Here is a 142,284-nt window from a genome sequence, read left to right on the forward strand (position 1 = left end):
AACCCCAAAGCTACCCATTGTGCCCCTGCTCTGTCTCACAGGAGAGCTGGAAGGGAAAAGCAAGTGATAAAGGGACAGTGAACAGAGGTGACAACAGTTTAGATGCAGTTTAATAGCCCAAACCTGGTTTTTCTTTATTTCCTCCTCACTTTTTCAGTCCCTCTGCCCAAGCGAAGAAAGGAGCTGATTTAAACAGAGTTGGAAGTCGGATGATTCCTAAGACATGAGTCGCAGATAGTCACAAACAGGTCACAGAACAGCTCACAGAAGGCTTTGAGGCTTTGTCATCAGCTCTGCCCCTTTGGAAGTCTCCCAAGGTATCACTGCTAAGCGCGAGTCTCATCGCTCCTCCTCTGTGTTTAAGCACCGCATGGCTTTTGGGCTCCCGGGATGAAGGCAAGGAGCAACAGGGAAAATGGGAATAACAGGAGAGACTCTGGCCTGTGCTAAGCAGTGCAACAGAAGGTGAATTAACCCAGGATGGGGTGCAGCTGCCTGGGGTCCCAGCAGGAAGGACAAGGTCCGGAGCCATCCCTCCTCCCAATAGTTCACAGTGAGCAGGAGCCAGCGGCCCCCTTGGGCTGGGGTCCAGGGAGCCCCCCCCAGCTCCAACGCTGCTCCCAGTGGTGCAGAACACTTTCTTGCTGTTAAATATCAAGTGCTTTAATGACACAGATTTAAACATGAGCCCATAATGCAGATGCATGATGTTAGCTGCTGTTTCACAGCTGATTTAGGGGCAGGGGAGAGAGGGAAGGGAAAAGGTTCATCTGCAGGGTTTGGTCTTGCTGGAAGACAGCACCTGTGATTCTAGATGCTCACCTCTCACTCTGGGATGTTTGTGAGTCAAATCAAATCAAACTGGTGTCAAAGGTGGATAAATGGGGTTTATGGTATCAGTAATATGTGTTTAGTTTAAAATCATCTCCCAGGGAGCAAAACTAATGCTGTTTTCTCTGGTGTTTTGCTCTCTGGACATTTAAAACCCATTTCAGGCTTGTTTTTCTCTTTGCCTTAATTGTAAAAATCTCTTCCTAAGAGCTGAGAAATCTGCAAAGAAAACATCAAATCTCCTCCTTTGCCAAGCCTAGGGATTTGCAGTGTCATTAGCCTTGGGAAGCAGACCCAGACTCCTAGTCTATGCTCTGCCGTAGGTATCTGGTCAGCAAACTATTAGGATGATGATGCCCATGGGGTTGGCAGCTTTCGCCCCTAATTTTTCATGGTTTCCATGAAAAGGTGAGAATTAACATAAATTCTTTGCATATCTTAAGTCAAAATTTGACAAATTACCTTTTTTTTTGTTTCGGGTCACTATGCTGCTGCTTTTCATCACAGAAAGAGCGAAATGAGGACAAATGCTGCTCTGTGGTGGGGCGGGGGAGCAGCTATCTCCCCTTGAGCTAACTCTGATCAGCTCTGCAGATAATTTTCTAACAGCCTGAAATAGAAAGAGGTGGGGAAAAACCAGCCTGAAATCAGCTACAAACAGGTTTGTTCCTTTGGGCGAGGATGAACTTTCGAGGCAGGCTTTGCAGGTAGGGGAGGGCGAAGTGGGTCACTTCAGCATCTCAGAGCTCCGAGGACAAAGGTTTGGGATGCAGAGCTCAGGCAAGGGCTGCTCCATCGCTCTCCAACCCAAGGTTTAGAGGGGGAGGTTGCTGTTTTCTTTGCTACCAGTGTTTAAATCAGAGCTTTTAAGCACCTTTGCGATACTCTGTGTGATGTTTTGGGTGGCAACAGGCAAAGCCATTGCTGTTCCAATTTGCAAATGCATCTGCAGTGCGTCCCACTGGCTCCCCATGGAGCGATGGAGCCGAGTGAAGGTACTTACTTGAGCATTACTTTAGGTCAGCAGAGGGGTCTTTGGTAGTTGTGGCCAAATTCAGCTGCAGGACCTGGGTCAAGAACACAGTTCCTGGAAGGTTTCTTGAGAGCATTTTAGCGTGTGTTTGCTTAAATCACACGGAGACGCTGCCTGCGGGGCTGCTGCTCACCGGGCACAGCGAGAGGGAGACAGGTTTGGCTCACACAGTGTGGCTTGCCCCAGGCCAGCCCTGGCCCTGCAGCCTGAGGCTTGGTCTTTCAGGTGTCTCATGCCATGGGGAGAATTTAGTCCTCAACCAGATGCACAGTCCTCTCCTGGTCTGAGTGTCAAATCGGTGCTGTTTGGCTCTGCTGCTGCTGAACCCTGTGAGCTCGGCTGCTTCCCATGCTTCCTTGTAGGAAGGAGTGAGCTTTGTGGGAAGAGTGAAGGAGCTGAGGACCTGGCAATCACGGTGCCACGCTGGGTGGGGGCTATATGGCTGGTGTCACTTGGAGATGGCAGCAGCTCCGGCGCTGTCCCATCCCTGGCCAGGGCTTCGGCTCCATTCAGGCTTACTCGCCCCTTTGCAGTCAGCTCCCTTGGATCGAGTGATGAACGTGTGTGTTGCCTTCTCTCACCACATCCCCATGCGGGTGGTCAGCCCTGAGGCAAAGGGCCACCACGGTGAGCTGCTTCAGGAGAAGATGCCTTGACCATCACGGTGCTTCCCAGACACCTTTCCCTTTCCTGGCCGACATATCCTAAGTGTGCTGTGTGACAGTGTGGAATAGATGCTCGCACAGACGGCTGCTCACGCTGCACCTATCAAAGTGGTTCTTTTTATTGCCATGCTAGAGGAGCCTTGCTTGGGCTCCTCCTTACCCACTGAGGGGCAGTTTGGCTCAATTCTGGTTTGCCTCCGTGTGTTTGCAGTATGTAAACATCAGACTCCGGGGTGATGGGCGATGGGTGATGGTGGCGTGGTCGGGCTCCGCGAGGCCTGGAGGATCTAAGCATGGAAAACCAAAAGAACGAAAAAGAACAAAACCAAACCCAAAAAGCCCCAAGACCCACGTTCCAGTCCGTGCTTTGAAGCTCTTGCTTCTATCCGGTGACGGATGCAGCTGCGTGGTGAAGGCCTTGCTCTTGAAATGAACCAAACCAGGCTTTTTAACTGAATTTTCTGGGTTTTTCTTGTTTTGTTTTCAATCCTTTCTTCCCCACTTAGAGCGCATCCAGCCTTGTCTGCCGCACTGCCTTCCCTCCCACCCCCCCCATTCCCATTCCCTAGGGAAACACGGGTGTCAGTCCAGTGTTGCAGGTCATGTTGTCCTTCCCTGGCAGCCGTCGGTCGTTGAACGTGTGCATGTTGATCACGGCGTCCGTCTTCACCATGACGGGTGCTTGGGGCTTGTGCTTGACCCGCCGCTGGCACGTGAGGGACAGCCGGATCTCATCGGCCATGGCGCTGCAGAAGGAGCGCTGGGGAGAGCGGGGGGACAAAAAGCACCGTTATTCCTGGCACAGCATCCTGATTATCCCACCGGGAGAGGGGGGATCCGAAACGGGCTCTGCAGAGGGCAAGGTTTAGGCTGCGTTTAAAGCATCAGCTGCGCTTAGCGGGACGTCAGGGATGTCAGACAGCTTGACCCCTGTCTCCCGTGCCTTTGACGCACTAAATCCTGCAGAAAGGCAGAGCTGGAGCGCCGGGAATGCCTGTGATCCCTGCGGGGGGCCTGGGGGATTTATGTGCTGGGATTCGGAGGGCTGTCGGATCCTGCTGGGCTTGGTAGCGGGCAGTTTTCCTTCATCTGTCTGGCCCGCCACGTGGGCAGATTGCTTTGATTTCTGCTCATGCACGCAAATGCGCTTTTCCACTTGCTGTACCATGACAGGCAAGAGGGAAACCCATAAAAGCAGGTCTCCCATCTCAGCAGCACTAATCGGGCACCGTGGGTGGGATGGGCCGGCTGTGTAAGTGTTGCGGCAAGTTGCTAAGATAGCATGGGGCTTCCTGGTGGACCCTGACCAGTTCCTTGACGGGGGAGAGGAGATGGAGACTTCATGCGCTGTACGCGTTACATCCGGAAGATGCAACGCGATTGGATTTAACAGCTCAGAAAGGTCCTTCCCAGGGAATTGTGTCTGTGTTTTCCTGACTTGTGTGTCGGCTGGCTCAGGATGGCCCTACAGATGTTGACCAGGGTCATTACTGCAGCTAATGGGGGTGCAGGGAAACGGAGGAAAGCGGTACCTGCTCTCGCTCCGCCGTTTTGCGCAGCTTGTAGATGAACTCCACCATGGCCACGAAGACGGACAGCACCAATCCTGCTGCCAGCACGATGAAAATCCCACCGATGTTCTGGATGCCCAGGGCGCTGGCCTCCTTGTTCTCATCCTCAGGGCAGCCGTTCCCCCGCCACCACTTCTCCTTCATTACATGGAGCTTGTCCTCCTCCTGGAGCTGGAGGATGGCAATGGTGATCTTGTCCCTGTACGGCGACCCTGGGGAGGGGAGCACCATTATACACAGAGGGAAAGTAGGACAAAACCACACACGAAGTAGGGAATGTGTCTGGGTTAAGCAGGGTTGCTCAGACCTCTCTTTGGTAGGCAATATAAGCTTTGGTGTTTGGGGATTTGCTGTTGGGAATGGATTTTCTTAGTCACATCTGTTGTATTCATGGCAATGAGTCCCCCCCGGGTACCTCCAGACCCCCACTTACCCATGGGAGTCCCGATGCCGTAGCCTTTGGTGTCGATGAGCCCCCCGATCTGAGTGAGGTTGCAGTTCCTCTGGGTGATGTACTCGATGGTGGTTGACTCCATGAGCAGAGCGTAGTCCGCCGTGAGGGTTCGCTGGATCCCTTCCTCGTTGTTTTTGACAAGTGCCGTGGGTTTGCTGCTCATGAAAGCCCACATTTTTTCAAACGTGGAAATTTTGGATTTCTGGAAAAATGACACCCCCCCCATCCCCAAAATAAGAATTAATTTTCCATTTGCTGAACCCTGGTAGCTCTTCAGGAAATAATACTAACAAATGCCAGTTTGAGAACAGATTGCACTGTGGAACGAGGACCAGTTTGACCTTTTCTTAACTGTCTCTCTGCTTTCATGCCCAGCATTGTTTGGCTTTGTGTTGCTGTAACAAGAGGCAAAGGTCCAGCTCTTTGCCTGTCGTGCACACACTCAACATAAAGCAGCCCTGCTCCTGAGCCCTTATCCTGGAGCTGGACCTGAACTCCTCATTCACTTCAGCGAGGGGCAGGAGACCTTGCCTCGATGCCCTCAGAACTTGCTCGTGTGACAGGCTATCAGCACATCTCTTTAAATGCATTAGCTTCCTAAGCAGGATTTTGTTTCTCCTGTCTCTGCACAATGAGAGGAGACAGGGAACATTTCAGAGGGCATGTTTCTCTCTTTTTGCACACGCTCTATTGTATTTTTGTCTTTCCTCAAGCATTGCAAGGAAACATGTCTCCTCTGAGATATGTGCAGCTGCCAAACGAATTTAACATACCCACATAAACAGAGGTGTAGAAGGATTCAAGCAGATTGTCTTACGGCTAAAAATAAACAGGGATACTCTTTCACTATCAGCAGGCGTGCTGGTAAATAGGAGGAAGGTGTTTTCTAGCTTCCTGTCCATGGTAATGTTGTTTTCTTCCTTTACAAAGTATGTTGGGTGAGAAGAAACATGGTTATTCTATGTCATTCCGTAATATTTGACATATACCATTTGTCTATGACCACCTCCTGAGCTGTCCCTGTGTCGGTTGTCACTAAAGGCATGACTGGCTTTAAAGAGTCCCCAGGGAGGCCCAGCAGCTCTCTTGAAGGTCCCTGTGCTCCCATGGGCTCATCACACCAGCTCCATGCATTCACTTGAGCTCTGGAAAAGCACTGGGAGGTTGAGGCTTGTGTTCACGCTGCTGCCTGCTCCTTTATGTGCCGTTCTTTTCTGCCTAACTTCTTGTTTTTCCTCCATCTCTTCTTGCCTTCTTATTCTATAAGAGGCAGCTTAGTCAGCCAAAACCTCCTCCTCCTCCCTGGCGCTGCTGAGCAAGAGCCTGAAGCTGGCTGATAAGTTGGAGGGGTTGAAAAGTCTTTGTGCTTTGCCTTGACTAAGGGTAACTGCTCACCTGCAGCTGCAGGGGAGTTGCTACAGCAGAAGCTTTATCTCCTTTCAGGTCTCTGTCCTTCCCTAAGAAAGCAGGAGATGGAGCCCCAGCCCATCCCAACTGCTGCTATCCTGTTTCCCCCTCATTTTTGCAATATCACCCAAAATGTGCCAGCAAAGCCACTATAAATAAGGATAAATTAGCTAAGGAAAACGTCCCTTGTAATGCTTTCTATTTCAAATGCTTTGCCTGTCCACTTCCTTTTATTCAGCTTCTTCAAGTTAAACAAAAGCTTCACACCCCCAAAGCTGCTTTGGTAGCACAGTGGCAAAGGCTGTTCCTCTGTCTTTAACCCTGTGGGCTCCTAACTGAAATATCCATGGACTCATTTCTTCTCAGTTAAAGCTCATGTTATAATCCACTTGATGAATGTGCAGGAGTGGATGTGCTGGAGCAAACTTCATTCAAGAGGCAGGATAATCTGCCTTACTTGAAAAGCTGGACCGGTGCCTCCAAGATAGATTTGTGGCATCTATCAAACCTCAAAGAGCAGCAAGAGATGTAGCCTCCAAAAGGATTATTAAATATCTGTGCATTACAATGGGTAATTGAAATGAATAGCACACTCAGCTTGCTGATAAGACTTGTTTAACATTTATATAGTTCACATCAAAAGCCTCTGGGTTCACTGGCTCTCCCTTTCTCTCCTGCTCTTCCTGCATTTAATGCTCCTTGGGTGTTGACACAGAGCTCTTAAACAACATCAGTGTTCTCCAGTTTAAAGCATACAGCAAAATAAACTGGCAAAAAATCAATAGGCTGCATTTAGTGAAGCTAATAGGACTTGCATGAGGCATTGTAGCTCTTCAGGCAACTTAAATTACATCAGACAGCGCTCCCTGGAAGAGAAAAACCACTTTTCTCTTCTCTTCTTAAATCACTGCTTTTGACCAGCTGAAAGGACTTAATTGTGGTTTGAAGTTGCAGGAGGAGCCAGGAGGAAGGCCAGGGGATGGGGGCACCCACGGTGGGGTAAGGACCCTCTCTGGCTGGAGCACGCCTGGGCCAGAGCTGCTTGCTCATGCCTGGTGCAACAGAGAGCTGCCAACACGGGGCTGAGCCCTTCAGCAGCATCCCAGCAGCACGGTGCTGCTGACGGCAACAGCCTCATCTTCCCAGAGATAAGGTGGCGGTGGGTCCTGCAGGGAGGGCAGGTCAGGGCCCTGGAGCAGGCAGAGCAGCTCAAAGCACGGCTCGGGTCAAAGCAATCTCAGGCTGTCCCCGCAGTCTGCCACTTCCTCCCTGGGAATTCATTTCCTATGAGTGCCTTTCCCTTTGCTAACATGAGATAAGAACACTCCTTTTCCAAGTGGAAATGCCCCCGCTGTAACTCTCAGCACAGCACCAGCAGGTTGAGAGACTGGGCTATTTGTTCGAGTCCAATCCAGCAGCAACTGTCAGTCACTGTGAGAGCTGTCACCGGTCGAGAACTGCCAAGCGCTGGGTGCTCCCGCTCCAGCCTACCTCAACCACTGGGCTTTTCCTATCAGGGGAAACGTTCCTTCCTCCCCTTCCTCCTCCTGGAACACTTCAGCCACACTGCAGAAGCGGTCGCTTGTTTATGGGAATTTGCATGACATCACCTGAGAACGTGCCATAGGAATACACAAAACCATCTTAGCAGTGATTTAATAACCATAAAGGATGCACATAAATTGGGTCTGTTTTGCTGGACTCCTTTGAGCGTACGTTTTGCTGACTTCTGATTTTGCAACTGAAGAAGAGGAAGAACTTCTTCTTAAGATCTCCTCTCAATCTCCCCTCTGGCAGCTTAAAGCCATTCCCCTTTGTCCTGTCCCTACAGGTCTTTATATGGGATGATGGAGATTATTGCTGATAAAGGTGGTAGATCACGGCAGCGGAGGCTCACCCCATGGAGTCATGTCTCCCATTTACACCTCTCCCACCACTTCATAGGAGCGGAGCTTCTCCTCTTGTTGGTCAGGATAAATAACATCAGAATCTGATCCCCTGCCCTCTGCATCTGACTAAGCCCCTGCGTTAGTGCTAAATGAGATGCATGTATGAAAAGCTGAGCACCAGCCCCTCTGAATGCAGCAACTGCAATGACACTGTGAGAGCGCCTCTGAATTCATTCTTTAGAGTCACAGCTCAGAAGCTGCCTTTAATAACCAATGCTTCAAGACCAGTCACCCAAATAAATTAATGGAATAGTTTAGAGGAGCCACTACAAGGCATCTTGCCAAGACATATACGCTTTTTTATCAGCAAAATTGGCAAGAAAGTGACTTCCAGGCTTAAGATTTTCAATTCCAGCCTGTATGAAAAAATAAATTGATTTTCAGCAGCTGAAGATGCTTACTGTTGAGGATTTAACATTTCTGTACAAGTGAATATATATGTACACACACACGCACTTCCACACTCGTATTCCACACTGCACGTTAAACCCAGCGTCTGTTCAGAGAGACGGCACCCACTGCAAGATGGGATGGAGTTCTGGTTGATTTATAATGAATGCTTGAAGCTCTTCCTAAATTAATTGATCTGGGTTTATCCCTGTAACTCGATCTGCATTGCCAGGGAGCAAATAGAATAAATAACTTCTTCGAGGTGCTTTTCAGACATCAAAATCTGCCACTACGGTTGGTGTACGTTTGGAATTGGCTCAGGGAACAGCGTGCAAGGCATTTGTCTCCTTCCTCCCATTTCCTACTGCTCCCCAGGATGATTTCCAGGATGGTGCTCTCCTTGTGCAGCCCAAGGTCCTGCTTTGTTAGACCACCATGTGCTGGGGGGGCTACAGACCCAGGTGGGATCTGGCTGAAGACAGTGATGGGCAGAGCTGCAGGCACAGATGAAGGGGCCATGGCTTGGGGGGGATCCGTGTATGTTGTTTGCAGCTTCTTTTCCATGGAGAAGCAGAGGAGTGAGTTCTTAACGTGAGGGGGACCACTTTGCAGGACAGCCCCACAAGGAATAAGGCAGCAATCCGGATGAAGTCCTAGTGCGTAGTCCACTAAAGAGGTGAGGTCCCAGTTGGGATGCTGCCATCAGCCTCTTGTCCCAGCAGTGAGTCTGTTCACCAAACTGAAGGAGTGCTGGACCTCCAGAGCCCCAGGAGCTGTGGGGCTCTCTCTCTGCTGGTAACCCCCTCTTTAGCAGAGCAGAGGGAGGTGATGTGAAGCCTTGTTTGCCATTCCTTTGATCCCACCCATCCGAGGAGATGCGGATCCTCAGCAGACATTGGGATGCTCAGTGCTCGGTCCCCCAGAGCTTTGTGCTGTTTGAAGATGTCCCCATGAAGGTGGCACTGCAGAGCAGCTGTGATGCAGCCCAGCCATTTGGAAAAGACCTTGTTGAGGGGCGGGAGGAATTCAGCCTCCCCTGTATCCCTCTGTACATGGGGACCAGTGAACATCCTGCATGATGCTCTCACTGCTCCACCAGTCAAAACGCTTCTCAGAAGGGACATCCCTGAGAATTCACCTCCAAACAACAAGGATAATAAAAGGAAAAGGCAAACACACTGCAACAATAAACCCTGCCAGATGCCCATTAGAAGCCTGAGGAATGATTCTGATGGATAATGATATGAAGCAGTAAATATACTATGTCCTTGATGATTTCTAAAAAAAGGCTGTTTCCTTTTACTTCCATATAAAACTCAGGTTGGAAAGAGCAGTTAAAACACATCAGTAACAGCCTGTCTTTCCTGAGAGCTGTGGTAGATTTCTATTGCTTTTGGACGGAACACAATGCACCTGACCATGCCAAAGACAAAACCGCATGCACCAGCTCCACTGCAGAAGGCAAAGTGACCTGCAGCAACCTGCTATTCAGAGCCACGCTGTCGTTTCCCAGCATGAATCATGGCTCAAGCCAAATCAAATCCTCCATGTTTCCTCATCAACCTGCCTTGCTGCCTCTCAGAGTGGAGGTTCAGGGAGTACAGTGGCTCCTTAACCAAGAGAAGCTGCAGAAGAACGCTGCTCTTCCTGGCTATTAAAATTCAGCACATAGGTTTCCTTTAACGAGTCTTGGCAATTAAACTGTTGATGGCCCCGTCTCGCTGCCTTACACTGGGCCTATTCAAATCACTGCACTATTCCAGGCACAACCTGCTTTTTAAAGCACGAACTGTTTGTCACGCTCTGGCCCATATATTTCCTTCTGCATTAGGGTGACCGGGGGAGGGATCAGCCCCATTCCTACACTACAGGCTCTGCTCTGCCAGTGCCCCTCTTGCCTTGCTGCCACAGCCCCCAGGGAGAGCGTTGGCATCCATGGGTGCTGCAGCCAGCCCAGCTCTGCCTGTGCTCCCATGGGAGCCCCACTCCAAACCTTGCCTCGGCACACAGCTTTTTGAGTACACCGTGCATTTAAATTCTCCTCCAAGCCAGCGTGATCATCCCTTAGATTAATCACCCTCATTTCTATTCCTTTATTCTCTCTCTTTTTCCTGAAGTGTTTTTACAGGCCAGCTGTGGTTTTGAAAGTCTTTTCAAGTCTCTGGGTTTCTTTCCATTTTGGAGGCAATAGTGAAATATGAACGTTCTTAGCAGCCTCCTCTGCAGTGTTGGCTGACTCCTGAAATTAATTATGCTTTAAAGAGAAGAAATTAATGTGATTTGGGTCTGATGCATCGGTGGTGTTGCCTTGCACTGGGTTTCAGAGGTTAAGAAAACTTGACTACGCTAATGTGAGTACCTGAAGGATAAGAAAGGCATTTCAGCTATAAGAAATACTGGCTGGGGAGGGTACACTGCAACATCTGGCCAGCTTTAGGTTTCATTTGCTGTCTCCTCTGTCCCTGGAGGCTGCTCGGGGCAGCCTCAAGGGCTCTGTGGAACCTCTGTGAGCTGAACTGTCAGAGTCCTGCCAAAGATGCGAGACTGAAGCAACCTAAGGAGAAGCAGCGGTGGCTTAGGAGGCTTTTTGTCTTTGGCTCCTTATTCTCACTCCCATTGGCCTGGGAGCGTTGCATCTGCCTGGTCTCACCTTGAAGAAGGTCATGGTAGCTCCGTCCTTCACTGCTCCATACTCTATTTTTGTCTGCTTTGCCAAGTCATCTGCCGAGTCAATGGGGGACTCCATCCTCTCCACTGTCAGGAAGGCAGCGAGGTTGGCCGTGTAGGACGAGATGATAATTAGGGTGAAGAACCACCATATGCCACCAATGATCCGTGTAGACAGTGCTTTGGGCATCAGCTCCGAGCCTGGGGTGGGAAGGGGAAAAGGAGAAGGAAGAAAGAGGTTAACAGAGAGAGAAAGAACCCATTTTATATACACATACACACATTGCATACATAGGTCTGTGTATAGAAAGGATTAGGTTTCACTGTCGGAACTGTACCAGCTATGCAATTGAAGCCAACTGGTTTTGAGGCAAATGATGATCCCAACAAGTTGCATGCAATGGAATAAGTGGGGTTTGTGTAGAACCCCTTTCCCTTCACTGCTGCCCTCGTGCAGTGCCCAATGTACAGGCAATATTCCAAGTGAAGTAATTAACCAGGCTGCTTGGATGAGATTTAAATAGCAAGCGATTTGTGGACTTTGATGAGTGTTTTGTTGTGCCATTTAAAAAAGGCTTTGCTTGTCTATGAATTCCTCTTCAAAGCCTCACTCCAGGGAATGTGTTCAAATACATAAGGTTTAAAACAAAATCAAACAGGAGGAAGGAACTATCAGGGTCCAGTACTTTGAATACCACTTAGAAGTGGGGAAGCAGGAGATGCTACAGCATAAAAGGTGTAACTGGTCTGGAATGACTTTTACTGAGCAGATGTGAAGGACTAAATGGGTTGTGTTATTTTCGTAATTGCCCAAGACACCTTTTAAAGCCGGGAAAGAGCTTTGGGTTTGAAATGACTGTGTTCAGAGGATACATCCAGCCTGGAATCTGCAGCAAAGACTGCTCTTTGCAAAGCAATTTTAAGCAGTGAGGCACCAAAGCGGAGCATGGAGCGTGGCTTTTCTCCTGAGTGCAGCAAGGAGGCACCAGGAAGCAGAGGAGCCTTGGATACTGAGGGCTGCTTCGGTTCTTGAGATCCTGATTCAGTTCTTCCCAGGATCCCGCTTCTTTCCCATTCCATCTCCTGTCCTCTGATGCATCGGGCGGTGCGACATCAGTCCAGCTTTGAAATCTTTCTCTTCTTAGATGCAGAGCAGAGTTAAAAGGAATTCAGCTCCTTTCATTTATCAGCTGCTGATAAGAAGGTGATTCATCCTGCTAAACCGTCTGGCTGGGAACTGTCACTGGCCATCAGGGCAGTGAGAGCTGGGAAGAATCTCTATTACCCGCTGCAGCAGCAGGAGGAGCACGGAGCAGCAGCACTGCACATGCCACCAAGCTAGTGCTGGGGTTCTTTTGCTCCCTGGGAATAACTACTGATACATGGTAAATTAAAGTGTGACAATTGTTTGACATTTTCCACTTATTTCTATTCCTGGATTTTCTGCAATTAGATTACAGCTGAATTTCATTCCTTCTTTCAGAGCTGCTCGCAAGTTCCCCTTCTGCTGTCTTCCTAACTGATTTACTCTGTTCATTCCATCTCTATATATTCCATTTGCTCTATTCCACCCACAGATGTGAATGTAATCCCATCCATATCCCATTTCTAAGGTCCCTGTCAGTGTCGACGGGTGCACCAGTAGAATAGAAAGCATTCTGTCTCACACGTGGTGGCTGCTGGGCTGAGCTGCCCAGAGGAGCTCCTCGCCATCCCCTCTGCCCTGTGTTGGAGGGGCTTTCAGGCCATTTCACAACGTGCAGAATGACCAGATGAGGGTAAAAATGGAGGCAGACCGGAGGGCAAGATGCCCTCTGTTCTGTAAGCGTTCATTCAAAGCAGAGCAAGCCAGGACAAAGATCCTGACATCAAACAAATTGAATTATCAGGAACAGGAATTTGCAGAATCTGTGGGATGCTGCCGAGTTTGGTGAATTAAGCAGCTGAGGGAGATGAGGAAGGCAGTGCCCCTCCTCAGGGCATGGTCCATGGATGCTCCTCTGGGCACCCCAGCAGCAGCACACGTGTGAACGCGCCGCTGCTCCATCACAGAGCTTCCAGATGGTACCTGCCAGAGCGTGCACGCTTCATTAATGGTGATGATTGCTGCGTGGTGGCACGGGGGTGCTGGCAGCCACCTGCAGCTCATGGGGTTGGTGATGTGTCTGAGCTGGCAGGATGGATGGGGCTCTGCCCCGCAGGAGGTGGAAGTGCAAATAGAGGCAGGTGCCAGAAATACAGATAAAAGGCTGAGAGGCTTGTTCTGACACAGGAAAATCCAGATGGCTCTCTTGGCGTAAAGCCCCTGGACCATGTCCTGGGGTGCTCCAGACAGGGCTCAGCTTTGGCGCGCATCCCCCTGTGTTCCTTCATCCCTGTTGCAGGCAGGGTGCAGAGGTGTCTGCGTGGAGGTGAAGCTCAAAGGAAGGGGCTGATACCAAACGCAGTCACCAGGAGCTGCTGAAGTGCAGATCACAGCTAATGAGGCAATAACCGCAGGAGATCCTGCCTCATCAGCCCTTTGCTGGCCCCGGCCCCAGGACCCCTCAGGGAGCAGGTCCCTTCGGTGCTGCGATGCACCAGGTACCCAGTGTGTCCTGCGTGGTGGATCCCTGGAGGTGCAGGAAGAAAGCTGCCTCCCCTCTCCCACACCTCACCCGCTGCCTGTGGGTCTATGAGCAGACCTTACCCTGCTGCATGAGCGCTCCCATCCCAAACCAGAAGCTGTTCAACAGGGTGAAGTTGTTCTCCACGATGTCCGATCCCGGGTTGCAGGGATGGGCGTCGTACCACTCGTATGGGCTGAACCTACGGCGGCACACGGAAAGGGAGAGCTTGTTAGTCGGGATGTGGCATGACAAGACTCTAAAGGAACAGGAACAAAAGAGCCTTAATACTGCTTAATGCTGCTGTGGGGGCACGCTGACCCCTGCTTTGTGCGCAGCTCTCTTAGCCAGGATGTGCTCAACAGGAGAGACGTTAATGTTTTTAAAGCTGTTTATTTACCTTTTCTAAGAGTCCCGAATTTTGCAGAGATTAAATTAAAAACATAATTGGTGTAATTGCTTTCGAACCAGGCATTAATTATCATCTCTGCTTCCTCCTGAAATCCCCGCAGCTTCACAACAGCCCTTGCTCAAAGCCCAGCCCACAGTTTGCATTAGATAGTTCTCTGTGTGATTCTTTGCCAAATGTGCTGCTGCCCAAGGAGAAGTCTTATGGATCAGTCTCATGGTGCTCTCAGTCAGACAGCTGGCTGGATTTGGAGCTGCCATCCCCATGCACCTGAACGGAGCAGGGCAGAGTGCAGGAACATCCCACCATGGGAGATGGATGAGGTCTAACACACAGGACTTCATCCCTGTGAGGGTGCTGAGGCGCTGGCACAGGGTGCCCAGAGGAGCTGTGGCTGCCCCATCCCTGGCAGTGCTCAAGGCCAGGTTGGACACAGGGGCTTGGAGCAAGCTGCTCCAGTGGAAGGGGTCCCTGCCTGTGGCAGGGGTTGGAGCTGGAGGAGCTTTAAGGTCCCTTCCAACCCAAACCAGTCTGAGGTTCTATGATTTTATCATGCTACGACTTCTTTTGATTTAAAAAAGCTTATTTTAAGTACCCATGTCCCATTGTTTGCCTCTATTTTGTGCAAGATACAGTTTAAGGACCTCTCTTATCCTCATCTCTTGTTGTGCCTTTCTGCAGCAGGGATCGCTGCCTGCTCTGAGCTTCCAGAGTGCAGACCCGAAGCCTTGCTCTGGCTGCACCCCAAAAATCCTGCTCATTCATCTGTCTGCTCCCCTCCCTCTGGTTTTTCAATAAGAGAAAATGAGAAGGGGAAACCAAGAATCAGGCTGAGCTTTACACACTGCCTGCTCCTTGAAACCTGCTCTGAATTTATGCAAGAGGTGCACGAAGGATGGCACCGCAGCCCTTGCTGTTGAATTAAACCAGGGTTCAAGAATTAGATGAAAACTTTCTTGGGCTGCCAATGATGGAGTGTGAAACAGAGCGGGAATTGCTGAGATGAAATGAGCCTGACAAGATGACACGGGGAAGAACTTCAAGGTCTCTGAGTGAAAACCTACTGGTGCTGCTCAGATTATAGAGGAACACTCAGAAAACCACTAAGCAGTGACAGAGCCTTCAGTGCTTGGAAGTGAGCAGGGCCATTAGTGGAAGCAGAGGGGTAATGAAGGAAAGAGTGAGCGGGGCTCATTGACCCCCTACAGCTGGAGCCATAATAAATGGGGGCTGCTCAGGATTCACCTCTTCCCTCAAGTGCAGAACAGGGGCTGAGAAATATTTCATCAAACCCCAGGATTTTATTCCTTTGTCTCCTCTTGGCCTTTTGGCAGGGAAATGGGAGTGTTTCAAAGAGGTTTTAAAGACCTGACACCAAAGACTTTGGAGTTGAAATTGCATCTCCAAAGGAATTCCTTATGGATGAATCTTCAGGGCCCTGCCCCGCTGGGTGCCCGGAGGTGATCAGCAGAGCTTTGGAGGCTGTGTCAGTCTAAGGCTGGTGACAATCCACATCAGCCCCTCCACAGTCCACTTGCAAGCACTCACCAGACAAATTACCCACACGAAGCCTTATGCATTGCAAGTGCTTATGGCTCTTTGGGGACTGGGGGGGGTACGAGGAGAGGCTCCATCAGTAACTAAGAAAGACTGATTAAAAGGGGAAATGGATCAAATACATCCTTTGCAGGCCTCTAAATAGTCCCTAAGTTGTTTGAAGTGGCATTGACCTATGATTATAGCATCAGCAGAGGGCTCTGGTGCCTAGTTCAGGAGCCTCACATCTCTGAATTAAGGCTTTGCTATTTTGATTGTGGTTGTCTTCTGAGAATTGGATTTTAGAGGCCTTGCCGGGGTCAGAAGCAGATCCTGTTTCCATTACTTCTGAATGCAGTAAGTATTTTCCCCATGAAATCTCTTGCTTTCCATCTCCATGTGTTAAAAGATCATTCTTGCAGAACCTTAATTACACCGAACACTTGGTGTTCTTTGAAAGAAGAGGAAGACAGAGGCAATGTCAGGAGCAAAACGTGACAAAACCCTGTAATTGCAATATCTTGGAGGTTCAATTTCAGCCAAAAAATAGCCTGATAGGGAAAAACCTCTCCTATTACATCATAACTGCTAGGATATAGGGGATTATGAGGTTTGTTTCAGGTCGTTTCAGCACAAAACAAGACACTAAACCCGTGTTCTTCAGGTTTTTATCCCTCAACATCAGGCACATCAGGCTGGGACCCAGTTGGGTGCTTGAGGGCCCGAGGCTGCTCTCTGAACACAGCATAGAGATATCCCATTATGTACAAGGTGATGTCTAGAAGGTGTTTTCATTTCCTTCGACCTTTCCTCCGTATTTACTGCAATGAATTTTATGTGCAGCTACAATTTGCCCATTTAACATGCTTTCAAAATGGGACCATTTGAGCTGGATTTGGCCATCATATGGCTTGGGAAAAATAAGCTCATAAAGGTAAAATTGTATCTGAATTGTCACTCCAAGCCGCACAAGCAGTCTAATACTTTAGGGCATTAAAGCCAAATGCATTATGGCAGCAGAGCCCATCTAGCTGTGTTCTGCATGGCTAACAGAGACAGAAAGTGAAGGAGTTCTATCAGTCATGGCAATATTTCCCCTTTTTGTAATTACCTCGGGTTCATTCTCCCAGATGAGGACCTTTTCCTGCTGAGAGCGCCTGGTTCTTTCTCTGACACAAAGCAACTGCTGAGCACCTCATCCTGCCCCGCTGCAGGCCCCCAGTGTCTTCCCAGGGCTTCAGCTGGGGCAGGACAGAGCCATCGTGTCCCAGGCACTACGTGCATCCGGCTGGGGCTGTCTGTGGGGCAGAGCTGGTGGGAAGCTGGAGAGATGTGGTAACGGCAGCACGACTCTTGTCCTCTTATAAAGTCACAGCATCCCAGCCTGGTTTGGCTTGGAAAGGACCGTAAAGCTCATCCAGTTCCAACCCCTGCCATGGGCAGGGACACCTTCCACTAGAGCAGGATGCACCAAGCCCCGTCCAACCTGGCCTTTGGTTGGACGGCTTTGCCATCCTGGGTGGTTTGGAGCACTAATGCTTCCTGCTGAGCAGAGTTTACTTTGACAACTGCTGTTATGTGTAATTAGGATATTATGCAGTGAAATCATCTCTAAATGCTGCTGGGGACCTGAGGGATGCTGAAAATTGCAGATTTGTTTTAACATGAGGGTTAATGGATTCTGGTTGCTGCAGTTTCCATTTAATCTTCTTGAATATGTGATGTCAGTGGATCAAATAGGAGCTGGTTTGGAGGAATGCTCTGAGGAAAGCTCCTCACAGCAGCCCCTTGGGCTCTGCCTGTAGTGCCCAGCCCAAGGTGTGGGGTGAGCAGGGAGGGCTCTGAAGGCATTGCTGGCATAACTTGAACTGGAAGAAAGGGGAAACCGGTGTCCAAGTGCAGGTTGTGCTTAGGAACCTTCCTTGGGCACAGCATTTAAGCAAGGGCTGTGCATGGCCAGGGAGGCGAGGGCTTTGTTCTGGTTTGAAAAGGTGGAATCAGCTCTTGGGAGCAGCCCTGGTCTGTGCGTCTCATCAAAGGCTCTGTGAAATTATTAACACATGCAAATCTATGCTAATTCTTCTTTTAAATATAGGGGGTTTAAACATGCTAATTAGATGCGTATTAATTTTGTAAACAGGCACATTGTCTGATCTCTAGCAACGGGTTCTCCATTCTCTTGATATAGGGAAGGGTTTGCGGGAGCTTTGCTGGTGGAGGGTTTAGGGGCAGGCGCTGGACGTGGTGCAGGACCCAGCGTGGAGGCTGGGTGAGAAGCGACCTGACAGGAGCATGAGCGAGAATGATGGAGAGCAGGACAATTACCCTCCATTATGCCAGGGAGGTGCTAATGAAATGGAGAGGCAACAACATTTCTAAAACCATAAAGGAGCGGGCATTTAAAATTCTTTTCTCCTAGAAGCCTGCTGAATGTGTGGAGCTGCCTGCCCTGACACAGCGAGAGAGGCTTATGCTAATAAAGCAAACAAACACAAGCATTTAGTCTGCTAAAGCAGTAAAAGGGATGGAAAGCAGGCTCTTGCTAGCAAAGAAGGAAACAAATTATCCCCTGTGGCTAGCTCATCTTTGATTGTCACCATGGAGCTTGTATCACCTCTACAACCAACCACCAGGTTCCAAAGAGCACAGGGCAGGGGAGCCTGGTACTTGGGAGCATCCCTGGCTGAGAGCACAGCCTGCTTTGGGTGATGGACCAAAAGGCATTTCATTAACAAGCCAGGTTTAACACACCAGGCAGCAAGATGGATCTGAGCATGGGGAGGGCAGCTTGTGGCATGGCAGCAGATGTGGTGTGGTGGCCCTTGGGTTCTGGTGCATCCCCTTACCTGGCTATGACGAACAGCACGCAGCTGACCCCCAGGTAGGCGAGGAGGATGTACATCCAGATGTCGGGAGACAGGGGGTTGAGGAAGGAGAACACGCTGGGGTTGGTCCCGTTGGGCTTGCGGTACAGGATGCTGACCCCCAGCGTCATGAAGGGCTTGGAGAAGTCTATGGCCTTCTCCCGAACGTGGGTGATGGTGAGAGGAGCAACGGCCAGATCAGCTTTCTGTGTGCAACAAGAGGGAGAGAGGAGGAAGGCATTAGGAATTGTTTGCTAATTCTGCTCCATGACGTTCACTGTGTGGGTGTTTGTCTGATGGTAACCGGTGAAACACACTGCAGACAGCAGGGAGACATTACAGTCCCCGCAGCTTTCGCCCAGCTGCAGTGAGCTCATTTTAATGGGCTCTTCTATAACTGGCTGGAAGAATTGTGTTTCACAATGGTATCGGATGTCTGTGGTCCTCGCTGTGCTTGTTTCTTGCCACACAGCTCCTTACAGCAGGGTTTGCTGTGTGCGCATCCCACTGTTTGCAGAGATGATCTGTTTTTGTTGACTTCCCTTTCAAGGCTGCTGCAAGAGGAGAAAGGCACAGGGGGAGGCCACTCCAGAACACACTTGCAGGGAGTAATATTGCAGCAGCATGGGGTAAAAGCTTCAATTCCTTTCCTCTCAGTCCACATCGTGATACGACTTGAAAGGAAGCCGTGGTGTAGGGTGGGAAGGAGGAAACTCACACTGTTCCCCTTCCATCTGCCTTCTGTCCCTATGGCTGCAGCCCCACCGAGGAGATGCTTTGCTGGTCAGTGATGGACTTCACAGCTTGTCATGCTGGAAGTGTCTGAACTGCACGAGGAGTTTCAGCTGAGCCCGTTCTGCATTCTGACTTCTTGTCTGGCTTCTGTTTCTGTCTGCTATTCAGTCATTTCTATGCTAAATGCAGTGCTAGGCCATGGCTAACTATGTTGTACAGAGCTGTGTTCATTCCTCTCACCAGGTCCTTAAAAAACACCTTAACTAAATACACCCAAGACTACCTCAGTGGCAGCTGCATTGCTTGGGGCTTGCAAACCTCTTTCAGTACCTTTGACTTCCAGGGCAATGCAGGCACATAGATGATGCTGGAGTTGAGCAGCACCCATTGCCTGGCATTCCCATGCAAGGTCTATTGACCATCTGGGTCTGAAAATTAACACTCTCAATTATCCGTGAGTGATAATTGCCAAGAGCTACCGTGGGTTTGTCGTTACCTGCCAACTTTAAATCAATATTAGCTGTCTTGCTAGAACACGCTTTATTCCAACAGAAACAATGGGCTCACTGCAGATACCAGTGAAGATCCATGGCCTGAGTTATGGAGGATGGTCAGGGAATGGTCTCGTTTAACCTGGCAAATCTGTGATGAAAGTTAGGGCAGTATTTAGAAATACAGGAATCTGAGCCTCTTTCTGTAAGAAGAGTTCCTCTATGAGCTTTGATCCATTGCAGACGTGTGTGTGTGTGCAGGAAAAGGGTTTCCCCTCCAAAGAACGTGGCTTTAAAGGTCCTGAAAGGAAGAGTTTTGGGAATTCTGTCACAAGGGTAGAAGTGATGTGCATTTTGTAACATGGTTCCTCAGCCGAGCCCTGGTTGCTTCCCTTCCCTCTCACTTCCCCAATGGAAATACATCTTAAATCAGCTAGGTACAAAAAGCACCTGCTTCAATCACTGCCGTTTGCCAAAACTTAGGGAAAATGGGAACAGTGTTTTCCCAGCGAGCCCTTTTGTGCCTGCTGTGGCTGGGGGGGCACCGATGGACTCTGCAGGATGGTGGGCTCTGCAGTGCACAGGCTGGAGGTGGGATGCAGAGCCCATATCCTGGGTACCAGCAGATGCCTCGGCTGCTCTCCCCCCGTTACAGCACACGTGTGTCACAAGGCAGAAACGCCAAAAGAAAGGCAGGATTTCAGCTCCTGCATCGCTCCTGTGTGGGTGTCCTGACTCGACAGGGAAAACCGGAGGAGATAGCGAAGGATTTGGCTATGGATTTTTCTGGAGGAGGAAAGAAACGAGCAGTGCTGCGGTCAGTGCCGGCGAGCAGCTGCCTGGCTGAGAGCTCCCAAGCCACATTTGTCAGTGGTACAGCAGGCTAACCAGCAGCCAGGGGTTGATGCTTCAGCGCAGAGAATGAAGAGAGGCGAATCTGCATGGAGGCCCGAGCATCAAAAGTGCTTTTAGTGCAGAAATCAAATTTGACTGTGTCATTTCAGCAGCTCCTCTGGTTTGATCACAGCCCCGTGTCCTTGGCAGTAAATGTCACACCCCATCAGAAGGGAGCCCAGGCTGGAGTGGTCTCCTGAGCTATTACAGGCAGTGCAGGGCTGCACTTCGATACCCTTTTATCAATGCAGATTTCTTCTGAAGGTGGCCTCTAATTAAGGCTTTGCTGACTGAGAGGATCTAAATCAAGCCCCACCAAGGGCGAAGCGTTCATTTGTCGTGCTCTGACATTACAAACTGGGAGTCAGTTACCAGGCCCTGACTGGTTCCTTCGCTCAGCCCCAGCTTTTACACTCTTGCACAGGGATATGGGGTTTAGTTAAAATGAGGAACTATAGCAAGTGCCCTTAAAGGCCCTTGTCCAGCAAAACCACTTAAGCACACGCTTCTGTTTTACTGGGGCTTGCACACCTTCCAAGCCTTAGGTGTGCTCTTAAGTGTTGTGCTGAATTGAGGCCAAAAAGATGGATTTTGCCAAGGCAGCTACGTGGCAAATGCAGACACTTCTCTAACACACCTGGAAGGGTTTGGATCTCCTTATCCACCCACAGTGTTTTCACTTGGGTGGAAGTGATGCGGGTTACCGGGCATTCAGTGGCTGGGGGATCATATTCTCTGCACAGAGATTTGGCTTTTATCAGGAAGTGCTGAGTCTTATCTTCAGGTTCTCAGTTATCACACGAATGGGTCAGAGCAGCTCCTGCACTGCCACAGTCACTGTGGGAATCCTGCAGGATCCAGCCTGCACCAGAGGAAAACTGCGTGTGACAGCAGAGCTCCCATAGCATCAGCACCAAGATCAATATGGATTCCAGACAAGAAGCTGCTTCTGCACTTATTTTGCCAACCTGAGCTAGGTATTTACATAAACTAATTACATGTGTGTTGCCTGAGAGACAGAAATAGTGCATATTTTACTTATTTAATTGTTATTCGGGTATCTGGTGGCAGCATCGACACTGTCATCCCTCCCCACTGCCCCACCTCAGGGCCCATCTCTGCCCCTCTTGCTCACGTGCTGCTTCATGCTCCTGCACCCCCATAGCTCTGCTTCATGCTGGCATCACTCCTGCATCCTTCTGCACCTCTCCTTGCAGTGGTGCCCTCATCCAGCCCCCCATGGGCACAGATCCTGGAGCCCTGAGGGATGACAGGGGAGGCTGCTCTCGCTTGCAGGCTCTGTGCTGAGTGCCCTGTGCCCACATCCCTCCCCTCGCTGGCCAGGGACAGGAAAACACTCAGTGTGAGAAGTGATGCTCGAGGAGAGCAGGGTTGTGGCCGGCAGCAGACGGGGGTCACTGTTAATGGTCTGACTCCAGCTTTTAATGGCTGCTCCTACAGTTTCATTCCTAATTTAGACATCATTCCTGTCAGTGAATTTAGTTAATATCAGTGGTGAATTAAGAGCAGATGTCACAGGGACAGCCGAGCTGTAAGCTGAAGAGGAGAAATGAGGACCTTGAAGACCTCTTGTAATCTTTTCTCTCAAGAAGTTCTTCAGAAAGGGACCTGCCATTAATTGTGCCTAAGGGATGCCAAAGGCTGCAGCATCCCAGGGAGAGCAGTTGTATCTTTAGAGACAAGCCCTGTCCTATGAATTACTGGTGGGTGAACAAGCCACGGGGAGGGAAAGGCAGGCCCAGAGCCACCTGAAGAGGCAAGCAGAACTTGGGGCACCCAGTGTGAGCTTCCATCACTCACAGGGGTTCCTGCAGTGTCTAAACCAGAAGTGAAGAACACTTTACCCAGAGAAGTTCTTCTTCCCCTGTTCCAGGCCCAGTGGCTTCCAAATGAATCCCCAGTTCACCTCGCTTGAAATAAGGCAGTGCAGGAACATTAATGGCAATGTGATGCAATATGTATTTCTGCCAGAATTTACTGTCAATAAATGCCCACTTATTGTGAAGGTGTTAAATCAGCTGTCATAAACCCTCCCTAAGGACAGATATTACATCTTCTCTATAGTTACCACTGGCAGGGATTTCCATTAGAAACCCTGTTATTTTTCATACCTTTTTTATTCCCACATGAGGCTTCAGATTGAATGGGAACTTGATATGCGCTGTCTCAGCACAAGACAAGTTTTATTTGTGAACAAGTTTGTGCAGAATGTCCAGCATGGCTCATTCTGCTGGCTTTATGGGGTTCTGCCCACAGACAACAGGGGAGATTTGCAGGTGCTATTTGGCCAGACAGCTCAGCTTTATAAATCAGACTGGATGGACCGCTGCTCACAGCGTAGTTCTGCTTGTATCAATGATAATTTCTATGAATAAACATCACTAGCAGCTCACTGTGGATGAAAGGAGAGCTGATGGTTGCCAGCTTCCCTGTTTGTAATGGATGGGAAACACAGGAGCATCTCTGTGTCACCTGAATGCCCCAAACCCCCCCCATGTGCCAATGTTGTGAGAGTTCAGCTTTTGTGGTTCACCTGCTTGAGGCTCCTCAGTGGGAGCGACCAGGGAGAGGGACAATAAACAAGGAGCTGCTGGGAGAAAGGACCCTGCTTCTCCAGGGAATGAACGGAGCTGCCCCAAAACAGGGGTGTTCTTGTGATGAAGCCCAGCAGAGGATGAGAGGCAGCAGGACGGGGTCTCTGCATGGGACCACACGAGCCTGCCTTCACGGCTGTGGAGGACCCTGGGGACCTGGCAGCTGGGGTCATGCTGTGAGCTGCTCTGACTGCTGTTGCTTTTCCTGTTTATGCTTAAGGCCAGACTAGAAACAAAGCAGTTTTACAAAGGATCCTCGCCTACGGCATTCCTGCCTCTGGCCAGGCTTGTCTGGATCAGAGAGGAGAGGGAGAGCAGAGAGATGAGTGACTCCAAAACAAGCCATGAGAGCTCAGAGTAAACAGCCCATCCTCCTTCATGCGTGCTGTGCACCTTCACCCAGCTCCTCTTCACCACATCCCAGCCTTGGCTGGGGCTGCTCGTGGTACACAGCATCTCCCACAGCTCTCAGCCCTTCCAGTGATAACAAATCACCGTTTCAGCCTCTTATTTCCCTTCAGAAACACCCTCTCCTATGCACAGGCTATTGAACCAAGCCTGTGCATCAGCTCAGCCCACCAGAGCTGCTGCATCTCACCAGTCCTGCGGGCTCAGCCTCAGATTTGAGTTCAGTCTTTACCAATGCACGGATTTAGTGCATAGAATTAATCCTGGCCTGGCTGCCTGGAGCTCCCCAAACCCTTCCTGCTTTATGCTCCCACCCGAATGATCCTGATTCTTTCACGAGGAGGAGACTCTGGATCTGGAGGCAGGCCAGCCCAGATATCAAACTCACAGTGGGGGCAGCCCTGTTTTCATCACTACAACGCTGTTTGAATGCCGTCTCCAACACTTTCCCTGCTAGGTGTGAAATAAGTATGAACTTTGCCACTGCAAAGCGCCATCGGTTGTTGCTTTCTCCACACAATCTGAAGATGCTTTGCTGCTGAGGAAGGGCCCCATCTGGTTGCAGTTTCACTTTTAATGCTTTCCATAAACACTGCTATAAAAAGCAATGACATGCAGATAAAGAAAATAATGGCTTTATATGGGGTTTGGGCAGTGGTTATAAATCACTCCAAGGCATTCACCTGTTAGAAAGTAGAGTTCAAACCTACTGCTACAGTAAAACTTGCAACAGGAGGGCCCTTGGTCCTTTCCTGGTGCTGTATGTTAACTTGCTTTTTGAATAGTTAGCCAAGAAAATACTTCACTGCAGGTTGACCATGAGTTTCATGTTCCTTAGTGAGGTTGTTCCTCACACCTTCTTCCTGGTGGGTCTCTCTTAGCTGACCACAGCTTTGGGAATGGCTGGAAGCCTCCCGAGAGCCCTGTAGCATCTCGCAGGACATTGGAAGTGACATGATTCGGACTAAATGATGGCCTGGCTTCTATTCCCTACATCTTATTTCCTGCTTTGGAGCAATTACTTCTTCAGAGCCCTGCAGTGAGAGCCACAGACCCTGCCCTGGCAGTGGGTGCAGGAGCTGTGGCCTGGAGCACACTGGGTGCCATGGTTTAGTGGGAGGTGTCCCTGCCCCCGGCAGGGGGGTTGGAACCGGATGATGTTAAGGTCCTTTCCAACCCTAACTGTTCTATGATTCTATCCTATGATTGCATCCTGTGCTCTGCATCTGCTCAGCTCCACGTCACACACAGCACTTGCAATGGCAAAGTACCAATGGCTTCTGCTGGGATGCTGTCACCCACCTAACTTAGCCCGGCTGTTGCGTAAGAGGCTCTAAAGGGTGTGTTTTGTGCTGCATGGAGCTTTCTGGAAGGAGAACCACACAGGCAGCTTTGCACAGCCTGCGGTGTATTCCCTGCGAGGCGCAGTGTCCTTCTCCCCCAGGGCTGTCCTTGGGTGCCCTCCTCCCCGCTCCTCAGGGTGAGCCAGCCAAGGACGCCGGCGCTCTTCGCAAACTGATTAAGCATCGCAGTGTCCCACAAGGGACGTAATCATCGTCATCTGCATTTCACAGATGGAGCAAGCATTGCACGGAAGCAACTTGTCCAATGTCATCCAGGGCAGAGGAGCAGAATCTGGAAACACAACCTGGATCCCGGAGCCGCAGCTCCGCAGCCTCACCACCAGACGCTGCTCTGTTACCTGCTCCCAGCAAAGCTCCTTCACTGCTGGCACCCACCAGCAAAAGCATTCTTCCCACATGAACCAGGGGAGCATCACAGCTGCTGCATACGTGGGGTTGGTTTCGTCTCTTTTCTGCCTTAGGCAGTGTTTTCAGCATGGAGGCAGGAACGTGAGAGGAGATCCAAGGGCTGCCCCACTTGAGCAGGAGGCCAGGAGAAGAGCGCTGTGTTACAGATCAAGGACTGCTTACGTGGCTGCCTGTGCCTCAGAGATCATCACTTAACTTTGTCCTGATCTTTTCTTCCAGAGACCTTTTTGGGAATCAGAGATTCCTGAAGACACCAGCTTTCCTCACCTCCCTAACGGGGCTTCTGGGATCACAGGATGTGCTGGTGGCGAAGGATGGAATTAGAAAACTGAGCAGCCGTGAACTGAGGTTTCAGACTAGGTGACTTTTTGGTGTCTGTGAGAGCAGAGCTTCCACAACAGTTTCACCAGTGCTTCATGGGCTTTTCCTTTTAGGAAGAGCGCAGCTGCTCTGTTGCAGGGGGAGCTTCGTGTCTCAGGAGTATTGCCGAAATAAGCTGCCTTTATAGGACAAAATAGATATATGAAACTGTGCCCTGCACACCTGCAGTCTGGATACATCATCCGGATCCAACTGAGCTGGTCTGGGACATGTCTGGGGTCCCTGAGCCCCCTCAGTGTTGTGCCCTGTTTATCAGGGCAGAGCAGCAGCATCCTCGGGAGGGGGGTGTCCACAGGTACACCCTGCTCCTGCCCCAGGCAGACAGCTCAGGGACACCCCCTGCTCAGCCACCCCTCAGCAGCCCCCCTGCCCATGCTGCAGCCAAGCTGCACTCACGTGGTCAATGAGCTCCTTGATCATTCCGTTCCACTGCCCCTTCTCATCCTGCGCCCCGTATTTGCCGTCCTCCACCAGCCGGATCTCGTAGGTGAAGCCCAGGATGATGGCCAGCTCCTTCAGGAGGTCGATGCAGTAGCCCTCAAAGCGGTCGTTCCCAAACAGAGCCGTGTCGGACTTACGGAACATGACAAAGGGCTCTTCCTGCACACGGGAAGGCAAAAAGTCCCTGTTAAGGGTGAGCCGTGGTCCCACAGGGTGCAGGCTCCGCAGGCAGGGCTGGCAATGGGACACGTTGGGAATCGACTAACTCTACATGGTGCTGATTAGCAGCCTTGGTTACAGCACAACACGTGATTTTGTCTTTTCAGAGCAGCCCATCGTTTTCCATTTGGTAGGATTTCAGGGAGAAAAATAGTCATTTCATGCTCTGGAAATGAAGAGTGGTGAGAGCCAAGAGAAGGAGAAGGACAAACCCAACCCCGAGTTCCATGCAGCAGAAATGCAGCCAATGTGCACTGCAGTGCCTGTTGTTTGCTGAGCTGCAGCGAGCAAGAGGCTGGTGGGTTAAATACAGGGTGAGGGAGCAGTGCATGGCTGGTGCCCATCCCAAAACGTTCCCCAGTTCGTCACATTTTCCTCTTTGCTGATGGGATACGGGCCCCTATTGCTACCCAGAGAGAGTTTCTGCTCCAGTTAGAGATGCCATGGGAAGGTTGGGGTGTCTTTAATCCCAGCAGTGCCGAGCCACCAGCACAAATGAGAAATACCTATTAAAGTGCTTTCCAGCCCTGTGGATCTCTGCCTCTTCAGCAGAGGTGAAGTTAGCAAAGAGCAAACTTGCACAGCCCTTGGTGAAGATCAGGCTTGGGCAGTCACCAAGGACAAGGGATGCTGGGGAGCCTGAGGTAGGAAACGTGTAGAGGACAGATGGAAATGGCAGAAGATGGTAGGAGGCAGGAAAAAGCTGGAGGGCAAGGGGAGGATGAGATACCAACAGCAGCTAACACGTGGCTCCAATTGAAGGTGTCTCAAAGCAGGGCACAGGGAGCTCAATTTGCAGCATTGTGGAGCAAACGTCCAACCTATAGAGTTCAGGTTGGCACGCACAGCTCCTGCGCTTAAATCCTCTCTCCCTGGCCTCCTCCTCAGCTTTCCTCACTGGAATTAGTGCTTTGTTTATGAATCAGCTCAATCTATGGATCTTGATACAAACACACCAGCTCTAGAGCTGCCATAAAGCACTATTAATGTGGGGAAGCGCTGTAGGGATTACATACATATTTAACAGCCGAAGCACTGAACATTAGGACTCCATTCGCTTCAGTAATGTATCTCCAGGTCTCCAGCATTTCCTAGGGGGTAATTCTGAACTCTATGAACCACTTATTCACGGCCTATTTCACAATTTATTACTGAAAATGGCCAGACATCCAATTCACGAGCTCTCTCGGTTTGCTAATCGATTTCTCAGTGAAGGTGCCCTCAATTTCATAACTTCACAGTTCCCATATTGCTTGGGGAGCGTGGTGCTGGCTGCTGGGGTAATATTTCTCTTCCAACAAGTCACTGCAATATGAGCAAAAGGGGAAGAAATAACCTTTCATGCTTTTCTTTTGAAAGATTCCTTCTCTGCCTTTTCTATGGCCATTTACAGCAGTGCAAAGGTACAAAGGGGTGTTGCAAATGCAAATAACATTTAGAGGTGTATTTTATGTTTAGTTTAGAAGCCAGTGTATGAAAATGGAGTTATGGCAGGAACTGGGATCTCAGTACATTTCCATTTACAGGAGATACCCCCTGTGCAAGCCCAAGGAGGGGCACAGTCAATAGGAACTGATACCACCCTTGTACATGATGCAGTTTGTACATCGTCACAGAGTACGAGGTGAAAATCCTGCCTCAAAGAGCCCACCAAAGGCAGACGGTTGACAGGGCTCCCCCTGGCTCCATGGTTTTGCATTAGGCCATGGCCTTTGAGCTGCAGTGATTATCACACCCCAGGAATTTGCAGAGAGATCGGATATCCCTGAGGGTCGGGGGGAAAGGAATAAAGACAGGCTTGCGGTGTCCTACCAGGACCGTGGTGACGATGAGGGATCTGTTGCTCAGCGAGTCTGTGACATTAGGGCCTCGTCCTTTGGAGATTTCTGTGATGTTCAAACCATTGGAAGGGCTCCACGCTCCAACCTGAAATGGAGCAATAAATGGACCGTGAGCGCCCGGCGAGCACTCCTCAGCATGGATGAGGACGCTGTCATCATCCTGCTGGCCTGGAAACGGAGCTTGCTTCTACCATCTACAGCAGATGGGAGCAAACCTGAGATGATCATCTTGTTTCACCTAAACAGGAGATTTGCCTTAACCCTTTAGTTGCAGGTTACCCCACTGCACATGGATAATCAACAGCCCCTGTGCCACATTCTGATGTATGAGAAAAGGCCATGACTGCCCATGATTTAAGGCCAGGTTGGACACAGGGGCTTGGAGCAAGCTGCTCCAGTGGAAGGTGTCCCTGCCCGTGGCAGGGGTTGGAACTGGAGGAGCTTTAAGGTCCCTTCCAACCCAAACCAGGCTGGGGTTCTGTGGCTGGAATTTAGGGGGTGAATAATCAATTCACAAAGGGTTTGTGTAGAGCAAACAACCCAACCATGCTGAGGAGTCAGCTCTGGGCAAGGATAAAGCAGAACAAAAGGGAAAAAAATCAAATCTGAGGCCTTTTTATTTCTGTTTTATTTCCACCCAACTATATTGGTGAGGAGAATTAAAAATGACCTTGACCAGCTCTGCAAACCCCACGTAGGGACCATTCCTGCCCTCTGTGCTGTGGCAAACCAGATGGATATCTCTAACACATCCCTTTGAGGGACATCCATCACAATGGGAGGTCTTGGTCCTGGAGGAGGGAATAGCAGCAGACATGCTCGGGCACAGGCACACGGTTCCTCATCAATTTGAGGTGTTCTCTTGTTCTCGAGCTGTCAGTTTTAATAAATTGGTGGACTTTGAAGAAGCCTTTTTATCCAGAAATAGCAAAACATGTTCCTATTTACAAGAAGTCATCTGGCCAGCTCTAAGCCTGTTACCTTGATCCCCACAGGGCTATGGAGGCTTTAGAACAAACTTTGAAGGCAGGACTGGCTAAAGGACTGTGACGGTGAGATAAAGCATCAGGAATGCTGGAGGATGGGGGATTTCTACCTGGAACCAGAGCACGGTGGCTGCGTAGCCTGGGAAGGAGTGAGAGAAAACAACCCCTGCATGGAAATGGGAACAGAACGATCCATCTGTAGGGTCAAACTGTGAGGCGGTTTCAGAGAGAAACCAAAGGCTCGAACCCTCCAGGAGCCACTGATAGTTTATTTATTGCTGTTTTGAAGATTCTTCAACCTCTTCAGCAGCGTGAGGTTTCCCTGCAGCCCCAAAAAGAGACTTTGTAATGAGCAGCGCTGCCTGGCAAAAAAAACCCATCATAAATTCTACAGGAGTTTCCATGAACTTGGTGAAAGGCTTTAAATATTTCAGGTGAACCCTGAGCCATCCCCGCATCTCCTTCCATCACACCCCAGCTGCAGTGTCAAAAGACGATGATTGCGCACGGGGAAAGGGAATAGGGGCTGAGAGGCCCCTGTGGGAGCGCTGCCGGCGCGGTTCAGCTCACAGCGCTCGGGTTTCTGCAGGGAAATTGAATACGTGGCACTTAAAACTGAATGAATCAGTTTGAAATAGTCAAAAAGGGAAAGAAAAAAAGGCCAAATACACGTTAAGAGGCCTGTGCAAGTCAGATAGTCCAACTACACGTAATTAAGTTTGGTTAATACTCCTGTAATCCCTGGAACATCCAGGAGGTATAAGGATCAGGAGTTCAATCCTAAAGCTCAACAAACACGAGCTCTTCTACATAATGCACAATGCGCGTGGGATTTGTTTGTGGTTTGACGGTTGGTTATTTGGGATTAACTACTGCCAGCATCCAGCTTCCACCGAGATCTGACACGGATGCTCCCAAAGCCCTCCAGAGCTGACAAGAAGCTTTGAGATGATAACAGTGGGAGCTGTGAAATCTCTGGATTGCTGGAGACAAAAAGCTGGGCGGCTGTAGAGAGCGTGCATTGCGGTTTGGTGGCTTCCTGTGGGCTTTGTGTGACACCACAGCAGTACAGAGCTGTGTTCTCCAGTACACCTGAGGAGGATTAGTTGGATGGATATTGTGGTTGTACTTAAACATTGAGATTCATATGGTGTCTGATACTCAAGAAGGTTTCTCTTAGGGTACCAGCACAGCCCATTGGAGCTACTGCGCTCCAAATAGATGCGGTGGAATTTTGGGTTTAGACTATAGGCAAAATATGATGTTCAAAAAGAGAAGCCAGGATACAAGCATCATCTCCTGCTCAGTGCTCGTGAGATGGTGGCCTCTTCCCCTGCTCCTCTCCTGCCTCCATCTCACTTGATGGCAGCTGAGATTGGAGGTCATCACGTTGATTTGGAATGTCTGCTTTATACTGTATTTGACACCAAAAAATACCCCCCAGGAGAGCGAGTGCTGGGGTGACCTTGAGATTCCTCACAGGAAGCAAAGAGCTATTGCTGTGGTGTGAAAGCGTGGCAAGGATTTATTCCAAAGCCAAGGCAAAACAAGCTGTAAAACAGGGGGATGGGGAAGCCAAGCTGTTTGCTCCCAGGGAGCATAACCTGTGTCCATGCCTAAAGGCTGCAGGACTCAGCGCTCATCCCCGGCTGCCAGCAGGCACCTCAGGCATGTGGTAAGGTAGATTCTGCTCCAGAAGGGGATTCACTGCCCGGTAGCAAAGTTGCTCCTATAAATCTACAAGAACCCTTAGCAGAGTGGGGAGTCCCTCAGAGCTGGGCTGGGTCAGCCTGGAGAAGAGAAGGCTCCTGAAGGGGAGACCTGAGAGCAGCTCCAGTGCCTGAAGGGGCTGCAGGAAACCTGGAGAGGGGCTTGGGACAAGGGATGTAGGGACAGGCCAAGGGGAATGGCTTTAACCTGCCCGAGGGGAGACTGCAATGAGCTCTTAGGCACAAGCTCTTCCCTGGGAGGGTGCTGAGGCGCTGGCACAGGGTGCCCAGAGAAGCTGTGGCTGCCCCATCCCTGGCAGCTGCCCTATGGAAGGGGTCCCTGCCCGTGGGAGGGGCTGGGGCTGGAGGAGATTTAAGGTCCCTTCAACACAAACCATGCTGTGGTTCTATGTTTCTATGACTCAGAATGACTTTGAAGGGGTCAAGCTTCAGGAGTCCTCGGTGCTGTTATTTGGAGGAGCCTGGTTACATCCACTCCTCACTGCAAGCCACTCGCTGCTCTCTTTTGCCTTAAACAAGCCCATCTCTCCTTGGAGCCTGTGTTCTAAGAGCTCCAGCGCTTTGCATAGTGCCTTTTTGAATGGAATTGAAGGAAAGGGAATGAAATCCCCTTGAACACCTGAGAAGGAGATGTGCACATCAGCGTTGTATCTCTGTGCCCAGGGGAGATCTGTGCTCATGAGAGGGATCAGTGGCTGCAGCCTTTGTGCAGTGTCACCCCTGGGTGGCCAGGCCAACGTGGAGACTGAATGAGACCCCTCCAGCCAGGCAGGAAACAACACACTTTGATATTTCTGTTATTGTCCCTTAGATAACACAGGGAAGAAATCAACAGAGCCACCCACAGCATCCTCCTGCAAAACCCAGGCTGCAATAAGCTGGGGCCATTTCCAAGCCTCAGGCGATTTTTGCTGTGGGAAATTACACTCAGATGATGCTTTCAAGAGCTGTTGCCTCCCCAGGGAAACATCAGTGTTTTTAAGCAAGCCCAGCGATGGGGAGGGCTTTGTTCCTGCCCCTTTGGTCTGGGCAAGGACTGGTTAATGGCTGCTCAGGAAGTTTCTTCTGCTCCCACTATCCCAGCAAAGTGCCGCAGGGCTCTTGCAGCTCCTCACTGTAATCCCACGCCTGGCTTGGGGTGGTGAGTCACGGTTGAGGCATGGCAAAGGATCTGAGAAACCCCACAAAGCAAACAGCCTTCTACACACAGCCAACCTGGAAACAATACAAGCACCAGCCCTTTGCTGCCTGAACATCAGACTAAGCCATACGCAGGTAGATCAGACAAACCCTGCCTACCTTTTCAAGGCCATCTTCTTTGAGGCTGATGATATCCAAGTCAAAATCTGTCCTCAAACCACTTGTTTTGTTGAAGACAATTCGTCCCGTTAATCCTTCCCATTGGGCCTGTGGAGGGGCGAGAAAGGAGGAGTAGGGCTGTTACTTGGTATTGTAAAGAGTCTTTTGCCCTCCACTGGATGCTCTTTTAACTAGTCCTTACGCTGGTTCTTCTTCCCTAAGGAGCATCATTAATAATCACCCCATCACTGTTCAGCTGCAGACGGAGTGAGGTTTTCCTCACTCTCTTGCAGTCCTTGCTAGAGGTTTTGTTTGGACCTTTTGTGTTCCCCAGCTGGTGCAGGACACGATGACTCAGTAGAAACCTGCTTGCATTTATCATGGCATCCTTGTGTGCTGCATTTATCCTTGTAGTACTGATAAATGCCTGGCTGCAGGGAGCCTGGGTCTGGGACAAGTTCATAAATAACCCTTTCTGTGCATGAATCTGCTGATGCTTCCAAGGTGTGTGGAAGCTAAAATGTCCTGAACACTTCCCTGCCTCCTTTCAGGTAGGAAGTGGAGCACAAGAGGCCAAGAGCTTGTCTGTTTTGCAGCAGGAGTGGGAATCTGGTGGGTGTGTGCTGTGTCTGCATCCCTGGCTCAGGTCTTGGCGCTGTAAGTACAGGACAAGTGCCTGCTGGGGCTGGGGAAGCCCCATTCCTGGAGATATTGGTCTGTCTTGGGAGCCAGTCCTGCTCTGAGCTGGAACTGGGGATAAAGATGTCTACATTGGATTCAACCATAATTATTCTATGATTCTGTTTCTTTCCCACTGTACACTTTGCAGCATCACCAGAACTAATCTCTCTGATTGAGAAGGTGAAAGAGCCCCCAGATACCAGGCAGCAGCTGTGCTGGCAGAGCTGGTGCTAAGGGACAGTGTGGTATATGATGCCTGCTCTGCCCGGAGGCAGTGCTGGGATGTGCTACAACCATCTGCCCCAAGGAGGATGCTCCCATAAGAGTGCCAGGCTTGGTTTACTGTTTTGCAATCACAGCAGTGGAGAGCTGGGATTTGGGCTCCTTCCCCACAGCAGTTCAGTGCATGCTCCTTGCTGATGAATGTGTTTCCTTTATGGGTGGGGGAGCTTGAAAGATCCCAGTGCGATGGAAGTGGTGTAATGTATTCTCAGGGGGGAATGACTGGCATATAAATACACTCCTGTGGCTCTTCCTCATTAATTCCTGAGGAGTAATGACAGCCTCCTCCCAGCCTCCTCACCGCTGAGTTTTGGGGAAGGCTGGGCTGTTTTGCTCATTTTGCCATGCAGGTGCTTTGCCTGTGGAGCCACTTGGGAAGCAGGGAAAGCACGGAGTGTTTAATGCTCCCCACCGGAGCAGCCACAGCCATGTGCTGATGGAGCGAGAGCATCCATCGGCTGCACGGCATTGCCATGGCTCTTTGGGGTGGCAAGTGGGAACAAGCAGGGATTCACAGTGGGAGTGAGCAGCCTGGACACACTTCTAGTGGAAGGTGTCCCTTGGAACTGGATGAGCTTTAAGGTCCCTTCCACCCCAAACCAGTCTGGGATTCTATGATCCGGTACAGTGGGACCACGACCTATGCATGCACAAAGAGGGGTGATGCTGGGGAGCCCAGGGCTGGGGGTGCAGGTGGCTGCGGTGAGACATCGCTCTGTGCTGCGCTTTGTCTTTACAGGAGTTTAGAGAGAGCAATTACTGTGTGTTCTGATTACAACGGGGAGGAAGCTTATCCCTGCAAGGCGCTGACACGGTGCCAGGGAGGGAAACAACAGGCAGGCACTGGAGTGTGAGGCTCAGGGTAATTTGCAACAGGAGCCAACCAAACAAATTATTTACACTCTCTTTTGGCAGGCAGCTGGAGCGGCTCTGTGCAGCCGGGAACAAAACAGGAGAAAGGAGGCAGAGAGGCAGAGAAGGGAGAGATACCATCTTCAGTGCCTATTAGGAAGCAAGTTCATTCTCTCTCTGCAATGGGAATCATTCATCCTTCCTCCTCCCGTATGTCTGTGTGCTCCGTGCGGCACCCGGGGTGGGCTCTCCCTGCTCCTATGTGCTGGTGTTCAGGAGGCACTGGGTCTGTGGGTGCTACCACAGCACAAGTCGTGGGTAACAACTCTTCTGTTTAAAAAGTATAGGGGATTTTATACCAGCCTTTTAAATGTGGCCTAATCATGGTCCAGCATCTATCCAGCACTGCAGCCTGACTCATAACTTGTCATGTGTAAAGCCACGGGCACAGAAGTTTGAAAGAGCCTTAGGGTAAATAAGGGTTTGCAATACCTCCCTGCAGCTCTGCCTTTGTTTTTCCTTATGTGAGGGCTCCTCAGAAAGCAAAACCAGGGCTACGAGTGCAGGGGTGCATCCTCAAGGGCCCTTATGGGGGGCCGTTCACCTCTCACCGCAGCCCCCCTGTGCTGTGCTCCCTGGGCGAGCTCACTGCTCATGGGCACCCGTGCTCTGAGTCAGCTTGTGTACTTAAGCCAGATGCAAACAAACAATTAGATGGACTGAACAGAGAGCAATGATAATGACTGGAAACAGAGGGGGAATAAAGCTGCTTCCTTGCTCCCCTGGCTCCCTGCTTGCTAAATCCACCGCTCTGCCAAAGCCGTTGATCAGGCAGAGATGCACAGCGCTGCCAGCTTTGCCACTGGGATTGAGCAGCGCTGAGTGCCCTTTGTGGACCCCAAGCAAATGTTCCTGTAAAAGGCAAAAGGCTATTGCTCTGCTAAGAAACGGGCTCTGAAAGAGAGCGGTCCAGCTGGAAGAGGCCAGGGCGAGTCTTAGAGACAGCATGGGAGATTTCAGCTTGGTTCAGGTGCTTTGGGGTGGCTGCACGGGTGTTATTTTGAAGGCAAAGACAGGATTTCTCCTTCCTGGGTGCACCCTGCAGGCTGGTGTCTGCCCGTGCTTCCACCCACTTGTACCTGCCCAGGCAGGGGGAGGATGTTTGTAACCTTAGAGCTGCCAAACCTCCCTGTGCTCTGGACGTGCCAAGCCTCCGAACCCGCGCGCCGAGCACCTGCACTGCTCCTGCCGGGGCTGCTTGGTGTTAGTGGGAAGCAATTGGAGCTGTTAAATCACGGTTTTACCTCTTTGATGAAATTCATGAAGCGGCCGCCGAACCGCCAGGCTTTGTGCCGGTGGCACTGCAGGGAGTTCACCGTCATCTGCGGCGCGCGCTGGTAGCACACGGAGACCACGTGCACGGCGTCGTACAACAGGGCAGCGTCTGTCTAAAGTGAAGGGGAACAGCATTGGGGTTCCAGAGCGAGGAGGCAGTCGGGCAGCAAAGCAATGGGGGGGGGGGGGGTCTGTGGTGTGTCGCAGGAGGAGCTGCAGGGACCCCCTTTGAGTTACCCCCAGCCCAACACTCAGTGGACCCAAGGGTGGGATGCTGAGCATCCCACCTCCTGGTGTCTAATAGCAGCTCCACTGGGATCTAGATGATCTCTAAGGTCCCTTCCAACCCAACGCATTCTATGATTATGAGATGGCTGTAAATGTGTGTGCTTTAACACGAGACTTGTGGAAACAGCTGACATCTCATGCAAAACATGTCCTCAAAACACGTAGCTCTGCACAAGGCAAACGTGGTTTTCTGTTATGTGGCTCCTCAGACTAAAAGATCATAGCTCTGTCTTAAAATCAGAGGTTGTGAAAATGTCATGTGTCTCTGTGTATCTGTTCTGGTTATTTCTAGCACATTTGCTGCTGTAATGTCGAGGAAGGCAGTGATTTCTGAAGGTAGGAGATAGTAACAGGATTTTGGTGTTTAGTCTTTTTTGTCTGAGTGTAAAGAAAGCCTCTGTGAGAGCCTATTATCCACACTACTTTAGACATGGGGAAATAGGAAACAGAGAAGCTAAATGGCTTGTCTGTGGGCATGGAATTTTCCAAAATGACCCAAACTATCACCGGAATCAGGAGGTTCTGTAACATCATCCTGCACTCCAGTGACTGGAACTAGGGAGAACTCTCTTTTTCCCTTCCATATAATGTGATGGGTTTAGATTTAATTTGAGATTTGCCATCTCACCTCCAAACACCGATCAAGAGAACTGGATTTATTTCTCACTCCAGAATGCTTAGACCTCCTAGTGAAAATCCATTATTTGCTGGCTTCACAAAGCTACAAACCAGATGCGAGCGTAGCAGTGGCCTCATAAAACATGATCAAACAAAATCATGCTGCAAAGTCTGATGCAAATGTCTAACAGGACGTGGCCACAAAGAAAATCCTCCGGTGTTGGCGGCCATCCCTATGACCTTGCCTTCCCTCAGCACCAGAGCATGAAGAGCAGGCACCGACCTGCATCCCATGGGCTTGGATTTACTGCAACAAGGATGGGGTTTGTAAGTTTGGGGTTGGGGGAGAGGAGGTGCAAGCTTATGTCCAAGCAATTTCATGGTGAATTACATACTGCAGTGCCCAGCTGAGATCAGGGTCTCACTGGGATTGAACCAAACACAAACAAAAGGCAGGATCCCCTCTGAAGAAGAAAAGGGGGGAATGGGAGAAGACCCGGCGGTGATGAGGGGAACTCAGCCCTGTTGGAGGCAATAGGATGCTGCAGTTGTGGGCAGCGCTGTGGGGAAGAAGGTGGCTAAAGGAGAATGGTGGAGATCTCCTCTAAGACAAAGAAAGAACAGGAAGGATACGAGGAGCCATTTCAAGGTGAAAGTCTGGGAGGCTTTGCCACTTGTGGGTTGGTGCTGGCAGATCTAAAGGGAGAGGGAAGGAAGGAGCCAGTCAGCAGTTGCAGGGGTCGGAGACAGCCTCGCAGGGAAGACAGATGGGAGAGCAGGTGCTGTACCTGCCGAGCAGTAACTCAGCAGAGCAGAGCTGCCATCAGGCCCTAAAAGGAGTCATCAAAGCTGCTGCAAAGCCCAACTCTGGGCAGAGCCTTGGCTCGTCCTCCCTGCATCAATCTCAGCGAATTGACTGGTCCAGACTGCTCGTGGGGACCACAGGGAGCGATGATGGAGCCCTGCATATCCCTGCAGGGAAGGCTGCTTGGCTCCTCTAATGGGATGGGAGCATTTCTGCTCCTCAGTGTTGCCCCTGCCTTCCCTACCCCTCCAGTGTGCTTCCCAGGCTTCACCCGTGCTGTATTTGAACTGCTCATACCATCATCACGCCATCGAGCAGCCCCAGCTCCGCCTTGGGCGCTGACTGCAGCCGCTCCATGGACCACTTCTCGACGATGGAGGACACGTGCGGGTTCTCCACGTTGAGGATCCGGAAGCCGGTCAGGTTCACTCCCGAGTAGCGATATGGTTCTAGGTCTAATGCATAAAGATCCTTAAAAGAGAGAAACCAGTTTAAACATTTGGTTTAGCTTTGTTTGGTTTGTCTTTTCTGCATGGTCAATGTCTGGGTTGGAAGCGCAAAGGCAGAGCCCACAGAAGGCAGGAGGCAGGGCAGTGCCCTCAGGAATGGGGTGGATTATCCTGTCTGTTGCTCTCAGCTTGCAGAGACTTGTAGGTGTTAGTGGAATCTGGGTGTCGTTATGTGCAGGTTCACCCACCCACAGCAGCGGGAAACTCCTGCCAAAGAGCTCATTCTGTGCTTAAAAAAGGCGAGTGAATTGTGGGGAGAAACCCAGGCTCACTCTCTGTAACGGTGAAAAAAGCGGCTTGTGATCAAGGATGGGGGGAACCAGGCAGAGTTTTGTATCTGAAGCTCCCTGGGGCTCTTCCATGGAGGATTTGCTGTGAGTGCTGAAGCCCACAGGGTGCTGCAGATGACGGAGGAGCTCTGACTGCAGAATGCCAATTTGCAGACGGCTATCAAAGGGGAACTGAGACGCGTTTCTTGACATTCCGACCGGCCTACACAGTCTGCAAATGAATGAGAGTGCCCTTTATCCGATGTAAACCCCCCAGTCCTGCTGGCAGCCAGCCCACGAGCATCACTTGGCAGGCAGCAGGAGACAGGCATTGGGAGGCCTCTGGGAGTGCGCTTCTTTAATGCATCTCTTGGCTCTGCTGCACGTCTAAATATTAACTTCAGTTCAGGGATTAATATCAATGCCCAGCAGCTTGTCTGAGTAGTCTGGGGGTAAAGAGCATGGCAAGGGAATGCTGCAGGTGTAAGAACCCAGGGCAGCTGACCTGAGGGGCATCGTGGCTAGATGTGGGAGAGAATGGCATTGGGAGGGGGATTCCTTAGTGGGAAGCATTTGTTGGATGGGACGTATTTAATCAGAGCTTATCCTGAAGGAATCCTGCAAGTGATCAATGGTAGTAAAAATATGAGGAGGAGGAAAAGTGCCACTGTGGTAGAGGGGAGGAGGTGAATATGGGAATGATGCTCGTTGTTCTCACAGGGGGCTATCAAATGAGTTTAAATAGAGCATGGGGTTCCGTGCCTGTGGCTGTTGGGTATAAGGTGGCTGCGCTGGTGGGACACAGCCACGCTGCAGGTTCACCCAGATTTGGTGTCCATCAGCAGCAAGCTCTGCTCTGCCCACGGGGGAGCGGGAAAAGCACCGATCCTAAACCGCACTGCTCTCAGCAGAGCATCACAAACGCAGCACTCGGTCACTCTCAATGGGACAGCAAGGAATCCTTAGAGCTGTTTTACTTTAATAAGCTTTGGAGTTTGATCTTTTCCTTGAGCCCTGGCCTCTGACTTTGCCCCCTCCAAGTGTGCTGCTGATGGATGCTATGGTTTAATCTGCAGGTGCAGCCATGGCCCCAGCCATTAATCACACCCACAACACAGTTCAGGGGTTTTGCTGTCTGGTTGTGGGCTTTTTCCCCCTGAAAAACTGCAAGTACAAACGTCCACACTTTGCTAAAGGGCATGGCGAAACCCAGGCCAGGATGTTGACTTTTAAATGCCGTACAGCAGCTAAGGGCACATCCAGTTGTTTAACTCCAGACAGATGCCGGTGTCACTGGATGTGAGGCTGTGCAGTGCTCCTGGGCCTCACCCACTGGAACAGGTTGATTTTCTCAGGGTTCATAACTTTCGGTGGGACTCCTCAGTTTGCCTGTTTGCTGTGGACAGTCGGGTGCCCTCCCCATCCTGACCCTTCATTTCCCCAAGCTCCTATAAAATCCAACCTCACTGCAGATCTCCTCTTGGTTCCACTTTAAACCCCAGCTGCAACCCCATCCTGGAATCAGAGGACAGTTCAGAACAAGCTGAGTGTCAGAACGTGGGGAGGTGTGGGGGGGCATTGCCATAGCTGTTGCTTCTGGGTTTTCTGCTCCCGCATAGCCACAGATTGAAACATCTGGTTCTATTTTCCACCTCATCTATATTCCCTTTCACTCATTATTTTCTGTACTGCACATTAAGTCTCCCCTCCATCCTATTCCCTTTACCAGTTTTGCTCTTGGTATTTCTGTGGGGCTCTTCCCCTTTCTTACACATCCTCCTCCCCAGTTTAAATCCCCAGCTCTGGTTCATCAGCCATAGGCACGGTGCTGAGGTTGCATCCTCACCACGTGGAGCATCCATGGTGGAAGCTCCTGTTGTGCAAAACAGCTCATGGATAATGGAATGTCCCTGGTATGGATTGCTGCGGATCCCTGTCTGGCCATGGCTTTGCTAAGACTGCTGTTGCTGGGAGGAGCTGAATTGGCTGTAATGGGAGGCACATTGGAATAACACCCTGTGATGTACCCAAGCATGAGTACACTTGTGTTGTGTTGTAAGCCTCGGGTACACTGCGTTTAGCAAGAGCTCTCCTATGGAGATGGGTTGAGAGAGCTGGGCTGGTTCAGCCTGGAGAAGAGAAGGCTCCTGAAGGGGAGACCTGAGAGCAGCTCCAGTGCCTGAAGGGGCTGCAGGAAACCTGGAGAGGGGCTTGGGACAAGGGATGTAGGGACAGGCCAAGGGGAATGGCTTTAACCTGCCCAAGGGGAGACTGAGCTGAGCTCTGAGGCAGAAGCTCTTCCCTGTGAGGGTGCTGAGGCGCTGGCACAGGGTGCCCAGAGAAGCTGTGGCTGCCCCATCCCTGGCAGTGCTCAAGGCCAGGTTGGACACAGGGGCTTGGAGCAAGCTGCTCCAGTGGAAGGGGTCCCTGCCCGTGGCAGGGGTTGGAGCTGGAGGAGCTTTAAGGTCCCTTCAACCCAAACCATCCAAGGATTATCAGCACCAGTGGAAAACTGGTTTGGTTTAGCTCCTGATCAGGAGAAGTCAGGCTGGGTGTGTGATTGTTGTCAATGCCGACTCAAAGCATGGGAAGGGATCCCTGCTCCTGCCTGTCTGCATCTGGGAGCATCAGTGACAGCAGTGCAGAAACTCCTGTATTTGCAAGGATTCCTTTTTACAAGCTGCTGAGACATTCCCATAACTGTTGGGTTTGGAGGGGTTCTCACTGCTTGGGACTTCACAGGCTCTAATCTGTGCTTGCAGGAGGCAAAGGCTCAGACGAGTTCCTCCTTCTCCTCTGGTAGAACAGGCTGATGGTGCTCTTGATGCTGAAGGCAGTGAACTGTAGTCTTGCTGCCTAGCAAAATGTTGAAGCATTTCATGCCAAGTGTTGATGCACCGTACTCACTATTGACTGGGGACCTTTTAGAAACATTCAGTATAACATAATAGACTAATTCATTAGCACCCCATGGGTCTAGTACTGTAGAAGCTGAAGCACATGCATTGCAAGCTAGGAAAACATTGCCTTAAGGAATGACAGATTAAAATATCTTTCCCATGATATAACTGTTATTTCAGGGAAGTGGCATTAATTGTGATTGCTTATCTATTAATTTATTATAATTCTCCTTTTCCCACCTCCAGGCTGTACCTACACATGAAATGTACTCTAGGCTCAGCTGGGGCTGATTAATAGGAGGTTATCTGGGAAATGCTTAAAGCTGCTTGGAATAGATAATGGCAGAGGGGTAATTAAAATGTCTTTTGCATCTGAGAAATACATTCTGCAGGTTTTGAGGGTTGGTTTAGTCTGTTCCGTTCCCAAAGGCAAAGAGATAAACTGGATCTCCAAAATCACACCGAATTCTATGCTCTGCTGGACAATGACATCCCGAATGGAAGCAAAAAACCCCCAGTGCCTCCTGGAGTCAGAGAGGAGTTGGCTCATGGTTAAAGAGAGTGGAGTTAATTTCAGGCTGAGTTCTGAGCCATTGGACACAGCAGGGCTGCTCCTGGCTCTTAAGGGAGACCCAGATGAGCCCACAGAAACATCTACCCGGTTCTTACCAAACTCAGCCCCATCACAGCCTGTCTGCGCCATCAGAATGACTGGGAGGGGAAATAAACCCAGAGCCTGCCTCTCTGCAGAGCTGGAGCAGCTCCGAAGGAGGGAGCCAGTCCAAAAGCAGGGAAAGGAAGGACTGACATCTCTCAGAATGAGGAGCCTTCCCCTTGCCTATCCCATCCCACCGCTTTAGTGTCCTACACCTATGAAGGAGGCCCAGGACAGGACATCCAGCCTGCTCCTGCTGCTCCAACTGCCTCCATCCAGCTCAGCAGCCAGGTATAAAAGGTGTTTGCATGGATTAGGTACTTTACCAGAGTGGTGAAGATGAAGTGGTAGTATTCTGTCATCATTCCCATCGCCATGGCCTTGAGGAGAGTAGGGAAAGGAGGTTAGTAAGAGTGGATACAAGAGTACAACAACAATCACGCAACACAAACCTCTACAGAGCTGAGCTGGTTAACGTGGCAGGAGCAGACCCAGAAACACAGTAAATGTCTTTAAATGGCTTTTGTAGTCCTCACACGTGTATTTCTGGTGCTTGGCATCCCCTCTCCTTCCGTGTCCCTTCACGCAGTAGAGCTCCGTTTGTGCATCCCTCCCTCTTGGCCAGCCCAAGCTGTAGATGTGCCAGTCCCAGCACGAAGGATGGCTGCTGCAGATTGCTGGGATGTGCATAGCTGAGCACTGGGGGGGACAGCCTGGTCCATGAAGGTTGTCACAGAACCATGAAGGGCTGCAGGGACCTGGCTGGGTGACTTTGACCAAGCCCCACGCAACAGGAGGGGAACCTTGAAGTTCACCTTGGAGGCAGTGGCTGGCTACAGGACAGAGATTGCCGTGGTTTGGGCTGTGATGGTGGCTCTGAACATGGTTTCTGGACAAAGCACATGCAAGAGCACTTTAAGGTCTCCTCTATAGGAAAGTGGCTCCGAGCCGCTCCAGGAAACGTTTGATTCCCTGGGATTTTGCTAAAATTACTGGAGCAGAATTCAGCTCCGAGGAGGGAAGTGGCAGTTTGAAAAGAAGTGAGATGTCAAAAAACAAGGGAAAAGGGAAGGATTTAATTTGCAAGCCTAAATATTGTAACTCCAGAGTGGGATTTAACCCTGCATTTCATGCCTGGAAATACCTTTTACAGAGCGTAGCAGCTGTGCCTGCAGCCATCCTGTCCCCCCCCGCCCCATGCCTGGTGGGGATCTGTGGGGCCATGGTGTAGCCCCTTCCTGACCTGCAGAGAGCTGGGGCAGGGACCAGTACATGCGGCATCGGTTGGATGATGTGAAACCAATGGAGAGGAAATGATGCAATTCCAGTGGTAGATGAAGAGTCCAGACCTGCTGTAAGAAGCAGGCTCTGGCTTCCCAGTGCTGACAGCCTGTGTGCAGGATACATCTGGGTTTGTGGGGAAATGAATAAGTGATAAAGCTGGTGGATAAGCTACAGGCAATCTCTGGGCTGAGAATGGGAGCTCCATTAAAGTGAAGACGGGCACATCTGTGCACTGCAGAATGCAGCAACTGTTCAGAGACAGCTGCCAAAGAGAACAGAGAACCCGAGAAGCCAAAGAACAGATGTAAAGCATTAACAAGTGACCAAAACTGGGCAAGGCCAGAGAAGCTGGGGTGGGATGGGGAGGTCTCAGAGCAGGCCTAGCGCTGTGATAGGGTTTTACAATGATTTGTTTGTCCAAGAGGATAGAACACTGAATGGTTTGATGTCTCAGTCATGCCAAGGAGCCCAGACTGGAGCAGTGTGTGGCAATGTCATCTGTACGTCTTTGTGCCAGCTCTTGTGCTGTTGTTATTCATGGATTACTAATCCATGGGGCCTTTTTACTACTCCAGTTTCAAAATCCTGCCCAGTTACCAGTGAAGTGCTGGGGGAAGATGGGCTTTAAATCACCTCAAATGGCCTGGGAGCAAGATGTGCCCTGGCACGATGTTGCGTGCTCAGTCAGAGCTACCCTAGTGAAGGCAGGCTGTAGTTGCCCGAGCCTTTCTGTCCCCTAAAGCTGTTTCACAAGCAAAGGTGGCACCTCTAGACATGCATTTCTTCATTATGGGAGAAAAGCTGGGGACAGATGAGGTTTCTGAGCTTCCTGATTCTTCCACACGTGTGAGTGCCAACAGTGGGAGAGACCCAAGACCCTGCTCAGAGCCACCCAGTTGCCACACACCGGAGTAAGTGTGCAGGGGCCACTCAGGGCATGCTTTGGGCTTGTGCAGCTTCCTGAGCTCTGGGAACGTTTGCACTTTCTCCCCTAGTAAAGATGCTTGATGTAATAATGCTAAGCTGAAATCCATGGCTTTGGGCCCTATGAAACCCCACCACACACACAAAATCAGCCAGAAGGACTTCGAAAGGCTTCTTCCCCCTCAGTCCCCCCTCTCCTCCATCTTCCTCAGGCTGCACTCGCAGCGATGAGCAGAGCAGATGGCACAATAAACTATAATAAACTGCATAATAAGTGAACAGCATCAAACACAGGCAGCATGTTAAAATAATAGGCAGGAGACAATGAGTCCCTTATATTGCTTGCTTTAATAATCCCTCCCAGGCTTTCTGATTTCTTTGAGCACTTCCCTTCATTCTGCATCAAGAAGGCTGCAGAAGAAGTCTCTTTCCATGTGCTTGCTTTCTCAGCCCTTCAGGGGATTTAGTTAATCTATGTGGTAGTGTCTTGCTGGGCTGATAGGAGCAACACTTCTTTCAGTGACTGGTTTTTAGCATCCTTTGTGAGAGCGTTTTCCTCTGCCTCAATATTGACCCTGAAACCTAAAGGCACTTGGAAATGAGGAGCAGGGGGGAGCAGCAAAGCGCTTGGCCCATGGAAAACACCAGTGGAGGAACGTGGGGAGAATGGAGAGAGACCAAATGAATGGAAAATCACTGACATCTGGCTTAAAGTCCAAGAATTGCACATGGTGCTCGTGAAGGGACTGAGGATGCTGTTCCTGCCTGGCTGCTTGCAGCGAGGAGCAGGACTGGGAAGGAGGGATGGAAACCGGATTCATGCCCTGCTCCTCTGCATGAACGCACCAACCTGGGACATGAGCAGCATGGAAGGGAAAGAGGGTATTTAAAATTGCAAACATGAAAAGCTGGTACAGGGCTAAACGAAGAGTGGCAGAAGCAGCCGGTAGCCATCCAGTAGCATCCTTGAAGCATGTCCGTGTTGTAGCCTTCAGTGTGGCTGAGGATGCGGGCAGAGGGGAAGCTGCACCTCTGCCAGTGGGGCTCTCCCTGCATCACAACCACCCTTAGCACGGGCCTCTCAGTGCCACTTCTGCCTCTCCCCCTCTGCCCCCCACTCACCTGCTTGAGGATCTGAGCTGCCATCAGGTGGCTGCAGTCGAAGATGATGCGGAATTCCCGGCCCCGCTTCATCTCCTTCAGGAGCGGCCGCGCATCGTCCGTGTCCAGCGGGAGCTGGCGGATCTTGAGCCGGATGTTGTACCTCGATGGGGCCATGATGAGCTCCTGCAGCCGGATAAGGCCTTCGAGCGTTGCACAGAGACAAACCCACAGTGTTACAGGAGAGGCTGCCCGTGCCCTGCAGGCTGGCTATCCCAGCACGTTATTCCTTCCTATAGTACTGTATGGAACGCGATCAAGACTTTCCTCCCTCCCTCAAACAGCCATTGTAAAAGGAGTATCCAAGACAAATTGTCATGGATCAGCCATTAAACCCCCTGATATTCCCAGAGCAGCTGTCCTAAGGCAGAATGGCTTTTATTGGTGTTTCTCCCTGCATCCAGCTATGGTAGAGCTGAAGACTTTGCACGAAGCAGGAAGAGGAGAACGACAGATTGGTCCTAACCTTTGGCATCTCTGGGTTCATGGCATATTTTCTTAAGCAAATGTGCCTTTGAGGAAGGACTGATGATGATAATCAGCTATAAAACAAGTTAAAATCTGCAGTATTTACTGGGCATAAGAGCAAAAGAGGAAAAATAACATGTGCTTAGTTTAGGAATATCAGAGTTCATCACTTGTAACTTCCTTACTACCATTAGAAATCATTTCTTTCTTATGCAGAGGGTACAAAGTGATGCTGGATGCAGCTGAGCAGGAATTATTGGTATCTAATGTTGCACGAAGAAATTAAGCAGATGCCTATTGCGAGGAGGAAAAGAGAAGCATGTTCCTCTGCATAATAGAAGAGATACTTAAGAATATGCCACGAAGGGAACATACTGTGACCCACATTCGCAAAACAGGAATGTCAAACTGTGTTCTCATCAGCCCTCCCCTAAAGAAACCATTTGGTTTAGTGGAATTAGGTTGGACAGGCTATCCAATGTGTCTTTTGTCTGGGTTTTTTTTTTCTCTGCAGTGCTGTGCAGCCCTTTGCTTTGTTTAACCATCAGCAGCTCGCTTTATGTGCAAAACTTTGTCAGCTCTGCTTTATGGAATGAGCCAGGAAACAAAGCGACTTCCCTGAACTGCTTTTGCTTCTAGGTGGGAAACTGCACCCTCAGTGGGAGCCACAGACCAGGCTCTTTGCTTCTATAGATGGGCACCGTGGTGGCAAACAGAGCCGAGCTGAGCCAGATCACCCAAGAGGACAGTTAATCCTCCCCTTTGTCAGCGGGGGTGTGCTGGGGGTTACCCACATCCTAAGATCTTTGTGAATGGAAAGCTTCAGAAAGGATCCCAGAGCCTTCTGCAACACTCGATGGAGTGCTTGGGAGCCAGCACGTCCCCATGCGCCCGTCGCTGCGCGTCATTTTGCTCCTAGAAGGTTTCATTCCAAACGTTCCTAAATGAGACCCACAACAACAAACGCCCTGGATTGCTCCTTCCTTCACCTACCTGTGCTGTCATCATAAACCACAGTGGCTGACCTCCATTTCAAATACTGCACGAGGTCCAGAATGGCATGGCTAAGGGAAGCATAGTCCGGATAAAGGTTGACATAGAAAGTGTCCTTGTTATCCAAAGGGTGATGCTTCCATCGAAGCTGTATGTGGGGGACTTCCAGGGCATTGCAGATAGACTGGACGGCATTGGTACAGGAGCCTTGGGAAGGTCCAAATATTGCTACGACCCCCAGAGCAAGCTGGTCACAGGCTGGAAAAGGAAGGGGAGATGCTGTCAGGAAAGCACGAGGGACCTCTGCAGGAGGGGTGAGCATCAGAGCATCCGTGGGGGCACAGAAAGCTTCTCCTGGCCTGGCCCCTGGAGCAGTGGGCAGACAGACAAGCTTCTGGGCACTAACAGCAGCACTGACGTTAGGTACTTACAGCAGTGACCAGAGGCAGAGAGGGGGAGAGGAGGAATTGAGGCAGTGGGGTCTGGACTAGTGGTTAGAAGCACAGAGGAGGGGATAACAGCTCTGCTGTGTTAGAAATGGCTGAGCCTCCGGAGGGGTCAAGGAAACACCCAGAGATGAGCAGATTCCCTCTAACAAATGTGCTTTCCCATTGATTTCATTTTTTCCTACTAAATAATGTTTTTCATAGACTGAGATGAGCTCTGAGGCAGAAGTTCTTCCCTGTGAGGGTGCTGAGGCGCTGGCACAGGGTGCCCAGAGAAGCTGTGGCTGCCCCATCCCTGGCAGTGTTCGAGGCCAGGTTGGACACAGGGGCTTGGAGCAAGCTGCTCCAGTGGAAGGGGTCCCTGCCCATGGCAGGGGTTGGAGCTGGAGGAGCTTTAAGGGCCCTTCCAACCCAAACCCGGCTGGGGTTCTATGAATCCTAAAAAGGGCCAAGACAGGGTCAGTGAACTCCAACATTCCCTCTCCCCTGTGATGCCCCTCTTGCAACCAGGAGCTCTGGCAGCAGGTTCTGTTTCTCCCCAAACAGAAGCACACTCAGCCTTCAGGTCATCAGCCCCACAGCCTTTGCTGTGTAGTCCCACTTCTTCCCTCCCCTTCAATAATTTGAGTGGGCTGCTCTTACCTGAGCATAAAACATGGCTTTCAGGAAGAGAACAGAATATCTAGGCTGTGGATGTTAAAACTGCCGGGGATACAGGAACAAATAAAGGCATCGCCTACAGCCCTTCGCTCAGGATTAGAAGCAAACACTGAATGGAGGTGTGCAGAGGGAAAAAGAGAATAGTTGTTCCCCTTATATTAAATTGCCCCTGGAAGGTCAGCTCCTGGAGGACTCCTGATCCAGAGCACCGAGTAGAGCAGGACAAAATGAGCTGCTGGGTCTCAAGTGAAGCTGTGCCTGGTTTTCTGCTCAACTAATGGCCACAAGGCTGCTGAGGAGCGTGCTGTGCTCTTACCTTTCTTGGTTGCTTCAAAGCTGTCGTGGAAGTGTATCCTCTGAATGTCATAGGTCAGTGTTGTGTTAGGCAACAGAGTTCTGTTCCTGTTAATGATATTGGCAGAAAATCTGAAGGCTTGTTCCTCAGCACTCATAACCTGGGTATTGGGGCCATCGGCGTACTCGAAGATTCCTCCTGCAAGACAAGGCAAACCCAACTTTCAGCCACATAAAGTGCGATTCATAACACTGCATAGCAAGGGCAAGAAAACTCTTGGAGAGAGCTGTGACATTTGCAGGCTGAGCAAGGTTTTGCTCCAGGACGTTTCCTGGATTGAAATGAAGACATGCAAACATTTGGGGTTTGTTACATGCTGGTCCATGGATGCATTCCGAGTACCAGCTTCATAGGGCAACAAGGGACAGATTTAAAGGCTTAGAAAATTCTTATAAGACAGACGGGGGGCTTCCCATTAAACTTTAGGACCAGGCCTTGGGAAGTGTGGACAGGCTTCTTGCTCAGCTGCAGGGATGCTCCAGGTTTGTGCTCTGTGGTGTTACAGTGGTACAGAGCTGGCGCTGCCCTGCCCTGCCCAAGTCCTCATGCAGGAGGCAGTGCAACACGGCTCCTTGCTATTTTTAGTGCCATTTTTAGTGCCCTTCGCATGTTTTATTGTTCCTCATGTTTAGTTATCCCACGTCTTAATTCAGGCCAGCAGAGACTTCAGAATTTGCCTCCCCTAAAGCTTATCTGCTCAATAATGCACAACTTGAACGCATGCTTTCCCGTGTTCAGGAGCTGTTAATGCCATTACACCTCCCCAAGGACAAGGAGCTCATGTCACAGCATCACTGGGTTTCTTGGCTCTGTGTCTGGGAGTCTTGTCCTCAGCTCCCCACTGAGAACCACTGATTGCAATGACTCCGTGCAGGCATAAGTTATGCAATTGCATGTCCTTGTCCTCGAGATGCAGGCACCATCCCGTGCCCCTTCCAGAACCACGGAATGACACACAAACCTTGCTCTATCTTATTAAAAAGTAAACTAAAATAATTAACGGATGAGCGAGATAAGCAAGTGCAATTGGTAACAGATGGTCTCTGGCTTCATTAGCAGAAGGAAAATCTTCCTATTCAATTTAAGGTAGTCCTAAGATGTTTTGTTACAGACAGCAGATGTCTGCTCGGTTCTCCCAGCAACTGCATAGATCTTCCTGTAGGAGCCAGAAGGTGTTATCTGTAGTTTTGGTGACACTTTGGTGTCAGCCAGGAGTGCCAATTTGGCAAGAGCCAAGCCATGCTCTGTGCATCCCCCTGGGGACCCGACCAAGCCATGGGCTGAGCAAACCACATTAGCAATGCCTTGAGGTTTCCCCAGCCAGGCTGCTAAGGAAGCTGCAGAGGCCTCTGACTTTTCTGCAAGTCACTTCCTTCCTTTTCCTCTGCACACTTTGTGTCCCCATTGTGAAGTGATCGTGGTGGTTAATTTACGTTCATAAGCACCCAAAACGTTTGAGCTGTTCACTGCATGTGCCTGGTAGGAAAAAACACGGATCTCAGTGCTAGCTTTGGTAACGGGGAAGAATAAAGACAACGAGGCTGAATGCTCAACCTGAGGACAGGTTTCATTCCCATGCAATCCTCAGCAAATCACTTCTGACCAGGTTTTCAATCTAGAATGCCTGGCAGTGCAGGCAGCAGCCAAGCAGGATGGTCCAAGTGCCTCATTGTCACTGAATTATTCATCCATATATCCAAGTTTGCACATACTGGTAGCTCAGTCTAAGTTTCTTAGGGCAGAGAAAATTCATACACAGTATTATAGCAGAAACAATAAACAGAACTAAAGTGAGCATGAGATTCATCCCCATCTTTCTGGTCAAAGCTTCACCATCCAGAACATTTTAACAAGGGATATTTTGTTTTCTAGCATCATCCTGAAGTGATAACGGGGTTCATAGCACATTGATTATCAACTAGATGACATTAGGCTTTCTCCTAGCCAGAGCTTTCAGGCTTGCTTTGGGGCATGTCTTATTATGATAGAATACAGGACTGGGTATGTGGATTATTGGTGTTTGATCCCAAATAAATTCCCACTGCAGACATCCAACTGGATATAATGGGCTTTTGGACAGAAAAGAATTTTCTGTGCAGCCACCCAATACCTTGAATTTAGTGGCAGGCAATGAGAAAGCAGACAGGCAGAAGTAATGTCTCTCTGGTTCTATGGCTGGGTGCTGGGTACGTGGGGACAGTCCACTGCAGTTGCCAGTGGTGCTGAGGATTGCTCCTGAGGGCAGATCTGCACAGCCCCATCCCTTCGGCAGCCGCTCCCTGCTCCTGGTTATCCCACTCTGCCATCCCTCTGGCTTGCGTGCCTCTCCTTCTGAGATGTTCATTCCCATCATTATTTAAAGAGCCTAATAACCAGCTTGGAACAGCTGATTAATGCATAATCTTCATCATGATTACATAGCAGAACTGGCATTAATTTGAAAAGCCACCTAATTATGAAAATAATTGGTGCAGCTTTTCCATTGGAGCAAGATGGAGAGCATCAGCTTGTGCCATTGGGAGGCTGAGGGATGTGACATGGGCTGGCTGATGGCTGGGCCGGGGGGACTCTGTGCGTCCCCTGCAACCCCCAGCTGGGAGGGTGAAGCGATGCAATGGGACACACAGGGTTGGTTGGCTCTCCCTGTGCTCCCCAGGAGAGTGATTGCCTGTGGGTCCTGTGACAGGAGCCTCACTGTGACTTTATGCTTAGAAAAGCAGAGAAAGCCAATGGGCGATAAAAAGTCAACAACACTTTCCTCTTTTATATACTACCTATAAACAAGTTTAGGGGGATCTAATAAAACCAAAGGTCCTTTAGTGTTGCTCTGCCTCTGAACCATTTCTGCCTCTACCCTATTCTTGCAGTTATTTGGGATCTCTTGGAGATGAACGGCTGCTGCTCACCGGAGCCGGTGCTAAGGACCTTCTCCCAGTATTGCCCCATCTGTTCAGGTCCCAGCTTCCCTTTCCTTCTCTCCTTACCTCCCACAGCTTTGCAGATAGGCAGAACATGGCTGTGTGAGCTCTGTCACGCTTTGTCACATCCTCCTGAGGTTCAGGAGAGCATTTGCTGCCTGATTTATCCAGGAAAGGACTGAGCTGTTTCCTTGACCGGTCAATACATCCCACAGACTCCCCACTGCGACACCACACCTCCAACACACACTGGGGTTTACCAGCTTCAGGTTGAGTTTGTTTGCATGTGTTTTACCCTGAAAACCTTCTTTTTAGGCCAGGTTTGTATGGCTTTAGTGCAATGGGGTCCAGGTCAGGGAGTCAGCTTGTAGGAGATGCCTCAGCACAAACTGTCAGTATCTCCTCAAGGCAGGATGGGCTTGGATGTTATCATTTGTTATCCCTTATTGTAAGTACTTTTGGTGGAGTTGCCTGTTATTACATCTGACTCCTTGGATTTTAAATACAGATCATCAGGCAGGTTAAATAATGATTCATTTTTCTTTCCCTTTAGAGCAGGCTAATGGCTCTCCAGGGAATACCAGTCAGCCTATGGGAAAACACACTAAGTAGAATCAGCTTCATACCTTCATATTTTATGCTGTTTTATTTGATGACCACTGACGTTACTGCTGAGGTGGGGAGGTTTAAACATTCCAAATGAGAATCCAAAGCAAGCACCTGAAACTCTCTATTATATCTAGACCCAAACTATGATTCTCTGACCATTAGCCTCGCTGTTCAGGGTAGAACCTGGATCCCACAAAACACCCCAAATCCCCCTGATGGCAATCAGAGCATGGCCAGGTTTGTCTGCATCAAAGCTGTGCTACGCTCCTCCCGTCTTCGGGTGGTAACGCTGGAAAACCCTTGGAATGAATCCAGCAGGGAGGCTGGTCAATGGGACAGGAACCCTTTCCCAGAGCTGCGGCTGATCCCGAGCGGCGGCTGCGCAGGATGGATGCAGTCTGAGTTATTTGTAGCGTTGTGAAAAGCTAAGTCAAGAAAGCCCAAGTATTTTAGGTTTTCCCTTTCTCCCCAGCTCCTCTTTTTAACAAAACAAACAGCTTCATTCTCAGAAAGAAAATTCCAAGAGCCCTCAGCACCTGGTGTGATCTCTTATCTTTTACTCCTCCTAAAATCACCGAGTTACTTAGCTTTGAAGAGCAACCATTTCTGATAACACTTTCCTCTCCCCCGCTGACAGTGTTGTTAACACATTTAGACAGCTTTCTGACAGTCTCTTTCCGTGAGACACCCTGGGAGAAATACCTGGTTTGAAATAGCTCTTGCTGAGGATGGAGCAAGCCTGAGCTCCTCCAGGGATGCGAGAGCTCCTGCCTCTGTCTCACGGACCGGTCCTGCCCAGAGACCTGTGGTTTATGTGCTTTTCACTCTGAGGTTACAACGTGAGAATGCAGAAGAATAGATTCCTTCTTGTTGAGCAGCACGGCTGGCTGGGACATGTAATTTGTCCTGGTTTGGGGACAGTATTAGCAAGCAGGGCAGTCAGGACCAGTACACATGACCTAGTGTTTAGATCCTACAGGATGGCCCTCAGCAGGTCCCCAAGGAGAGCCCTTCCCCACAAGATGTGCTTCCCCAAAGGGAAAGCTTTGAGAATTGATGCTTCTGCTCATCTGACCAGTCCAGTGGAGAGAATGTCCCTGCCATGGTCCAGGGCCTCCACGTTTATACCAGTAAAGAGAAATGAGATAACACTGATGGGATGTTAAAGAAAGTTCCCTGGGATGGAGCTAAAAGCCCCACAGACTGCCCGTCAGCGTGGGACTGCTCCAGACTCAGGTGCACTAACACGGATGCAGTGAAAGCAGCAGAACCCAGGAGACAATAAATACCATTTAAAAAGCAAGAGGTGAAGCAATGACGGGTTTGACCACAAGAAACTTCTCCGTTCCCTTTCCCCCAAGGAGCTGCTACTACAAACTGCTGCACAAGTGAGTGCAGCTGGAGCTGGAGCCGGAGCCGGCCCCTGGTTCAGCCAGAGCCCCTGTGTCTGATGGGGATGGGGTTGGTGTTCTCCAAACAGGAACAAAGTCATTTGAGTGGGGAGGCAGTGCCAAGGGATGCTGTGGGACCCCTCCATTGCCTCAAGAGCCCTTTTGACTGCCTGGGGAACCCTTGTACCCCAAGATGCCCTGATCCCATTGGACTGTCTGCGTCAGGCCACAGCCTGGGATGTGCTCCCTGAGCAGACCATGGTGAGGCTCAGAGCTAAGGCAGCAAACAGGACTTGCATATTTTCTGAAGCAAACCTTCTGGGAAGGCGGTGGAAATCATCCCCTCGCTCTGTCAATGGGCTTCTGATTTTGACAGCACAAAGATCCAAGTTCCTGTCCCCTTAAACTGCTGCTGATCATGCATCAGCCCTGTCACTTCGGTGTGGCACTGCTTAATGTGATGCAGCACAACCACAGATCCAAAGCAATTTCAGGCTTCATAAACATGCATCACGCAAGAGAGAGCCTGTGCAAGGGCTCTGCTGCTGCTCGCAGGCTCAGGCTGTCCCCTGCCTGCGGAGCCTGCTCGCTCTGAATGATGATGGCTAAAACCCAGGAGCAGGATCCAGCTTGGAACGCAGGAGGAGGATTAACCTCGGAGCCGGCGTGTTCACGCCGCTTACGCTCACAGCCTGCCTGGAGACGTTGCACCTCTCTTTTATAGGAATGAGAAAGGAATGTGGCCTGTCCCCATGCAGACAGCTGTTACTCCCATGGCAGTTTCTCTTTCTCAGGGTATTCCCAGTTGTGTTTTCTGAGGGCCGCAGGTTCCCTCTGCCTCCACAGACTTAGGAAGCCCATGATGGTGACAAGGGATGTAGGGACAGGCCAAGGGGAATGGCTTTAACCTGCCCGAGGGGAGACTGAGATGAGCTCTTAGGCAGAAGCTCTTCCCTGTGAGGGTGCTGAGGCGCTGGCACAGGGTGCCCAGAGAAGCTGTGGCTGCCCCATCCCTGGCAGGTTGGACACGGGCTTGGAGCAAGCTGCTCCAGTGGAAGGGATCTGGAGCTGGATGCGGTTAAAGTCCCCCAAACCCCATCAAATTGAACACAAAACCTCAGATTTTGAACCCTAACAACAGCCCCCAGGCACAGAGCCACCCCCGTGACACTTAGCACAGGGAACAATCCTGCTTTCAGCTGCTCCGGAGACATCCATGGGGCTCCACAGCAGCTAACAGGAGCAGCCGATGGACCGGAATTCCACCACATTTTGCAGCCTAATGAAGGGCCAGGTCCTCTCTGAGTAATGCCAAGAAAATGAATTCAACCAGAAAATCAGATATGCCAAATGTGTGTGTCCCATAGGGAGGGATTTTCCTGCCTGCCAGGACAGAAAGCCCGGCACAGCAGGCTGACCCATTCCCAGGAGACAGCATCTCCCTCTTCCCATTTTGATACTGAAGAGGCAAAATCCTCTTTCACTTGCACTGTATTAGGTATTTTATGTCACAGGGGGTGACATTCTTCTCTTATGTGTAAGCTGCTTAAGAGATGAGCAGTCAAGTGGCAAAGAAATACATTATTAATGCTTCTGGTTAAATTAACTGATTAAAAACACTGTAGGTAAAATGTGTGTGTCAGCACTTTACTCACACTAAAGGAGAAATTTATAGAATCATGGAATGGTTTGGAAGAGCCTTAAAGCTCATCCAGTTCCAACCCCTGCCACAGGCAGGGACACCTTCCACTGGAGCAGCTTGCTCCAAGCCCCATCCAGCCTGGCCTTGAACACTGCCAGGGATGGAGTGAATGGAATATGGCAGCTTGATTCTCAGTGCTAAATGGGTAGGGATGGTGCGGAAAGGTGCGTGCCCTTTGGTGGAGACCATGGACCACATGGGGCTGGGGTGATGAGCAGAGCCGTTTCCCCCCTTGGCGCATGTCGAGGCGCAGGCTGGGCACACGCAGCACCGGGTGGCAGCTTCTAGAAGCAAACTTCTCCTCCTTTACAAGTCCTTCCCCCTTGGCCTAATTGGCACCGTTTCCTCTGGCATTTCTTTGAACAAGCTCTTCTGCTGTTGCACGTTTTACATCTGAGAAAGAGCATTTACCCCAGCAGCATCGCGTAACCCCGACCAAGGGAGCGGATCAAAGCGTTAATCTGAGATCAAAGGCCTTCAGCAGTGCTACAGCAGGAAGAAATTAAGTTAGCAACAGATTCCTTAATGATATTTAAATTTTTCATTTGCATAATACATGATTAAAATGAAATGGGCTTTTTATTTATTTTTTTTTTTAAGCAGGCTCAATTAAAAAAGAAAGACAAGCCACATCAGCATCCCCTAGGAAGTGATTCCCATCAAGATAAGGGCAATGCAAATGGCAAGACACACTTAATTTACCCAATATAAAGCTCACAGTGTAATGCAGCGACCAGTGAGCTGCAGCCCAAGGAGTCCCCCAGGGGCAGAGCTGCCAGCAGGAGCCCAGTGATGCTCTGACTGATCAGATTCCCTCATGGGAAAGGCTCCCATGGGCTCTACAACTTTGCTTTATGTGGGCTTATTTCTCTGCAAAAGGTTGATCTTGCAAGGTTTGGACAATTGCATTTGAGTCATTGTCACTGGCAGATACCTCACCAGGTACTTGGGCTTGCTTTGGTTAATGTACAGGCTGAAAGAGCTGGGTTTGTTCAGCCTGGAGAAGAGAAGGCTCCTTAAGAGGAGACTTTAGAGCAGCTCCAGTGCCTAAAGGGGCTGCAGGAAACCTGGAGAGGGGCTTGGGACAAGGGATGTAGGGACAGGCCAAGGGGAATGGCTTGAACCTGCCAGACTGAGATGAGCTCTGAGGCAGAAGCTCTTCCCTTCCAACCCAAACCAGGCTGGGATCCTATGTTTCTATGATACAAGATCTCTTGTTCATCAGTTGCCACAAGCACGGAATAAACAGCAGTGTTGTCTGTGCCTCCACTTTCCAACACCCTATGGCTGGGGAGGAACTGTGCCCACCAGCACAGGGATGTCCGAGGATATAAGCACTGGAGGAGACGATCCCTGAGCTTTTACCTGCTCAGAGACAGGAGCTCCCTCCCCAGAACCTGCCTGAGGCTGCACAAACTCAGCAAATGGGTCCTGGAAAGCACCGGTGCCTGAATAAATCAGGCCTGCTCAGCTGTGGGCTTTACGGTGGTGCTTTGGGCTACAAGCGTGTTTTAAACTGCAATATAGGGGAGAAAAACCTGCTCGAAAGCTTAAAATTATTAAGGACCCATAACACGGGGTTTAGGCAGCACAGCTGTATGTCTATTTTTCTGTCTCTTTTATTGGTGTGCGGTGTAACGCGGCGTTAGATGCGATGTCCATGGGGCGCACGGCTCGAACGAAATAGGAAGCAGAGAAGCAAGGCCACAACTGAAATATATCCAGGCTCATGCTTGTGACTGACGGGGCTCACAACAGAACCTGCAGGATGATAAAATACTTTGGGTTTATCTTTATCATGTGCCTCGGAGCTGGGTGCTGGCATCGTGTCCCCCTGCACACCCAGGTTGGGACGCCCCTGCATGGCCAGCAATTGGCGCATGTTAAATGCAGTTCAGTTCTTTGTAAGTATTCATGGCTAAGCCCAGCTAATAAATCTTAATATCCACCTGGCATGTAGCACAGAATAATAGAATTAAGACATCTAAGTCCTATACCTCATTTATAGTGTAATGATGTTGATGCTTCCAAAAATCAGGGCTTTTAAGCAAGACGATGCCACTGAATAGCAAGTGCAGTGCTGCAAATATTATGACATATTGTTTGTCATCTGCCCTAAATATTTAGCAGTTTGGTTTTACAAGATTTTTATGCCACACGCTGAGAATTTGCTCCTGATAGAGGCTGAATTTGATTGATGAAATGGATTCCATTCAGGGGCTGACAATCCCAAACCCTCGCTGGGGTCTCTGCTGTAGTATCTTGGTTTCCACCCTCTTCTTAAAAGCAAGCAGAAAGAGAGGGAAAAAAGCCCCATAGAGTTCTCTGGAAAAACTGATTCTGCTTAATCCCACCTACTCTCACAGAAAAACCTTTATGTAAGCAAAGATCAAAGGTCTATAATAGACTCCAACAGGTTTCCAAGAGGTGTGTGATGCAGATGGGAGCACAGGGCTCCGCATGACTGAACTGCCCCACGCTGCTGGTGCTCAGCGGCAGCCAAAGGTGTCATTGGGAGATTTAGTTGCCTATTTTAGCCTTTTCTCTTCCTATTTTAACGTTGTTAAGCAGAGAGCAAAGGCAGGCTTTCCTGGGATGTGGTTGTGATGGGAGCAGGAGGTGGTGGGAACCATGGGGCTGCTCTGAGACAGGGAGCGTGGGATGCTGCTCTGGAAAATGCTCTTTGGAGCCCATTTTCTGAGGGGTGAGGATTTTCCAGTCTCTTTCTAATCTATATTCCCAGTCTATTGCTCTGTGCTGGCTGGGTGGGGAGGGAGGAATGAGGAGCATTATGGCAATGAAGTGTCCAGGAGCCCCCAGCCCTGGAGCATCCATTGCGGGTGCAGAACCCAGTATTTTGTGAGGACCAAACCTCAGGAGTTCTAAGTATTCCTTCCCAGTCTCCCTGAACTAACACCTTTCACGGTGGGAAAGAGCTGCCCAGGGGAAGCATTTTGGAACCCTGTGGTGTCCGGGGGGGTTATGAATGGTTATTCCTTCATTTAGGTTTCTTCCCTATTGCTAATTCTAAATACCCAGTGTAATTACAACTGAGCAATTCCCTGGCTTAAAAGCAGCCCTTTCTTCTGGGGAATGAAAGAAAAAAAGGGAATGACAAAAGGATCTGCTCTGAAAAAAATGCTTTCATTATTTTCCTGTCATCTGTACTCTCAGTTTACAAACAGCCACACACAGAGCAGGGGATGCAGAGGGAGGCACTGGAAGTGCCCGGCAGCACGATAGCAAAAGGGTGTCACATACTCCTAAGTGATCAAAATCACCTATTACAAACCTTCTCCATCTCCTAAAAGCACATGAAAGAGCAGCTTGTGTGGAGCTGTGATGGGAGCCCCTGGTTGAAGGCACTGATGGCTTTGGGGAGATGCCACCCCATCACCTGCCCCCAGCCACCCTTCCAGCCCAGCCAGGGGTGCTCTTATATTGCTTACGGTCCCTATACCCAAGGTCAGGGCTTGGCATGTGGTGTGTGCTCACAGCAGAGCAAGGTCCTGATCCTATTTGTTCTGTGGGAAAAGGGGTTTGGGTTGTGCTGTGAGAGCAAGACACATGGCACCCTGCACAGGGCACCCTGCGAGGCCATTCCTGCCTCCCTTGGGCTGCCTTAGAGGTGACAAACAAGTGCCATTAACACCAGGTCACTGCACAGAGCTGCTGTGAGGAGCGATCCAACTGTCACACTGATAGGGCTGAATGCATCTTGGCATGAATTGAACCAAATGTGTGCTAATGAAGCTGAATATTCATTATCATGACTAAACAAACTAAGTGAATCACAAATTAAAGTGGGTAAATTATCAGTTTGGTAGCTCAGAGAAGGGGGAATTTGAAGGCCATTCCAGTTATAGAGGGGGTGGAGTAGGAAAACTTTATTAATAGATTCAAATCCAATTACAAAGGCATATTAGTCATTGTGTGGTGCTTCACACCTTTGTCCCCAGTGACAGTGGGTGTACCCGTGCTCAGCTGTGACTTGACCATTGAATTGTTCACCCCTAACCCCAAAGCCTTGTTGTTCTGTGGTAATTCTAACATTCATCACGGTGATCACTGTTTGTTTAAGGCTAAGGACGCTGTTTCCTCAACTGCAGCATTATGAATTACCAGGGGTTCTGTGTTCAGTGGCTCCAATTGATTCCCGCAGGGCTAATTATTGAGATCCATCACCCAGTCACCGACAGAAGCAATAGCGAATGCCTCCTTAGCACAAAGTGGAGGGACAGGTCTGCAGAAGGGTTAATGGGGCAGTTATCTGCTGCTTGAACTAAAACTCCTTTTATAAGCTCCGAAGTAGTGACCAGCATCACCTGCGGGCAGTCGGGTCACTGCCTCCCCTGATTGCCCTGCCCTGGGGTGGGTATTTCTGCCTCCTTGGGGAGCTGACGCCTCTTTTAGAGCTGCGGGAGAGGCTGAGGAGCGCTGAGAGCATGAAGCAGACCCATGGGTTTAAGGTACGTTTGTTGAGCTTTATTTAGATGAAAACAGGTTCTTTGTTATCTGGCATCAGCATCTTCCGGCAGCTCTGGAGCGCTGCTGCAGAGCCCTTCCCAGGCACCGGGGATTGGCCCGAGCCTTGGTCAGGACTGGGGTGGCTCCTGAGCTGCCAGGGGCTGCTCGGACCATGGTCTCTGTGCTCTGTGTTGCTGTCTTCGCTCTGGCTCTGTTGGGGTAGTGCCCAGGGTAAGAAGCTGCAGGTGAGCCCATGAAGTTGGCCTCATTGCTTCCCATGGGATGCTAAAGAGTCCCTTACTTTCTTGCTCTCCCCCCACCTCTTTTTCCCCCCAGTGGGATTGGTTTTGTTCCCTCTCACTTTAGGCAAAGCGCTATCTCCTGGGTAATAGCTGTGTGGTATAAAGTAAACCGGGAGCTATAAACTGAGACTAGCAGGAACTCAATGGAAAAGCTGATTTGATGCAAGTTAAGGAAGCGGAGGAGGGAGGGACACTTGTGAGTGGGAGATGCAAAAGAGCTTAAAATGCAGCTGAGCCGCATTTGACTTGTAATTAAAAAACATATTCAAGGAAGAGGGCTCTGACAGGAAAGCTGAGGAGTGAAGCTTTTTCCAGCCCTATTTATAAAGCAGCGAACGCGAGCTGGCATTCCTCCTCCCTATGGTGGGGCTACAGTAAGCAGATTGTCAGTGGGAAAACAACATGAAGTTGGGCAAAACAATCCTCCTCCTCTTCCTCCTGCGTGTGGGATGAGCAGCCGTTGAGCAGCCCTATGGTGGTTACTATTGCCCTGCCTGGCTCATAGATCTGAATGGGGGGCAGTGTCCCCGATTTCTCCCCTGATTCACAGATACCCAGTGCAGAACTCAAGTAATCTCTTCAGTTTTAAAGAGCTAAGTGAGGAAAAAACCCTAGATTAATAAGTAGAACAGTGCCTCTGAAAGCAGATCTGGAGAGGCTGCTGCAGGCGTATACCCAGCTGCAGAGCTGAGTGTGTGGTTTATGCATTGCTTTCTTCTTGATGCATGTAATATATTTAAAGGCTATTTGGAAAGGATGTTTCTAGCATCTCCCAGCCCAGCAGTAACTGGGACTCTGCTGGGTAGCAGTAAATGAATCTGATGAATTGAAGTGTGAGGTTAATGCCATGTGCACCGTGTAAATGCTGAATTAAGCTTAAGTGCGGTGGTCCTGGTAACAGCCATGGGGTGGCTGGGGGAGATCCAGCCCTACAAGTTACATATTGCAAATGTGCCCTGTGCCACTTGGTGCAGTTCTGGGTGTGCAGTGGGCACCAGTGGCACACTGGGAGCAGAGCTGGTGCTCAGCAAGGTGGCTGGACAGGGGTTGTGGAGTTTCAGTGTCACCCACATCCTGCTCTGTGATGTGCTCTGTTCAGTCACAACTGAGTGTGTGCAGCCCATGTGCTTCACAGGTTTCCCTTAATTAAAATCAACTAATAACATCCTGGGGCTGTAATAATGGAAACACGTGGGTTGGCATTGGAAATCAATAGAGTTATTCTGGTCATGCTGTGGGCCTTGCTGCTGAAACGCAGACAGAATGCAGGGAAGATCTGAAATTAAAGCATCAAGTGAGATATAAGGCTCCTTCACACTGGTGTGCTCTTCCCTTCTTTCCTTCATCCCTATGCAAGTGAAGGGCGATGCAGCCCTTGCCCCCCTTGCTGGTGCTCCAGCAGAGGCTTTGTCTTTGGAGCAGGATGTCCCCAGCCATGGAGGTGACCTTGCCCCTCCTGAGCAGTGCAGGTCTCCAGTCCCTCTCAGGCAACTACTTGTAAGAAATGCAGTGTGAATCAGTTTACTCCGATACTGGCGATGGGAATTCTCAAGGCCTGACCTAAGGCACATCTCACCAGACAGCGAGCTGGAATAACCCTACTGCTTAGTGCTTCTCTCAGCTTTGTACTACAAAGAGAATACTGTAGCTTTATAGTGTAAAGAGAAAACCCAGAGACACACTGGAAGGTGAGGGGAGAGTAGATGTGACTTTAAAGCTTGCAAGTGGTAGGATGAAGGCTCGGGGAGATGATGCTTTGCTCTGTGGTGAGTCCTGGGTACCCTACCTGTAGGGTGAATGCTGTCCTCCTGCCTTGCAGCAGCCTTTAGGGATGCATGGTGCACCTACATGTCCCCTCCTGCCAGACAAGAACTATTCAATGCCCACAGTATGGGGTGAGGCACATGCTCTAATGGCAGGGAGCAAACCAGTGTCCTTTAACAGCAAGTGGAGCTGCTTTGAGCTTCACCCCAGAGCCCTCCTAGCTCCCCATGAAGAGCAGGACCTAGCTCGGCTAGGTAAGGACTACACTGAGATGTGACACCCATCTGTAAGTGTTTAGAAGGCATCAGCTCTTATCTGCAGGAGTCGTGGGGGGGGAGAGCAGAGGTAGTGAAGATCAGATGGAATTTTTGGGCTGGACTTCAGAAAGAGCTTTCCTGTGGCAAAGCCAACAGACTGAAGGCACAGCCTCTTAGCATGGAAATCTTCCCGATGTCACAGATAAATTCCCCCTGTTGCCACCTCACTTCTGCTTTCTCCTGGCCCGAGTCCTTAGGAACGTCCTGCCAGAGACCTTGCAGGATAAATCGGGCTCCTGGGAACTGCTACAGGCAGGAAAACCTGCTTTCAGCAGAGAGACAGCCCCGGATGGCAGCGGGTGCGCTGCGATGCTGTGACACGATCAGGAGCTGAGCTGTCATTTAGACACCGGCTTTGGCAGAGCTGCACGGGGAGGGTGATGGAACCAGAAACCCGCAGGGTAACCCAAGTGCTGCTGCTTGCCTGTGGACCAGGCAGCATCCAGGCTCCTGGAGATACCATTTCAGGTGCACCCGGTGCTGCACAACTACTAAACCAGTGTTCCCAGTGGCTGGAAAGCAGGCAGGGCCGTTTGGGGAGGGAGGTGCCTAGAATAAAACATAATCTGTCTCTCCACAGTGAAAGAAACCCTCACTTTGGCATTTGAAAGGGAAAGAAATGCTTCTGTTAAATGCTTTCCTGGTTTGTTGTAGAGCAAATGGCAGGAAGAGTCTGGAAGCTGTGCTGTAATGACTTGTGGTGCTTTGCCATCCAGGAAAGCACTTGGAAAATCACTGGGGGGAAAAATCTCAGCTTACTCTGCAGGAACCTTGGGGTTTCTGCTGCTTTCCTGTGAGCATGAGGAGCTTCAGGACACTGAAAGCTCCACTCAGCTGAGGAAAGGACGAATGTTCCCAGGGTGGAATTGGCTCCGCTTACTGATATTAGTGAATTTATAGCTCCTTTCCCTGTGTTCCCTGTTCAGCACTGACTGAAGGTTCAAGGTAGTGTCGTGTCCCTGTCAGCCAGGTCAAGCTCTGCTTGCTGGAAGTGGCCTCTTGCTTTGGTTTGGCTGGAGATGAAGGCTCTGCATTAGGAGGTTGGAGCAGTGCAAGGGGATAGAGGCAGTGGGAGCTTTCCCAGCTGACGGGCACAGTGTGGTGATGGGGAGGCTCTCCTGAGCTATAATTGCTGTTCTCAGATGAAAGAGGATGGGAAGTGGGAATACAATTGGTGCCATGTTAGCACATTTGCAGCTGGGGGGGATCCCTTTGTGCTCATGCAATGCAGGAGGAGACACAAGAGGCTTTTCCCCCTTGGAAGTGTTCAGAGGTGACGTGTCCTAGGGAGGCTCTGCCACAGCTTATATTTTTAGACAAGAGTTTTTGCCAGTGGCCTCATGATCCAAGTGCGTTTCTTACCCTAGAGGAGAAGCTAATGTGGAATAAAAGCTGTGCCTGATATTAAATGGTTCCACTTTATGGGTATTTCCCGAGGGAAAAATGACTAAAGGCATTGAGAAAAATGGTACAAGGGGAAACTATTGACCCAAGCAGCAAAATAACGCTCTTGCTCAGTGCTGCAGGGCTCATCCGGAGCTGGTTTTTCTCTTCCAAACAAAGCCTTCAGGTACGGTGCAGTCCTTTCAGGTGCATCCTCTATTCTGACAGGGTTTGGTACCCGTAGAGGCTTTGTGTGTGTGGACAGGAGGGGCAGCGTGAGGAGCTGCAGGGAGGCTGGCTTTGTAACTGAAAGCATTGGGAAGTGCATCGGAACTTCTGGAACTTGATCCAGATGGAAGGGCTCAGGTGTGAAACCTGGGGGGATGCACACTGGAACTTCTGATCCCTTCTCTTGTGCTGCTGTTGGAGGAGGCACAAAACCAGAGATGAGGCTTGCGGTCTGATGCTCTGTGTGTGTCCATCTCCACTTGGTCCAGCCTGAGCTTGGCGGGGTGGTTTGAACCCTGTCTGTGCCTGCTGTCCTGCAGGGCTGGAGGAGCTGCTGCCCCTGCTCCTCATCCAGGCTTCAATCCCCCTCTGCAAAACCTGGAGCATATTCCTGCAGGCACTGTGCTCCCTTCAGAGACCAATTGCCATAAACCTTTTCCATCTTGTAGTACTAAAGTGCTTGTTCCCCCAATTAACAGCAGTTCATTGCAGTGCATTCAAGCTCTGTGCTCAGAGTGGTTTTTTTGGGGATCTGGGAGGCTCTTCCTGAAGCATTCACTTTGAACTAAAATGTTTTTATTAATGCTTTCAAATGGAGATGAAAATGATGTGTTATCTCAGATGTCAGGTTTGATGAAACCAAAAATCCCACTGCTTCAACCTCTGCTCCCTCTGCTTTGTGTAGCTGAGTCTTAATGCAGTAATGATATTGTAGTACCCTCCGAGATGAATATAGAAACCCAAACTGGATTAACACGCTGAACTGTTTATTCCAGCTGGGCTTTCACTGCTCACAGGAGCTTGTCTGAACTTCATTCATTAATGTGCTGCTAAAACAAGTCAATGGGTTTGAAATGGAGGTTTGGTCTTTCTATTTTCCCTCACCTAAGCAAGCGTGCAAGTGTTCATTTCCTCCTGTAGAGTAATCCAAACACAAATCCTGGAGCAGCCAGGTTAATCTCTTTGGCAATTGAAGGCGGTCAATAGAATCCAAGGGAAGGGTGAACATATTGGATTGGGTGACAGAGATAAGCCAGGCCTTATTTTCTTTATCCCTTAATGAAGGGATGGATCAGCAGCGCTCTTATTTTGAGGACAGGGCTTGGAGCAAGCTGCTCTAGTGGAAGCTGTCCCTGCCTGTGGCAGGGGATTGGAACTGGATGAGCTTTAAGGTCCCTTCCAACCCAAACCATTCTCTCATCACCTCGCTAGTGCAGTCAGCCCAGCGGTGTGAGGGATGCAGCAGCTCCTGCTCCATGTGGCCCAGCTCTGGTGCTGGGCTGTGATGTGGGAGCAGCCGTGTGTGTGCTTGGGTGATGCTTTTCCCTTCCCTGCAGATTTCACTGTTAATAAAGCTATTTTTAGCTTCCCCCTTCAGAACTCATGCAAGCGTGGATTTCTGATCCCTCTCAGATGTATCTCGCTAGCAAAGCTGGAATGGGTTCTTACAGGGTGTACTGCATGAATATAAGAAACTCAGTTTTTCCTTAATAGCTCTTCAAATAACCCTTGCTTGGTAAGTGCTGAAACAAAGACATGTAAAGGTCTTTTTCTGCAGGAGGTCACAGGCAGAACATGAGGATTGCCTATGGAGCTAAAGGGATAAACATAAATATCTGTCTGAACTTCTCTCTCCTCTTGATGCTCATGCATCACCAGTGGAAATAATGCAGCCTTTTCTGCCTGAAAGGAGTGGGGGGGGAATAAGCCATCTTGGCTGTGCTGAAGAGTTACACGTGCTGAAACTCTGCAAACTTTCATTCCTTTAAAGCAATATTGGATCTAACAGCTAAGCCTTTTCCTGGTTTAATAACAAGGGATCTTCCTGATGTCAAAGGCAGCATCAGAAACAGTGGGGCAAGTTCACTTCCAGAGTTTTCCTGTGACCTTTGAAGGCTGCACTGAGACACACTTTGTATAAATAGATTAAAATAATACAGAAGGATGAGGGTTGTTGCTTCAGTTTAGAAGCAAAAGGGCTTTCCTTAAGCAAACATGGCCAGTGTGTGCAGAAAGGTCAGCACAAAGAGTGCCACAGCCGCTGCAGAGGCTGGTATTTAACCCCCAACCTGCTCCGAAGCTGAACGCCGCTGCGAGGGGTGCAATCCCTGTGCCAGTGTCCCAGGTGCATCCCTGTGGAGTTTGGCCATGGTTCTGTGCCTGCAAAGCACCCCATGACCGATGGGAAGTCTGGTGTTGGGAGGCACAGCATGGATTGGAGCCCTTCTTCCCCAGCCACGGAGAAGGGGTGCAAGCACAAGGGGAGTTGAGATCCCCACGAGCCCAGTTGCAGTTACCCCACCAAATGGGAGCCAGCCCTGTTGTCTGTTTGGCTCCTCCATGGCCAAGGCACAGCATCTCCTGGGCTTTGCCCTCTGCAGAGAAGCTGCCTTAGGCTCCTTTGCCCCAGCTCTTTCAACCAAGGCAAAGCTTCACTGTGCAGTTCAGCTCAAGCAAATACTTGGGGTCTCTATGCACATCTGCTGGGTGGGATTGACCAAGCTGGGACACCCCCCCATATACACACAGCACAGCTTTGTCCCACTTGTCACCACTGCCCTTGTGCTGCCTGCACCGATGAGTGAGGGCAGAGCTCTGGGGAGCTGGTTACAAGGGATTTGTGCTTAAATTAACGTTGGCTCTGTTTCCCTCCCATTAAACAAACTCAGTTAAAGCACCACTTTATAGTGTAGACTTCTAACAGCTCCTCTAGTAAGTGGCTGTGGCTTTAACTGCTGATTCGTAACCACAAGCTGGATGGAAGGTCACTGTGTTATGTGCTCCATGGGTTATAAAAATGAACACACACAATGTCCTTTCAGCCTTTCTATGCAGGCATTGAGCAGAGGGCCAGGGCATAAACATGGTCATAAAACCATCATAGCACCACACAGCTCAATGACAACAGATTGTCTAATTATGGAAGGCTCAAAGACATCCTCGAGAAGATATCAAGTGGAAATGCAGGTCCACGGATGGATCTGGAACGAATCCTGGGAGAAGTGGGTATTAATGAGTAGTGCAGAGGAAACTCGACTATAAAAAGATGGGGATTGTCTGTATAACCAGGAAAGAGCTCAAACAGACCAAAAGGGAACCATAAAGTTGGAAATTGGGTAATAAATCTCTGCCCTCATCAAAGAGACAGTTCTATTGGAAAATAAAAATAACACCCTAGTATATAACGAAGTGGAATTTATAGCGCAGTTAAACATGCATGATACATTCCTCCCTACTTCAGGTGGAGTCCAGGCAGAGCACAGCATATCTGGGTGGGAAAGGTGACTGCTGGAAAAGGATAGCTTACACATGCAGCTGATGGAAGGAGTTCTCCGTGCCCCCGAGCTGCTCTGCAAAGTCACAGCCTGCTCCGGGGCTGCTGCTTCCCCTCGGAATCCTTTGCTCTGCACCATTTGAATGCTGCTCCCCTGAGGCTGAGAGACTGGAGGTGCAGAGCCCAAGGAAGGGATGGCCTCATCCAGACCCTGCCTTTGCTTGGGGTTTGCAGGATGGCTGCGAATGTGAGAGGGCTCTGTGGGAATCCTTAGATGAGATTTAAACCTAACACATGAGCCATCAGGAGATGCAACTGGGGGCAGAGCTGAGGCTTGTACCTGTCCAGCATCAGCAGGAGAAGCTGGAACAGGACTCGGGAGCAGCCGTCTGGCTTTCATCCCCTAGAAGAAAAGCTCAGTCATAACGTTGGTGTGGCTGCAGACATAACAAAACAGCCCTCAGCTCAATGGCAACAGATTGGCTAATTATAGAGGCCACAAAGCCGTCTCTAAGCACCCTGTAAAAGGGAAGTGCAGAGCTGGGGATGGGTCTCTCACTCCCAAAGGAGATGGAAAAGGGGGAGGAACGCTGCTGTGCTGTACAGGGGGGGCACTTTCCCCTCTGGTGGTGGTGGTGCTGGCGCCGGGGAGGAGAAAGAGGACTTTGTAGTGCTTTAGAGGGCAAAGAGAGCATCCGTGTGTCTGTGGAGGGAGGGAAGGAGAAAAGCAAACACCGTTACTATCCCAAATGCTCCTGAAAACTCAGGGCAGGCTTTGCATGAGCAGCAGAAGCCACGCTGGCCACACAAACCATCTGGAGCTCCCGTGGGGATTCAGGGAGCTTCCTCAAATTGCTTTAGACACTTTCCACCCTCCCCACTCATTTTATGTGCCGAGTTCAGCGAGCCACCATCTCCTGTTTGAACACCACTTGTCACTTGTATTTGGGTCAGTTTTCTTCTCTCTGCCAGTACTTCGCTCTTCTGCCCCTCGTGTCCTTCCCAATACCGGCTCTGGGCGCACCATGAGGATGCACCACGGTGACAAGGTGACTGCTGATGCGTTCCTGCACCAGGGATGCGCCTCGGCTGCCTGCCCCATTCCTTCCTCTCCATCAGATCTGCTGCCTTTCCCTGTCCTGCTCCAGCCCTGCTGCGATGGCACAGTGGTGCCAGCAGCACCAGCTGCTGACCACATTCTGTCTGTCTGCTGCTTATCAGGAGTCAGGCCACGGACACTCACTGCAGCAGTGAATTATGATATAAAAATAAGCCCGGGCCTGATTATTGGCTTTGTCTGCTCGTTGCAAACAGATGCTCCATTGTTTATTGAGCCTGTTCTCAGAATCCACAGACATGGACGTGGTGGTTTAGATGTGCAGGCGCTCTTGTGGCTCCGTTTTTCAAGTGCACCCTTTAAAATGCCCACCAGATGCACTTTGTATGTCTGTTAGCATGACCTGCTCTCACGGAACGCTGTGTTTAGCAGTGCTCCAAGGCTGGAAGAGCTTTGCTTCCCAGCTCCATCAGCAAAGTAGATCCCATCACAACCCTGCTCTAAAGAAAGCCTTTCCTCACTGATGCTCAGTGCCTCATCTCAAGGAAGGAGAGACTTTGTCATGTTGGAGCTGATCCCTGGCCTAGGCTGATAGCTTTCTTGTAGACAACATGAAACTGCTGAAGTAATGGTCACTAATCACTGACCATTGAATCGTAGGATAGTTATCAGAGAAGGCTGAACCCTTAAGAAGTTACCCAGTGCATGTTCTCTGCTCTCCTGGATGACCAAATGGGTATTTCTGGCCCCTAAGTGGGCTTAATTAGCTCAAGTTCTATGAAACATAGATCTTCTGTGCACACATGAGCTCCATGATAAAACTGGTTCATGTCAAACGTCCTGTCCCTTGTCTTTTTGAAGACCTAGGAAGCAAATCCATAAACCCCCCAGTTTTACATAGGGAATGGTTTGAAATACGTGCCTACAACAGTTGCTAAGCCCATGTTGGTAGAGAAGAGCCCCTGCCTGTTGCTCCTGCTGTTTGTGACATTTCCAAACCGCAGCCTGCTCCTGTCTACCGATATTGCAAGAGTGTGTCCTGAATAAAGGGATTTGGAGGAGCTCTGCACTAGTCAGCAATTTCAGCTCCCAGGGGTACACAGCAGCAATGCTCCTCATTTCCTTGTCATTGCAGGTTTCCTTTCTGAAGAAACTTAATGGAAAACTCGGCCCAAATTACTCTGTATTTGCCTCCCATCAGAGCAAAATTATATGATAGCTTTCACTTGGCTGCTTCCTGAAACCCTGGGTCTTAGTCAAGTGCTCTTTTTATACCATGAACTTCCCAAGCCCTTGCATCACCAGTGGGGTTTGATGGAGAGACAGCCCTGATTGCTGCCTGCGAGCTTGGCCACTGCCTAGGGATGACAAATGGCTTTGCTGTGGTGCTCGGTGCCAGGAGATGAGAAGAGTCTATTTGAAGGGGAAGAGCCCCCACAAGGAACACTGACCCGGGCTGGAGGCTGGCTGCTGATGATGTCAAATTGGAGTTTGTTCTCCCGCTGAAATAACCATGGCTCGCGTTTTCTCCGCGTTTGGGTGACAGACATCTCTTCCCTGAGCTCTTCAAAGGGAAAAGCTCCTTTCTTCAGCCCTGGCCGAGGTCGCTGGGGCTGCGGCACAACAACGCTGCGTGGCTTTCAACAGCGCTTTCAATTAACACCAGCATCTAAAGGGAGTGCGTAATCCCAGGTATTCGGCTGCCACGGGGCTCGGAGGAGATGCGCTTCAAACGCCTTCAGAAACTCGGCTAAAATAAGCTTTGTGTGCGTGTTAGCCTGATACGTGCTTTCTCACTTGCGCCTTTAGCCGAGGGGATGAGACTTAGTTAATTCTGCTGGAAGGATAAAGCACTTTTTAGCCCAGAAGGACCAAGATTGGTCCCAGTAAGCAACTGGGGAGTGTGGTGAGCAGCAGCAGACACGGCCCAGCTCTGCCCAGCCCTGAGTGTGATGTGCGCTGGAGCAAAGCACCAGCGCAGAAGCTGTTGTGCATCGGGAGCCTGGTAAGCAGGGAGCAGGAGAGGGCGATGTCCCTGCTATTGTAATTGATTATTAATATCTTGCTTTGTTCATGCATTACATACAGCCCCGATCCAGGCTTCAATCCATACCCTCACTCTTCCTCCTTTCGTCTTGATATCTCAGCCTGTGTTACTGCCTGGTTGAGGGAGGGAGTTTGGTGACCATAGGGAAGCAGATCACTGACACCTCAGGTCAGCCCAGCCCTTACTTCTCAGTTGGGTTGTGTATACTGGCTGCTCTTCTTTCTGCATTAGTGCATCTTTATGATTGCATTTATATTCATGCGTTTAAAGTGTGCTTCAGACACTCAGCAGGGCACCTTGTTAGACAAGGTCATGCCCTGAAATGCTTTGAATCCATTATGCAAGTAGGATGGAGTGAGCCAGGGGGAGGGAAGGGAGGTGAGATGGGCGAGAAACAAAGGTTTGCATAGATAAAACTGAGGTGCTTTGGAAACCTTGCTCATGTCCCCGTGTGCCCCAGGCTTCCTGTACCAGTCAGTGCCATTGGGGACTCTGCAGAACCCCTTCTGCTGCCTGCTCATCCCTTGTCCTTCGGGAGGTCTTGCACCAGTCATCCCCTGTGTTTCTGCCCTTGGTCTGAAAGAGCTGAACCTTTATAAACGGAGTTAAGCACTTTAAATGATGTGCAGGTCCGCAGTTACCTCTGAGCACCATTGATGGGTTCTTAAGTGTCAGAGAACAATGGCTTGGAAGGGGGGGATCTCTGGCTCCTCCAAATAGCCACAAATCACCTGAGTTTGGAGCCGCTTTTGTGGCTCCTGATAACCAGGAGACCAGACTTTGGAAGCCATGAATTCGATCTGTGCCCTAGACAAGCAAGTAAGGGATCATAGAATCACAGAGTGGTTTGGGTTGGAAGGGACCTTAAAGCTCATCCAGTTCCAACCCCCTGCCAGGAGCAGGGGCACCTTCCACTAGAGCAGCTTGCTCCAGGCCCTATCCTATTGAATCATTTGCATTTTGTAGGATTTCACCTCTTCTCCCTCCCCTGCCTACCCATGGAGATTTTACCAGGATGTCTTCAGTTCTTCTTATAACTTTTCTACTCAGCATCACTCCTCGGTATCTTTATGGGTACCAATTTCACGTTTTTCCTTCCTGCTTTTTTTGGTGTTTTGTTTCTTGCTTTCCATTTTATTGGCTTCAGCTCAGCACTAACCCAGGATGGGCTCTTAGCCAAAGCCATCATCTCCTCTGATTTGCCAAAGAAAATGTATCTCCGTTTTCTGGTCTATTCCATGGTTGCAGTGTCCCCTCCTGCTGGTGAGGAGCTGCTGCCAGGTCCCTGGTACCAGAATCTGTCCAGAACCAGGAAGTTACTGAGATTAAACAACTGATGTGCTGCATCTCAAAGAGCATCATCAGAGCATCAGCTGTGACACAGCTTTGTTTGAAATGGACAGAATCTGAGTGCTGCACTGCACTGAAGGGGGTTTTCACCTCCTTTTGGGCAAGGTCTTTTCCTGCTGTGCTCATCCTTTGCTCCAGAGCCCAACCACAGCTTGAAGGAGTAGGAAGATGCTTCCTCATTGACACAAAGAAGCAGCTGCTGCTGTGGCTCTGGAGCACCTTATCCAGTCCCTTCTGGACAGGTTTTCCCTCTGGTCAGATAGGAATGGTGCCCACCCTCACGGTGTCTCACCAGCCTGGCCCCAAGTTCTGCATGTGTCAGGATGAATCCTCCAGAGCTGTTTGCCCCATCCCTGTAAAGCAGCAGCCCTGTGGCATTGGGCTCTGTGGCTGGGGAGGAGGAGGAGGAGGAGGAGGAGGAGAGGGAAGGGGAAAAGGCAGAGCTGTCTGCAGAGCCTAGCTTAGGGAACATGGCTGGTGCACAGAGTGGCACCCGCAGCAGATGTGCTCCTGCCAAGCAGCAGCAGCAGGGTTTTGCCAATGGGAGTTATCAGTGCTTTCATCCGTGCTGCTGCTGGAAGTGCTGTGTGATTCCCAGTGCTCGGCAGCCAGGGAGTGGATGTGCACCCACAGCCTGCAGCAAGAGCCACCCCCGTGCTGGTGCCACTGGGGTCCAGCTCCCCACGTCCCCTCCAGACCCACTCCTGGGTTAGTGGAGGGCTGCAAAGTGTCTACAGAAGCATCAGTTGGGGTCCAATTTCTGCTCTCTTTAAACTCCTCCAGGATGCCTACAGCATTCCCTGCTGTTCAGTGGGAGCTGCAGAAAGCTTTTCAACAACCATGGTGAATTCCAAGTATTGGGCTTTAAAACCAGCGGTCACAGGGGTTCTGCTCTACCTGGCTAAGAGAAGGCTCCATTTTCCCTGCTCTCTGCCAGCTCACTCCAGCGGTGCTATTCTGAAGAGCCCAGCAGTTCCTCGAATCCTGGGCTCAGGCGGAGATTGCAGGGTTTTTAAGGCATAATGAAAAGGTAATTTTCCCAGCCTCCCTGCAATCTTCATCACTGGGGAGGTATTTTGTGCAATTTTCACTACTCGCCATAATCATGCTCCCAGAGCTGAGAGCCTGCTGCTGCGCTGCCAGGAACCCTGAGATGCTTTGGGCCCCCCCCGCCCAGTGTAAAGGGAATAAGGAGTGAGTAGAGCCATAGAGGTGCTATCTCTGCTGGAGCTGCTCACGGCTGAAGCTCCATCACTGAGCACAGTGTGTTATCTAGGTTGGCCTAACACCCAGATTGGAGTCTCTGCTCATGAGATGAGAAGCTTAAAAAAACCCCACTAGAGATCAAAGGGGAATGAATCCCTGGAATGTGTTAGCACACAGAACATATGTCCTGTGAAGGGGATGCAACATGTCCCTGGCGACATGCTACAGTCTGTTTGCTCTCCTGCCTTGCTGTTGCTTCAGGGGAGGAAGCTGCAGCACTGATATGATGGTGATGGTCAGGATTTTGGCAGGATGAGTTGCAGTGCAATGAAGGGAGCACACGGTTCATACGGCATCCAGTGCATTAGCCTTTGGAAACATGGTGAGGCTTGGAAAAGCTTCTGGATTGCTCTGGCTTTGTCTGTGATGGATCTGCTGAAGCCAAGGCTGGAGGGGCGGAAGTGGAACTGTGAAGGCAGGGAGAAGAGCTGATACACCAAGAGCCTTAGGCTCCTGGACGATGATGCTTCAGAGGTGTGGGACAAGAACCAAGCCAAGCTGTGAGGAGCATGTTGCTGTGTCTGAGTGTGCAGGCTCACGGGGTATTAACAGCAGGACGATGCTCCCAACAGCAGCTCTTTGGCAAGAGAGCTCCCAGCAGTGAAGCTGGCTGCAGTGAGCTCCATCTACTGACGCAGCAGCACTGTCATAACAGTCAAGGGCAACGCTGGCTTGAAGGAGGCTGCGTTCCTCTCCCCAGCTGCTTGTACCACAGCGGTGGGATGCTGAGGAGTAGCACAGAGTCTGTAATGCGCTTGCAGCAGCAGGTGATGGAAGGGAAGCTCAAAGTCGTGTTGGTGGGGAGAGCAGAGCAGCCTGGGCAGCAGCTTCTGTGGTGCCCCTGGCACAGAACCATGCCTCATGTGCTACGTGCCAGGAGCCATTATCCAGAAAGCAAATCACCCACAGGAAGGACTGGGAGGAGAGCACAGCTCGGAGATGGGGGGGTCTGCAGCAGCTAATCTGCAGTCATTCACTTAATCAGGACGTGTCTGTCACAGCCTCGTGCTCTAGCCTTAGTGCTCGTGATACCTGTTTGCAGGCAACAGGAGGCAAACAAGCTGTAATGCTCAATCAGATGATGCTGGTGGTTTCAAGGAAAACAGAAGTGGAAATGTCAAACCTGTTCAGCTTTGGAGTGCTTTCACCAGGACGTGGGCAGGAGGGACTCCAGGAGGTGGTTTAAAAATAGGAGCCAGAGGGAAATTGCTCTCCCAGTGGTGACGTTCTGGTGTTGATGCCCTGCTGAAGCGCTGCTCGCTCTGCTTTTTATAGCTCACCAAAGGGGAGACAAACACAAATCATGCGATGCTTAATGCATGAACCCACTCAAAGAGCAGGGGCTCAAAACCCAGCTCGGTCATCTCGAGTTCAGCCTTGAGAGTGCCTGTGTCGGAGCTCTGAGTGCCTGAACGAAGAGGCAGAAGAGGCTGCGGAAAGCACAGTCTGTTGTCCAAGCCCTGCTGTCTCTTAGCAGCGTTTTAACCTGTGCAAGGGCAGTGTAGGGCATTACACCTCACAAAGGTGGTTTCTTACCCCTTTTTTTTGCACCTCGTGAGTTCAGATCTCTACTTGAGTGTGCAGCAGAAGAGGAGGTCAACTGCCTGTGCTGCCTCCCTGTGCTGCTCTGCTGTGGCATCTCTGCTGAAGCACAGCACAAGCTGGAAAGAAAGCTGAATGGCCTTGAAGCATGGGAGGAGCAATGAATGCTCGGGGTTGTCTCAGGAGCTTTAGCAGTTGTTTTCCCTCTATGAGGGCACTGTGCACTTAAGAGATCAGGAAAGTGTTACTGAGGGGGGTTTTAGCTGGCTTGTTGCAGTTAAAAGCCATTTCTTGCTGTGTGCAACTCGGGCTTTTGCTTGACTAGAACATTTATATTGGATAGTATAAGTGTTTTCTTGTGTTTGGTCATACGTAAGGCTTTGGTTTATAGTATGTGGTATAGGAGACAGCATTACTAGTAAGGTACTTGTTACACTGAGCACTGCACAGAGACTGATCTTCCTCCCTCTGGTCCCTCCAGCAGCCCCTAACCACTGCCTTTACACCAGGGGCAGGGAGTGAAGCATCTGGCGCAGGAGTCCTGTCCCTTCTCCCTCCCTCCTGGTCCCTGCACAGGGACATCTTCTTTTGCCACCACAAAGCGATCGCTCCCTTGTGCCAAGGAGGGGTTTGGCAGGGCTGCGGTGACGGCTCTGCCAAGAGCCGTTTGGCAAACATGGCGCTGATAGTCTGGGAGAGCAGATACCAGGTCTGCAATATGGCCCAGCTCAGATGGTGAGCAAACAAACTGTTGAGCCGCCCGGCTTCTTGCTCAGCTTGTTGCATCTCCCCTTTGTCCCCGTGCTGGTGCCTGCCACTTGCCTTGGTGAGGTGGGCATCTGTGGTTGCTCCTGCAGTCACCAGCATCCCCACTCCAGCCCCTGCCCTTGAACCCGGCACCTCCACCAAGGTTTGTGTCAGCTCATGGGAAGCTTCTTTCAAGGCTGCCAGGATTTCCTGATGGTTGCAGCTGCTCTGTTAACACAGAAGTGATCTGTTCTAAGTCTACAAATCAGAGGATCCCAGACCGGTTTGGGTTGAAGGGAGCTTAAAGCTCCTCCAGTTCCAACCCCTGCCACAGGCAGGGACCCCTTCCACTGGAGCAGCTTGCTCCAAGCCCCTGTGTCCAACCTGGCCTTGAACACTGCCAGGGATGGGGCAGCCACAGCTCCTCTATATCTCCATATGGATTTATCCATGTTTCCTACCACAGGCTGAGGGCTCTCATGGTCACTGCCCTGTTCTCTGTATCCCACCATCCAAGGCTTATGCACCATTCAGGACAGGGCAGAGGACAAAACCGATGCCTTTCCAGTGCTAGGGACAGTGAGGAGCAGATCTGCCCAGCTCCCCCTGTGCTGAGCTGACAAGTGCAATACAGCACTTCGGGAAGTCTGAAGGAATGGGAAACGTTGTCATGTGCCATAGGCTGTCCCTCTGTACCTGTGCTCCAACCACTCTTTCCTCCATCTGCATCCTGAGGCTCCCACGCTCCTCCTCCTTCCCCATCCTTTATCTTTCCCAGCTATGTACAACATCAGAAGCTTTTCACAGCCACGACTGCCTTTTGCTCTGTGTTTGTAAAGCCCTTCTTGATGCTGGAGCACAGCCCCAGCTCTGCCAAAGGTGGTCCCTGATCCTTCATCTTGGCTGCTCTCAGAGCCATCCCTCCCTCTGCTCCATGCTCCCGGTACAGGCAGCAGCAGGAACAAGCTGCACGTGGTGTAATCAAAGCAGCAAGCAGACAAGGAGACAGCAAATACACTGAGCAGTGCAAAGGGCAGAAATAAAGACTCTGATCCAGGTGTTCAGGTGTGAGATGACTAAAACATAAACAGCTCGCTGGTGTCTGTGAGTGAATGGCAGTTCAGCAGCCAGGCGAGCAGAGCTGATGGGCAATGACAGCTCCTCTCATCATCTTTTCAATTACCTTCTCAACAGTGGACCTCATGGGTGGCAGAGGAGTCACTGCCCCTTACAGAAAGTGGCTGATGGAGCAGCAGTCCCTTCTCTTGGAAAAGGTGATGGATAAAGATCAGTTTAGGAGGGTTCTAACCCTCATTCAATCCCTGCAGCAGTGCTGGTCACTCTCGTGCTGCATGAGGGACATAGCACTGTGACTGGGTGCTATATCCATGTTGGTCCTTCCCAAGCACCTGGAGCCAAGGATTTCCATCCTGCCAGTGGGAAAGAACTTTCCCAGTGGAGCAGGCAGAGTTAATATTAATATAGACACGTGCAAAGGTTGCTTCCCTGCTGCCTGTGCGCAGGAAGAGAGCCACGGTGAGCAGCCGACTCTGCTACCCAGAGGTAGCGGTGCGTCTTTGAGGCAGATAAAAAGCATCTCCTTTATGCAGAAATCCCAAAGGAGAGCAAAGCCTTGGCCCCTCTCTCCATGCAGGAAAATGGAGTTGGATGCTAAACCCCTGGAGAGGGGAACAGCGGAGGTGGATTCCGAGGGCTGGCAATAGCGAAGCAGGGAAACAAAAACTTGGGTCACATAAAAAGTCGTAACGTTCACCTTATAAAACACACAAAGTCAGTGATTTAAAGGGGGAAAAACTACTATTTGTTTCCAAATTTACAGGCAATAACACTTGATTTAGATCCCTGTCTGCCTCCTGTATAGACTGCAGTATAATTTAAAGGACAATAAAGTCTGGGACCATAATACCGTCACCACAATAAATCAGGCTGGCTACCACTACTCCGAACAGAAATTATTAATCTGTGTTCCAAATGATATGCCTGTATATTGCTTATTGGAGCTGTTTATGCAGCGAGCTGAGATAGCACTTTCCCCCATTGTTATTTTTTACTTTTGCAATGAAATATTGTCTCCTTCTACCAAAGGGGCATTTATTACCCGTTATATATGGGGGCAGCAGCGTGTGTTGCACAAAGCAGCTAATATGAGAAGCCAACTTTATGGCTTATCACTGCACTGCTCGTTTCTAGGATGTTCTCAAAGCTGAGGGCACTAACTCATCCTCAGATGGTGGGACCACAGCACTGGTGTGCACTGGCTCGATGGGGTTGCTGCATGATCCAAGGCCAGGTCGGATGGGGCTTGGAGCAAGCTGCTCTAGTGGAAGGGATCCCTGCCTGTGGCAGGGGTTGGAACTGGATGAGCTTTAAGGTACCTTTCAACCCAAACCAGGCTGGGATTCTATGGTGAGGAATAGGAAGGTGCCATTCAGAGAGTCTTTCTGCAGCCAGGCACTGGGGAATGCTGCTATTGCTGCTCCCAGCACCAACTGCTTCCCATGGGAACGCCCTGGACCCGTCTGTCTCTCCCAGCCACACCATTTCCCGGGGGGGCTCAGGGTGCATTCATACCTCTGTGATTGGAGACCATTGGTGGTTTTGCCATATTTACAGCACTAAATTTCACTTTAAAAAGGCAAAATTCTATTTTCATAAATTCTGTGTGGTTTTGGTTTTGTTTTAATACCACAAAGGAGGGAGGAAAGTGTTGAATTTTGGAGGAGAAAACCACACATTTACATGGAAAAACTACACTAGAGACCTGATCAACCTCAGACTGGTTTTCCAGAGGTTTTAGGCTGGTGTGCTAATGCACTGCTGGAGGGGGAGAGCCTGTAGCAGGTTTCTATCCCAGCCTAGCCATGCTGCCTGGTGGAACAAAGGGAGCCCACATCCCAACAGGAGCGAGAGGTCCTTGGGATTTACCCCATGCGTGGCTCTGCAGAGCCACTGCCAGATACACACTGATCATCTTCTGATTGCCATCTGAGAGTTGATAATCTGAGCAAGGGAGTGATTCACCCGGAGCAGCAAAAGCAAGAATGAGACTTTTCAATCTGCTTCCCTTGGGATAGAGACTAATTCAGGGCAGTGATTTGTGCTCCTGGCTGGAGGCCTTCAAAAGGCGGCAGGATGAGCATCGCTGCAGACATCTCTTTGTCTTCTTTGTGAAATCACATTGGTCCCAATCACTGGGGATTTCCTCATTTTTGAACACAGGAAGCCATCCCAGAGAGCACGCAGGAAACTGGGCTGCCTTTTCAAACCCTTTCCCAGTAACTCTGAAGCAATGGACTGAAAATTCATGATAGTTGCTAAGTTTGGGGGACCGTTCTTGCATCCTTACCAAGATCTGATCGTGCAAGGTCTACCTTCCGCTAATAACAGTGACTAGAACTGTATTTGCTGTTAAGGAGTGAGATTAGCCCTCGAGCACAGCGCACCCCACCTGGGGTCTTAATCTGAATGCAGAATCCTGTGAGCTTCATGTCGAACATCAGCAGAATTCCCAGCTCCTCTGGAATCCCTGGGATTTCATGAGAGGAGAAGGCACTGCTGTCACAGGCAAACCCACTCACAGCTACACTCAGGATTTTGCCTACATTCCTCAGGGCTTAGCATCATTTTCATCGGCAAGAGTGATCTCTTTTCATCTGGAGTAAAGCATGAAGATGTTAACATGAATTTTAATATAGTCCTCTGGACTGCTTAAAAAAAGTTGTGTTTTTAATAAAGCACAATGTATTTGTTAAACAAATAGCACATTTTAAAAGATAGATAACACTGTGGCCTCCCACATTGTCTGCAAACCACATTCTGTTCCAGCTAAGGCCTGGAAGTTACATTTGTACCGAATGAAATATTCAGCACTGAAATTCTCCCCAGGAATGTCCCCATCTGCTGCTTGATTTCTCGTTCGTGCTCATTATGAACTATATCTGAGCAGAAATAAATAATAGATTTTCTTTAAGGAAGCAGAAGTAGAATTTAATGAGTGTTTGGTGTCAGGGTGTGTTTTTCCCTTTGAAGCTGCAGTAACCTTAATGCATCCTGAGCCCTGGGCACCATCCTCCTCCTCTCCAGCAGAACTGCAGCACTGACTGCCCAGTCTGCTCCTTGCATTTAGTTCACAAAGCATCTCACAACAGGACAGGCAGGGACCCCTTCCACTAGAGCAGCTTGCTCCAAGCCCCAGTGTCCAACTTGGCCTTGAACACTGCCAGGGATGGGGCAGCCACAGCTTCCCTGGGCAGCCCCCCTGCATATGGCAAGGGGTTGGAATGAGATGATCTTTAAGGTCCCTTCCAACCCAAGCCATTCTATGATCACCTCACCCATTATACACCAATTGTGGGTGCATTAAGCACACTCCCTTGTTCAACAGGGTTTTTGTTCCTTTTTGGTGTCTCCTAACAACTACAGTAATACAAATAAGAGGGTGCCAGGAGTAACATCCCCTACACCAGGCCTCGCATCCCACCAGCGAATCCATTCCCTGCCTCAGCCCGGGTGTTGCAGTAGAGCTGCACCATGGCACAGTGTCCCCATCCCCGTGCTCCAGATGGGTGCATTTTCTCTCTTACTGGAAGCAAATCTATCCCTAATAGTGGCAATTGCTGCAGAAGCGTTAATGAAACACTTTACAACTGCAGAGTAGGAAGAAATCTGTTACTATAAATTGCGTTTCAATTTCCTTATTGCCAATTAGACTGAGTGAGTCAAACAGGTCGTATTTGTATTCAGCTCATCAGGAACAGGCTTTCGCAGGGAAAATACCAAGAGCAAGAGCTCTTTAATTGTTTATTATGCCTTTCTTGAGGGAAAGGGCAGTGCTCAAGAACAGCAAGTGGGGAAGCTCTGCTCAGGGATGAGATGGCCAGGGTGTCTCTCTGTATCCGCTCTTTATCAGTGGATTTCTTTGCCCGAAGTCCTAAATGCCGCTGTTCTTAAACAGGGAACCTCTTCCAGCAATTAAAAAGTCTTGCCTCTAGGAAGATTTTCTTCCTCCATAATTTATATCCCACGTGCTTCCCGTTACAGGGTGGGCTTGAAAATCTCCAGAAAGGCGTCTTGTTGATGGCAAATTTTGAAGTTAAGTACAACTCCTGTTTGCACCTCTTTAAGCGATAAGAACTTCCTGAGAAGGGGAAGTGAGAGCCACAAATGTCAAGATTAAAAGATCCCTGTAAATGAGGTTTGATTCATCCTCCCGTCGCTCTTGGAAGAAACGCATTGAGCTCTACTGCAGAGTTTGCTGCTCGCGAGGTTTTCGGATGAAATCTTGGAACACTGAAAATCTGGGTTCTGGTAGAAACCATGGGTCAAATGGGTGTGCTGACAGAAGGAGCACCTAGGCAAAAAGCTCCTTTGATTTTAAGAAAACCCACATATTCCCGATGTGGAGATGAATGGTAACTGTGTGGCACAACAAGTTGGGATGCCTCAGCAGGCAGGGTCTGTGCGAGTGTCTCATCTCCTTCCGTTCGATGGCAGCGGGGATGAAAGCTTTGTCTGTTCATATACAGGAACACTTCATTCCTCCTCACGTCTGTTTTCCCCAGTTTATCCCAATTGACAATGGAATTAACAGCTCCAAGGGCGAGCACAAATCTGTCTTAAAACGCTTTCCAAGCCCGCACATTCAGCCCTGTCCCTTTCAATCAGCCTTTCGGGTGTCTCTCAGTTAATTGCTTTCTGACAGCCTCTGTGGGATGAGGCAGAGGAAGGAGTGAGGCAGAAAGCAAAGGCTGTAAATTATTCAGGGATGTCATGCATTCCTCGAGGGGCCCGAGTGGCGTCTGCTCCTGCCCAAGAACTCAGAAGACCCAGAGAAAACTTGAGACTAAGTTCAAGCCTTGCTGAGACACCCCAGTCTAAGCTGATGTTGTGTCCATCAGCAGGTCTTTGTTCCCTGGGCTCTGACTGAAACAGCACAGGCACACACTGCACTTCGTGTATACTTAAAGGATGCTTCTCTGCATCACCCATCTTCCCCTCAGCCCCAACCCTTTGGGTGCCATCCACCTTCATGGGGTCATAGAATAGGGAGGAAGCACAGTGAGCAGGAGGGAGCTGGCTTACCTGGGTCACTTCCAGCTGAGCTGCTACAGCTCAGGGCCCTCATTGACTTAGAGGAGGGGCTGGGGTTTCTCATGGGGTCCTTCCTGGTGAAAATACACAGGAGGAAGGATTTAAAATGGGCATGTCTAGAGAAGAAAGGGATGGAGAGGAGAACTGGAGAGCCTGGAGGGATGGGGACAGGGACCGCAGGGTGCCGGCTGAGCACCCAGCTCTACCCTGCTCACTGTCCCGTACTGGTATGGACCAAAAGGATCCAAAGCCATCACCCACTAAAGCAAAGGCAGGAGGTGAGCTGGCCAGGCTGGCAAGGGAGGAGGAAGCGTGCAGGGATAGGAGGGAGCTGTGCTGCTGCTCGACACGAGCCTCTGAACGTTTCAGCAGCCAGGTAGGGGCAGACTCCACACCTCATCCTTTACGGGTCACCTGGTGAAGCCGGTGCAGGGCAGCGCTCCCTCTTACAGCACAAACTCGTGCATTATGTCTTTGTTATGCTAATGGCCCAGCCTGCACAATTTAAATAGCACTTCCAGAAAAATTAAGTATGTTCATTGACACAGTGAAATGTTTTCACCCTCCATGTAACCTTCACAGTTTCTGTACAAAATCTATCAGTCAGTAAACTATTCATCTGCGAATGCTTACCAATTATTATGCTAATGTATTACAATACATTACAGTGAATTCTTTTTAAATGCCAGGAAATGCAGCTGTCTGGCAACCTACCTCGCCTGTATTATGGAGCTATCAATAAACAGCAGAGCATTTGCAACTGGATTCTGACTGCTTTGTCAGAACTCTGCGAAAGAATTCATATCATTTAATATGACGAAGGAATTCGGGAATTAAAGTGGTGTAATGTATTCTCCATGCAGTTGGCCTCGGAAACAACACAGAAATACAAAGCAGATGGCTGTTGTGTGGCTTTGCACTGAGCCAACTTGTGCACGAATGTTAAGGCAGCAAGGAGAGCACTGTATGTCCGTAGGAGCCAGTATATGTGTCCATGCTATGATGCGTAACTGCTCTGTAAGTCACACCTCTTTCGTGGTACTGAGTGATGCTAAGACTTAGACTAGCATGTGTAGGCTGCTCATGGAGCTACTAGGTTGTATATGGAGTATAGTGTATTAATAGTTCACACTGAGCTGATTCCTTCTGCAGATCATAGGAACTGCTCCCAGGTACCAAAAGGAGCTCTCTCTTCTGTTGCCTGACAAAGGAAATTTTCAATAGTAATATCAATTTGGTGCTCTAAATCACTGAGGAATGATACGATAAAGATCCTAATTCATGCAGACGGAACAGCTCTTGTTGAAAGGATGAAGCTGCTTAGTCTGTGCTTTTGAATTTCCCTGCATGTGTAACACACTGCCCGTGCTGGGAGGTGTGTGCAGAGCAGCGCCGGAGCCGGAGCTGCTTTCCCTTGCTGGAGAACACGTGCAGGTCCCCACAGCAGCATCTCGCATCGCCTGGCGGGCACGTAGGCTTGCAGGGATGTACATACCCGGTATTTTTAAACATTTGCAATTGCATAATACTTTAATGAATTCATTTATTCCTCTGTAGCACGACACAGAATGTCGGAGAGAGACTGTGCATACATTAGTGGTGCAGAAAGATGCTCGGCTCCAGGGAGGCCCCTGACGATCAGGCTGACAAGCCTGAGCCCTTTGGTGCATGCCCCTCAAGGACACTGCTTCTCCCATAGGACAGGCCAAGCCTGGCTGCACACAGGGCTCTGTCAGATAAGATAACCCGTTCTTTGGAAGCCATAGAAATCTTTGTTTTCTCAAAGGAGGTAGTGCCCAGGGCTACAAGATGCTGCCAGGCCTGAGGTCATAGAATCCTGGAATGGTTTGGGTTGAAGGGACCTTAAAGCTCATCCAGCTCCAACCCCTGCCACGGGCAGGGACCCCTTCCACTAGAGCAGCTTGCTCCAAGCCCCTGTGTCCAACCTGGCCTTGAGCACTGCCAGGGATGGGGCAGCCACAGCTTCTCTGGGCACCCTGTGCCAGTGCTGCCATGCTGCTGGGGATGCAGCCCAGCGCACGGGGGGGACCCTAGCAAGGGAAGTGTGGTAGCAGAGAACCCATAGAAGTGGAATGCAGCAAGTCAACTATGGTTTAAGCAGGACTCACATCATTATATCAGGTTTTAAAGCAACGAAGTCGTATCTGATGGCATAAAGGTGTAAGCTCTAGTTACCTTAAATGATTATAATACTAATCCCCACACCTCTAGGAGAGGATTTGATATGTAAATGTGAGACCACCTTTGTATAATGAGCTCAGAAGCTGCCTGGCCTTTCCAAGTTAAGGTGGGTTGTCTCAGTGTGGCAGATGTTTGGGAATTCTGAATGGAAATGCAAAGAGAAATAACTGCAGCTAGAGGCATCCATCAAACTCTCTGTGCTTCCTGGAGTTGTCTTTTCTCAGTAGCTAATATCCATGAATTTGGTTATTAGAGTCATAATGTTATAATTATTTCATTTAATACTCTAATTATCCCTTGGGATTAATCCTGACCAGAACAGCAATGTCTGTGAGGCTGGAAGGCATGTTCCAAGAGATTTTTGCATTATGAATGTTAATTTGAGTTAACAAGTGTGATAGCTGGAGGAAAAGAAACCAAGGAGCGTGAGGACTCCTCGCTCCTGAGCGAGCGCGAGGTCTTTTCCTGCCCTTTTTTCCTAGGAACTGAGCCAGTGAGCCAGAGTTTCCACTGGTGTGGATCCTGATCCTTCAGCGTAGCGCTGGAAAACCTGGGTCCATCCGTGGAGCTTGTTCAGGATGCATGGTGGGATGGGGGTGAGGTGGGAAGGGCTCTGGACAGAGCTGTGCCCAAGTCCTTTGGACAAGGGATGTAGGGACAGGATAAGGGGAATGGCTTTAACCTTCCAGAGGGGAGACTGGGATGAGCTCTTAGGCACCTGTGAGGGTGCTGAGGCGCTGGCCTGTGCCCAAAGACTGGGGAAGCAGTAAAATGATACCAGGATGCGAGCACATAACTGACCTGCCTCTGAGCGAGCGCTTGTTCAAAGCCATCCTTACCTACCCGCTGGCACAGAGAGGAGGGGCTGGCCGGGGTCTGCTTTGGTTATAATGCAAGTTCCTGGTGCTAAACAAATTACCCAGCTTTACTGAACAGAATAAACCACCTGCGTACACAAACCCGCTTCTCCTCTGAACAAAGGAGCCCCGGCAGGGTCTGACTTGCAGGGGTTTGCAAATGCTGCTCTTGAAAGACTTCTCCAGGTGCTCTCAAGCGTAAGTCGGCCTCTCTAGCGCAAGGTACTCAGGTGATGCAGGGATGGAGCTGGCTCCCTAACAGCTGCCTCATTTTAGGTACTGATATGTAAAAGATTGAGCCGAATGTGGCAAAGCCTCCTGTACAGCCTGGAGTGAAACAGAGCTCAGGCAGAACCTCCTGAGGGTGTCTCTGGATGGCTGAGGGCAAACAGGGAATCGCCCGGGGCTGTATTATAGGTAGGAAAATGAATGTTACCTGGTTTCTTCCTTACTAGTCCTTAGCCCACATATTTGCTCCCGATTTAGCTCGCCTCGTAGTAACTCCACAGCTTCTGGATGTGCTGCCTTTGCCCTGTTATCTGCACTAAGCCTGATTACTGGCACGCAGCACATGGGAGCACCTCGAGCTACCAGGGCAGGACAGGTAGGCAGTGGGCACACGTGCAGCAGCAGCAGGAGGGGATGGAGGAGCCCCAGGAGCACAGCAGTGCCCAGCACCATGACAGGAGCCACCCCGCAGGCTGCTCTGCACTGATTCAGTGCCTGAGCTCAGTCTCCTCCTCCAGCGTAAGCCCCATTCACAGAGCAGTGAATGTCGGTAGAGCCAAGTCCCTTTTCCATGTCTCTGGCTGCCAATTCCTCATTTCCAGCGCAAGAGCCTGCCCTTAATTCAGCAGTTAGGGGCTTGTTGGAGGAAATAATGCAGCAATGCTCTTAGTGGGAGTCTCAAAGAGACAGGAGGAAATGAATGTGAGAATGGGGTGTGTACAAGCCCCTGTCACTGCCCATCCTTGAAGGGCTGGTATTAACACCTGGTCAAGAGCAAGATCCTTCTCTATAGTTATAAAAAGCATCCAGGATGATATTGAAGAGCATGGAAATAGTGTGATTAATAGGATGTCTCCTTGAAACAGTTCTGAAGCACGTGAAGTGTTACTTTTACTGCAGTGCACTTTTCGGTCGCAAAGTGAAAATCAAAGTGCAGAACACCACCAAACGCAGAGAGCCTTCCTACATGGAATAATGAGGCCATAAAACCAAACAATAAAGTTAAATAATTTACCATAAATATCTAAAGCTCTGAAATGATTCTCTACATTAACTGCCTATGTTTCAAATGATCTTTGCATTCACCATGTCACAGATGGCAACATCAGACAAGAGAGTCCTTGACAAAATCTCGCTGTAATTATTCTTTCCACAGCTGCAGTTATTTTAATGCCTTTTCAGTTAAGCTGAAAGAGACGCACACATTTTATAAATAAGGGCTTTTAACCAGTCTGACAATGAAGCGTTTGAAACGTAGAGTGTGGAAAAAGAAAAGCCAACCCCAAAACTTTGCCTGCATCTCGAAACCGGGGAGAGCAGCAGGCTCGGAGCAGGGACACAACTGCTCTTGCCACAGCAATGCTTAGCAATTAAAGCTAAAACGATGCTGAGTGCAATGGCCTCAGATAGCTGTTCCCGGTGGCTCTGGGAGCTGCTCAGACTGTCTGACAATCGGTCTTATCTTGGCTTTTGGCTCCCAGCTCCGGAGAGCCCTTTCTCCATTGAGGAATTGCCCCTTGAGGGCAGACGGGAGCTCTGGGACTGGCTGCCAGGAGGAAAATACAGCTTGGATGAGGTCAGGGTTAAACGCTGCTCAAGAGCGAAGTCTTCAGCTGCAGACAAGTTTGGTTGGCTCCTCTTATTTGTTTTGGGTTTCCCCAAAGTGCTTTAGATTGTATGTCCTTCTCCCTAAGGAACGCCATGGAACATGCCTCTCCTATCCCTAGCTGATCCTAGGGAACTGGGCACTGCCTTTGCAGAGCCTGGGCTGAGGCTGCCCAAGTAACAAGGCAGAGGCTGTGTCCCTGGGTCTCCTCAAACCCAGTTGCTCAGCCAGATGGTTCAAGTATCCTCCCCAGGACTTGGTTATACTCCTTCTTACTGCTGTTCCCATTCCTTTATCCACGGTCAATACCTGCCATGGGGGTGATTCAGCCTTAATAGCTTTAACCTGCCCGAGGGGAGACTGAGATGAGCTCTTAGGCAGAAGCTCTTCCCTGTGAGGGTGCTGAGGCGCTGGCACAGGGTGCCCAGAGAAGCTGTGGCTGCCCCATCCCTGGCAGTGTTCAAGGCCAGGTTGGACACAGGGGCTTGGAGCAAGCTGCTCCAGTGGAAGGGGTCCCTGCCCGTGGCAGGGGTTGGAACTGGAGGAGCTTTAAGGTCCCTTCAACCCAAACCATCCAAGGATTATCAGCACCAGTGGAAAACTGGTTTGGTTTAGCTCCTGATCAGGAGAAGTCAGGCTGGGTGTGTGATTGTTGTCAATGCCGACTCGAAGCATGGGAAGGGATCCCTGCTCCTGCCTGTCTGCATCTGGGAGCATCAGTGACAGCAGTGCAGAAACTCCTGTATTTGCAAGGATTCCTTTTTACAAGCTGCTGAGAAATTCCTGTAACTTGGGTTTTGGGGAGTTCTCACTGCTTGGCAGGGGTTGGAGCTGGATGAGCTTTAAGGTCCCTTCAACCCAAACCATGCTGTATTCAAACCATTCTGTGATTCCACTCAGGACCCCCCCCAGAAAAAAAATATTTAGGCTCCTAAATAAAACCAAGCTCTTTTCCAAGTGATCCTGGGCCTTGTGACTGCTCAGAGGAGTCAGGGAGTCTGGGGTATACCTAAGGACCCAGCGAGGCTCTCCTGACAGCAATAAAAACCTGGGCTGAAGCACCAAAACCGCGGTTCCTGCAGTTGTGCAGAGCATGGCAGGACTGTGTGAGCTTCACCCCTGCTTCTAAAACACCTCTCCCCTAAATCTGTGTGCTCAGGAGCCTGAAGAAGTGGCCGTATGTTTTTAAAGCTCTGAACACTCAAGAGCTCTTGTGGAAAACAAAAGGAGCTGAATCCTCTTTAAGGGAAGTTCTCCCTGCTCCCAGCAAGTTGCAGCTGCTTTTCCTTCCCTTCCTTTAAGCTGGCTCTTAGTTTAAAAGGACTGTGTGGAAACGCAGCTCAAATGATGGTGGCTGGCCTGGGGGGATATTTCCCCATTTAAACCAGATAAAGAAACAGGAAAGAATGGGAGATTGGTGGGGGGCTTTTCAAAGCGTGATCCCAGCAAGCTTTGGCGCACAAAGAAGACATCGCGGTCTCCAGTGCTTGCAGACTTGGGAAGCCTGATTAATGAAGGTTATTGTTGGGGGGGCCTGGCTTTTATGCTCGACACTGAAAGGCACCAACCCTCAAAGTATTCAGCATTCTACAATAACAGATTGTGTGCAGTTAGCCTTAGAAAACAAATGTGCTCTCTCTTATGTAAGATTACAGAGCATCCATCACCGCCTGGCATTAAGTACCACATCACACCATGTATGTAATTAGCAATACATGAACTCAAAACGTCATTTTAAACAAGTTGGGACAACAGAGAAACTATAAAGGGAGGTTTGTGTTTCCTTTTCACTTTGGAGGGTCTTTTCTCTCCCAGCTGAGGTCCCTGGAGAAGAGGTTTCTCCAGCCCCATGGAGCTGTGCTGCCCTTGGTGGGAGCATCACTTCCTGTGTCTACCCGCCTGGGACTGCATCAGTCACTGCTCCCAATACCAGCACACTTCCCTGCCAGAACCTCTGCTCATTCTCTTACTAGATTCAGACTGCAAATGAAATACAACTGTCGTGCTGAAATGGGGAAAATAGGATTTTTTATGTGGAACAGTGTGCACGGTGTTAATGGGCTGCTCGTAAACCATGGCTCGCCTTGAAATCCTCTGCAAAATCCACATCACAGATCCCTCTGTACTTTATCTGCCTACAAAAGGAAAGAAGGGCATCAGTTCTCTGTAGGAGAAATGACACCGGGGGCCTGGGGTACAGAGGGGTCTTGGTGCTCCCAGTGGAGCTGCTGTAGGAACCTGTTTGTCCCCACTGTCTCCTCCCTTACCCCAGCGTAACTTCACTGTCCCCCAGCGCCAGAGCATGCTTCCAGGGAATGCAGCACCATCGCTTCTCTCTTACATCCTGCCCACCGTTTACAAAACAGGAGCAGCATCATCCTAAGTATTCTGCCTGAGGCTACCCAGGGTCTTTGTCAGAGCTGGGATCTGACCTGAGGCTCCTGCAATGCCGATCTCTTACCCTGCCTTTCTGCTCGCACTGTACCCTCGTCACAGCCACGCAATTAAGAGCTATATTTAAGCACTTGAATAAACAAACTCCATCCTTGAAAGACTCAGGCCTGCCTCGTGGGGTCCCCGTCCTCCTCAGCTTCGAACCTCAGGCTGATAATTGAAAACAAACCCCCCACTTACACAAATTAGCATCGCATCAGGCTGGGGAGCCAGCACAAAGCTATTGTCACTTCCCGTTTCAAACAGGCTTGAATGAAAGGGGCTTGGATTGTTGGTTTTATTTGAAGGGAGGCAGAGAGAAGTCACTTGGCTGGATGGGAAGCAGCTGTCTCCGCATGGATGTCCCGAGGGCTCTTCCTAGTGCAGCCTGCCCGTGAAAGCCTGGCACAGGACAGGATAATGACACAGGCGTGTCACTGTGCGCCAGCTTTATGATTCCCAACTGCAGAAGAGGCCGGGGCAGAGCTGTTCAGACACCCGGCAGCAGCGCAGGATTCCCAGGGCTCCCATAAACGTCCCGCAATATCGGGGCCTTGGTGCACATCCCAAGATTGCTCCTTCGCACCAGGACTTGTGGCCGAAAGAAGCTGCAGAGCTGGGGGTGTCTCCTGCAGGGGAATGGCCCGGTGCTGTTTCCTATGGTAGTGATGAAGCCAAAGCTGCTGTTAGGGGCTGCTGCTCCTGAGGGGGGTGAGCACCTTGACGGGCAGCATCCCCCCATCCTGCCTCTTCCCAGCCCCAAAGGACAGCCCTGATGAGGAGTCGCAGCCCCGGCGACAGGCGCGTCTGCTCTGCGATGCGTTTGGCATCGACTGATGCTCAGAATCCTTGATCGTATGGATCTGGCTGGGAAGCCAAACGATCAGGAGCTTATTATAGCCTCCTTTTAATTAAGTGTCTCAAATAGGGCTTTAATTGGGATGTAATAGCACACACTATTGTACGTTAGTTAAATACCAAGGGATTATTAAGAGTATGTTTTAAAGGCTTTACAGTCCCATATTGAGTAAACAGTTGTTAAATTTCAATAAATAACTTTTTAAACCTACATTAAATAAGCAGTTAAGCATATTTAGGATACTCTTCTTTCCCCAGAATTACTCCAGTCAGAGTCCCTGGTCGTAATCTCAGTATTTCACTAGTTTAATAGGGTTGTGCCTCCTCGAATCTATTTGCTCTGCCTCCGTACTGCAATCTCGGCTATTTACACCCAATTGTGACAGCCTTGAAAACCCTCACCGCTGCCACAGCGCAGAGGGGCAGGGAGCGCTCCGTAGCCCTATTTTACATGTACAGAATTAAGGCACACAAGAGCAAAGTCGTTTGCTCAAAGGCACGCAGGGAGCCTGTAACGGATCAGAGCAGGAGCCAAGGAAAGATCAAAACCTGCTTTTCTAAAAATAAGGCTTTGAAAACGTGTGAAGGAAACGCAGCTCTAACAAATCACTGTACGAGGATCAAAACCGCAATTAGCCATGTGCTGCTTCTGTCACTGACGTTGGGAATGAGCATACAAATGTGCCACGACCCCCAGGCTCTTATCTAATACCGTTTCCATCCATTTGGGAGTAGCAGGGCAGGGTAAAAGGCTCCAGGAGGAACAAGAGCAGATGGATGGAAAGGTTCGATCCCTGGCAGGCAGCTCTCACCTGTGCTGCTCCAGGAAGGTCTTCCCAAGATGGTACATCAGGAGCAAGAGGTGCAATCACCCTGGGGCCATGGTGAGTAATTCAGGACTCACTTAACCTCACAGTGAATGACTGGTGTATCCCGAGGGGTCACCGGGTGATCTGGTGCTGTTCTGCAACCAGCACCCACAGCCCCAGCTGCTCGGGGCTTGCTGGAGATGGAAGAGTCCCTAAAATCTTGCCTCAGCTTCCACCTTCTCATTGGAGGTGCCCAGAGCTCCACACTCCTCCTCCTGTAAAGGAATCTGAATTGGACTGCTCCTTTCTAAAGTCACTTCCATGACTCTGCGCTGCTGAGCAGGTAACACGGATGAAGAAGCCAAGAAACCAGGAATCCTCAACCAAGTGCACTGTATAATTAAGGAGAAGCCACACAAGAACATAAATAATCCGTGCTCCCCGTTAGGGGTAGTTAGCACCATTAAAGCAATGCAGAGAGAAACCTGCCCAGGCACCACCAACCCTTCTCCCTTTGACATCCATCACTGCCGTGTAGATTTGTCAACAGAAATCAAAGGCGGGTTAACCCTTCAACACCCAGGCTATTTAGGAATAATTATTGTTACTGTAAATCAAAAGCAGTGGCTTAACTGGTTACAAAAATGCATATATTAAACCCCAAAATGAAATAGCATGGCCACAAAGGAAAAATCACTGGCTCCCCGATGGGTTCCCAAGTCATTTGCTAGCAATAAAAATGCAAAACCACATTTTGGTGCGTAATGATCATAAATAATCCTTGGACAAGAACCCTTTCCAGGGCTCGCAAGTCCACTCCCTTAATGGCAAGCTTTATTACCCTGGTTTCTCTGTGCTCTCTTGCAAAATGCTCCTGTCATAACAATTTACGAATTACAGTCCTGTTGGCATGAACTCCCATAATTCATATGGAAATAGGTTTCCTACACACACACTCGCAAAGAGGCGTGTAACCACATAGAATGACCTTAATAACGCAGTCAGAAAGCACAGCTCAGCCACCTGGACCAGCACTAAGCGTAAGTGGTGACCAGGCTGGGGGAGAAGCCCCTGCACAGACTCATCTGAGCAGGGTCGGGTTGTTTGGCGCAGTCACTGCCGTGTGCTCGGGGCTGTCACCTCCCAGGAGCTTTAGGAAACAAGGAACATCTTGAACATTTTGTTTCCAAGCACTGGCAAGAAGTGAAAATCCCAACCAGCTGCGGCGGGAGCCTGCGAATGCAGCTCTTCCTTAAAATAGGAGCGAGTACAGCTTGTTCAGGATTGAAAGAGTATTCATTCCTTCCCTCCTTTTTTGAGGCCAGAGGATGAAGAGTGGAGCTCAGCATCCGAAATGAAGGTAGAAGGGAGGGAGCTGCAATGCAGAGGGGCTGAGGGTGTTGTTTAGGCAAGACTAAGTGGCAGGTCACATCCGTCAAGTTAAATCCTGCACGAGGATCATGGGGTTCTCCTGTGCTTGAGTTGTTGCTTCACTGCGAGTGCATGGTGGGGGGGTTCGGGGGTAAGCGAGTGAAAGTCAATTAGGATGGAATTGCCTCCAAAACCCCTACAACTAAACGTGGATTTGCCATGTAAAGATGAGGATATGCAAATCAGGCCGGGTTCACAGATTAGCATGCTGTTGTTTTCCCTCTAATTGAAGAAAATGGAGCCAGCAGCTGGAATTGCCACACTTAGCATCTAAAGTTCCCCTGCAGACAAGAAAACACTTCATGTTTGTCCTCAAACTGGATTCATGTATAAGAAAATTAAGTAAATATGGATAGAACTTTCTCTTCTCTGATCAGTTTATGAATAGCAAGCACGTGTACAAAGTTAGTCTTGTCTACTGTGGTTGAGGTTGGCTACTAGGAGCAAAGGACTGCTTATATTTGACACTTATAGCTTTAAACTTAAATGAGGTTGATAATCTGGGCAGAGACAAAGTCTACATGGTAAATAGTGCTCCTGGCCTCATCTAAGATCTTGCAGCACACTCTCTGGGTAACCCTTGCCCTGTGGTGTAGGGGAATAGGAAGAGAAACTAAAGAGCCTATTTCCATTCAGGTGTTATGAGCCAAGCCCAGGCATCATCCTGAAGGTAAACGTCCAAGGGCTCAGTCTGAATTTCTTCTAAGTAAAGATGACAAAACCTGATTTTGGAGAAATAAAAATGGGTAGGAATAAAAGTGCATAAAATGAGGAAGAAAATGGTTTTCTTTCCCTATAAAGGAAGAACAGATCTTTAAGATTTTATAGACCAGAAACTTAAACCAAGATCTTCCTTTTTACAGGTCCCTGCTTCAGTTTTAAAGGGTAATAGCATTACTGCAACAGGAAACGGAGCTGCAGGAGGTGCAGCACTGCAGCGAGCTCCGGGGAGGCTACTGATGCTCAAAACGGGTGTCCAGAGGAGAGGGACAAGGGCCTGGAGGATTTTCTTGTGCCTTTTCCTCTCCCATCCTCTCATCCCAGCACTGTTCTGCCAAAAAGGTTTTAAACCTGTGTGTTTAAAAGCAGCCATTCCCGCAGGTGGGACACAAGGATGGGACATCAGACTGCTTCCTGCCTTGGGAGCTCCACTGGGCTCTGCCTCATCTCCAGATCTGCACCTCCAGTTACCTTCGGATGAGCTGGTTCAGACCAGCAAGATCCTGTCTCTGTGGCAGACAGTTAAAACTGAAGGTGATTAAGGGGAAATCTTTCCCTGCATCAGAACGGTCTGACCGTGTGGAGACAGCACAATGCCTCGCCACCCTAAGCCCACAAACCAAACTGGATTTGGAATGAAGCACATGGAAACAGTGACCTCGGTATGAAACTGGAGGTCTCCAGTTTGGCCATTTTGTCTCCAGTTCTGCTGCTGCTTAACAAATACTGAATTCTGAATATTCGATCTGAGCAGATTCACTGCTTGATTGAGGAAACAACAGCAGCAAGATGCTGGGAAGTTTTTCTCTTCATATGGACACTGTTTGTTTTCCCAGACCTGGTCTTGTGGCAGTTTTCTGCCCAGCTCAGACTGAGCCCACTCAGGAGACAAACACCCAAACCCTGGGGAGACTGAAGCCAGGCTCTTCTTCCTCACCTGTATCTATACAGATCATCTCTCTGTCTTCCTTATTTATCAATAAGCTTTGATTCCTCTTACTTCCTCCCATGGTTAACTTTCTAGATCAACTCTTTCCTAACTCACAGATGACAACCAAGTCCCATGGCTCAAGTCATAGTATCCCAGACTGGTTTGGGTTTGAAGAAACCTAAAAGCTCATTGAGTTCCATCCCCCTGCCATGGCAGGGACACCTTCCACTAGAGCAGCTTGCTCCAAGCCCCATCCAACCTGGCCTTGGGCACTTCCATCATCCCTCTCCAGGGATGAAAGCACCTCCGCTGGGCACGGGCAGTGCACCAGGGCACAGATCCCAGGCTAAGATTAACAACAATTTAAGCAGCCCATAACACAAAGCAGAGCCAGAGAGCAGGACAAAAGTGTCCTGAGGCATGATTTGCAGCGACTGTCTTTTTCCTCTCGTAAATAGGAGACACGGTGGGATGATTATCCACCCAGATTTATCTCTACAGCTCCGTGTGTATCCTTCTGTGCTTAGAAATGTCTCGCTGCCCTTTGCATTATTGCATTGCCCTTTACGTTCATACCACATAAACCTCTCAAGTACCGTAAAACTTACAAGGTGTAATATAATGTCGGGGGTTTCTTTTTACACACCATAAACAAAAGTCACTGAAAAAGGAGCGCAGAAAGGGAGATGTTATTTGGCCTGTCAACGACACAGGAGGAGAAAACCCATACAATATATACAAGTACCCATACGTGCACTCTTAGACACTTAAAATCCCAAACTGGATTGATTATCTGGCATTGATAGATTGCTTTAATGTATTACATAGATAAGGAAATTGATTATTCAATAAATCACTGTCTGCACTAAGAATCCAGTGTTAAAAAAGAAAGAGAAAATATTATCCATCCATCTCATACAGGCAAAGAAAAAGCTTCCACCTTTAAGGTTAATCACCATGCACCTTTTGCTGCACATCCAATGACAGAACGAGCTCTCGGAGTCCTGCAGTGCTAAAGGGATGCTTTTCCTTCCCAAAGCTCGCTAGGGATGACCCTTCCTTGTGAGGCTGCTCCGGATGCTCCTGTGGAGGTGACTGGAGCACCCGGAGCTGCCACGTAGGGATCCACCACTGATAACCAGAGGGGACTGAACACCCCAATGGTGACCCACTAGAGCAGGGGGGAGCTGCAGGGGGGCAGGTTGCCAGCATGGAGGATGCAACCTGCCCTGCACAGGGCTCGGGACCGGGGAGCATCGCGCTCAGCGTACAGAGGGGAGAAGCCCTGCGCTGAGAGCAGAGGGAACATCACGAGGAGAACAAAGGGAAATCCAAATGGAAAATGGAGTATCTGGGATTTGGAGAAGATCCACCTCTGTGTCCCTCTGGGGATCTGGCCAGCAGGTTTTCTGGTTTGTCTCGTGGTTCTTTCTCAGTAGTGAGTTTACTTCTGCTTCCAAAGGAAAGGAACAGGACCAGGTAAGTCAGAGGCTTTTAAAAAACTCAGGCAAAGCATGTCATTGAAATGCCTTATAGCAGTATTAATAAGAAGAGCAGAAGCTAAGCTAACAGACAAGCCTTAGCAAGGAAATACCTAATGCATGGATGCTTCCTCTAGGGAAAAGCGTTTGAAATTGCCTGTGATAAACTTCCTGTAACAGGAATCTGGGGGAAAGAATACAAATATTCCTGCAAGTTATGACACTGATACTGCCAGGCTGAGTTGGTTCTACAGATCTCCAGGTCACATTCCGGTGCCATAATGCTCCCATTGTGAGTCTCAACGCAGAAAACAGAACAACTGCTCCAAGTCGTGTGTTGGCAGTGATTGAAAACTGCTGCAAGGTGTTTGTGTCCTACAGGTCGGACACTGCCCCAGGGAGTTAATACAGGAATCCTCTGGAAATTCCCATTGCTTGGGAAAAGCCCAAGAGGTAGAAGGCAAGGATGGCAATGAGAGAGTAGGAGATACTGTGCTCTTTAAGGATGGTTTGTCTTTCCCTCTCCAGCACAGCGGATCCAGACCCAGGCAGCAGCAGCCCTGTGATGCTGCCAGAACTCTTTACATGTATATAAAAATGCAAATCATTACAGAAACCCTTAGTAGATGGTCTTGATCTGCTCTAATTTTTGCTGGGAAATATATACCGGCCACCTTTGTGCAGAATATGAGAGCTTAATAATTCCTCTTCAGTGAGGCGTGAATCAGAGATGCAGACTGAGCAGCACCTGTTTGCTTTAAATAAAACCTGTATTTATATTATGCGGCAGTGAAAACAGGCATCCTTCCTTTCAAACTCCGTAGCGATAGACACACACGCATCGTTCTTCACCCACAACTTCAAGGCCAGCTTCCCAGCAGAGCAAGTCCCTTTTGGCAGCCCCGTTTTAGCAGCATCCTCACCCAGAGCTGCCGGTGCGGTGCGGTGCAGTGCGTGCAGCTCCCCTGGCTCTGTCCTTATGGGAAAATCCCTTCTCGGATCCTCTTGCTATAACCACTTGCTCCATTCAGGACAAAGCCCTCCCTGTTTCTAACATGCAACCTCTGCTGCAGGCAGGGAAGGCTTCCCGCTGCCCATGTGCCCAGGCAGGCTCCGTGTCTCGCAGGGGGTGGGATTTCAAACTCCTGCTGTGGCTTCCTTCTGAGTGCTTTGAATTCCCTGCAAAAGTAACCAACAAGTCTAACACTTCGGTCCCAATAGACAGCCGCAACTCAGCTAAATCTGTAGGTGACACCAGATTTTATTTACTGTTTCATCCCGGGAGATAAGGAAGAGATGACAGCCATCTATTCATTAAAGTAGGGGAAAGCCGCCCACCGCTCACACTGGTTCTCACCATAGACTTCCACAGCTTTAATCAGCTTTGGATTGTGCAGACCCAGCTCTGTTATTTTAAGAACGGCTTATGTTCCTATTCACCTGGGTACTGGGGAGTTCAAAGAGCTGCCCTGCTCACCTCTAAGCCCCTAATTGGAACAAAGGACATGTTGTAGCAATCAAATGTCATTACTGCCTAATGAGTATCCAGTGGCCTATGGAGGAGCAGTCGATGGCTTCTTCCCGTTCCTTATTGGCTATAGGAACCCCTGTTATAAGCTGAGCTGCTGCAGTGGCACTAATGAACGCACCTGAAGCCCCTGTTTGCAGATGGCAAGGATGGAAGGCTAATTAAAATCAATCAGGCTCAAAAGCCTTTGTAATGGGCTCAGTGTTGGTACCTGGGAATCTGAATGCCCCTCAGTGGGGATCCCCAAGGGCTGGACAACCTGCAAGGCCCAAATTCAGGAGTTCCTCAGAACAGTTCTGTGATTGTAAGTGTTTTATTCCTTTGATACTGGATGCTTTATTTGTCTGCTTAAAACCTCTCCTGACCAAGGATGTGTTTCTGACTCACAGACTAATCCAAGGGGCAAATACTCCTTAGCTTGGTTTACTCTTTAGGCTTAGTGTGACTTGAGCAAAAGGCCAGGCTGTACTTCAGAGAAGAAAATGCAGCCTGGGGGCTTTCTCTGCAGGGAGGGAATCTTTGGGCTGTCAGTTCCCAGCAGGGCTGAGCCAGTGCAAGCTGGAGGAGCCCCTTCCCACTGCCTGCACTGTGGGCTTGCCTGGGCAGGCTGGCTCCATTGCTTCCTGCTGTGTGATACCCAAGTGAACCATCTCATACCAAGGTCATGCTCTTGGCCAAGCAGCTGCTAAAATGTGTTGTGGCATCTTTTGAGCTGCCTGGGAGGGCCTTTGCCTGCAAATCCAAAGCCCACAGACAAGAGCAAATGGGAGTGAAAACCAGAGCCCCTTTCCTAATTCTCCTGTGCCCAGATCTTTAGTTTATGACCGTTGTGCAACACCCTGTGCTTCACTAGAGTGACTGCTCAAGGGAGCAGCTCCTGTGCAGTCTCTGTTCCTGATGCCAGACCGTGCAGTTTCCCCCTTTAGGGCACCTTAATCAAGAAGCCAGACATCTTGTATTTCCCTTTTCCTCCTCTCTTCCTTTTGCTCTATTAGCATCATGGCAGATTTATTCCACTACTCCCACAGCATCTTCTTCATCTCTTTATTTTAAACTCTGTGATCACCAAGGGAACCCTCTCTCCCAGTGCTGGTGCCTCATACCTGAAGCTACACAGCACATTCCTCTTCCCTGCTCCTCTTGTCCAGCTTTCCCACATCTCTCTGCCTTCCTCCTCTCCTGCATCCCCAGTGAGACAGGTTTGTGGTGTTGGAGCATATACCAGCAGTGCACAGTGACAGAAAACAGCCTCATATAGTGAAATAACTGGTGGGGTCTCTACATCAGACACGGTGGAGAAAAACTCTCCAGGGTGATTTAAAGAGCAAGGCCTGGTGCTACTGAGCACACCGGTAACAGTGTGGTGAGGGTCCCATAGGGGGACATGAAGCTGTAATGGCAGAGGAAGGTGTGGGGTGGCAGGAGGTGAGAGCACAAGGGGTTAACAGCCGCAAAGAGAAGGCAGTGAACTGAGCCTTCCACCTGCTTGAAGAACTCTTGCTTTTGGTAAGGGCCTCTATCTGTTTTAGGCTTTATTATTTGTGATAAATACCAGCACATTATGCCTTGGTTTAACTGTCCATGAGCAGCAGTAATGCGCGATGCCCCGTCACATCTGCATCCCATCAGCCCAAAGTGAGGCAGTTGCTGCCTGACAAAACAAGTTGTGTCTCTGAGGGACACAGCACTCCTCATTTCACATCACCCCCTTTGGCAGCATCGCCACAGCACAGTTTTCATCCTCACGTTCAGCCCTCAGCTCCTTTCCAATATCTGCCTCCTCTCGCCCATTGAGTGCTTTCAACTCATTATCTGCCTTACCCAGAGACTTCGCCAGCCTCTCTTCTAAGTATGCAAAGAGAGAAGAAGAAGTCTAGACAGCATCACATCAAAACTCTAGCCAAAATGTGGGAAGGGAGATTGCACAGCATAACTGGTGGAGAAACACAGTACATCGGATTATGAGGCTTAATGCTTGCTACAAACACACTGTGCAGTGTCGGGTTTGATTTGATATTGTGCCTTAATGAGAGGCTCCAGCATCGTAGCTGTTCTGGCAGTTTGGATGCTTAGAAATTAGGGATGATTGCTAATAGGAGAAAACAGCGTTCAGGACTGGAGGGAGGAAGGTGGCGGGGAAGAGCCGGGCATGGCGAGGCGCAGTGCCCTCTGCTGATGCTCTACAGCTGCGGGCATCACACCGGCAGCAGGCGAGGGGGGAAACCTGTGTTTCATGCAGGATTGCTGAGTTAGTGATGCTGCTGACCTGTACCAAAGGAGCATTTCGTTTACCGGGACAGGAGAGACTCGGCTTTGCTGGAGATTGAATCACTTTTAGCGTTGTTCTGTGCCTGGCAGAGTCATGAAGGCTTTACAGGAACCTGTTCATGATATCAACCTCTGTCCGATTCCATCAATAAAACCATCCAGAGACGGAGGAATTAAGTTTGAGGTGGGGGCAGCGCTGATTTGCAGCTGCTGGTGATGGAGCCAGGAGCGGCAATGCAGCACCAGCAGTCCCTGGTGCAGGGCAGGGTGACTATGTCCATACACACTCAGAGGCCACGCAGGCTCCTTTCCCACTCAAATTCAGCATCCATCTACCACATCCCAGCCCTGTCCCTGTGCTGGGTGCTGGTGCAGCCCAGCACTAAGCAGGGCTGTTTATTTTGGCTGGACTCCTGCCCTATGATGAATGAGGGTCTATTTTTTTTCTCTGGTTTGTGGTTTGATCTGAATTTCCTGTGTGGAGTTCCCAGGAGGATGCCAAGATCAAATAATTAGACTATTCTGTGATAAAGAGTTAACATTGTTATTCAGATGTATTCAGAATGAATTTACCACCAAACAATTTACACTGCTGCCCTTCTATCCCCCTGAAATTACTGGAATACGTTATCTGGCACACAGAGCATCTTGTGACCTGAAATAACTTTATCAGCCATTAAATGCTGGAGCAACGGGTGCATGGAATACACACAGAAATGCAGGAGAAGCCACAAAGGCAATAGAGCGATTTAAAAGCAGGAAAAAACAAACCAAATGAAAAATCAGGGCTTTACTTGCAGCAGTGAATGGGCAGAAAGCAGAATCCTGAAGCTACCCATCAGTGGACTTGACCCCAGGAGATGCTGGGATTCAGGCACCCATGGGAGATGCTGGTGGATTCACACCCACAGCACACAGGCTCCATCTGAGCCTGCTCCTGATGCTCAGCAGGGTGCCCAAGGGGACCCAGCTCTGTTTTCTGCGTGCTTACACCCCAACAGGGGAGCACACAGCCGGCAGTTGGGATTCCCTCAGGGAATATTCCTGGAGCCTGTGGGCTGCTCCTCTGCAGCGGTTTGCTTCGGGGATGGGAAATGTCTCAATCTCCCTTCAGTTTCTGCCTGCTCCTACCCCTTTAGGTTCCATCGCCTGTCGGCCACAGGGAGGAATTCCTCATTGCTTTGCCCTGGGCTCTGCCACTGCACCCGCACACCCAGCAGCACCCAGCAGTGCCCCTGTGGTCCAGCACATTACCATGAGGAAACAGGGTAAAAAGGCAAATCTTGGCCAGTTTTCTGGGTGAGAAACCCTGCATCCACCAAGCAGCTCTGGCCCCTTCAGACTCCCTCCAACGATGGACCCTGGCTGCAGAGCCAGGCCTGGCCATCCGGCCACCCCTTCCCAACTAACACAGCCTAAACAGGGCATCCAGCATCAGGCACTGGAGCTGCCTTCCTGAGGCTCCATCTCCTGCATCCATGCACCCGGAGCCCCGCAGCTCCCAGCCCTGTAGGCACTGCTGCCTTGTTCAACCTCAGCAAACCTGCTTTTCCCTTCGTACTGTTACAAAGAAGACTTCATTTGCAAAGTGGGGGAAGGTGGTTTCAAACTCCAGCTCCAGACAGACATAGGAAGATCCAGGAAAGCCAATCACAGAGGAGGAGAATTATTAGAATTTGTTTTCTATATATCTATATACAATAATCAATGCCATTTTTCCCTACACAGGAAAAATGTTTGTCTGTTCTGTGTTACTTGCAAATCACACAATCGATGCCCTAACCCCTTCTCTACACAAACACAGCTTAGAAAGAGGCTACAAGCAATAAAACCCCATAAATTCCTCCACGTAGGACTGTTTGTTTAAAAGCTTAGCTGGAGCCTCATCCTGCTGCCAGTGACTTCAGTGGCAGGAGAATGGGACCTTCAACGTGCTCGAGGTATAATTATTGCCACAAATCTCAGTGGGAATGTAACCCTAGTTAAAAGAAGGCAGAACAAAAGCAAAGGCCCCCGAGGGGAAGGGGAGTCCTTTGAAAAGGCAGACAGCAGAATGAAACCCCTCCCGGGCTCAGCACGATCCTCCTGCAGGGGAAGGACAGGAGGGGGACAGACAGGGTTTGGGGGTGACCCAATGCTGGGGACCCTGCCTGTCACCAGAGGGGTGGCGGAGGCAATGGCAGGCCACGGGGAGCATCGTCAGCGGGGCTGTGAGGTTTTGGTGTCACCTCCTGAGCAGCACTGGAGCACAAACCCACCCGCTAATCACCAAATGCAAGTGCTGCAATCGGATTGACGGCTCCCGCGGGCTGGGCTGGGCTTTACAATGACTTATTAATCTCAAACTGTTGGCACCCGTTCGAGCTGCACAGGCTAACGCATCATCCATCAAAATAATCACTCTGAGGAATCTTGGGTGATGCTCCAGCCGAGCGCGGTGCTTGGAATCGGGCTGCCCTGGAATGCCGGTCCTGCGGGCTCCACTGGTTCCAGTCATCCCGCAATGCTTTGGTAGGGCTGGTGCCATCAGGCTGGACAAAATGGCATCAAGCTCTCATCTGTCACTTTGAAGGGGTGCTACTACTGCTTTTTAACCTAAGAGCAGGGTTAGAGGAATAGGCTTGGTAGCTTGATCACCTGCATGCCCTGCTCTTACTTATATGAGGGGCATGATATTGCAACCACTCTGCAGCTGCTCGGTGCAGCACTTAATAACAGGTACAATCTCGCTGATCTCCTCTGCAGTGAGGGCTGGCAGGCTCACAACCTGCCTCCCTCACAGCGGTGTAAGCACGGAGCAACTCTACTCACACCGCTCCAGCCGTCTGTCTGCCTACCAGGGTACCTCGGAGCTGAACTGAGCGTTGGGGTGTGCTGCAGATCTGAACGGGGTTTTCTGGTATAGCTATTGAAGAGATTCCATAAGAATTGACCATAGAATAAGCTTCAGACACAAACTCCTGCTTCCTAAAAAATCCATCTATGAGATTTTCCTTGTAGGTTTATACGTATAGATTGTGTTTAGATGCGTGGATTAACTATTTATATTTTACTGTGAGAGAAAGACTGCTTTGAGCCTTTCCTTCCCTTTCTCAGGTGCCTCTCCCTGTATTTAACACAGGAAAACGAGAGAGCTTTGATAAGTCCACCTGTTTTCTTTCTGGTTTGATTTTCAGTCCTAAACCAATACTTACTCAAGTGTTCTCTACTTCTTGGCATAACCTAATGTTAAAAGAATGACTTGAAAGCCAGGGCAGCTTTGCACAAATTAAAGCTGCAATTTTCCAGTGGGCTGAGAAAGAGGTCAGAATTATGCCAGCTTGAAGTGAGAGCGAAGGTAAGCACGGATCTCCCTGCAGCCCCTTCAGAGCCTTTCGCTGATCTTTAAGTTTCTTATTTTACTGATGAAGAGGAAGGCTAAAAGTGGTGCTGAATGTTGGGGCAGCTCCCGGGGTTTCAATAGCACGAAGCCGAAGCCGCTCCTGCATTACGGCGGCGCTGGCAGAGGCGATTCACAGCGGAGCTCCCGCGGTGGCAGCCCTGCCTCTGCCCCTGCCCCTGCCTCTGCCTGCGTGCACCAGCCCCTGCCCTGCTCCTGCGGGGGGCTCTGAGCTGAGCCGGGGAGCGCTGGGTGAAGGGAGCAGAGCTGCAGCAAAGCCAAGGGGCTCGGAGGGGCTGGCGGCGGTTCCCGCACTGAAAGCAGCTCTCTTTGTGCGATTGCTTTAAGCCGCGTCTAGAAAACCCGTTTTCTGGACTACTGAGGCAGCTGCACTTGAGACTAACCATCCCCATAGAGACACAGGGATACTCCTGGGCCTCAGCATCCCCCTGTGGCCACACTGGTACCCACTGGGGTCTCGGCACCCACCCGCACTAGCGGCTTCAGCCCGTTCCCCTGCCAGCATCAGCTTGTGCAGCAGCAGCCCCAGCCCCTCGCACGCTTCCTCCGGAGCATCAGCCTGGCAGCACGCCGGCTCTGGCCACCAGAATCAGGCCTGCTGCTGCCAAGCTGAAAGCAGTACAAGCTGCAAGCCCGGCACCCCAGCTGTGACCGAGCACCCTGGTCTCAAAGGGGATCTGTGCCCTGGGACCCACTGGGAAGAGAAACACTGCGAGGGTCTCCATGGGGGCAGGCTGGTGATGTTAGACTGGGGGGCTCCGCCGCAGCACAATTGGATGCCTCCTCCCTGCTCGTGCGCTGGCACAGGCAGAGCCTGGTGTGCCAGCAATGGGAGCTTTCCTGGGAGTGGGTTTCTGTCACACAAACCATTTCCAGCTGTTCCAGGCTGCGGCTGAGCTGAGCAAGCAGCCTGTCTCTCATAAAAGTTGAGCAGCACCAGGGTCCAGGCCCCAGAGGAAGGTCCATCAGCCTTTCCCATCGGCGTTCCTGGCACTGCCACATGCACAGGACCTGCCTGGAGCATCTCTTTCACACCAGTCCAGGTGTTCACCGCACATGAATCAAACCCTTGCCCATGAGACTTTCTGGGCCACGCAGTCACTCAAAACCATTCTGGAGGTGACAGTGTTTCACTTCAGAAAGCGGCTGTCCCCCAGGACTAGCATTTGGCTGTTACTGGTTTTCACATTGCTGCTGTGCAGTTGCACTGGGATAAATAAGACCCATTTTTTTTCCACTTTAAAATATTCACAAATCTATTCAGTTTGCACTAGTTTCTCTGGGTTAGAATTTGGTCCCTAAAAAGACAGCTAACCCTGTCCTTGTCATTTTCCCTGGGCAGACAACAAATCCCTGGGAATGCGTACCGATGGCAAAGGACATGGGATGTAACAGGAAATCAGTGCCGTTCCTTACATGACACGCTGAAAACAAGAATCTCGTTTAATTAGGAAAAAGGCTGATCGAGGGCTCCTTCCCGAGCTGTTCTCTGTGCAATTACTTTATGTAACATTATTAAAGATTAATTTTCCCCAGAACCTCAGCAGTTTAATGAAACACGCCTGGCCCTCAGCAGCCGCTGCGGCACAGGCAGCCCGCCTCCATCCTCCGGGCCCCCCCAAGCTATCAGGTCCCTGTGCTGGGCACATCTGGCCCTGGGTCAGAACACCTCTGCACTGCATCCCTATTGCAGCAAGCACAACACCTCTCCTTGCAGTGGCACAGCACCCCTCCTTGTGCTGGCATAGCACCTCTCCTTGCACAGGGCATCGCAGCCTTCCTCCTCAGGCTCAACATTCCCCCACTCTGGGGCTCAGCATCCCCCTGCTCCAGGGACTCAATATCCCCTTTCTTCGGGGCACACCATCTCCTTTCTCCAGAGCTCAGCATTCGCTCTATCTGGGGCTCAGCATCTCCCTTCTCCAGGGCTAAGCACTCCCCCACTCCAGGGGCTCAGCATCCCCCTTCTCCAGGGGCTCAGCGTCCTCCTGCTTCAGGGACTAAGAATCACCCCGCTCTGGGAGCTCAGCATCACCCATTTCCAGGGGCTCAGCACACACCCTCTCCGGGGGAGAGCATCCCCCTTCTCCAGGCGCACAGCATCGCCCCTCTCCGGGTTCATCATCCCCTCCCTCTTCGCGCGGTGCCCAGCACACCCCGGTCACTCCGTGCCCCGGTGGATGCTCGCACTGGGCTCCTGCATCCCCGTGCCCGGGACGCGGCCCCTCGCCTCTCCGCGCCCGCAGGCAGCGCATCCCCCTCCGCGTCCCTGAGCCCTGAACTTCGCCCCGACGCGGGGAGAGGCGGCCTTACCTATCCGGATGACATGCGGCATCCCGTGCGAGCCCTGGCCACAGAGGCCGCCGACCAGGAGCGCTGCCCAGTATTCCCAGAGCACGCCGCGGAGAACCGGCCAGAGATGGGGCATCGTTGGGGAGGGCGCCGGCCGGCGCGGCCCTACGGCCCCAGGGGCAGCGGGGGAGCGGGCGGCTGCTGCCCGGGGCTCAGGCGGAGCGACCGGTCGGCGCCGAGCCCGGACCGCTCATGGCACATCTTAGTGCGGCCGCGACGGCCCGTCCCGCGGCAGCCGCTCCGAGCCGAGCCTCTCCGTTCCGTGCCGTTCCGTTCCCTTCCACTCCAAGCCAAGCCGAGCCGTGCCGGTGCCGGTGCCGGTCGGGCGGCACCTGCGGAGCCGGGGCTGCCGGTGCGCTCGAGGAGCGGCTCTGTCCCCTCCTACCACTGATGCGCGCGGCTCTCGCAAAGCCCCGGAGTGGAGCGTGCACACACACACACACACTGACACGCACCGACACACACCGACACGCACCGACACACACTGACACGCACCGACACACACTGACACGCACCGACACGCACCCCGGTACCGACGCACCGGTGCCCGCCCGCTCCCCCGGAGAGAGGGCAGGAGGCGGCCGGGCCCCGCGGGGTGGGGGGACACCGGGGGAACGGCAGCTCCGGGGTCCCTCTGCCCCCTGTCCCGCGGATCCCTGGGTGTCCGCTGTCCCCTACGGCCCCCGTGGTTGATGCCGGGCGAGGCGGGGCAGCATCGCTGGGGCCGGGCCCGGCTGTTCTGGGTAGCGGGGCCGCTGGAGCAGAGAGCGGGCGGCCAGGCTGGGCTCGGCAGCCGGGAGTTTAATGACCTCGGTGACAGAGACAAAGGGCTGCACGAGCGGCAGATAAGTTGGCTGCTTTGTCAACCCGCTGGGCTAGGCTGGGGCCAATTTATTTTTCCTCATTTAAATAATTTGACCGATTCCATCATTTCCAGTCTCCCCTCTTTGCCAGCTGTCTGCTGGGCGCATCGCCCGCGACATCTGAGGAGCACATCTTTAATTTTCTTACAAACATGCTTTACTCCCTATCTGTTCATCTTTCCAGTTCTTCCTGTCCATTGCTTTCCCAGCAGTGAGGGGCAGCGTGGGCAGCGCTGGGCGGTGACAGAAGCCAGTGGCCTCCTGCGTGACCCATCCCAGCCCCGTTAACCTGAGTGTATGAACAGGAGGAAGGGATGTGCAAATCATTCTAAAACTCAAACAGGAAGGCAGATTGAGACAAGCTCTTAGGCAGAAGCTCTTCCCTGTGAGGGTGCTGAGGCGCTGGCACAGGGTGCCCAGAGAAGCTGTGGCTGCCCCATCCCTGGCAGTGCTCAAGGCCAGGTTGGACACAGGGGCTTGGAGCAAGCTGCTCCAGTGGAAGGGGTCCCTGCCCGTGGCAGCGGTTGGAACTGATGGGCTTTAAGCTCCCTTTCAACCCAAACCAGGTTGGGATTCTATGATTCTATAGAAAGTTCCTGGGTGCTTCATTTGGGGTAATGGGGAGGTGCCCCTGAACATGAGCTGGGCTCCCAGCATTGTGTCATGCCAGAGGAGGCTTTTTCTTCCTCCTAAGAGTCAAGACAAAGAGGCAAAGGCATTACCCAGCATCTTCAAAGTTTGGTCTCTGAGGAGATCTTTGTTCCTGTTTATTGTGAACAGGCTGAGGCTCCAGCAGCAAATCTTACCAGTGTCAAAGGCAGTTACAGAAACAGGTGTTTCATGTTAAGGGGTGTTTTCATCCCTCCTGACATCAAAAAGGTCAAGATTTAGCAAAAGGCCATAGAAGAAGTGCTCATTCTAACGGCTTGAATGAAGGCTAGCCAGTTCGGTGAACTTCTCATAGAATTAAATGTCCCAACTTGATGAATCTTTGCACCTGACAATAAAAAAAGGAAGGCCCACAAAGCTCATGGGGGAGGAGAGAGAGAGATTCTGTTTGTGACTGTTCTTTACTCCTTACAGATTGAACATATAAGGAAGAGGCTTCATTTTCAGTTACTGGGGACAAGAGGTTCAGATTTGTGGGCTGTTTAAATTAAGATGTAGCTGGGGTGATATATTCTGTTGGTCTATTAGTGTCAAGATGCTGCCTCTTGACTTTTTGCTGGCACCAGGCACTAATAAGGCTCTAACCTTGGCCTCAGCCTCTGGATCCCACTGCAGTACCAGCACATGTAGTTTATTTCTTATTTGATTAGTATCTGATGGGTGTATGGAGGTCAGGAATGGGCCCTGTTGTGTATGTAGGTCAGAGAAGGCAGCCTGTGCAGTTCAGAAAGGCAGCAAAGGAGTAATCAGCTATCAGCAGTGAGGCAGCAGAGTGAGCTGCGCACACCGGGACTCCGGGAAGAGCTGTGCTCTGTGGCTGCACATCTCCTTGCTCAGCCTCTGCATGGCTTTTCCTTCCCAAAGCAACCAGAGCACCTGGAGCCCATCGTATCTGCTTCCCTTCCTCATGCTCCTGAGTTCCCATGCTGTCCTCCAGTCCCATCCCTCACACGCGGCTCAGGGGTACTCCACTCTCCGGCAGCATCCTTCTACTGTCTAAGGGGATCCTGCTCCTTAAAAAAGAGGCTTTCTTTCAAGCTACTCTCAGGTGTTGCCCTGTGGTTACCTTAGGTTATTTTCCTCCCCCAGAGCAATGACCTTTACCCATTAGGACAAGCTCTGCATTAGCTGTGGCCCATCAGGGTTGTTAGCGCATCATTATAGCAAGGGTAAAAGGTGCCAGGGAAACAACCAGGGCGCAGTTGCAGGGTTAGCAGAGCACCAGGCAGGACCAGAGCTCCAACTCCATCCTTCTTCTATGGGTAAGTGCTCTGAGTGGGCTGTTATGCTGGAATTTCCTTGGAGAGGGGTGAATTTGTACTGGAGCAAGTTAGGGTTATGCTAAAGAATCTGTGTTTGTTGCTTGGCTGAAGAACAACTGCAGGTAGCAGAAAGGCTTTGGTGTTCTTCTACAGTTCGGTACAGCGATGCTAAAAATACAAGAGGGTTGCCCAGTTCACAACTGCTGTGAAATAGCTTTAATGTGGTAATTCATCCTTTCATAGGATATCAATGAGCGCGGCTACTCTGCTGTGTTTGGGACTTATGAAGGTGGTGTGCCATCCAGGAGAAGTCATTTGGCTGCTCCTGGTTTGTTGTGAGGATATTTGGATGGGTTGGATTTTCAGGCTGTGTTTTTTTCCAGTGGCTACGTGTGGTATTTAGAGCCCTGTTTATTAGGCAGGGCTCTGATAATTGTGTACGTTTTATAGGGTTTTATAAGCATAAAAATCTCTGTTCTCTTGCCTGCTAATAAAGCTGTAGATTTATGGGTGCTCTAAACGCTGTAGATATTAGACTTTTCTTCTTGAGTATGTAAGGGAAATGCTTGTGGAAGTGGGGAAAAGGGTTGATGTTATTATCTGGGGGAAAAGTGCTGATTGATGAAGGACGGTGTCAAGCGAGATTCATGCTTCAGCGCAGCAGCAGAAGCACGAACCTTGCAGAAAGAGGCACGAGCGTTTCTGTAGCGATGGCATTTTTCCATCCTAATGAAGAAAAAGAGGCTTCTCCTTATTTTTTTTAATGGCATCTAAACCGGTTCGTTGGAATTAGCTACATCCACGCGCGTTTTGTTTGGATTTATACGCATCAGGTGTAACATAACTACAATCGAGGTGAGTTATGAGGCCCAGCGCTCACATTACCGGGATTCATGTGCTGGAGTTGTCTCCTAAAATACCAGAGAGTAAATATACGGGGCTGGCAAATGCAGATTTCTGGGCCTTGAGTGCCCTCTACTGAAACAGGCCCAGCTAGCCCTTCGCTTTGCCACCCAGATTGATGGCTTGCTGAACGCAGCTGAGCCTCTGCTTCACACCAGCACCATTCAGAAGGATCCCTCCTTTCTTTCCACCCCTGTCTCACCGTGCGCTTGTTTCCTCTCCTTGCTCATCTTTGAACGCTCTGGTTTGAATTCTGACTCCTCCTGCAGCTCTGCATATGTCGCAGTAGGTTTTTCCTCAGTGTAAATGGCAAATACAGTAAGGTTTCCTTCTGAAATGCTCATACAGGAGCACTGGGGGTGGTGTTAGGATGGGTTGGGAGAAGCTGGCTTTATCCCAAAGAGTTTGGGTCTGTTCAATGCCTTGTTATAGGGCTGGTATTAACTCCTTGCACGCAGCCAGGGTTGCTGATGTGATGGTGCTACCTATGGTATGTGCTGTACCTATAACCAGGGATGTGATGGTGCTACTTGTGCTCTAGGAGCTCTTGCAAAAGCAAACAGCCAGAAACCACATGTCCTCCCATGGACTCATTGCAATTTTATGTTACATTTTGCTTGTTGTGAGGGGGGAAAGGAGGAAAAACTTGCACTTCCTACTCAGCATTTCCTCTGTAATGGGAAAAGCGTTGTGTTTCCTCATGCTTCACTTGCAGCCAGAGCAGGGGCTTCTCTTGCCACGGTGATGCTCAGCCCTTGGAGGTGATGGAAGCCTCTCTGCCACATGGTTGGACCTGTTTCTGGATACAGGATTTGGATGTCTGGAGAGTTCCCATTTGTTGATTTTCAGCCGTTTTCTTCTCTCTGAAGGGTTTTATGCAAGGCAATATGTGTTGTGGTGCGGTCCGCTCCGAAAGCTCACGTAGCATCGGGGCTCAGGGGGAGCGTGCTTGTTCTGCAATTTGTGTTACAGAGGAACACTCCTAGAAGAATTGTTGCTGCACTACACTGCATATATTTGTGTTGGAACATACTGTGGTGTAATAGCTGGTTTGAAATGTATCCAGTTCTCCTGAATATGTTATTGTGAAAGTCAAGCAAATGCACTGGGGGAATGCGAGCTCCTGTCAAAGCCGAGTGCAGAAACGCTCTGCAGAAGCTGTGAAGGCGAGAAGGGAGCTGGTACCAACTGCTGCACCCATGTGCTTGTACAGGGACGTTCACAGGCAGCAGCACCATGGGAAAACTCTGATCAGAGCCCGGTGCGTGGCCCATGTGTCTGAACAGATCAAAAGGCTGCTTCCTTCCCCTGTGCAGCCCCCTCCTTGCAGTGAGAGGCTGGGACCTTTCAGGTCTCTGCTGGCAAAGCTGGCCATGGTGGGCAGGAGGCTTGTCCCAAGGCTGGCAGGAGATGGGAACTGGCTCTTCCTTCCCCCAGGTGGTACTTGCATCACTGGTTTCCTCCACCATCCCCTTTCCAGACCTTGGGGGACGAGACAAGGGCTGTGCCAGTGCTGGGAGAGGCAGAACATAGCTCCTTATAGAATCAGTGGTGATTAGGGAAGTTTCCCAGACTTTCCTGCCTGGAGCTGGTTTAACTAAGGGTGATGGAGGCTTTGAATGAGAAAATAACAGGATTTCCCCCTTTGTGCTGTAACTGATTAAAACTAATCACAGTTTGCCTTGTCTGAGGGTCCCTCCCGGCTCACAGCGGGCTCAGCAGGACTCCAGCAGCAGCACCCTACCCCTGTCATAGGGGATACCTGTCCCTTGGGGGTCTGGTTGCTTTTACCCATGGGGGAGCAGTCCTATGTGGTACCCCCAGGTGGTGGGAGGTGGCTCAGCCACCCTGTCTGTAGCACTCGATGCTGGGGTGGCCGCATCTGTGCCAGCTCGCGCATCAAACCCTGCGCAGCAGGACCCTCGCTGAGCATCTCTCTGGCAGGGGCTCCTTTGATCAGCCCCTTCTTTTGAAGTGATCTTGGTTTTGAACCTGGAGATGGGCTGGTACTTACCAGGCTGTGCGCTTCCCAGCATCCACAGAAGCAGACTCACCCAAGGCAGCAGGAATGTGGGAGAACATTAGGAACCGGTCATCCTCTTTGGGTGGGATGCGGTGCTGGTAAGCAGGGTTGGAGCTGACTCGGTGCCCAGAGGTTGAAGCATCCCTCTGGGTGTGCGGAACAGAGGCACTCAATGCCCCGGCTGCTCACAGCTTGCGCAGCACTGGGTGAATTGGTACAATTGTAGCATGTCATACAGGCTGAAAAGGGCAACGGGGAACAAATGAGCAAGTAAGACCAGTTAAAATTATTATCTTTATCCCACCACGTGTTCATACCCAGCAGGAGAAGCTGTTTTGGCCAGTCAGCCCCATCGAATGCTCCTTCTGCAACACAGGCTTTTGAACTAGGCCAAGTGGGAACACAGGTTTGTGTCAGACAGCCCTTGCGTGTAGTTTCCATCCTCTTTCTGCAGGAAATAGAGGTGCTTTTTTCACATTAAAAAAAAACAGTATTATCTTTAGGATTGGTGGGAGAAGCCATTTGCAACTGATGGGTGTAAATTATGCCTGCTTAGTCAGACAAGAAAATTAGAGCCTGCAGAATTAGGCTTTGCTTGCAATTATCTTTAACACGGAACCAGTTTACGACAGAACTTGGTACGCTCCTTGGCTTTCAGACCCGTTCTCATGGGACCCATTTCCAACCTGTCAGCTTCAGAGTGTGGCCTGTTGTATGCAACCCTTAGGAAGGGGCTCTCTCTTCTCCTCCTATCCAGGCACCAACTGGTTGAGCAGAAGGTTGGTCACCCGCCAGCTCCTGGGTGCGCGGGGCACTTTCCTACCCACATGTCTAATTACCCATGCAACGATTTGGCACGAGTTGTTAATACCTTTTCTCTTTTTCCTCTCTGCATGCAAAGGGCAAGGAAAGAGCACGTTCTTCCAAAGGCCTGTTAAAATCGGACTTCAGTGGAATTATGCTGGGAATTAATTTAGGCAGCTGCAGCCGGTTCTCTTCCCAATCCCCGGTGAACTTGACCCGTTTCCAATTCACTGCGAATATCTCGGCTGTTCCAGCACGTTCAGGGAAGGTTTTAATGTTGGGTGAATGGGAAAACTGAGGCTGGATCTGCTCAGAATAAAGCAAGGCACAATCAGGCATTGCTTGCCAGTGGCAGACCTGATGTACCCGGGATAAGGAGGCTCCTTGGGAAGCAAACGGCTTTCCCATAGCAGGCACTGACCACGCTGAGGTGTGTTAACTACGTGGAGGCAAACAATACCTGCCTGTGTGTGGGGAGGAAATGTCCTGGTCTGGAGCTCCTGTGTGATCTTGGCTTTGGGAAGGGGTGCATGAGGGCAGAGGGGTGGGAGAAGGAAGGAGGAGATGCCGCCTCCTGCTGCAAGGAGACTTGGGGGTCTGGTACCTGCACGTCTGAATTCTGCATTGTTACTTGAACCCCCCCCCATTTCCATACAATTTCAGCTTAAACCCCTGGCTTTGCAGTGTTTGCAGAGCACACTTTCCCCACTGTCTGCATGGATAATGAATTAGGAATTCATGAGAGCAGAGAGGGAAAACCTCTCCATCAGCTGCTGCCGCCAGCACTTGCCTCCTGCCTTGGACCATGAGATGTGGGGTGAACCTGCCTGTGCCCAGCTCTGCAGCATGGATTTCCACTGTGCCTGTTCTAAGCTGATGTGAGGCTCCTTTTCAAGTCAGTGCTAACCCAGGCTGTTACACCAGTCAAACACTTGTTATTCATGGCTGTTGGTGCCTGGACATGGGGTTAGTTTTGGCACTTTTCAGCTTAGCAAGCAATGAATGGCTTCATGTTTTATCCTGCTGGAAGGGGGTTGTGCAGCATGTTGTATTTGTGGCTTGGAAGGGGAGTGTGGGAGGCTTCCCTATTCACAGGAAGAGGGAAATGCTGGTTTTCATTATCTTTCAATAAAATCTGATGTTTATTTGGTGGTTTAAAGGTGTTAGGAAAACAGAAAATGAGTTTCGAAAGGCAGAAAACAAAATAGGCTTTGAAATAGGACTTTGTAAGCTGCTCTCTGCTGTTCTCGGTACTGCCATGTCCCTCACTGGTGACCGTGGTGATGGATGTGATAGTGGGGTGGCTCTGCTGGCTGGCAGGAGGCACCACCTTTCTCTCCAGCAGTGGCTGGTGCCCCTGCCATAGAGGAGAAGTTGGAAGCTGATGTGCCTCAGGCTGTGCTGAGTGTGTCCCTTTGGAAGTCACTGTCAGAGGTTTTCTTTGGCCATTCAGCAGATGCAGGGGTTGAAGCTCACGCAGGGGTTCCAGGTGAGCATTCAAACCTGGGATTCTGTTATTGATCCTGTAGAATGCATCTCCTCTATTCACTGATAACTGCTGGGTGCATCCTGCTTGGCACAGCGCAGAGGGACTTGCCTGCAGCATCTTGTGGGTGACCACTTGATGCTTTGGGTCTTACCCCCTGTTCAGCCAAGAGGGCTCCAAATGCAGATGGGGAAGAAGGAAGCCACAATCCCACTGTGAATTTTTGGTCATCTTCATGCTGGGGATGCTCCTCTGCCCTGAGCGCAGCACAGCCAGGGAGCTGCCTTGTACAGCACTTACTTTGTACTCATAGCTCTGAATTTGAACCTGAAACACATCGGTTAAGTATCTTCACTGCTATTTGTGTGCATCATTTCTGTTTGCCGATGAGGTGGAAGGATGATGTTTTTAAGCAGGTCTTAGTACAAGTAAAACAGAGCTGATGGCAGCCTTCTTCTAAACGACACATGCAAAATCCTCACTAGATTGTATCTGTGCTCTCTGTGGCCTTCCACTTTGCGGTGGGAACGTGACTTGCATGTTGAAACCCGCTGGGAAAAATCCCTGGGAAAACTGAGGATCTTTTCTCTATAGTTTTCTTCCCATAATTTCCTTTGCTTTTTTCCCATGTGAAGGAAAACCCAGGGCTGTGTTCAGTCAATGTTTAATGTCTAAAGTATCTTCCTATAGAGCATATAGGAGTCTCCCAGCTGTAGTGATGCCTTTGTCCCAAGATGTGGGACCTGACTGCATGCCGAACCCTGTGAGTTTTAATAAATGAAGGCCAAAAGTTGCATTAAATCAATCAGTCTGGCATACCTAAGGTACCAGGGAAGTCAGGCCCTTTGATTGGAACTGAATATATATCTCTCCTAGAAAGCAATCACAAAATCTCCTATAATAATTCCATATATTCAGTGAGATACAGCCTGAAAGTGGGCGAGAGTGAAACATTCCAGCTCTGCCCTCCCGGTGCCTGCTGGGCTCAGATGCTCGCTGCAGGACGATGCGGCCCTAGAGAGATGCAATTAATACCCTCATGTTAACAGTTTAAAGATCAAGTGAGGAGTAGTTTGATGAGAGATTAAATCTAAAGATACCCATTTATGAATTATACTATAAAAAAAGAGTAAAAACTCTCTAAGTAGATTAAAGTCTCGCAGAGCTGACTAATAAATGGACTGCTGGCGGAGCGTGGCAGCCCTGCCTGCCACTCTGAAGTGGCTAAGGACAAGTTTAATAATGCTTTACCATTCAGAGGCTAAATGGAGAGAGAGCAGCACAACTGCTAACTCTGCAAAGGGGATGAAAGGGGACTTGGGAATGAGCATGAGCCTTGGTTGGGGCGGAAGAGGTGCCCTTGGTCCTTCCAGCCAGGAGCAGGGCAGTGAGGGGAGGCCTCCATCAAGTAGGTACCAAACTGGAGCTGACAACTCCTGGGTGAAGGAGATAAATGCTGTAGGCATCTAGGGGTAAAGAGGAAAGCTTGCATTACACTGCTTGGAAAGTGGACCTTAGAGAACCAGGTGCAGCACTAGATAAGAGATGTCACTCACTTCAGCAGTAACCTATTGCTTTTACTGGGTGTAGGCTTCCAACAGCTGAGTTTTAGGGGTGGGGAGACACTGGGCTTAATTGCTGGCTTGGGGAGTAAACAGCTCTAGGTGCAGTCAAGGGTGATCAGCCTCAGCTAGACAGCCATTTCCCAGGAGATGCTGTATGCCAAGAGTACCTCTTGCTATAAATTGCTCTGGATGTTTGAATATAGACCTTTTATAAACTCAAACACTGCGCAGGATCCTTGCGCTGTCATCATGCCCTCAATCACTGTGAATTGTTCAAGGTCATCAGAAGAGCCTGGAGTGATCCGGATTTAAATCCAGTTTGACTGCTCTAACTTCATCCCATCTTTGCACCCAGGATTTCCAGCGTTAAGAATGCTCTTCCTGTTCTATCCTGCGGGCTGCTCCCAGGTCTGACACAGCACTGATGCACCAAAAGCATCCTGAGCAATATGCAGATGCAAATGGGTTATTTCTGCAGCGTGCTCTTGGAACCTGCTGAAAGACAGAGCACGGTGCTGAGAGCCCGCTGGCAAGCACTGCGCTCAGGCCCCTATTAAAACCAGCAGAACACGTTTAATCTCTGGGTGGCAGGGAAGTTTGCATTGTCAGCATTGTTTGATCCAGTTTTAAAGGCAAAAGTGAAATCTTTCTTCACCAGGCTCAACACATTGATCTCTAGAAAAGAGCACTTGTAAATAACCTCCTGGAGAATGTGTCGCCCTCTTTTTCCTCCAAACCATCCTCTGTGAGAAGGGCAGTCCCCAAGGATGCTCCAAAAACACAAAGGAGACAAAGGGAAAATGGCTTCAGGGAATTTCTCTCTCTCATTCCTCCTTCTATAGCCCACCATCAGTGCACGCATCACATGCTCTAGATCACAAGCCGTTAATAAGGAGAAAAACCCTGATGCTCTCACTCCACCTTTCCCAAAAGGTTAATTTGCTTTCCTAAAGATGAGAAGTTTCAGGGCAGGGCAGGTTGCTGACCAGCATGATGGACAGAGAGGCTGCTCCTGGATGAGGGTGGCTCCCCACCAAAGAGCAGAGGGCTAGTTGGATTCAGGGTCCATCCCTGGGCTGCTGGCAGGAAGCCTTGTAATGCAGCATCCCCGTTCTCCCTCCCTTCAGTCCTGAATTTCTGTGTCCTGCTGCAGTGGGGGATCTTTTATACTTCCTGTAACTTGAAGTAATCTCATAGGTCCCAGAGTGGTTTGGGTTGGAAGGGACCTTAAAGCTCATCTAGTTCTGTGGCACGTCATCAGGAATAAAGGGAACCATCACCCTGGCTTTTGGTACTATGGGGATGGGCACGGTGGGTGCTGAGGTACTGGGATCTGGGTATGGCTTTCCCTTCCACATATACTGCCCAAATGCTGTATGCCCTCCATTAACATCAGCAAGGTCGCTTCGGGGGGAATGGATGATCCTCTTGGGATCAATAGGACATCTTTATGAATAACTTCAGCTGAAAGGAAAAGCAGCTGATGTTAGACTCGCCCCAAGCATAAGATTTCCCTGGCAGGGTTAGATATATTTAGAGCATCTGACTGCCAGGGAATTAAGAAGTGATTTTTTTCATCACTAAATGATCGTTTTCAGTATTTGTAAGTTGCACTGAAAAGGGTGAAGTTTGTAATTTGGGGACTTGATTTTCCTCTTTTAATTAGCCCAGGGTGAGTTTTGAGCCTTTTGGTTGTAGTGACTGTGGTGGTATGGGGGAAATGTCCCCTCTGCTTGTGTGATTTCCATCAGCATCTGTCAGAGCTGCTGTGTCCAATGTGACCCCTTGTGGGGTTTGATCTTGCGAGATGCTGAGCACTTCAGATTAGATCTTCAAGTATCTTTTGACTTCAATAAGTTGATTCATTAGCTTCAAGTTAAGGACATGCTTAAATGATTTGCAGACTTGAACGAAGCCGACGTGATTTACAAATTAGATATATTTCCACTTTTTTTCTGAGGTTTATTGGATGTTAAATGAGTTTGAAGAGACTCTATGGCAGTCGCTATGACCTCCTTCAGAGCAGAGACTGGCTGGGTCTCTCCAGTGGCTCTGTGCTGATTAAGAGTGCCTTTATGAATACATGCCTTTATGAATATGTACACTGCCACTTGAATGTAATTTTCCTGTAAGGGGGGTGGAAATAAAACCAGTGTTGTGTAACTGGGGCAAGTTCACAGGAGAAGCATCTTTACCAGTGACAGGCACCTAATTCATGCCCTCCTCTGAATGAGGAGGGGGTTTCTCTCTCTCCCTCCTCATCTGATACAGGCAAATCTGTCTGACCAGGGACAGAACCAGTGCTGCACTCACTGAGGGTTTTTCAGTGGTGATGTGTTAAGTGGTGTTCCCAAACTGGTCTATTTTAGCTTTCCTGATGATCTGGAAGGGTTGTCTGGGGGCAGCGGAGGATGTTGGCATTGAGGAGCCATGTCTGCATTTGAAAGCAAAAAGTCCCTTGACAGAAAGCATGGAGCAGCCCCTGCTGCCATTGGGCTGGCTCCAGAGTCCCCCAGTGCCACCTTGCTGGTGAGACAACCCCTAATTCCCAGTGTTGAGGGCAGTTTGGATGCATGGCCTGGGGGCTACCAAGGCATGGCCCAAAGCCGAGTCCAATAACCCCAGGAGGACTTGCAGGGCACCCAGGGCAACCAAAGCTCCTGCAGCTCTGGAAGCCTGACAGAGCGAAGAAATTCCCTGTGTTTGTGGAGCCCAGCATCTAAAGATGGGAACGCATAGATCCAGGAACCCGTGAGCAGGAGATGAAAGAGAAGCATGCGTGATTTGGAAATAGAACGAAGCCCTCTTTAATGAAAAAAAAAACCCTTCAAAAATAGCTTTGTCACAAAGGAAGTTATTGTAGTGAAATTACATTATCATCTCGTGCTGGTTTTAAAACCACGCTGGGCCTCCTGGGGCCGAGTGACTGCAAAGAGCTCTTTGTTTTTTCCCTTGAAAAGACAATGCGGGAGGATGTGTGTTTTCAATCAATGGGGGCTCATAACTAATGGATCAGAAAAGTTTAGAAGCCAGCAGCAAACTGAAGGCATTAATAACTGTTGCTTTCAAGTCAATGGGGATTGATCAGCAAACCCCGTTCCTTTCTCAATGATCATTGTGGAAAGCAAACCGATATTTAAAGATGTACCTGCAAGCAATAACACATGATTGCAGGCGCTGGCGAGCTGGGCAGCAGCAGCAAAAGGGCTGGATGACATAATGGATCAGTCATAATCATCAGCCAAATTGCATGGCTGGTATTGAGCTTTAAAAAATGAACCATAAGAAGCATTTCTTATTGATTTTTGTTTCGTTAGAAACAATATAAGCTGCCTTAAAGAACTGCGAATGGGCTGGAATTGATTTTCTTTCCTTTTCAGCAAATTTGAGTGGAATTTGATATTTGATTTTAATTTAGGATTTATTAATGTTTTTTCTTTCTCTCCCACTTCTTTGTTACGATAGGAGAGGTTGGGAGGCATGGGAACTGAGCTAAAACTTGGCGGAATTTAATGCCAAAGGGCACAAGCTCCATTAAAATTGGATATTTCACAGATTCCGGACTAAATCCAGAGTCTAATATGGATCCTATAGGCCAGAGATGACTGGTTTTTGGCAGGTACCAGCGCTACCACCAGCTTCCCAATTCATTTTGGCTCCTCTGCCAAGCATTTGGATTACCAACAGCTCCTCCTCACCGTCCTTCCTCTGCAGTGAAGATCAGCATTAAACCTTTCAGTTGTGAAATATTAGGCCCATATTTGCAAACAGTGCTCCCTAGCTCAGATGTAGCGTTCCTAAAGGACAGCTAGGCTTTTGGAGGAAAATGGCCTTATTTCAAGCAGAACCATGTTTCTGTAGGTGTTGGCTTCAAGGGGGTTTGTTAGTCATCATCAGTTGGCAATCCAGGACGCCTTCCCTGCAGTGTGCAGCTCTGGACCGCTGCCTGTCTGCACTGGTCTCTGCATTGCAAGAGATGAATCATAGAATCACAGCCTCATTTGGTTGAAGGGACCTGGGCCACTTGAGCACTGCCTTGACATGCAGATGTGGTGGGGCTTCACATGACGTCTGACCCTCTGCGTGTGGGGCATGGGGGGGCTCTCCATGAAGACTTGTGCAGGAGAAGTGTTTTTGTTGGGGCCTTCCATGTGCACTGGGCTTTCCCCTCCCTGCTACCAAGCAGCCACGTTGCTGCTTCCACTTTGGGATTAATTTCCCGTGTTTTCTTCCCAACAGATCTATTTGCCTTTCCCATTCTTCAATTGCTAGATAAAAAACGCATAATCCCTCATCCATAAAGGTTACGCATCTATTCTTCTTCCTCAAGCTCGCAAGTGAAGCCTGCAAGACCTAGTGTTATACAAGGTCCTTCTTACATGAAAGAGATGTAATCACCCTTCACAGGTGAGAGATTCCAGGGGGATTCATTTCACATTATTCTACATTAAACTGGTTCACTGTGAATTTTTAGTGCCTGCTCTTAGGAGAAGGCAGGTGGGACAAGGCAAGGCTCTGCCTTGGGGATGCTCTGGGTACCTGAAGATGTGCTTGTCGCCAGGGCACCGAGTCCCTGACCATGGAAGCGATTCCTCACTTTCATCTCTACTGAAATTACTTCTTTGAGCAAATGGAACTCTACAAAATGCATAGTAATTTTCCTGAATTGATCGAACCAGACACTTGCATAGTCTCTTGGGAAATGGCTCCAGCAGGGCTTAGCAAGGAGAGTGGAGATGGGGGGTGATTTGCAAAGACCTCGCAAAGCCTTCCCCAGTTAATGGGGAGACTCCTGCTTTAGTGAAACGTTCTTGCAGCACTCTAATACACTTCATAGGGAGCTGGTTTATATGACAGTGAAAAGAAAAGCAAAGCAGTGCCGGTGTTATAGGAGGCTGTAAGTGTGATGGGCAGTGTGGAGGCTTTGGTAGAGCAGAATTGGCTCGGGGAAGAACAGCCGAGTCCCTTGGCTGCATGGGGCTGGCCCCCTTTCACTGTAGACCTGTCAGGAAGAAAAGAAAGATCTCTAGGATTTCCATGCACTTTAGTGATGTTCTTGGCTCTGGGAAGAACATATTGGATGGAAGGACTCATACCTGCAGCCTGAGCCCCATCACAGCACCACTTGCTGTGTTAGGGGCTTGTATCTGTTCTGTTGCTCCTGTGGTTATCACAGCACGGGCATCTAAACAGATCCAGAGATACACATGCAGCATTAGCACAGAAATCTATTAGCATAAATTACTGATGAATTCACCTAAAAAGCCAAGCCCCAGCTCCATGATTAAAAATAGTGACAGAACTTCAAAGGGGCAAGAGGCATGATTTATTTTTAAGATAATGTGGATAATTTCAAGTACCAAAGGATCTTGCTTATGCTGCTTTCCTTGGTACCCTGCATAATCTGCTGTGTCCAGCTAAGATTAGATAAAAGCAAAAGCAGAATCATTTTTCCTTTCCAGCATTAACCATTCTGCTGCTCCTTATGCAGAGATGAGGCTGCAGGGCTCAGTGTGTGGAAAGCTCCTCCTGGCTCCAAGCTTCACTTTGACTTTTGGAGTGTCTTTAGCCTGTGTTGTGCTGCTCATGGCTGGATCTGTGCGGCTGCGGTGGGCCTGACCTCTTGCTGTGGTCCACGGGGCGCAGATGCCTCAGCAGAACCATGGATGTGGCAAACAGTGCATGCAGTTGTGGTCCTGCTGCCTGTTCCGCAGCATTCCCGAGCTCAGGAGCAGAGCTGCTGACCAAAGGCAGTCCAGCTTCATAGCTCTTGCTTGTTCTTTACCTAAAAGCTTCTATTTATTCGTGCTTAATGCAAATTGACTTCCACATAGACATTACCAAAGCTTAATTGCAGCTTTCCAATACTTAAAGGGACTGATGAGAATCCTGGAGAGGGGCTTTGGGCAAGGGCCTGTAGGGACAGGCCAAGGGGAATGGCTTTAACCTGCTATAGGGGGAGATTGAGATGAGCTCTTAGGCACAAGCTCTTCCCTGTGAGGGCAGTGAACCTTCACAGCTCAAAGCTAAGCAAAACCAGCCCTCAGGGGTGATAGCACCCCAGCTAAGAGCATCCTCTTGTCCCCTTGCCCGTGCACAGCCTCTCCCAGAGCAAACCAGCTCCTCCAGTGCAGGCTCATCCTCCTTTCTGCTGGTGCTGGTAGTGGAGGGAGGATCGATGCTTTCGGTGTCCTGGCAAGATGCTGTCTGTGTATTATTGCAATGCTATTGACAGCTCGACTGCTCTTCTTGTATTGTTTATACTTCATTTGTGCAAAGTGCTGTAATTGGCCCCTAGCAGTCATTTCGGGAATGGAGCACAACTTGAAAAGGAATCAAAATGAGTACACCTGATTGCAAAGAGAATGTTTTAAATATTGAACCGTTCTTCTAAAGGTCTACATTTTCTATTCTCCTCAGCACTTAGCATTCGTGCAGCCATTTCATAGGGGTTTAACAATGGGCTTTTTAAATTGAGGGCATTTATAGGCATAAAAATGCAGAAGGGCTCGTGCCCCACACCTTTTCTTGTTCTGTATCTCTCCTTCTGTGTACTCTTAAACAATTAACAAGCCCTTAAATCTGTCTATTCCCCCCCACTCCCAGTCCATGCAGCCTTTCCCAACCTAATTGTCAGTCTGTCTTTCATTAAGCCAACTGCAGGCTGTTGATCTACTTGTTTGGAAGAGCTTTTGTGTTCGGCATGAGAACGAACTAGTCCCCTGTTTACAGGAATTTACATCAAAATAAGGTTTCTGGGAAAGAAAAATGCAGCTTAGCAAAATAAAAAATAGTGCAAAGCCCCCAGAGGATGAATTCATATGCATTTCAGCAAGAATAATGATGATAAAAAGCAGGAGACGGGCTTGGCAGTGCGGAGATGCAGCAAGAACAGGGTGTCCCCCATCTCTTGGGTGCCTGTTTGCTGATGCTGGAACCAGCCCCAGAGCTGCAGGAGCAGAGCCCTGCATCGTTCTCAGGGTCAACTTGGGATGAAATCTTGTGGTAAACTTACCAACCTGGAACCAGCTCCTTGGGCTTTGTATTTAAATGACTCCATCAGGCTTCCTGCTCGGAACAGAGACAAGGGCAGAGCTGAAAGGAACATCCATGGGCAGGGAGCTCCCAGCAGGGCTTTGTGGGGAGCACAAGACCCAAGGGATGGTTTCATCTCAGGGGTGAGGAAGTGCTGCCTGTTTTCCCCAACTGCCCTTTTGCGTTATCCACATCCCTCCCTGTAACTTAAAGCAAAGTCAATTTAGGAGCTGACAAGAGCTGAACAAACTGCAGCAGTTAATTAATAGCCTTGTGTCCTGTGCACTTGGCTCCAAGAGCCGGCTCCAGTAGCAGAGCTAATTGGGAAGTCAGTCCAGATTGTATCCTGCAGAAGAAGCTCATGTTAATAAGTGATTTCTGTATTCAAGGGTAGTCTTTATTCAATTTCTAGTACTGTTTTGACTAGCGAGTCAAATATTCTTGAAGTATCAAAACAATCTTTGTAGCTGTGTAACAGGAGCATGAGGATGTCATTAAAAACGAGCCCAGCTTGATGTGACTGCTGGCAAAGCAGCTTCAAAAGTATCCCAGTTATTCCGGGGGGAAGGAGCTGTGTTCTCTCGGCATGAAAAGATCCCCTGAGAACAGTTTAAAGGCAGGGTTGGGGCAGCCACAGCTTCTCTGGGCACAGAGTTTGGATGTGGTGGTCCTCCCACAGAGGCATCCGCTGGCATCACTGGGCATCTGGTGCAGAATGAAGGGGAATGCTGGTTTTCAGAGTATGGAGACCTTTGCTGGTGGATGCTGTAGAGCTGGGGCTGTAAATGGGTGGGAAAAGAAGTGAAACAAGTGGGGAATAGGTTTGTGGGTGGTGATGGACACTGAGAGCCCAACCACAGGGAGTTCCTGCATCACTGCCAAAGCTGGAAGGGTGGAGAGCGGGGAATGCTGCTCTGTGTGGGACACTTACTGCACTCTCTCTGCACATCCACTTCAGCTACCATCGCAAAAGGGAGCGCTGGGACTCTGCTTCGGCTCTATTTTAGCTTACCTTTTTAACATGAGGTGGTGGAAGTAACCCTGGTGATTAGAGATGGAAATCCTGAGCTCTCTACGGAGGGCCCGTGTCACATCATTCAAAGCCATGTCTCCCCGGGTTTGAAAAAGCAGTGAATAAGTAGAACAGAAATACTAGCTTTTGAATTAGGTTACTGTGATTCTCTGCATGCCTTCATTCCTCAGGCATTTGAGGGGGTTTGTGTGTTTTCCTTCCTGGAGTGTCCCTTGGATTTAAGCGAGAGCAGGGCTGTTATTTAGTGGCTTTTCTTGGCCCAGCAATAAAAGACAAGAGGGATGTCAGGCAGGTTAACTCAACACTCGTGGGATGAGGCACTTGTCATTGGAAAGCAGTTAAGGAATTTGGGCTTAAATTTCCTCGTCTAGCAACATCCCTGTACCCTTACAGACCACACGGGTACCTCTGGGATCTCTGCCCAGCCAAATCTGCCTTTAATCTAAGGGTTAAGCCAGTAAAAGCAGGTCGGGATGAAGTGCTCTGTGGGTTAACACTGCCTTCATTTGAGGAAACAGAGGAGCAAAGCCCCAGGGGTCTCGGGAGCATTCATTTCCTCCAGTACTTTTGTTGGCACCGTAAACCCACGTTTGCATCCATCGAGCAGTCGTGCAGTTCCCCCAGAAGGTCACTGTGCAATGAGCATGCAACACAAACTATTTCTGCATATTAAAACCCAGGGAAGAAAAGGAGTTATTTTTCTCTTTGCATGCAATTTTTAAGAGGCAGAGAGCAAAAGAGCCATAAAGTTTCCTTTTATAGATGTGGAAGACAGCAGCAGAGTGTGCTAAAGTGAGCGAGGAAAACCCAAGGTGACATTTAATTTTAGCAATAATAAGCTATGGCAAAACTCCTCTTATTAAAGACCTCAGGCAAAAATGTTCAGCTGGTCTATTTGGGAGCAGAGACACTGCAAGGAGCAAAGGGAGAAGGGGGTAAGACACCTTGAGCGAGATTCAAAGAGCCAGGCATTTATTTTAGGGATAAAGAATTTGAGCACCTCGAAGCAATAACTGAATAATGCCTCTTACAATGAGACAGAGCTGGTCTGCTGCTCGGGTCCACACAACAGGAATTCCCTCTTGGATAAGGTAGGACTGGGGCTTGGGGCTGGGGCTGCAGCCCCTAGAAGGATGCTCTGCAGCTCGCATATCCCAAGCATCCCTGCCCTTTACAACGTGATGATTCTATGGTTTCCAGCATCAGAAAGGCAGGAGTTGCAGGCTGTGCAATCCCAGGTTGGAAGAACCTCAAGGATCATCTGGTCCAACCTTTCTAGGCCAAGCATGACTCAGACAGGATGTCCAAGCACCCTGTCTACCTGAGTCTTAACAGTGCCCACTGTTGGGAAGCCACCACCTTCCTGGGGAGGTTATTCCAGTGTCTGGTTGTTCTCATTGGGAAAAATTTTCCTCTTGTATCCAATTGGAATCTCCCCAGGAATAATTTGTCCCCATTATCCCAAGTCTTTTCCATGTGGCCCCTTGTTAATAGGGAGCCTCCAGCTGCAGGGAAGGGCTGGGGTCTTGCTCCAGTGCTGCTGTCCCGGGTACAAACCATGGATGAATCTGGAGGGGCCACTCCAGCACTATTATCTTCCAGTGCTTCTGGGTACAGAACCTGCCACCTCTCATTGACAGCCTCACAGCCTCTGGATGAGGGGGAAAGCCGAGCTGGACTTGGAGTTGACAGGTAGCAGGCGTCCAGGGTGAAGCGTTTTCTGTAGCAGATGACTGGCAGGTCCATATCCCACCTCAGCCCCTTGAAACCCCAAGTGTAGAGTATGGAGAGACAGAATTTGCTTTACTCAGTGTAGGGATGGGATGCTCATTCTCACCTGCGATCACTGGTGATGGGGGGGGGCGTCTTGTAACACCCTCCCTACTCCAAACGCCTCTGGGTGCAGAGCTCTGGTTGTGCCGCTCTTGCTGCAGTCCTTTCACAAGATCCCTTTCATTTGCTGTGAGCTCTCATCACTGAACGCTCTCGGAGGGAGGAGAGCTCTTCCGATGGCTCTCTTTGCAGATGCTCATTCCTGGTGGCAGCTCTGCCTGCACATAATTGCCCAACACCTCTTTTGGCAGCACGGCCGAGGAAAGAATTAATAAAATCTAATAAGGCACTTGGAGTCGTGCAGCTTCACTCGCTGCTGCGCACCCGAGAGGCTCATGCAGCAGGGTGTTGAGTCTCTGCTGCTTAAAGGACTCTTCCTCCCAGCAGCCAGGGCACAGCGCACAGTCTGAGCTCGTAGACTTGGGATGGCACTTCTGGAATTGGGCTGTGAAGGGCCGCAGCACTGATTCTCTATCAAACTCCAGGTATATTTGTTAATACAGATGCCTCCAGTTACATGTAAAATAGAGCTAAAAGGCCTCTTATGGCTGCTGCATAGAAAGAAACCTGCAGTTTCTGACATCTCTGTGTTGAGCGATCCTGCAACGGTGCTGAAAGCTGTGCTGAGGCTTTTGGTTGTGATTTCACATCTGGTTCCTTTCTGCTTTGTCCCTGTGGGATGTTAGTGCTGTAGGATGTCTCGGCACCCTCCAGCACAGGAAGGAGGATGGTGCTGGCACCCATAAGAAGCTGCCTGTGCAGTAACTGTGTTCACTAATGGGTAAGATGGGAGCTTGAACACCAACCAGCTGCTTCCAGTCAGTGCCTGCAGAGTGGTTTCCTCCCCTCAGGGAAGCACTGGGAATGGGAAGGGCTGTCCCATCGGAGCAAGCCTCATTTGGCTCCATGGCTGTAGAGAAACCGGTGACACACACCGGTGCTTGTAGCAGCAGCCTCCAGCTGCATCAGGTGTAACTCCCATCTCGGCCTCACTCATGTGCCTCTGTGCCCAGGAGCGCGTTTCTGACCCGCTAACGCAGCCCAGTGATGCTGCATCTGCTTCCCACGTTTTGGGAGTGCATCCTTCCCTTCTCCAGCGGGTAGGAGGGAGGAGAGGGGCTCTCGGGACCAACATCTCCGACCTGGCCACCCTTCCATGGGGCTGCGCTGCAGGAGGGGAGCAGGAGAGCAAGATCAATGGCTCCCGAATCCATTTGTGAATCTGTCTCATCCACAAGGATCAAAGCAAGGGTGTCTGGCCCAGACCATGCCTCTGGTTTTCTAACATTAAGGTGCCTTATAGGAAGTCTGTGAAAATAAGCAGAAGGCAGCAATGGGCAACCTGCTGACCAGCATCTTCAGTTCTTGGCTCGCTGCAGAACCAGACTGTTCTCTGCCTGTGTGGATGTGGATATAAATAGATGCAGAGTGGAGGGGATGAGTGGGTTATACAATGAACCTCGGTGCTTGTGAGAGCCAAAAATACCTCCTGAAATGATGGGCAGTTCGAATGACATCTGCAGAATGCTGCTAATGGCAAGGAACCGCTGCCATGTTTCACAAAGTCCCTGTCACAGGATAAATCCTGTCCCACCAGCACCCGTGGGTTCAGCTAATGGGGGCCCCTCCATCACCGTGTGCACTTGCTGCTTTCTCCCTGGTGCTTTTCTGCCTGGAGAGGGATGGGGATCAGTGGACAAAAGGGTATTTCATGACATCCTTGGCCTCCCAGCTCACATTTCAGCTCAATGTTATTTTCCTCTTCCCCACTGCACAATGCCAGGAGAGCTGATCACACTCACCTTAGCAAGGAAGCGGGTCCTGCCTTTGTTGCAGTATAATAAGGGACAATAATTCTTGGAGAGCAAGCAGGAGACGGCGTTTTTGTGAAACGCTCCCATTTTGTATATAAACCTATCTCTATTTTTCACTCCTAAATGGGCCCACTGGATGAGCTGTCTCTATTCAGTGTGAAAGCTGCACAGAAATAAGAACTGCCCACAATTGCTCAGCCTCTGGGGAAGGGGATGTTTTTAACTGCCTCTTGCTGGAAAGCTGTGATGGTTTTGTGGTTGGGAGATTGGGACCAAGGGTATTGAGCTGCTTATCCAGCTCCATCCCAGACCCTGTGTGGACATGGCATCCTGTAAAAGGTGCTGGATCATATCCCTTCCATGGTCCTGGATGCTGCAAGGGCATGGGTGGCTGCAGGGACTTGCAGAGCATGGATACATGCACAGGTAGAAAACGGGTTGTTTCTCCCCTCTCTTCTGTTGTGTCACAGATCCTCTTGGTCATTTCTCTGATGTGGGAGCATGAGGGGCTTCAAGCATTGCTTTGGGAATGAGCTGCTATTTCTCTCCTGAGGTGTGTGTGTAGTGTGTTCTCCTTCAGGGGAGGGCCACAGGGTTGGCGATCAGGCAGGGGCTGCCACAGGACTGAGCTGAGGATGGATACGGATGCAGTTGGTACCCTGATGGGTAAGGGCAGGGCCAAAACCCCACGGGGACAGCCCGCTGCTCTGAGCAATGCTCTGGGTCAAATCCTGCCACAATCCAGAGAGAAGCCTCAGTACATTAAATAGTACTTGGAAGCAGGGCTGCTGAGGTGCGGTGCTGCCATTGGGGAACTGGGAGCATCATCCCAGCTGGAAACTTGAAACTAGTGTTTGAATAATTCATTTCTTCAGAGCAAACAAACCCCACAAGGGTCCTGCTCTGCACGTGAGCAGCTTCCAAACTGTTGCTCCCATCAGCCCCATTGCCATCCCAGCGCTGGCACTGGGAGCAGACCGTGGGCTGGGAATGGTGGCATCTTGCAGGGTTGGCCTCGAGCTGTTTTTGCTAACAAGAAGTGATGAATGTTCCTGTGAATCTCTTGTCCTGAGGCCCTTTGCTGTTACAAATAAACCACGTTATTAAAATTGCCAGGGCAGAGTGAGTAAAGCAAACCCTTGTTTGGGTGATAGGATGCTCTGGTTGTCCTGGCTGTGGGAGAGGCTTGCAGGTACTTTAAGGCTGGAGAGAGCTCTGTAGTGTCAATCTGTGTGTTAGGAACTGACAGTTGCTTGGGATTTACCAGCAATATAGTGTCTATCATTACCTGGGTGCAGGCATCAAACAGAACAGCTCTGGGCTTGTACTGCAGCTTCCAGAAGCACTGTCCCAGTGGCAGGATGATTTCCTTGTATAGCCCTGCACTCCAGCCCTGCTGTATTAACAACAAACATGTGCTGCCTTGAAGCAGAGAAGCTGTGGCTGCCCCATCCCTGGCAGGGCTCAAGGCCAGGTTGGACACAGGGGCTTGGAGCAAGCTGCTCCAGTGGAAGGGGTCCCTGCCCGTAGCAGGGGTTGGAGCTGGAGGAGCTTTAAGGTCCCTTCCAACCCAAGCCAGGCTGGGATTCTATGGAATTTCCACCCACCTTGCAAGCAGGGAGTGCCCACTGGGAAGTGCCTCCTTGAAACACAGCTCCTTACAACTGCAGTAGCCTATTTGTTTCTCTCTGATCAGAGTGCTGAAAAGACACTGGGATCCCTTGTTTGTGCCTCTATCTTTGCCTGAGCTCCTTTATAGCACAAACTCAGCGCCATGCCCCTGCCTGCTTCCAAGGCCAGGCTCCACTAGGTATATGTTTGTAGTTGCATGACTCATTTGTATTAATCGTTGCATTAAATTCTATGGTACTACACCAAAAGAATGTTAATTCAGTTTTCCTACAACTGTGTTCAACTTAATTTTTAATTAGATCTGACAGCAAAAATCTAAATCAAGTGCTGCATTTTGGCTCGCAGAGGACCGAGGACGTAATGAATGTACTAAAGCCATCAGGCACTTTGCAATGCTCGTACACATTAAATGTAGGCAGGCTGCTGAGCCATAGACAGTAATTATTCCTTTTCTCCCACCATGCTGAACTTAATGGAGGAAAAGCTGAACCAAGCTCTTGGGTTAGGGTCTGGAAGGCAGCTGGGGCTGTTATTGCTGCCATGCCATGAGCTGGAGGGATGCAAACAGCTTTAATGGGGCTGATAACGAAGCCCCAGCAAACTCACACTCCCAGTAACAACCATGCAGCTAAAGTAGATTAGAAAACAAGCTTCAATCTCTGTAATTTAGACAGTAAGGCAGGATGGGGAGGGAGGGGACCAAAAGCAATTTGCAGCGGCAGAACAAGCGTGTAACAGCATCTTAAGTTGAAAGAGCCAGTGAGAGGGTTTTCCAGGTGATTGCCACATTACTGAACTTCACCAGATGAAAGAGCATCTTCCAAACTAGGCCAGGTAGCAGCATGGCTTCTGCTCAGCGTTTCCTACAACTGATCTGCATTCAGGAGATCAGGTCCTGGAGATAAAGGACCACGAATTAGGAGAGCTTGGCTAATTAAAGTGAAAATATAGCACTAAGCCCCTTGCAAGCCACTGGTCTGTTGGTCCCAGCAATACATGGGGGGGAGCTGAGGGAGCCAGGCGAGTTCTTTAGAAGCCTGACAGCATCACTGCTCTTCCTCTCCTCTCGTGCTTTATTGAGAGCGTGGCATTTGGAGCACATTAATCTGCTGCAAATAGCCATGGCCACTCGTTGTGCTGCGTGGGAAGGCGCCTGCAAGGCTTTGGGCTCGTGTGTTTCTCTCCTCAGCACTCATTCCATCAGCAGGCACGGAAGGGTTTGTCCTTCTCTGAAGGCACTGTGCATCACTGTGTGTCTTCTAATGGGAAAAGCAAGATCTGTATAAATCCATAATGGCTGCAGTAATCTTTCTTTTCTGTGTGAAGCTGGTATTAATAAGGAATGTCACAAACTATGAATTTTATTGTAGCGATATTCATTATATGTGCAGTACCGAGAGAAAACGTGATGCAGCAAGTCCAATGAATTGTATTTGTTGCAAAGACTAGAGCAAAGTGGAAATAAATTAAGCGTATTGTGTTTTAGGAGGTTCTGAATTCTGTCACAGATAGAAACAGCTGTCCGAAACTCTTGATATAGAAGAGATTTCTAAGGTACAAATGGAGACACAATCACAGAAAAGGAGAAATAAATCCATGTTGATGCACGGAGACATCTCCTTTGCTGCGCGTTTAGAAGAGGGCTGCAGAAAGCAGCTATTCCTTCTGTTCTGGAAATTTGCAGAACTGGGATAATTGCTACCTGTGGTTGCTGTGGGAACCAGAACTTTTCAATTCCAGATTTTAAGAGCACAAAGTCTCAGCCAAACGTGCCATATTACTGTGACTGCTGTCACATTACAGGAAATCAGCCAATTTGTGGTTAATATAAACACGCAAGAAAGGGAGGATTTAGTAAAAGCAGAGGCTCGGTCGGTGGTTTTTTTGCCTCGAAGGCAGGCAGGGGTTTGGCAGCTGGGCTGGAGCCCTGGGGATTGCTCAAAGGCAAAGCTGTTGGGAACCAAAATGGCCTTTTTATGGTCCAGGGTGGGCTCGGCCCCGGCTGGAGGTCCCCTCTCCTGTGCTGGCTCTGGGGTAGCGGTGGTCTTGGCTAGGACCCTTCCTCCTGCTTTTAGGGCAAGCACTTGCTTTTCTCTCCATTAACCCCAGGAAAAGCAGCAGAGAAGTGGATGAGGGATGCGGCTGTTGCCAGCCTTACAAAGGAGCAGTGACTGGTGCAGCAGCTCCTTGGCAGGGAGCACAGGGAGGATCTCTGGGAGGGAGAGGAGCCCGTGGCAATGCACATCAGTTTGGAAGAGCAGAGGCACCACGCAGCCAAGCCCCACAGCCCCATTTTGGTGTGCTCATGCAGACCTGTGGGTCCAAGGCAGAAGTGATGCTTCCAGGCTTCTAAAGTGCACATGGGACCACGGCCCAGGGAGCGTTTTACTTATTATTTGCCTGGAAGAAGGGAGTTGGGATCAAAGGGCTCCCTAGTTAATAACCGAGCCTTGGTGCCTGGTGTGCTTTCGCATGTGCAGTGATCGTTTGTGCTCTTTGGGGCTTGTCAGCCTCCTCACAGAGCCAGCCTCGTGCTTGCAGTGAGTGCAGGGATGCTCCCTGCGCTGCAGGTGCCTGGTGCCGAGCCAGGCAGCGTGATGTGGAGTGGTGCATGATGCCAGGTTGGCACAGTCAGTTCTGACCCCCTCAGGACACAGCTCAGAACCAGACCATCTACATCCCCAGCATCACTGTTCTGGTAGTGTTTTACTTGTAAGGAATGCTTAAAAGAGCCTGTGTAGGCTCAGGTAAAAAACAAAACGCCGCAGCAGAGCAAGTGGAAGGTGGATCACAACAGTGTGATGCTGAGCACCAGGCAGAAATCCGCAGCAGCAGTGCGCTGTCTAGAGCCCTTGTCAGGAAATATCACCTGAAATGCAAAGCAAAGGCAAAGACAGCTCCTGCTTAGATACATCTGCAGTGATATTTTATTGATGGTGTAGTACCCTTAAGGCAATTGCTAGAGCCAGTGACGAAGGATTTAAGTTTTGTTCCCCTGGATGCTGTTGTTTCCTGGCTGCAAATGCTGCTTAAGAAAGTCCTTCTGATTTCTCTTGTGCAGTGCTCAAAGCTGCTGCAATAATCGCTTTAAAACCTGGGTTTGGCTTTCTAGAAGCAGCTAGAAGGAACAGAGCAATTTAGCTAAAACCAGGATTCCTTGCATCAGTGCTGAGTTTATGACTTCTATAAGCAACGCTTAGGACTTGCTGTGTTGGCACATTCGGGTTGTGTTTTAGCAGCTCTCTCCCTAACTGGCACTTCAGAAGACCCAAATATTCCTGTGTAAAAACTTACTATGGTGAGACTACAACAGTTTATGCTTCCTAACTCTCAATGGGAATAGGGAATATTGTACATAAATGGGATAAATTAGAGAGAACACACAGCTCGGACTCTGCCCTGAGGAACAAGCTGCATCGGCACAAGGGCATTGTTGATGCTCGGGGTTAAATTTGGAAGGCACTGTGTGCTATTTTTCTGTTCTTTGTGTAAGCAAGTGTTGAAGTGCAGCTTATTCATTAAATTATTGTTTTATTCATCTGCAGAGCTCTTCTAAGGTGTTTTATAGGGAGAATAAAACTAGAACTGATGAACTGCTTGACGTTCTTCTGCATTCTTCAAGCCTCTCAGGCATACACGCTGGCAAATGTGCTTTGCTCCAGCCAGATGTTTCAAAGTGAATGTGGTGGTGCTGATCGTGTGAGCATGGGGTGCCCACATCTGGATAAAGGCTGGGCTCTGTCTTGGTGGAAGCTGTTGCTGTTTGAACCGTGGATAGCACTTACTGCATAATGAATCATAGAATCCCAGGGTGGTTTGGGTTGGAAGAGACCTTAAAGCTCGTCCAGTTCCAGTCCCTTACCATGGGCAGGAACACCTTCCACTAGAGCAGCTTGCTCCAAGCTCCATCCAACCTGGCCTTGAACAAGGCCCGTTGAGCTTTGTTTTAGTAATTGGTGAAGAATCCAGTACACCCTCGCATGGCAATACTTGTTAGGTTGAACAGGCTTGTAAGGTCGTAATCAGACACTGAAAATCCCAGTGTATCAGTAATTCATCAGTGTTTGCATAAATAGCAGAAGATGCTCTAGCTCAAAAGCAATATTCTCTTCTCGGCATCATTCTTGGCAAAGAGGGTGCTTTTACCTACTTGGAATACATGTTCTCGCTTTAAAAGTCAGCGAGTCTGTGCATTTTTATGATTGCTTATGAAAGACCTTATAGTGCAATTGAAATAATTGGCTTTTACTTAACCTCCCCGAGAAGATGGAGTGTTTATTGAGGAAAGGCAATAACAATGAACCTCGATAGTCTCATTGTTTGGGTATTCTCCTGTTCCAGGGAAGGACATGTGGTGATGCAGGGGCTGGGATGCTGGCTGGAAACCCTCATCCTTATGCCAGAAATGACTGGAGAAGAGTGTCCCCAGGTTGTGTTCTGGAAAGAACCAGTTCCTCAAAGCAAAACTGCTTCTAATGAGTGCCAGGATGGGGTTTATCCCCTCGGCTGCTGGACAAAGAGTGACAAACCTGCCCCTGCACTGAAAACGGGCAATGAAACAGAAGGATTTACCCTGAGCTCATTTAGGCAGGAAGCTGGGATGTGTTGAGTCAAAGTGGTTTTTCCATTTCCAACATCTTCACTGCAGACTTTTCACACGCTCAGACTTGATGTTTCCTTTAACACTTTGATTAAACACTTTTCTTTTGAAAAACACGGTTTGGGCCAAAGCAAATCTAACCAGCTTGGGTTTGGGAATGTGGGGTTGGATTTCAAACCTGCGATGGAACAACTCCTTCCAAATTCCAATTAACCACATTTTTTTCTTAGCATTTTCTTCTTTTTCCTACACAAGCCTCTATTCTCTGTGCATTTTTAATAAGCTTTATCCTGGGAAAACATAAGAAAGCGAACTGCAAGCAGAGAGAATAAAGGCGGCTGCTGCGTAGCTCTGAATCTGTTAAGTACTGCAAAGCTCATAGTAAAAAGCAAAGCAACGCTGAAATCTCTTCTCTGTTCTTATTAGAAACTGTGAATGAAGATAAAAACCTTTTCACAAACCTTGTCTGGCTAAAAAAAGCGTGGAGTAACAGCACGAGATAAACGTGTGACGGAGCTCATACGTGCTGCCGATAGCGCAATAAACAGCAGAAGACGTCTGTGTCCTTTTTCTCTTCCCAGACTGCAGGGCTGCGAGTTTAGGGACTGACTGATCCCTCCCGGAGGAGGAGGAGAGTGTGCACTGGATCCGTGTGAAATGCTGAAAGCAAAGAGGAGGCAAAAAACCCCACGTAAAGCCAGATTGTTAAGGAGAAAGTAGCTATACAGAGCATCCTCCTGGAACGTATGATTTCAAATGTGTCTTTAAGGAGAACAGATGGGCCCGGGGTAGCAGCAGGCAGGTTTCTGTCTCGGGTCCATGTCACACGGGCTGCTGACAGTGAGTCACTGGGGGACTGAGCCTACCAGCCCCTGTGCATCTGGTCTGTGAGTCCATGGGCGCTGCTGGGCTGCAGGCCAGGAGCCACGGTGAGGGGCGAAACCCCCTTGGTGTGACCTCTTCACCAGGCATTCACTGTGAGGGGTGATGCCACAGCCAGGGCCAGCTCTGGGGTGAGCTCTCACCAGCCACAGCTCAGCCCTCCGAGCCCTTCATGGCTCAAGCAAAGACAGCCCAGGGCTATAAGCCAGACCCTGTTGTCACCCTTCATCCCCACCAGACACCCAACAGCATGGCCCAGCAGGGACCTGATGCTGCAACTGCCACCTTGGTGCTGTCTGCCCTGGGGACAGGGTGAGCCGGGTGTCCCTGCAGGGATGGGGATGGAGCAGAGCCTCCCATGGGGAGCATCAGGTATACCTGGGGCTGCCCCCCTTCCTTCCCACCTGTGTGTGCTTTGGAACCACTAAGAAATAATAGCAAGTGTTTTACTTAAACAGCCTCCTGATTTGAGACTAAACATTTGTGATATATGGCTTGAGCCTCCCGAGCTGATTGCATGCATTGGCACCTGTGTTCGCTTGCCTATGATTAAGCAATTCCAGAAATTCCCCCAAATTCCCTCTTATGCAGCTCCCTTTTAGTGCCTGCTGTGTCCTGAGAGCCCACCTTGTACTTTGGGGAGTCCCATGATGGGTGCAGGATGCTGCTTGGCTCCTTGGCCATCCCAGTGAGCAGCAGCCGGTCCCATGGGCATCCCCAGCTCCAGGCTGAGGAGCAGCCTCACCAGGAAAAGCATCTGAGCAGCCCTTTCGCTGTCGGAACTAATCAGTGTCAGAGGAGCTAATGGGGAACATAAAACCCATTTAAAAGCTACATTTACCACTTGGCTGATTCCATTACACCGTGTATTATCCAGGTGTCACATTTCCTCTCCAAACACTGGGTTTAATGCTTTTTAATGCTGTGTTTAGCCATGTGGCAGGGACTCCTCTCACTGTGCAGCCTGCAGGACCAGGAGGAGAGGGCATCTGTGGGGTGGGGATGGGGTGCAGAGGGGGAAAGAGGATGCTTCAGAGATAGGGTGGAAATACAATAGCTGAGCTGGATGTGATGCTGCCACACCTGGGGACACTGAGCTGATGTGGGACGTATGCTGAAGCTCCTCAGCTTCCAAGGTTTTCCCTGGAGCAGGTCCCTGTGTGCTCCCCATGGCAAAGTCTTTCCAGATGACAGCTTCTGGGTGGGAAGCAGCCACTTGGTTATTTCTGGGATTGAAGGGTTGAGTGTGATGGATTTTATTGTCTCCAATGAATTATGCAGGATTACTTTCATTGCAGGGATGGGTTTACAACTGTTTGCATTCGGTTTGTTTTCCATGGGAGGCACCAATTCCTGTTTCACCTCCAGAGACAAACTGATGTTCTCTGCCACCTCTGGAACGTGGCAGCCAAGGCTAGAGGAAAGGGTTAGGGTTTGACTTACTGCCTCCCCATCACATCCAAACCCAGTGTCATTGCCTGGAGCTGTACCTGTACCAGTGCAGTCCCCGCCAAGAAAGCATCCCCAGGGCCGAGCTTCCCATCAGCCGTAGGTGATGTCTCCTCTATGGTACAGACTACTCCTATTCCCGGGACTCCAGAATCACCTGGAACAATGAATTTCCATTTTTTTCAGCAATTCTTGGTTTAGAGCAGGTATTTTTTTTGCAAGGATTCAGGTTCTCAGTGAAAAGTAAACAGCATCTGTGCTGCTCGCCCGGTTTCCCCCCATGGGGCTCTATCGTGAGTGACTTCACTCGCGCACGCAAAGCCAACACAAGGTATATATGCCATAAAAGTTCTGCTGTGGGACTGGAATAGGCCTTGTGGTGCTAAAATGGGAATTTTTAAGTTGGAGCTCACGCTTCCACTGTGCTGGAACTCCCCCGAAGTGGAAAAAGAAACTTTTAATAGCAGAAGGGATGCTCTGCGCATAGCTCCTTGCCTTCCGCCGCTCCCCATCCTTATAAAGCTGAAACGCCGTTCTTAGCTGTTTCTTCTGTTTTGCTTCCCCTTTGGGGCCTTGAAATCTCACAGATCTGCAGTCGTATCAGTAAACGTATCTAGAATTAGAAGGAAACCTTATCTTTAGGCCTTGCTGATATTTTCTGTTCTTGGTACACAAGCACCAAGAAAAAAGGCTGGGAATCTGCAGCTTGCCCTCAAGCTGTCTGAGAAGGATGGGAAATGTTAGGCAGTTCTGAAGCTCCTTTCTAGGTGTCTGAGCATCAAAGCCCACGTGTCACTTGTTCTCTTTCTGTTTTGTGTACGTGCTATGGTATATGTTACCTGTGGTGGTTTTATCTGTAGCTACAGTTTTAGAGAACAAGATTAAGGGTGTAATTGCTTTCTTTGATTCTTAACAAGATCAAAGGGAATGACAAACACCAGTAAAAGGCTTTGTAAAACACTCACTCATTTGATCAGATGCATACGTCTACCTCTCACAGTTAAAAGGGTTGCTGGTGCAGGGTGATGCTCTGTGAAGGAACAATAGGCTGCATCTCCAGAAACTGGTGCTGATGGGTTTGGTCAGAGCGTGGTTTCCTTTTCCCCCATGTGCTTTTCAATGGGAGATAGCACAAGAAGGTTGGGGCAGCCCATCATGGGGACAAGATGCAGCTTTTCCCAACCCAAGGCACCCTAGGGACCCCCTGGCTGGGGCGAGGCACCTTCCCTTAGGTTGTGTTTTACCTCGGCCTGCCTGTGTGACATAAACCAAGTGAAGGAAATGAGCAGCCGTAAGTCTGCTGGGAGTAAATGCAATGATAACAGAGTAATGATGTTTAAGCATGACACAACTCAATGGCAGCAGAACAGGGGTTGGCATCTGATCTCACACTGTACAATTACTCCAGAGCTGCATGCACAAGTAGGAAGTTATCACGCTGCTGTATAATTTAGCCTTGTGTTAAGTGTGATTCCCTGGCTCTAATGCTAAGTATGTGAATGATTAAGTACCTGGAGTAATCCATTAGTCTGCAAGGCAGGAAGAGTTTGCAGGAGAATTCAGCTCGTGTGCAGACAGAGGAGCCTGTCCCCTGCTGCGGAGCTATAGAAATGTATTTCATGCTATAGCCATGTCCAGAATGAGACTGCTGGGCACAGATCCCAGAATCCCAGCCTGATTTGGATTGGAAGGGACCTTAAAGCTCCTCCAGCTCCAACCCCTGCCACGGGCAGGGACACCTTCCACTGGAGCAGCTTGCTCCAAGCCCCTGTGTCCAACCTGGCCTTGAGCACTGCCAGGGATGGGGCAGCCACAGCTTCTCTGGGTACCCTGTGCCAGCATCTCGTCTGCCTCAGAGCTCATCTCAATCTCCCTTCTGGCAGGGTAAAGCCATTTCTGCCATCCCCAGCCCAGGCGGGGTGACCCACGGCTTTCTCGCCTTCCAACCCTTTGCCTTCTGTTCTTGCTCGGCAAAGGAAGGAATGAGGAGACTTTGAAATGTCTCTGAAATGTCCCCGGGGGTGAAGGTCTCTTTCTTGACCAGCTCAGTGCTGCGTTCCCCGCAGAGCAGGAGAGAAAATGACGTCTTTATTAAGAAAGATGAAGTTCTCCGGCTCAGCTAGAACAGCTTCAGCACAGCTCTACGACAGGGTCACCGAAACAGCAGTGGTCATGAACTTAACATAAAGGTCCTGGAAAAGAGTGTTAAAACCTAGGAGGATTTCAGCAAAGCTGTCTCGTTTGGTACACCTTAAATACGACTACTCCAACAGAAGGAGAGCAGCACGATGATGGATAGAAAAGGAAAGCAGCTCTGGGTGCAGGTGCAAAAACGAACACAAGGGCAAGCGCAGGATTTGGTTTTCCCTTCTCTGAAATATCCTCTGTTCCTCTGAGACAGGCAATGATAAGTCTCTGAGAAACCAAAGCGTTCCTCTTGGTGACCTTATGGATTTAAGATCTATTTCCAAACCAAATTTTCATAAAAAACCCTGCCACATGCAATCTCCAGATTAAACCTCGTTTTATTTTCAGACAGACGTGACCTTTCCTAGCTTTGGATATTAAATATCACAAAACCTGCTGCAATTTAAGCTGAGGATTTCACATTCAAACAAACGCAACTGAACAGCAAAGCTAACGTCTCTGCAGCACCCCGGGGACGGTGGGGCTGGGTGGGAGGAAGCTCTTGGTCACTGAGCTGTGGACTCTGAATGCGCTCTCCCCCTTCCAATAGGGGAATCCTTCCCAATGGGCTGTTAGTGCTGCTGGGATGGCCCATGCCATTAAGGAAGCTGCAGGATGGGATCTGGAAGGACAGGCAGGCAGTACTGGTGAGTTTTGCAAGGAGAGGGGAGAATAGCAACACCTGGTGTGAGAATGGTAGCTTTGGTACCCAGAAAATGCATCATTATGGGGGGGGGGGGAAGCATAGAATGACTTGGGTTGAAGGGACCTTAAAGCTCATCCAGCTCCAACCCCCTGTCACGGGCAGGGACACCTTCTGCTAGAGCAGCTTGCTCCAAGCCCCATCCAGCCTGGCCTTGAACACTGTCAGGGATGGTTTCCTCTTTGGCCTTCTCTCTACTGGAGAGCACAAACTTGTAAAACCAAGTTTGTCTGATTTACAAGAACTTTAAACTTCAGCAGTGTTTTTCCATCCTTCCCTCTTCTGCTGGAAATGCCTTTTGGTTAACAAATGGCTTGAGACAAGAAATCAATGCTCCTCGGTGTAACAGAATTAACTCCACTTGCACAGCTGCAGATTTGCTCTTTGATTATTGTCAATAACTGATCTTTTCATGGGTGAAATGAAGGATCTCTGCTCGTTAGCACACCCTTTCCTGAATGTCACTTATCAGCAAAAGGAGGTTAGAACCTCCAAGGGGGATAGGGGTGGTTTATATAAAAGGTGAATATTAAACAGAAAAATGATGCTGGATAAGGCTGGGATAAAGGAAGTAATTGGGAGGGCACTTTGAGTGTTTTCCCAAGGCTTTGCTCTGTTGTTGGTTGGGGCTTTTTTGTCATGGGAATTAATTGGCTCATCTGATGTCCAGTATTCCTGCTTCAGTAGCTGGTTAACAAGGGGATGTGGAGCATCCAAAGGAATAGTTCTGTCCTGTGGACCTGTGCTGCACTGTGTGCAAGTGGAGACTAGTGGTGAGCCTGGCTCCCATGGGAGGTGTGGAAGGTGAAGGGTCCTGGTGCACCTACTCTCCATGAGCCTTGCAAGGCTGCAGCCATTCTGATTTACTTGGGTAACGTCAGCACAAAGGCACCCGGTCCCATCACTGCTCCCTACGGCTGCAGCCAGCTCCCCTGCATGCTTCTATGCTGCCACAGATGTGGGTGCAGGGACCTGACTGAGACACCCCGAAAGCCCAGGAGAACCCTGTATTTCCCATCACGTCTATTGAGGCCACATCAGCGAGTTGCCATGGCGACGTGCTGAGCGCGGGCATGATGCTCCAGTGATGGAGTCTCGCAGCCAGAGGCATCTGTTAATCTTATTTTTATCAGTCTTTAAAGAGGGGGTGGTGTGCTGGGGGGGGTCTCCCCCACCTGCCTCCTGTCTCTTGCAGGAGCCTGGCATTTGCACTTTAAGAGCGTGGCTTCAGTGGCTTTGAAAATGAACCCTAACGAACATGAAGCGCTGGCTGGGGGAACATGTGCTGTAAGGGATGGAATTTAGTAGCAGGGAGCTGCCACCTTTGACGTACTGCTCTGGCTTTAATGAGGGGGAGATTGACAGCCCAAGGCAGAGGTAAAGGAAGAGGTGCCTTTGCCTTCACGTCAGGGGGTTGCAGCAAAGCCAGGGCCTGCAGCCAGGTCAGGAGGAAGGGAAGGAGCTTTTAGTTATGGAACTCTGAGTCAGTGGTGTTTTGCAGCTGGGTCTCTTAACTGAATCTCTTTCCCCTTGTTGGGGGTGTGCCCTGCCCACGCTTTGGTTTCTGTAGGGGTTGGTGGGTCCCAGGTTAGGGCCTGCTCCAACTGGAGCATCTCAGGCTTTGGAAATGCAAAAAGGGCAATGAGGACATGAGCACAGCACCTCTCCTGCTCTAAAGCCGCAGGGGCAAAGGGACAGATTGGAGCTTGGCCATGCTCCCCACCCCAGCACTGAGCTCCCCTGGGCAGAGGGGACCCCAGCAGTGAGGTCTGGGGCATCTCCTGGGGTTCCCAATGTTTGTGTTGAAGCAGAAGGGGATGTCCAGCCAGAAGTGCATCTTTCATTCAGCACGGGTAACGCAGCTGAGAGGTATTGAACGCACACCAGCATTTTGAGGTCCTTGCACAGTAGCTGCTGCGAGCGCGTATAAATGCAGAGTAGTAACAGTGTTCTGAGGAAGAAACAATTATTTAATGTGGAGCACATATCTGTGTTTTCCTTGTATGGCACTTAACTAAATAAAATCAGGGAAAAACAAGCCTCAACAATGGGAAAATCTCCACTTCAGCTCCAAGCAGACAAAAGCAAGCCTGGCGTTCTCAAAAGTAAATCACTGCTAACGCTGCTGAGGCTATTATAAGTCACTATAAAATGACACAAAGAACCACATCAGGTGTGAGCCAAAAAACAGCATGGGGGGGAAATAAAGCAAAGTTATAGCCCTGATCACTCAGAAAGTACACTTTCCATAGAGATTCCCAAGAAGAATAGCCCTGAATGCCTTGCTGTGAATCGGACTGCAGTGATGTGGTGATGTTACTGCTCACATGTTATCATGATTTTCAGCATCATGGTGCTGCTTGAAGACATTGATTAGGCTCTGGCCTCATTAAACTGTACAAACACGTAATGAAAACCTGGCCTCCTGGAAAGTCTCATGCTCTGAGCCTCAAATAGAGCCGATGACAAGGCTTCAGGAGTGGAGATGAAGATGGCAATAAAGCAGATTGGTGCTTTAGGGGATTGTTTCTGTCCAAGTAGAACTGAGATGGGCTGGGCACAGTCTGTTTCATGGGCACAGCCACAGTCACTCCTCACTCTAAAAACCAGTGGTCTGCAGGCTCCAGGACTACCCTGGGAAGGGGTGCTGAGGCTGGTACCCAGCCTCATGGTGATAGGGATGATGCTGAAGCTGCTGCCGGGATGCGCCTGGTGCAGAGCTGGTGGGCAATGCCAGGCTGGGAGGCAACGTTACCAAACCCGAATGTGATGCTTCAGTAATTAGCACATGCTGAGCACTAATAACTTCCACTGGAACGAGATAACCTGGGCTGAGAGCATGGGGCTGTAAAGGGAGGCTCTGCCCCATGCCCAGACTCCATCCCAGGCCTGCTCCAGCCCACCCCGGACACCCTCCAGCCCCCAGCGGGAACACAAATATTTCTGTCTTCCCTCGCAGCTGTGTGTTAGAAGTATTTCTGGAAGCCAACAGGATTCACTCTGGAACACATAATGCAAAATTATGAGAGTCGTTTGCCTGAGTATTATCTAATCGTGGAGCTAAACTGAGCTGTGTGATGATACGGGAATGATTTTTACATGAGTAATCCGCAGAGAAGATGCTCTCCATAAATGTCACCTGATTTTGTTCTGATTTGAGCCCCTTTATTTATTGCACTGTTGTGCCTGTTTATTATATTCAATTTCTCTTGCTGGCATTTTCCCTCGCTGCACCTGCCGCTTCCGAGCCTGCACAGTGCCTCTAGGTGAGGACAGTGCAGCCCCTCTGCTCCATCCTCTGCTTTGATAGGGAAGGAAGAGAGGGAATGCAGAGAAAATAGATGCCCCAAAAGCTGCACACGTGTTCCAAAATCAGTGCTATAGCTCCTTGCAGTGCTGGCAGCAAAGGGGGCTGGAAACAGCCATAGGATCCCAGCCTGGTTTGGCTTTGAAGGGACCTTAAAACTCATCCAGGTCCAACCCCTGCCACGGGCAGGGACCCCTTCCACTGGAGCAGCTTGCTCCAAGCCCCTGTGTCCAACCTGGCCTTGAGCACTGCCAGGGATGGGGCAGCCACAGCTTCTCTGGGCACCCTGTGCCAGCGCCTCAGCACCCTCACAGGGAAGAGCTTCTGCCTAAGAGCTCAGCTCAGTCTCCCCTCGGGCAGGTTCAAGCCATTCCCCTTGGCCTGTCCCTACATCCCTTGTCCCAAGCCCCTCTCCAGGTTTCCTGCAGCCCCTTCAGGCACTGGAGCTGCTCTGAGGTCTCCCCTTCAGGAGCCTTCTCTTCTCTAGGCTGACCCAGCCCAGCTCTCTCAGCCTGACTCCAAGAGCACAGCTCCGGTCCTCAGAGCATCTTCATGTTCTCTTCTGGTTTCACTTAAGCAGTGGCTGTGTCCTGACTCAGAGGCCAGGGGCTCATCCCCCTGTAGTCTCAGCTGCCTCTTTGCCCCAAAGACCAGGACATTCCCTGCTCCACGGAGGCAGCTCCGCTCTCAGCAGTGGTTGCCGTTGATGATTTATCAGCCGAAATGATGGCAATTAGCCGCCATGCAGCTCGGGCTCCAGGACTGCTTTAGGAGCTGACAATATATCTCGGGTTATTGCAAACTAATCAGCCTGGGTGCGAAGTTTACAACCCAGCACACGGCTCGGTGGCTTGGTTATAAACGCTTGGCTCTGTGGCTGGTTTAGTGGCTGTGCTTTGCAGGACTGGTATCAATCCTCATTCAGACCCAGGCCCTTTGCACACATGCTTCAGTGAAGTGGAATTTCCCGCAGAACAAGGTGGTATTAACCTAGAGCTCCGCTCTTCCCAGCGAGGAAGGAGCCCTGCCACTGAAACCATTCCTCATCAATGAGCCCTGCTTAAATAGCGATTAGCAGCTCTTCCAGCAGCAGGAAAGATGCAAAACCTGTGCCCGTTGGAGCTCTCCGCTGCAGTGGTTTATAAGATGCAAGGGTATTTCCTGTTTCCCTCCCCACAGTTTGAGCAAACACTGCTTTCTGTAGCTCTTCTCATCAGCACATCGCTTTTTGGCTCCTCTAGCTCTCTGCCTCTTGAATAAAGCTGTTCAGTGGTTGACCTGGGGACCATCTCACAGCCCAGGTTCCCATCCCATAACCCTCCTGCTGGCTGTGGATGAGCTAGGGCCATGTCTTCAAATAGGGCAATGATATTTGTGCGTCACATCTGAATTCAAATGTGGATGGTGCAAGAGGAGAGGGGAGGAAGGAGACCCAGGAGCCCAGGGTTGGTTCATGGGTTCTGGTGTCAGGAGCCGCTTGCTGCAGACCAGCACCTCCAGCCATCACATCACTTCTGTCATTTAAAGATCAGGCTGATTTTTAGACACTTACAGAAGAAACGGCATCTTTCTTTGCAGGTTTGTCAGGGTTTTCTTGTTGATGATTTCTCCCTCTTGCCACAGTCTAATGTAAAACGAATAAATGCTTTCTCCTGCCTTTTTTTCTTCTGCTCAGTAAGTTCTGAATTTGTAGAGAAATAGGAAAATGTGATGGAAACCCTCCTTTTTCTCTCTCTAATCTTAGTCACTGTGGTGTATTCTTTCGGTGATAAATAGAGGGGAAAACTGAGAGGAAAGTGATCAAATTGCAGGTTTATTTTCTTTCCAAAACACCCAAACACAGAAGCAAACTGCTGGTTTCTGTCAAAGGTCTCAGACTTTAACCCAAAGCAGTGTATTTATTGTTAAGAAGGGGTTACTTTCAGTTGGGACCAGTTTTCCACAAGGAAAACTCTGACTTAGCTCAGTTTTAACCACCATGGGAGAGGAGAGGGAATCATTCTGCATGGGTGGGAGTGCAGGAGCAGTGGGCTCTGCAGCATCACCTCTGCCTGTGTCCTTTGCTCATTCCAGCTCCAGCCACAAGAGCTGGGTGCAGGCAGCACCCTGCCAGCCATGGGCCCTGCTGCCATCCTGCTCTGCAGAACATACTGCAGAGGGAAACTGCACTTTGGGGTGTGCAATCGCTGCAGGGAAGGGCAGGAAGCAGAGCATGTGCTGCCTCCTGACTTGGGGGCTGCATCTTTACCTGCTGCTGCTGCATGGTTCCTCCCAGAGCATCCTTTGACTGCGTGCAGTCTTCACATCACTTGCACCTAACACACTCGGTGTGATCCACTTGGTTCTTGTGCCTCCCTGCTCCTGACAGCGTAACACTGCCTTATGTGCTGTTTGGCACCAAGGGCAGCCCTCGGGAGCTGGGAGGGATGCTCTGGGAGATGCTGGTCCCCCTGGACCAAGCTGCTTCATCTCCCCTTTGTGTCCTCATCTGCCAAAGGGAGCTCTAGTTACTGATAGCATCACTGTCGCTGCAGGGCATGGAGGGTGGGTTCGGGTGCCTGGGTGGTGTGGGGAGCAGGACAGGAACGTGCAAAAGCCTTTCAGGAGCTGTTGAGGTGTGTGCTGGGAGCAGCCAAACCCCCATGTCCATGCATGCAAGCCCTGGGACAGCCTCATGGGCGAACAGGCCCCAAAGCCCATGCCACCCTCTCAGCACAGGCTGTTTGATGGGGGGGTTGATCATTCCGAGCTGGTTTATGGTGCTTTTTACATGGGTAAACACAGCACATCAGGCTGAGGAGAGCCGTGTCGGTTCAGGTACCCGAGCTGTTCCTGTGAAGCAGAGCAAAGAACTAACAACTGTAATTATCAGCTTTAAACACTCTAAAACTTCGAACTGAAAAGCAAGTTTCAGCATCAAGCCCAAACGCGCCTTGCAGGTATTGACACAGCCCTCACCTTCCCGCGTTGTCATAA

The 142,284-nt window shown here is 50.0% G+C and overlaps 1 protein-coding gene across 1 annotated transcript; it reads right to left on the reverse strand.

The window, feature by feature from the left end:
- Positions 1 to 2,181: 2,181 nt before the first annotated feature.
- On the reverse strand, positions 2,182 to 103,708 carry GRIK3 (glutamate ionotropic receptor kainate type subunit 3). The gene is made up of 16 exons (XM_061449862.1): positions 103,220 to 103,708; positions 47,641 to 47,817; positions 46,219 to 46,476; positions 44,719 to 44,900; positions 41,715 to 41,768; positions 37,353 to 37,526; positions 35,314 to 35,457; positions 32,195 to 32,302; positions 28,151 to 28,264; positions 26,075 to 26,278; positions 18,365 to 18,588; positions 13,657 to 13,775; positions 10,951 to 11,168; positions 4,534 to 4,756; positions 4,062 to 4,312; positions 2,182 to 3,289 (listed from the first exon to the last, which is right to left on the reverse strand). The coding sequence occupies exons 1-16, from the start codon at positions 103,332 to 103,334 to the stop codon at positions 3,095 to 3,097; spliced, it is 2,760 nt and encodes a 919-aa protein (XP_061305846.1). The 5' UTR covers positions 103,335 to 103,708; the 3' UTR covers positions 2,182 to 3,094.
- Between the last annotated feature and the right edge of the window lie 38,576 nt (positions 103,709 to 142,284).

The sequence above is a fragment of the Pezoporus flaviventris genome, unplaced genomic scaffold (genome assembly GCF_033815535.1).
Source record: "Pezoporus flaviventris isolate CSIRO_AGI_PZ_B2104156 unplaced genomic scaffold, CSIRO_AGI_Pfla_v1 ptg000008l, whole genome shotgun sequence".
Classification (NCBI taxonomy): Eukaryota; Metazoa; Chordata; class Aves; order Psittaciformes; family Psittacidae; genus Pezoporus; species Pezoporus flaviventris.

Coding starts and splice junctions, on each gene's coding strand:
- GRIK3 (XM_061449862.1), bottom strand. CDS start 103,334: ATGCCCCATCTCTGGCCGGTTCTCCGCGGCGTGCTCTGGGAATACTGG. Junction 47,818..103,219: donor GCCGCATGTCATCCGGATAG/GTAAGGCCGCCT, acceptor CTTGTCTTGCAG/GAGGAATCTTCGAGTACGCC. Junction 18,589..26,074: donor TCAAGGAGCTCATTGACCAC/GTGAGTGCAGCT, acceptor TGTTGCACACAG/AAAGCTGATCTGGCCGTTGC.